The sequence below is a fragment of the Thermobia domestica genome, chromosome 4 (assembly GCF_964235325.1).
Source record: "Thermobia domestica chromosome 4, izTheDome1.hap1.1, whole genome shotgun sequence".
In the NCBI taxonomy this organism is placed as follows: domain Eukaryota; kingdom Metazoa; phylum Arthropoda; class Insecta; order Zygentoma; family Lepismatidae; genus Thermobia; species Thermobia domestica.
In genome coordinates, this window is record NC_137457.1 from 240,503,269 (window position 1) to 240,607,411 (window position 104,143).

Sequence of the window (104,143 nt, forward strand, 5' to 3'; positions counted from 1 at the left end):
CCTTCTTATGCACGAAAAGTCAAATATATTCCTTTCATCCAGTAATATCTAAATGCGTCATTTCCTCTTTATATACCTTTCTTCGTAATTTCGTATGGTTCGACTTTAACTTTTCAATTTATCAACTTTTTTGCATCATACGTTTTCTCCCTTCGGCGTAGGAGACCCGGCTTTCATTTCCGGCGGGAGTTCATTTGGTTCGTATCCCACGTTAAGCTGTGGCTCCACGTCTAATATAGCCTTGCCGCTGAAAGGGACGCAAATCCCAAATCCAAAAATTAGAAATAATTATGAGTTTAGTTGACAACATGCTACCATGTTAAACAAAGACTCCCTTCGCAACAAGTGGAACTTGTTCCACAGCTGACCCTTGAGTTCGACAGCCGACGCTTCAGCGCCGTCTAGCTATGTCGGAGTTCCTAGTAGAGTTAAAAAATTGAGTATGCACAGTGGTTTTGTCATAATACAACACGGAATTAGTTAGCATCTAAAGTTACTATTAGTAGGGGTGCAGATGTAACTTGGTATGCAAGTTGATTATACACACGTGTGTTTACGACATTCAATTATTCTCACATTCCTGATGAACAATTACCATGGTGTCACTCTTTCTAGCTCTGAGGATGCGTGTGGTGACGTTATCAATATGACCGCCAGTTCAAACTACTTAACACGTATTATCTTGAGAACCGCTCAACCTATTTTTATTCTATTTGCGTCAAGTGAAAAGTTTATTTTCAAGCTAAAAATTATGTTGAGTGACATTTTTTCATATAAGCAATAATGTAAAATATACAAAGGACATTATGTATTTTTTCCGAAATCAAAATTTATGGTATTTGGGAAATTGCTAAGAAACTATCAGGTTTACGGAAACATGTTACAGGAAATAAATTTTAGCGTAATTTAAGACCTTTAATTTGCTGAAAAGAAAATCAACATTGACCGATTAGTTCTCGAATTATGGACATAAGAATAAGTCAACCAGTATTGCCGCAGTTTTAATTTTGCATGCAAGTTGATAATAAAGGCATGTCATTTACAACATTCGATTATTATCCTGTTCTTAATGAATAGTTAATATGATATCACTCTTTTTCTCTCTTAGAACGCGTGTGGTGACGTCATCAATATAGCCGTATACTTAACATGTCTTATCTTGAGAACACTTTAACCAATTTTTATTTTGTTTGCGTCAAATCAAAGTTTTAGTTTAAAGCTTAAAATTATGTCCGATAACATTTTTTCATACAAGCAATAGTTAAAAATGTACGAGAGACTTTATATATTTTCCGAAATCAAAATTTGTTTTTTGCCAAACTACAAAGAAACTATCGAATTTACGGAACCTTGTTACAGAATATAAATTTTAGTGTAATTTAAGACCTTTAATTTGCTGTAAAACATCAAAATCGCTCTATTAGTTCTAGAGGTATGGACATAAGAAAAAATAAAAAAAAAAATCTTCGTAAATGCTGTTCACCACCCAGTTACAGAGGTCACGAAGAAGACTCCAAGTTGAAGATGGTCACATCATTAGGATAACCAAACTAAAGCTGTACGTAGGTACCGATATTATAACATTGCAACTGACATAATATCGCCAGACAGATTTCATGATGTGCTGGGACGTTATGAGTTTTCTGTTGTTCCATGTTCTCCTTTTTAATTTAGAAGGAACTGTGCATCTGTGCACTGATAAAAATTCGTTCTTCGGACAGCGGTATATTGTACAAATATACGGAATCCTCTTGCTTATTACAGAGATCAGTATGGAGCATATGTTATCCTAATGCTACATACGTACTGCCCTTAGGTGTTACATCATGTCGTTGCAGGATGTCTGACATCTAACATTTTCCATATATCACATGCATATACTTTTGTTACATTCCTCAGCTATATGTTATATACGTCCATTTGTATGTGAGATTCTGTCCGCCTATATTGTTTCATACAGAAAGTACGTATGGATGGAACACTTATACGGAAAATATTATAAAACGGGTTTTCAGTTATACGTCTGCTGTAAGTTAAGTCCAAAAACTACAGGAATATCGCATGTAACCTACCTTCTTAAGTACGCCACCTACAATTTTTTTCTCCGTGTGCAGTAACGGAAGCATGTTAACTCAAATTTTGAATATTCTACCAAACCCTGATACTTCTCGAGGAGAAATGCAAGTGCCTCCGGACTCGACAGACCAAAGAAAACGACGAAAATCTACCCTATGCGAAAGGGACTTCACAGTTGCTTTAGTTGATGGAATACCGGAGCTACAGGCTCCAAGTAAAGGGCCAAACGTGAATACATGTCATATTTTAACATAAAAGTTCAGAAAATTAATTATTAAAAAATACTAGGGCTTCCACGAAATTCATCTCATATTTGATAGGTATTGAACACAAATACATTAAGAATCACGTGAGACAGAAAAGACTTCAAGGCATGACTATTTTAATATAGGATCGTAGACAGTACGATGATAGCAAACATCCCCATGAAGAAACTTCTTTCGCACATAAGCACTAAAGAAAGTTAATATGCTATTTATTAGAGAAAATAATTGCATATACTAAATGCTTTCGGAAAAACCTCGTAGCTTCATGGCGTACAGATGTAGTTGCAACTCATTGCAATTCCGAATACTTAAGTAGCACTCAGGAGGAAGCAGATACCAAGATAACTCTTCACTCTATAGATGCAGCACAAAGAGGCGCTACAACGCTTTATATATTTGCTCAAGATACCGATATCTCAGTTTTAGCATTAAGCTGTTTCCCAAACTTTCCACAAACTCCTACTTCGTGTAGCTTAGTGGGATATTTACCACATCCTAGATGCTACAAAGGCGTCTGCGCTTCCAGCGTTACACGGCCTCTCTGGATATAACAGTATTAGATGTTTATTCGGCAAAGGAAACACATTATTGGAAGGCATTTGAATGTTCTAAAGAGACCCTCTTTGCATTACAGAATCTTGGAAGGCAAGAACTTTCTGTTACACTAATAGATCAGCTTAAAGCATTCATCTATCAAATTTATCAAGCAGCAACAAAAATTACTTCTTTTGCACAACTTTGTTTTAATATGTTCAGCAAAATACAGACAAATTGGGAGAAACTACCTCGAACTCGAAACTCAGTCATACCTGCTTACCAGAGAGTAAACTACCAAATGATTGTATGGAAACAAGATGATAAAGTTAAGCCTTTTATACCTTCGCCAGTTGCCCATGGTTGGTGTGAAGAAAATTGAGATATTAAGTCTGTGTATTGTGAATTACGTACTTGGTACGCCAGGTTCTATTTTAAAGTTAGTGCGTTCTCATAAACTAGAAATAAGTGCAATCTTTCGTACAAATGTTCAGTAAATAAACTTCTCTATACTGAAATGTGTGAATGCAGTGCAAATGAGTTATTTTGTTATAATAAATTTAAGAGTAAATTCTCTTATCTGGATGACGATGTTAGTGGATGAGTTTGATCAATAAATAAAGGGAGGTACGTTAGGTTGGCCGTGTGCAATGTGTGTAGTGGTTTCACTATTGAGTAGTAGTATTTCTTCGAAAATAGAAAGGTATCTCGTTAGCAGGGGTGAAGAATAAAAGTTATTTTTGTATTACATATTTTCTTCGTGTGCAAGATATATGAAAAATGTGTAACTAAAAGCACCAGTAACCGCTCTTGTGACTCATTTGATTGTTTGTATGGAGGGTTGTAATGAAAAATGGTATAAATATAAGCTTATTTACAGTTTATTTGTTATTGATTCATGCGCTATTATTCAACAGATATTTTAAGTAAATTTTATCAAAATTCAGGAATTTGTATTTTTCACGATATCTTCAATGGACACAGTATGTATATCACATTTGATTATGTATGGGAAAGGTTCGGCCTTACCACCGTCGCGTCGGCTGCGGCATTTAAATTAGCTTTCCAACTCCCCATTTCGATTACGGTAGGATAATAAGTTTGGGATGCTTGCCCTTCTGGGGTCGGTTTGTGAGACAGAATTGTCATGGGACAGTAGCCGAAATTTAAGATCTGGATGGTGATATGGAATAGTGAACTGGAGCAAGCGCGAGGTCTCATTCACGCCTTTATAGAAGCAGTACCTACCGTAGGTAACCAAATTAGTTGCAATGTTATGGTACCAACACTTACGTATATCTATATTTTGTTTATCCTAATGATGTGAGCATCTTCAACTTGGAGTCTTCTTCATGACATCTGCAACTGGGTAGTGACGAGCATTTACGAGGATGTTTTTCTTTATTCTTACCGTATGTCCATACCTCTATAACTAATAGGCCGATTTTCATTTTCTTTACAGCAAATTAAAGCTCTTAAATCACACTCCGTAAACCTGAAAATATCTTTGTAATTTAGCAAACACCAAAAGTTTTGATTTCGGAAAATGTATAAAGTCCATCGTACATTTTAAATTATTGCTTATATGAAAAAATGTCACTCAACATAATTTTTAGCTTGAAAATAAACTTTTCATTTGATGCAAAGAGAATAAAAATCGTTTGATCCGTCCTCAAGATAATACTTGTTAAGTAGTTTGAAGTGGCAGCTATATTGATGACGTCACCAAACGCGTCCTAAGAGCTGGAAAGAGTGACACCATGATAATTGTTCATCAGGAATGTGAGAATAATTGAATGTTCTAAAAGGCATGTTTGTATCATTAAATTGCACACTAAAGCGATATTTCCTACAACTGCGCCCCTACTAAATTGTTTTGACATAATTTTTTCGTTTAATACGAAACTCTGACAATTTTTTTTATGAATTTTACCTTCAAACTATGTGCTCTAGGCCGGTTCCTAAACTTCCCTAGAACTAAACAGTTTGTGTTCATTATGTTACAGAGCACTTTAAACTATGATGGTACTAGTCTATGTATTAAAACCTGTACAGGGTTATACACTGTGATTGGTGTATACAAGGTGATTGACTTTAAAGGTACTTAGTAAATTACACTTACTGATTTAAATCGTACGCGAAATATGTAAGGTAAAAAGAACATGCAAGTATGTTTTAAATTTTCCTTCACCTTCAATGTAGGTCTGTACTTTTATGAACAAAATCAAGAAACAGTTGCATTACTAAATTTGATGTTAACCTTCCCTTTATTCAATGCATGCTTCTAAATTAAATAGGAAAATCGACTGTATGATCACCATGATGATTTCACTGAGTACGTTACGACTGTTAATAAATTGAAGTGATTGACCAATTGTCAAAGTTAATAGTGCTCGAGTCGACCTTGAACAACTTCAAGCAAGCAGACACAATTCGAACTGTATTGGAAACTTTGTTTGCCGAATTGTCTCTTACAGTTTTCAAAGAACTAGTTCATTATATAATTCAGTAAAACTGAAAAATGAAAATGGAATATTTGAAAAAATCTTTGAGTTTTTTACGTCCCACGATTATGCCGGTTAGGCTAAAGGAGACAGTGATTATGAGAAATGAATGAAAATGGTGGAATGAAGAAAGTGGGAGGAAACGAGAGAACCCCGAGAAAACCCACGCACACGGTGTTTGTCCACCACAAAGTTCACTTGGCGGGAGCAGGGTTTAAACCCGGGACCCCATGCACGAGATTTGAACGCTCTACCACTAAGCCACCGCGGCCCCTGGAATATTTGAGTTTAACGTCCCATGATTATGCCCGTTAGACTAAGGTAGATGATGATTAAAGCAAGCGAATGACAATGGAACAGTCGGCGGCATGAGAAAATGAAAGGAAACGGGAACACCTCGAGAAAACCCGGAAGCACGATGTTGTCCACCACAAGATTACTTCTCCTAGAATCGAACTAGGAACCCCACGCACCAGAGATAAGAGCTACTGAGCCACCGTGCCCCCTTCAGTAAAATTAAAATTCATTCGCAACTCACTGATCTCTAATAAATACTTTTTCGTGCTCATAGTACATAATTTCGGAAAATATTTAAGTTACTCATACGACAATAAAAGTATTATTTAAGTTTAACAGAATGATAAACAGTTTTATTTTATGGCATTTACGAAGAGGAAATGATTTCATTGTTAATTTTTGAAATTTGCTTTATTTCCCTTGTTATTCATACATGTTAAATTTCATGATTAGTATAAAAATATTCGTTACACACCAAAAGCTTTATTTTTTTTATTTTTTTGCTTATTTTCTTTGTATTGTACATCGTGCTCTAGAGTTCCAATCAGCAGGTATTCTTTTTTACCTTGGTATCTGCAAAAATAAATATGTTCATAAAAAATTTTAATTTCGAGATTACACTTAAGTATATTAACACAATAACATAAATCTTATATTCTCATATGCCAATTATACGATTACCAGTAATATCAGGCATCTACATCTTATCCAAAGTGTGCAGTAATCCCATTACTTTTATGTTCGTTGTTACATATTTTATTTTATGTTGCCCAGCATCTTAGGCATATTTCCGAAACTTGACTTAAAATCTGTATTCAATTCTTGATTCGACTGTAACAAACCTTCGATGAACGTTAGGGCTCTGAAATGGTAGAACTTATATTTGAACCATAATTTTCTATATTATTATTACTACCATGTTTTAATTCTTCTCTTATAGAAGAATACTTCTGATATTGAAGTATCTTTGATATTCTGAATAAACTCTTAAACATGAATTGAAATTAACAGATACGTCTGTTACGCTTTGGTACTTCAAACTACTGAGACATTCACTTCAGTAAGCACACAACATATGTCTTACTATTACTTATTCATTTAATATTATAATAATCATGAATTGTTGCTATATTTACCCCTCTGACTCCTAAAACATGTATTTTAAATTAAATACATAGACATGTAATAGAAAAAACAAAAATAATAGAAACGACAAAACAAAAAAGTGTCAGCTTAAATGACACGTCAGTTATCATATAAATTTGTACTCTGTAAGAAAGTACCTTTCAATAATCGACAGTCTGGGGCGGGAAAGGTAGAAGAGATTTGTATTTGATGCTACACGGGTAGCAATGTGAAGGGATTCTTGAAGTAGGGCTACAGACCTCACGTTCCCATTGACTACCTTATGTAGGAATTTCATTTCGGGGACATTACTGCGAGCATCCGGAATCTGGATATTCAGTTAATGCAGGAGATCTTTAGTTATAGAATGAACAGTGGGAACGCGAAAACGTACTATCGCCAGATAGATGTTTCCGTGCTCCATGTAAGGGAGCAGTAATCGATCTTGGGTGATCACACTTTTTATTAACTCCCTCTTCCTAAATGTGTGGGGCTCTGGCGCAAGTAGGTATTGGCTAGTGTTCGTAAATCATACGTAAAAAAAGCCTGATATTCCGCCCCTAAATGTTTCCACCCAGATTGTCTACATGGACGACAACCCTGACTCTCACATCAGGTGGAACACGTCAATTCTGATTCCATTGTAGGATATTGAAAATTATCGTAGTGCTCAAGCCAAAAAGAATGCAGATGATTGATATTGTTAGGTGAAGGATGTTATATAATACACCACTGTCTCGTAAATAGTGAAAGATTATATGATTCTGTTGTAATTGTTTGGTGCATTATCTATTGCTTCGATTTCGAATAATAAAACTCTTAAATATTCTTATTCTTATTCCTGCACGGAAACAAAGTATTTTGTTACAAATTCGAATGACATAATATGAGTCCATAAACCGCCTAAAAAAGGAAGATCTCTTCTAATTCTTAGCCGGTTTCAAATTTCCTAAAATAGCTGACATATTCCCCCGTTGAATGGCTATACTAATCCGATGTATTAGGAATGCTCTTGCTCGGGTATCTCCCGATTTTAGCGATATGCGTTGGCCAACTTCATTGATGAAATTCAGCTCTTTTTGTTCCCATGAACCACTTGATTTAATTGCTATTGTCACAAACCAATATTTGTTCAATAGATTGGTATATTTATTTCTTTTGCCTTCCTCTCTTCGTCCTGCTCGAGTCGATGTATCTGCAACATTTGAGGGAGCATAAGTGTCTGCACAGGTGAAATCCCAAACAAGTGCCTTCCTTTTTTTTCCCCGGCACTAACGTCATTCCGTTAGGCCGTTTTCCGTCATTGCGACTCTCTACGACTTGTTTGTCTTAGTTGCTAACAATATTGTTTCTCCACAAACTAGGCATTCATCATGCTCCCATGCAAAAAGCCAATTCCGTTACATAGACAATTTTGCATGCTATAAGCATGTATCTTAAATAAAAACATAGAATATGCTGAATATGCTCTTAAGCACTAATATATCCATTAACCTTTGAAATATGCATTTTTATGCACTACAAAACTTCAAATTCGAGCTGTATTATTGTTGTTAGAAACCCCTACCAAGTCTAACAAAGATGCATATAAGCAAATAAAAAATGCATTTGCATAAAAATTCGACGTCTATTCATTAGCAACCTTATAAGTCGCATGGAAGCACAGTGCAGAGCATGCATCACTGTCTGTGGTGATCACAGAACCTTGTAAGCACCACTTAATACCTTCTGTTGTAACTGTACCAAAATTCTGCTTATAATATTTTTCGTATAAACGCAAATTCTGCGTTAGAGCGTTATGTGACGTTCGTCTGAATTCGTACACTTTGTGCAGTGTATGCTTCTTGTTGATTGTGCTGCCGCCTAGTGGTGTTAAAAGACAGGATAGAAGAAGAGGAAGAGGAAAGTTATGAGAGGACAACTAGTTTTTCGTTGTGTTGTGTTGGTGTGTGTGAATGTGAGTGACTCAGCTATTTTGCTGATCACTACATTATCTCGTCCTCAGATGTTGTTTTAAGTGAAATATTGGTTACCTTGTAATTTAAAAATCCATCACTGTCTTCGAATATGTAAAAATTATTAACGAATACAGTATTACAAATCTGAACATTTTGGCAATTCTTACGTAACTCATTATCAAAACAAATTAGCCCCAAGTAATATTTTATAAGAACAAGGGGGCGTGTTGGAGGCTAAAAGAAAAAACAAAAAACTTGAAAGGTGGTACTAAAACGCAACGGACATGTAATAAACGACCAACACAAAAATATATCAAAACTAGTCAACTCTTTATCAAAAATCACAACATAATGTCATCAATGTGTTCACTTGGAATGACTGTCTGCTAAATTCTCAATATTGGAAGAAAGGACAATCTTAGTGAGTGGATTCAATGGATATATAGTGTTCCAACTTAAAATGTGATCACGTCTTTCATCAAGCCATGGCGGACAATACAAAAAAGTGAGTAATAAAAGTGCACTTACGAATTCAATACGTAAACGGGGCGAATAATGTAAGGGAAAGTTTGTTTATCTCAGGTATGTTTATTCATTTTAAATAAATGGCACAATAAGATATAAATTTGTCAGTTTTTCTTTTACAAATTGCATGACGTAATAAGAACGTAATTGTTGAATAACCTGTGTTTGGTTCATAAAAGTAGGTGATGCTCTCGTCTATTTTCGCAATACGCCTTAAATCTTCGCCCAGGTGATCCCCGTCCAAATCTGGACCGTAACGGTGAGGTGTATCGCACCTTCCTTGAACGATCGTCGTGGGGATAAACTTTCCGAACCCGTGAATAAAATAGTGCAAAGCTGTATTATTTGCGGGCGAGGAGTGGGGAGTTCTTCACGGAGGCCGGTTAAGGATGGTGTGCACCGCGCAGCCCTATGCTGCACCGTAATAGAATGGCGCCCGAACAGGGACTAAAGTCTCAATTGAAAAGGTACACGGATCGAACCCTTCACCGTAATAAAATGGCGTTTCCCTCCAGGGACGGATCAATTAATAATTATTCACGTTTTTATTAATTGATTCGTAACGAATGTGACATCTGGGAGAAGATCTAGGTGTTGTAATATTTGACAGGTTTTATTTCTCATGATATGCTATATGCGCTAAATTGGTGTTTGTTGTGTTTGTATACTTGTAACTTGCAATCATGGCAGAAAGTGAAAATTTGAGTTTGCAAACTTTGCTTGAAGCTATTAACGACATTAAGCAATCACTTAATGATGCTGTTAACGATACTAAAGAACAAATGCAATCTCTTAATGGTAGCGTAAATGACACTAAGCAATCACTTAATGGTGCAGTAAATGAAACCCAAGCTCAGATAGAAAAATTTTCTCACGATCTTACAGGTAAATTAGAAACGTTAGAACATAGAATGGATGGGCAAATTCAGACACTGTCGACTGAGTTAGTACAAATGAGAAGTGAAATAGACAGGGTTAGTCGTACTTGTGCGGATAACTTTGAAAAACTGTCAGCACAGTTTCAGGAGAAATTAAATGTGCAAGAAACAAAGGTTGATGAAGTTAAGCTTGCCGTGAAAAATAATGAAGACAAAATACGTTTTGTCAATGCTAGAGCTAATCAGTTAGGAGATCAAGTTAGGGACACTGAGGAACGTATTATAATGATTGGAAATAAAGTTAAGGATTTAAGTTCCGATGTCGATTTAGTAAATGATAAAGCTGAGCGAGCGCAGGAAAAAGTGGGTGAACACGAAAGTAGAATCATGAAATTAGATCAAAGTGTTCGTGAGATCTATAATGTAAGTATTGCAACACGAGAAATAGCTCATCATACTCAAACGATAATAGATGATGTTAAGGGTGAAGTAGAAAGTAAATTCGAAATAGTAAATCAAGAGGTCAGAAACTTGCGCGTGAGTATGATTAAAAGTCAAATTAGGTCATCAACGCTCGTGGGAAATGTAAAGTCCGAGGTAGAAATTAAAGAAGAAAAAGTTAATACCAGTGTACGTAAAAACACCAACCCTTTTCTTGACTATGATGTTAGTTCGGTGTTAAGTAAAAACGATTCTTCGGACTCTCACAGTGATAATAGCTTTGTTAAGGTAAAAACAATGAAACGGAGAAAAAAGCGAGAAAGAAAAGTAGCTTTGAAATTACGAGATTTAGAATCTTTCGAGAAATTCTCTGGTCACAAAAATGAATTGACCGCTACTGCATTTTTACGTAAGTTTGAAGATCAAGCTTCGCTTATGTCAATTTCTCGTAGTCAATACTTAGACATTATCAAATTTTTGTTGACTGGTTCTGCACAAAATTGGTACATAAACAATTGTGGGTTTTTCACTTCTTACGATCGTTTTGCCGAATTGTTCAAATTAGAGTTTGAGAATGAACAGGTTCGCGCTAACAAGTTAATGGTATTGCAATACAAACCCTATGATGCAAAAGTTGACGGAAGTGTGTACAATTTCGTGTCATATAGATGTAATAAGATTCAAGAAATCAATCCCGACATAAAAGAATCGTTAGCTATCAGTATGATTCTCAATTTGATTCCACCTTACTACCGGCGTCAGTTAACAACTCTGTCTGCTATGAATTTGTCTTCTGTTTTGTCCGTTATACAAAGATTAAAAGCAATTCCCAGGTCTGATAATCGTAACAACAGCAACCATCATAGGTTCCTGAAAGTCAACCAGGTGTCTGTTAATAAGAATGGTAAGCGTGAAAGTAATCAGAATAATGTTAATGATTGTGATGAGTCGGATCAGGTGTACTCGAACGAAAATTCAAACAACAGAGGTAATCGGAAAAGAAAAAATTCCTTTCGTAGAAACAAAAAGAAAAAATGAAATAACAATAGTAGTTCTGATAGGCATGAAAAAAGTGTGTGTTTTTGCAATCATAGTACAAATGTAAGTAATAGCAATGCTAATGTAAATCAAAATGAAGCCACTAGTGATGTGACTAATAGGTCAGTGAATGGTAATTCCCAAACAAGAAATTCACCTCAGACCGGTTACAGTAATGGAAGTTTTGTAAATACTTCGAATTTTGGTAATCCTACTGGCTTTAGGCCACCAAGACCGAATTTTACGAACGTCACTGCAGGTAATTTTGAATTTCAAAATAGATTTCCTCCCCCAAACTAAAAGCACCCTGCCTGAAGAGTGCTCATAGCAGGGAATTAATTCAAACGTGTAGTAATGAGTTAAATAATGCACTCCTTCCAAATAGTCAGACTGTTTTTGTAAAGCTTGATAAAAATTTAATAAACTTAGTACAGTGGGATAATGTTTTCTCATCTGACGAAGAGGAAACTAAAGATTTTTGTAAAACTAATGTAAATTTATGTGCCACTGCTAAAATTCTTGTCAAAATCATGAATAAGAATCTGTACGCTCTGTGCGATTCAGGTGCTTCGGCTAGTTTGTTAAGTTATATTGCGTGGAAAAAAATATCTAACATTGTGTCAAACGCTGTATTACAACCCGCTCCTCAAATTGTTCTAGTAAATTATAGTGGAAAAAAAACAAAATCAGTTAAGGGCGAGGTTACCCTCTGTGTTGAAATTGGACCTGTAACTTGTGATGTTAGATTTATTGTTGTCAGTGACCTTAATTGTAATTGTCTGCTAGGCAGAGATTTCTTATCGCTAGCTAATGCAAAATTAGACTTTGGCGAGAAATCCGTTACTGTAGGTTATGACCCTAACACTTGTAAGGTACCAATGAAAGAGTATGAACACGAATTTGGTAGTAACCCCCTTCTGAGTAATGATAGTAAAGGTAAAGTAAAAATACTGACTAGAGAGAGTGTTAATAAGGTTGGTTTTCATTTAAATAATGCGAATTGTGTTGACGCTAATTCCACTATTGAAAGCAAAAACGAAGATGTAGTCGAACCTGTGCTAGAGTGTCCGACAATTCAGAGTTTAGAAATTCATAAGAAACAGCTGACGCAGGAATGGATGGATAGTTTGTTAGAAAATAGTAAAGCATTTGAACATGTAGATAGGTACACTACCAACAATGATTTAAACATAAAGCAAATAAAACAAGCACGTTTGAACGAAGCTGCTGAAGTAAATTTTTTGTATCATTTTTATGGGAAACAAATACATAAATTGGATGAGGAAATTCAAATGTCTCATAATGATGTAAAAATAAATCAGGATGTTTGTAATACAAGTAAAATTACTCGTAATACCCAAAGTCACTTTCCTTCTGTTACTGAAATTAGAACAAAAGTTCTTGAAATTAAAAATTTGTCTAATGTTCAAAAACAGCAACTATATGATTTATTGTTGAAACATAGATTGGTTTTTAGCGACTTGCCAGGTAAATGTAATAAATTTAAATACACCATCGAAGTTAAAACAAACCAACCGATTGTAAAACGTCAGTACCCACTACCTTTTAAGTACAAAGAAAATATTGAACAGCAAATAGCTGAATGGCTAGAATGTAACGTAGTGGAAGAATGTGTTTCTGTGCATTGTCATCCTTTGTTGTGTGTAGCTAAGAAAAACACTAGTAAGCTTCGTACTGTCGTAGATTTAACTCAATTGAACAAATTTGTGAAATTAAAGCAGTTAAAAGTCAATAAGATCGATGATCTTCTTATCAAATTTCAAGGAATCCAATTCGTGTCTTGTTTAGATTTTGTGGGAAGTTATTTACAAGTATGTTTAAGTAAAGAAAGTAAACAATACACAGCCTTTTGTTGGAATGGAAAAATGTATCAGTATACTCGAGTTCCGTTTGGTTACATAAACGGAGGAGCTGCTTTTATGTTGTGTTTGCAAACTGTCCTTGGGGCAGATTTATATGAAAAAATAGTCTCGTACATCGACGATGTCTCTGTAATTTCTATGACTTTTGAAGAACAGTTACAGTTTTTGGATCAAATATTTCAGAAAGTTTACGAGGCTGGCATGACATTAAATTTACAATGTAAATTCTTTGAATATAACGAAAGTTAGTTTGTCTGTTTTCAACGAGAGCGAAAGTAATAAGTTTAATGTTCAGTTGTTGTTGAAAGAACTATTGAAATGTGATACATATTTGCAATATTTAAACGACAAACTAGATTGTCGGTATCGTACTCTTGTGTTAGCTTTAAATCATTTGCTGAATCCTAAGCTAAACAGATGTGACATGTAAAAAAAAAAAAAACTCGTTTACATGAATAATTGTATTGTCTTGTTGATGCTTTGCGATAAGTTATCAAGACTAATTGTAAGATCTTAAACCATCAAATGTACGAGGTGAATTGTATAGCATTCATGTGTTATTAAGAATGTAAACGATGATATGCTCTGGTGTAGTCAGAGTAAGAGTAAGTCTTTATGTGTCAGTGGAACACTGTGACACGAGAATTGAATTATAAATGGCAACTTCCCCCCCCCCTTTCATTTATTTTTAACCTTTGGGTACATTTTTCTATGTTGTTTTATTTTCCTACCTCACTAGAAGGTCTTGTTGCCATTCCAAAGGGGTGGGATGATAATATAAGTGTATAATGGGGAAGGGAGACTTAAAAACTTAAGTGGATAGGCGCTTATTAGCGTAAAAGTGTGGCAGACTTACTTCTATCCGGCCTCACTCTTATTGTTACAGTGCAATAGAGTGGTAATAAATTTGTTTCATGTGGTTATTTGTTTAAAAGATGTGTAACCTTTGTTTTTGTGAATAACAATTTTGTTTTTGTAACTTTTTGCCAAAATAGCTTGAAAAACGCAAGTATGTTTTGTCATTTATGCAATTTAAATATCATGTGTGTAGAATAAGTTTGTTCATTTATTTTTGTGGAATATTGAAATATATTATTCAAATAATATTTGTTTTATCTATTTGTTGAAAAGTTGAGTTGTCCATGATAATTATTTGTTCGTGTTCTATAGTTTTCGTATAATATCGTAAAGTAAGTAATGTGAATATTTTATTTCTAAATAATGCCATGATTTCATATAATGTTTGTGTTAATTTTAATGGTAAGAGCGCATATAGCAATATAGTAATTTGTATATTAAAGGTATATCATGAGAATTATTTGAATATTAATTGTGAGTCATGCACTTATAAATGTTTAATTTAGTAGCAGTGCCGAATGTAAAAAAAAAAAAAAAGAACTTTAAAGACTTTACATATTAAAGCCCCATAAAACTTTTATGTAAAAGTATAATTGCCCCACGCGTTTGTCGTTTTTCTACGTTAAATGAAACTTAATGAAACTTTTTCATCTGATGAAGTGTAACTCGGCAAAAATTCTTATAAACTTCATTGTGAACTAATGCTCGTCTTCACTTTGGAACAGTGGTGAGTGTTGAAGTGGAATTACAGTCAGGGTTCTTGAACGTTTACCGTTATGCAATGGCGCACGTACATTCCTTTCGACCGCCAATGTAACTGTACCAAAATTCTGCTTATAATATTTTTCGTATAAACGCAAATTCTGCGTTAGAGCGTTATGTGACGTTCGTCTGAATTCGTACACTTTGTGCAGTGTATGCTTCTTGTTGATGTTTAAAAATCCATCACTGTCTTCGAATATGTAAAAATTATTAACGAATACAGTATTACAAATCTAAACATTTTGGCAATTCTTACGTAACTCATTATCAAAACAAATTAGCCCCAAGTAATATTTTATAAGAACAAGGGGGCGTGTTGGAGGCTAAAAGAAAAAACAAAAAACTTGAAAGGTGGTACTAAAACGCAACGGACATGTAATAAACGACCAACACAAAAATATATCAAAACTAGTCAACTCTTTATCAAAAATCACAACATAATGTCATCAATGTGTTCACTTGGAATGACTGTCTGCTAAATTCTCAATATTGGAAGAAAGGACAATCTTAGTGAGTGGATTCAATGGATATATAGTGTTCCAACTTAAAATGTGATCACGTCTTTCATCAAGCCATGGCGGACAATACAAAAAAGTGAGTAATAAAAGTGCACTTACGAATTCAATACGTAAACGGGGCGAATAATGTAAGGGAAAGTTTGTTTATCTCAGGTATGTTTATTCATTTTAAATAAATGGCACAATAAGATATAAATTTGTCAGTTTTTCTTTTACAAATTGCATGACGTAATAAGAACGTAATTGTTGAATAACCTGTGTTTGGTTCATAAAAGTAGGTGATGCTCTCGTCTATTTTCGCAATACGCCTTAAATCTTCGCCCAGGTGATCCCCGTCCAAATCTGGACCGTAACGGTGAGGTGTATCGCACCTTCCTTGAACGATCGTCGTGGGGATAAACTTTCCGAACCCGTGAATAAAATAGTGCAAAGCTGTATTATTTGCGGGCGAGGAGTGGGGAGTTCTTCACGGAGGCCGGTTAAGGATGGTGTGCACCGCGCAGCCCTATGCTGCACCGTAATACTGTAATGTCTGAGGAGACATCATGAATCACATATTTCAGCGTTGACTTTGAATAAAAGTGTCATTTTTGCTAATTATGTGTTTCTTTGCATTGCTTCCTGTATCATACTTTCTATGTATGGTTCAAATTCCACCAATCTATAAAACTTCGGGCATATGAAACTTACTTTCGCAAATGACATAGCACGCGGAATTTACTTTTGTACTAAGAGTTGCACAACAGTGTATATCTAGTCATATACTAGCAGAAGTGTCCCAGTTACGTGAGGAAGAATAAAGTTTAATGAATAAAATTCCAGAAATTTCTGTTATACGAAATAACTTCTTTCCTCGTTTAAAAACGGGAAAGCTAGAATACGTGTTTGCTCATTCTTATTGAGGAGCTTATAATTAATAATTCACGTCTCTGACTTAAGTGAATCCTCACATTCAACATTATGTGCTTATAAGATCTAAAGTTAGAGCAGTATAGGAATTATTGTTTCTTACTTCATGAGCAAAGTGTTTGCGTGCTGGATTTCACACCTCCAACTCAGACCTCCAACCATGACCTAAAACAGGGGAGGACAAGATATTTTTGGGCGGCTAACTCGAAACGAAATCTTTCAGTATTACTTCACGTCGTACGACTTTGTCCTGTAAGCTAAAGAAAGCAGTGACGTTGAGAGTGAATGAAATGATGGCATGAAGTAAGTGGGAGGAAATTAGAGAACCATGAGAGAGTCCAAATACACGGTATTTCTGTGCCACAAAGTCCACTTGGCAACCAGCTGGAATAAAGTCAGAGTTCTCACACACCAAGGATGAAAACTGTGCCACTGAGTCACAGCGGCCCCAGGCCTAGGTCGAGTCCACTTTACGTTCATAGTTTCGTAGTACATAAATGTTACGATTATGAAATCTTCCAAATGCATTAAAGAATTAGCTCGATTTGATTGTGAACTTTTATTAATAGTTTCTGTAAATTTAAAACTGGTTACAAAATGAATCCGTAATTTTATTAGGTGAATATAAAATATGAGTATACTCCCAACAAAAAAGAAAACTATCTGAAATTGCCGTGAAAAGAAAGAAGGAAATAGCGTTGTAAGCAGAAGAGTAAAGTGTGAAGTGTATTTATCTTACAGTGAACTGCTTTGATGTCAAGTGGTCTAAGTCAAAATTGAAATTTTCCAGGAGTAAAACTTGAAGTTCAATATCTCATGAACAATCCACTTTTCTTTTATTTTGAGAACCAAAACTATAACTACTGTATGTAGGTTATTGTTTTATATTTTAGTGTTTACAAAACTCCTTTTAAAAAATACCTATCTATACAACTGAAAGGTACCTGTTCCAGTTCTCGGCATCCAAGCAGTCCATTTAGTGCAATATACTATGTAAAATAGTCTCGTATCATAATATGTGATTTACAACAAATGTTACATTATATATTATCTGTAACACGTGATATGCTGCAACACATTCAATCCTCAAACTAGCTGGGAAAACGAATACTCCAAAAGTTGTGTAGCCCTATTGCGTTAATGGAAATGAACACAGAATAGTAATAACTATGCTAAATTAATATAGACTGCCAATTGCTCATTCAGAGAATTTATGATGTTCACTTCATCGCGATGGTTTTATTCAAAGTAGATATAGGCTACGGATAATAGTTTTATACAAACTAGATAATCAAATATTATTATTATTATTATTATTATATTTGAAGTACAATCAAATATCACGACATTAATTATTAGTTTCAATTAACTGAATTGAGCTGAAAATTAAATCTTGATCTCGAAAGATTATTAAGTTTATGCGTTCTGTACCTTTCTAAAGTAATAAATCCTGGAATTGGTTTCAAGGCTGTTCCTGACCGAATATTTTCTTCAAAATAATATTAAAAATTATAGAAAAATTTTCGAGATATTGTAGTCGAGTCGGGATTTTTACGAGCAGTCTTGACTCGACTCGTGTCTCTACTCGAAAACTTGAGTCGATTAATACGTTTGTCTCCACTCGTCTCGAATTTTACAAAGTGTGTCTCGACTCGAATCTCGACTCGAATTCGGGTCTAGTCGAGTCGAGATTCGAGACATTTCTCGACTCGTGCGCATCCCTAACTGTTTTTACATGACAAGCAATGCAATCCTTTTCTATCTACATGGTCGTTACATGCAGAGCAATGGTGTGGATAGTAGATGTCTACTCCTAAACGGAGAGCAGTGGCTACCTGAAAACTCTCGTTAGATAGATGTAATCCCAGAGAAGGTGAAGGTAAAGCTTGAAGCCATGCTCCATTTTCAGAGGATGCGACAGCAAGAAGCCAGGCTGTATCTCCCAGGTTATCAGATGATCTTAATACCGAATCTGTATGAAGCTTTATGATAGGTTCATCCTACGCTGACTGGATATTTCTTCTTTCGAGTGCTGGGGGATCTAACCTTACTAAATCAGTCCATTTGGCCATGTAGTCCTAAACATGTTGATACGTGTTTATGTCGACTTCCCGCTGAAGCAGAGATCCTATTAATTGTCGGGAGCCACAGATAGAAGTTAGGAAAGATGGAATAACAATGTCTACGGCGCGACGTATGCCAAGACCTCCATTTCCAACTGGTAAAGAAGCTTGTAGCCATGAATGTAGCCATGTAGCTTGTAGCCTTTGTAATCTAAGGAACAGTTGAGAATTGATTCTAATCCCGTTTTCAACTTTTCATCCAACTTCTCTAGTAAGTCATTTTCTCGCCAATAAGTAGAACATCGGAGGAAGTATAATGACCTTGGTATTGAAAGTGATGCTCGTAAATATATAATATGAAGAATAGGCTGAAATTTCGGCTAATCTGGAAAATAATAAATCAATATAATTTGGAGATTTTTTCTGATAATATTTTGCTCCGTGCATCGGCCGAAATTACAGCGACCAACAATTCAGCATTAGATGAGTTAGAAGCTGAATTCCTGGTGCTGATTCATTAAAACCCTGATAGCGTTTCGCAGATTGATCATCTGCGGTGCCCAGAAAGATTACTTCGCATTTGGAGTAATTTAAAAGTAATCCAATGGTTGATGCATTAGTTCGAATATTGTTTAATGTACTTAAAACTAAATCCGTATTTCCTGCTATGGTTCCATAGTACAAATACCAAATGTTCAGCTCTGTAGTAATATCACTTACAATGGGATGGAGAGTCAAAGCAAACAGAGCCGGGCCTAGCGGATCACCCTCTTGCACTCCTATAAAAAAGTTACTTGGTTGAGAGTAACATTGGTAAATGTATGGATAGAAGGTTGGAAAATTATTTTTGAAGGGAAGGAGCATAGAATCGCGGTTGATTTCATTAAAAGTATTGCGAAAATCAATATTCAAAAATTTTTTCACTTGATTGTGAGGAGATGAATAATATATTCGTGCTACATGGACGGCAGTTTCTGTCCCACATGGTACGCAAACCCCTAATTGATGTGGTGATAAAATGTCGAAACAAAATGATTTTATAAAATATCCGTATGTTCAAAGGTCCGAGTCAAAAAATTCAAGATGGTAGATTTGTTTCCAATATTAGTGTGGTAGTTTTTATACATTTCTTTCTACACTGTTTTGCATAATTTGTGACTGAAATGCATTATTTCTCAATTAGTTTCGACGTAGCTTAAAATTTCGTATTCGCTGACTTCTATATTGAAGCAAGTTCTTAGTGGGGTTTTCCGATTATCGTGTATCACAAACTGTTACCACCCATCCAATCAGTACAACAATTTGTCATGAAACATTGACAACCTTGGAGACTGCTTCTGAGACACAGAGGTATTATTCTGCTCCACAACAACGTAAAGCACTATGTTGTCGTGGTTTTAAGTTTTTAGTTCAAGTTTAGCGTTCCATCTCAATATCGATATTATATAAAACGGACCTATAATTAAACATTTAACCCGTACTACTATTATGCGTTGAAAGTTTAAGGCTGTCTCACCGAAAATCGAACCCGAAACTACGTAAGAGAAAAACATACATTCTTACCACTAAACCAGCGAGGAAGACTGATTTTGTTCTAATATCCGTAATGAACGATTACAGGGTGCTGAACACTCACGGAATCCACAATATTACCTCATCATTTCACTGTCGGGTTATTGTTTGTTTCATATTTACACAAGAACTTGTGGGGACGATGGTTCGAAATCTTTAATGACGTTTCCATATCTATGACGGGAACGTTGTTTCTAAATCAGTGATACCACGCTGAATGATTTCATCAGACTGCTTTTAGAACTGCTACACTTTATCTCTTTGAGCATTTGAAATAATGTATTGCTTGTGATCTGGTAACGTGTATAACACTTCTAAAAATTAAAGAACCAATCTTTTTTGTGCATCTAATAAAATGAATAAGTTGTTAGCCAGTAGCTTGTAGTATAGAGGGCCTACCGTTTCATTTATAGTATATGGAGTATAATGCATTTCCTGTTCAAATACAGCTTTAAACCTTATATACCACGAGCTCTAAATACATACTTTAATATAAAAGAAACAAAAACCAGTTAGTTATATGTCATATCCTTCATTTGTGAATAGTTGTTCCTCCAGTCTTTGGCTTGCTGTACATTAGGTAAAATTGTACTTAGTTAATTGCTGTAATTGTTTACACTTAGCCTTCTTCTTTAATTTGACCATGAACCACCCTAAACTCCATAACATATTTACCCAATTGTTGACGGATTACGTTGTACAAACAAGTCACAGTGCTGGTAGTGTGATATTCTATTATTTTGATTTGCATGACAAACAGACCGAGATGATTGCCGTTCATTATTGAAATATACTACAAATTGAATTATTGTCGTGTTTCCTCAACATATATCAGTATTCTCCAGAATGTAAGATGTGGGGAATAACCAATGATAATGAAACGATATGATAGATGTGTGCTTAATATTTGAGGATAGGACATTTTTAAAGAGTTATTTCTAGTTCAAGAATGTTGAAGTTCAACGTCAGTGGAGGCGAGAATCCAAAATAGATCATCCTATACGCTTTACAATCACATAGTTCTGTGACAAGTTTGAGAAGCATAGTAGTATCTGTGATGTACACAGAGGGAGATCCCGAAGATCTCGTACTGCTACAAAGTTTGCTTCTTTGGCTACAAGTCCTGATTGCTAAAGTTTGCTTCCACTTTGGGAACAATATTCACTAACTGTACCGATGCAGGAAATATGTATAATGTTCTATTACAATATGTATTAAACTCATTTTGTAAAATTAAATTTACCACTAATACAGTTTTCTTTTACTAAACATTGTTGATGGACTCTAATGGACTAGGGTGAGGTGCAACTATATTTAATATTAAGAATTAAACTACCAAGCATAAGAAATTTTTACATCAATGGCCACTTTCAATAAAGATCGAAGATTATCCCAAGGAATGCTACAGCCGACAAAAATACCGTGAAAACCCTATGTGTGTAAAATATTGTGTATAGTGTAATGCTGTTGCTAGACTAAGAGAAGAAAGCTACAAAGATGCTAGTGAAATGAATATGGAGATTAGATTTAATCAAACACTCGTTAAATTTACAATGCAAGATAAAGAATAGGCTTTCAAACTAACTTGGGAATGAAAAAAAGTAGAGTACTCTCACAGCGTAATTGCATTTGTAAAGATTCCCTTGCCAATATAAGACAAACTCTCCGAAATTCATATTTGATATCTATGTTTATAATTTGTGTTTAAACCCCTTCCTAAAATATGATATCCCATTTTTATCTACTGTGTCGCTGTTGTATAACATTATACCTGTAAAATTATAAGTGAAAAGAATAACAAAAATTATAATTAAAATAGAGGATCATCTGGTGGAAGAAGTAAGTCAATTGTTACTTAGGGAATAAAATAACAAGTTTAGGCGAAATAGGATGATTAACGAAAGTAAACGATTATGGAAAAATATTATTGATAGTATGGAAGGAAATAAGAAAACCGAGAAAAGTTCCGAACAGGTTATTGTCATCGAAGAGATCGCTGCGATCTCTCCGCACCGAAGACAAGCGCTCCACTACTGAGACACCTTTTATTTTCAACGGGAAAACATCTTTCATTACAGAGCTCTATTCACTTCTTCGAACTGTAATATATATTTCGAAGATCGTAGTTGAAAACGTATCATAACAGCGATCTCTATTACTACTTGCCATGTATAATCTCTTAACTGATATATGGTCACTTTGTTCGTTGTTTGGAAGTTAATTGAGCGTATGAACTTCGTATCCCACACAATAACGTATTGTGTTCAGGTGATGTTCACCTATATTACCAGCTGTACACTAATGGTCGAATGAATGTTGTGATATCAGACAACACACCGAGACTTCTGTGCCGAAGACATTTTGAGTTCAAAAGGTTGAGCATTCCCTACAAGAATGCAGATGTTAAATAAAAGTAGCAAAAAGGAAAAATATTAGTTTGCCGTTCTTTTGTCACCAACAGTAGAACTATCAATATACTATTTGCTATTTATTAAATATAAATAACCTTAGAAAGAGTCAAGGACAATATGAATATTTCTTCTATATCCGAAGAGTTGAGCAATGGTTAGTAGTGTCTAGTGCATCTAATGGCTCCCCACTTGTTGACCATAAAGATGAATACGTGACTCATTCATTGATACTATATAAATAAATAGAAATGCACCTACTTGCGTACTTAGTAGTAGAATCTTCAGATTTTTTAGAAACATCTATCCCTGAACTGTGTGTATGTCCATTGTTAGAAAATCCAGGTTTTCTGGAACTGTGTGTATTTTCATTGGCACTACCTCCTGGTTCTCCTAAATCGATTGCGACTGCATTAGCATGAGCCCCGCTCCCTGTACTTCCACTACCAGAACCTTTTGGTTGTTGCGAACTGGATGTAGTTCCACTACCAGGACCTTTTGGTTTTTTAGTGTTGATCTTACTTCCACTGCCAGAATTGGCGAGCTTTCCAGGCTTTACTGCGGCTGGACGTGAATGAGAATCACTTTTTCCATGACCGCTTCCACTCCCTTTACCAAAACTTTCAGACTTTCCGGGACTACCTCTATTATCTTTGCCATGATGTTTCTCTTTTTTACTTATTTCATCTTCATCATCACCAGAAATTGCAACACTTTTAGCTTGTGCACCGGCACCTCCTTTGCCTTTTCCCAGGTTGGATAAACTACCGCCTTTCTTGAGAACACCTAGCTTCATAAGAGCTTGTTCAAAATTTTTCAGATATCCCGAATCATTCAAATGTTCCAATGTTTCGAGATTTACATCGCTACCTGATACTGCACGGCTTTGAGCTTTGGCGGATCCACTATCATTTCCTAATGCTACAGCTTTTGACTTGGCAATTGCTTTATGGCTGAGTTCAGAATCATCATTCAGATCATCATGGTGTCCATTATAACGTGGAGTGACACCTAGAATGAACATAATGTATTTAGAATTTAGAACGAAAAGAATTCGAGTTCAAAAGATTGATTTTTACATTAATCAACAGAAATTATAAAGCTTACAGTTAAAAGTGCATTGTACATATTCATTAAACCATTTCTTGACTTCACAAGTTGAGTAAGATATTTAGTCGCTTCTGTATCGGGTTATGTACGGATCAATTTCGGAATCTCTAAATTAATTCTAAATTAATATACAGTTAATTTTTCACTTTAAAATTACACGCCGTTAAAGCTTATCAACATTTTTTCCGCTCGATTCTTTACTCGATGTACGCTACAAGTCGCTCATGCTTAACTAAGAACTCTTGATTATTTACACTTAAATTATATTTTAGTTACCCTTCCACCTACCTGATACTCCATACTAAAGTTATGCAATTATTCAATGGCTTTCTTGAAAGGCAAGTGTTAGGACAGATTAAGGCATTTCTTAGCATTAGGTAGGCACACAATAGCGCAGGTTGAGACATTAATCAACGTAGGTATTTGTTAGCACTATTACAGAGACACAAATAATGAGACTTTTGCCCTTATTATGATAATATTGAATTTATTTCAGATTATTAATTTTTGATTTATTGTAATCCTTTCAAGGTTTTTGTATATTCATTGGATTCAGAAACTATTACTATTCTAATAAAAGGATCATATCACTTTCCTTGAAAACATAAAAGTTGTTTTGGTATATATTGCTGATAGATATCGGAAAATACAATATCATCGAGTCTTTAATACCCTCCGGAACAAACGATGCACAAATTTGCAACAAAAAAGGAAATAGCAGAAGGCAATTACTCGGAAATTAGCAAGTAGCTTTTCTCTTCTATATATGTAACAGATCTATTCGTGAAAGAGTAGTATTTGGAAATATGGAAGTAAGCATTTGGAAATAGGGATGGAACTACATTTACTGAAGAAATCACAATGAAGAAACAAAACATGTTGAGAAATGTCTTATGGTTTGATACATTCTTTAAATTGACAATAATCTAAATCCCTTTATACCGACATAGTTTTCATGTCTTTTAAACTACATCTAGACTACTCAAGCCAGGGCTGTCTCACGGAAAAGAAAAATGTGGACTTGTTGTGTTGAAACTTGTGGTATGTGTGTATGACATGTGTGAAATGTGGGAACGTAAAACTGCTAATTACATTTGCATCTCTCTGGATGGAAAGAGTACACTTCAAACTTCTGTAAGCGTATCTCCCATCCATGTCTTTATTTACTAATTATACAATTATAATAAACTACAATGAAAGAAGTTTCCGTCATTGTTGTTCGATATAACTCTTAAGATTGTTGAAAGAAAGTAAGTTTTTTTTAACGTTTTATTAGTATCTTATCGGGCTACGAAATGGCGTTACGAACATGGGTTTTTGTCAATAAGAAATTTAGATTCTAGCCTTTATATGGATAATCACCAAAGGTGAGTCTTTTTTGGGGTTCTTCTATCCCTTATATTTCCTGATTCGATCATTACTATCTATTTAATCATCACCTTTTCCTTAGCCTCGGCGCATAATCGTGGGACGTTAAACCAAAATCTCATGTAGATCAATGACATGTTATTTAGTCTTGTATGCAAAAATATATATGTTATTATTTCACAAGTACAACCTGTTACTTATTGTAATTATTAGACAACAACGTCCCATAGCTTTTAACACAAAACAAAAATATAGACTACGTAATTGAACTTCCTTGGCCCCATTCCTTGAATTAAATTATACCATGCTCCATAGTCTCTGAAAATGTTTGTTTGAGAAAAAAACTTGCACTCATGATAACTAGCTCTTATGGACTTGTGGGACATGACTTATTCCATATTGTAAGATTGCTTATTAAATGTATGAATATGAAATAAGAATGAAGTTGTCTGAGTCATTTTGTGGAAGCTTCCTCGCAAAAAAACAAGTTTCACCATGACCAAATTAACCGTTGTATATGTTTAGTCTCGAACCTAATCACACCACATTGTAGAGTTATTAATAAAATATGTAATTCCGAAATAGGAATAAAATCATCTAAATGACTCTTGAGAAAATCGTCATTACCCGTTTTGTACTTTTTTCAAGAGAAATGATTCGTGTCTTATTCTAGGATTGTTAATGGGGTATCATTTATAAAATATGAACAAAATCGCCATAGTCGTTAGAAAAATCGTCTAAACAGAAGTCAGTCAGAAGAGTGATCTATTCCTTGTAGAAATATCTTACGAAAATGATACATACAATATGGGTATTATCCTGTTAAAGAAATACTGATTTATGAGTTACTATGTAGGCAAACTTCTTGAAGCCTGTTTGTTTTCGAGAAATTTGGAAATTCTTGTTTTCTCTCTTCAATACAATTATTCCTCTACTGGGTAGGAAGAACTCTCTGCAAAATATCTTGGAATGTCTTATAAAACCGCCTAGTTCAGAATTTGGTTTCAATACGTTGAACGGTAATCGGGAAGATAATGTACCAAGGATATAGGAAACAAAGGCAAGAAAGAATTGTTCCGGTTCTGGAATGAGATATATGAAATGGGAGAGTGGCCAAAATACTTCCTGAAGAAGATCATGATTTCAATGGCTAAGAAATCGAACGCAGAGAGATGTGAGGATTATAGAAGTATTAGTCTCATATCTCATGCAGCAAAAGTGTTTTTCGAATGCTGTTCAGAAGGTTGTTTGGAAGAATAAATGACAAAGTTGAGGAGGAACAGTTTGTGCTCAGAAGAGGTAAGGGCACAAGAGATGCAACTGAAGTATTAAGGGTAATTAGTGAAAGGTTCATAGAAAAAGGGAAAGAGGTGTATGTTGTATTTATTGTTCAAGAAAAGGTTTTCGACTGTGTGAATTGGGAATTTTTTTGGAAGTTCTAAAAAAAGGTTCTGTGGGAATGAAAATATCGAAGACTCATAAGAAACTTATATATGGATGAATAAGTAAGTGTTAAAATGGGAGAGAAAATGCCAACTTTGAAATCTGTTGATCCTGTGTGACACCTCCTAGTGGTGAATAAGGGTTTTCCTCACTAATTTGTTTCGTAATAGATTTTATCTCATCCGTAAGATTATTGCCCTTGGACATACGTTATGCTTACTCATGCTTCTCAAATGTCGTATATAGAAGAAGAAATCAACGTTTTCCTTTCTTTCACTACAAATAATAGATTTATTGAATAATATATTTTGGCAACATGGGTGAATGTGAGTGCATGTTTCTTTCGTGTAGAAATGGTAATACTATGCAATTTGTCCTTTACCATTAGAAATTTACTGAAATTTATTTATCAGTCTATTCCTTAGAAACATAATGACAATAGAAGTTAGAGGGAAAGTGAGTACTATTGCTTGGAACTGAACTTAGAACCGTAATTACGGACAGGATATAATATTATAGAAAATTTGTCAACATCCAATTTCTCTTCTGATGAATATCTTATATTATACAGACCGTATAACTATGGTATAAGTGCATGGAAGTCATATTTTTAAAGTAAAATTTTGGCTTATGCTTTTATAACGGTTGATATTTTCTTCTAATATTAAATATGTTAATTATATTCGTAGTAGAGAAATATACTATCTTTCTTTAAATAGCATGTATAAAAGTAAAGAAGATAATTCTAAAAGATATGAAAATTCACAAACTAAACACATTTTCTTGCAAGGCTCTCTGTAATTTTTATTATAAATTTACTAGAAATGTTACAGTTACAGAAGTATATCACTTCCTTCTTCAGACTACTACTTCAACTGAAATCATAAATCTTTCAGTTGGAGTAGTAGTCTGAAGAAGGAAGTGATATACCTTCCAAAACTGTAACATTTCTAGTTAATCTATAATAAAGATTATAGACAGTCTTGTAAGAAAGTGTGTTTAGTTTGTGTTTAAGATGGACACAAGTCCTTTCTATCATAATATGAAAATTCAATATATCTATTGGTTTGAAACGCTTGTATTCTTGACTCGGACAAGTCCTAAACTTTTATTTTCATTATCGTCATTAACTAAAATAATGATTTTAGATTCAATCTCACCACCAGTGAACTACAATAATAGTAATACAATATAACCTTTATTTTTTTCATTTTTGACTTGCCTAATCGTGACCTAAGTTCATAGTCAAAAATTATTGCAATGTATGATAAATAATATATAGTAAAAGTTACTGTTCGAGACACGTCAGCAATCGAAATAAATTGTACAGAACATGTCTCAAAAGTCATGAATAGGTTATATACAGGTGAGCGATTTCTTATAAAAACAATATCCAATGTCATTTATTATATTTTGATAATTGAACATTCAGAGAAAAGAAATCATCATTATTAAAGTTTTGTTTAGTGTACCATTTTTACTCTTATGTTTCCATGGATGTTACTGAAAGTAAATTCAAATAAATACAAAATAGCAAAAGTGAAAACCAAAATAGCAAAATACATTTTAAAAAAATATTTTGATGTTAAAAAAATCATTCTCTTAATAAATTTGAAATAATTACATGGTTTTGGACAAGCTAAAAATATGTATAATCTTCGGATTTTTCATGTAAAATAGAATATGTTGAACCTTTTGAATCTGAGCAAATTAGTCTGATTAAATTGAGAACATTAACAAATTCGTTCTGCCTTAAGTAAAGAAACAGTAGCCCTTGCTATGAGTTATATATGATCTAGTCTTTTTTGCCATTGAAGAACATTATAATTAAAGAACAATTCTCATTTAAATAAGTAGATTGCTGCTTTAGAAATATCTATAAGATTAACACTGATTTCAAAGTTTCAGTTGACAAAATAGTGGAAAGGTAACTCTATAAATCAAACATCAAAAGAAAAGTCATATATAATGAAAAGCAGCAGTGAATTACATAAATTTCCCTAACAGATATTGTGTTATTATAATATTTATGACCTTAATGATGTGTCTATTTTTATCATGCTTACGTCTCAAATGAACTCCTGGTCTTCTATTATTTATCATATCTAGAAAAGACAATTTAAAATAATAAACAACTTTTATATTTGTAAACATAAATTCATATTAAAATGATACTTTTGACTTATTACATAAAGCACAAGTTTAGGATTGTTGTAAAAAACAATAAATATTATACACAATTCATGCAAATTGTTTCCTTGTAACGTAGGTTCGTATGTACAGATTTGCCTCCCACAATATGACAATTGTTCTCTAGAAACATAATGTTAATACGTGGATTTTATCAGATAAAAGAAAAGATAAACATTTAGAGTACCATTTTAGCTAAATATTTAATATTAACTCACTTTGAGACAAAGGACAGATACAGTGTTGAAGAAAATGACCTTGCTTAGTGGTTGCTGCATCCATCTAGTGCACCGATTCATTCCTGGTATGTTCCGAAGCGAAGGTAAATATAAATCTTGTCTTTCATACGTTGTTTTTGATTACAGGTGAAAAACGAAATAGATGTCCTTCATATGACGTTGTTGTAAATGGATAATCAGAAAAAATAAATCGTTCCCTTCGTATGTCGTTCTTGTACATAAGTGAAAAGAAATATATAAATTTTGTCCTTCATATATTGTAGTTGTATGTGTGTGGAAAGAAAAAGTAAGTACTTTCCATCAGATATCGTTGTTTTGTGTGTGGATGAAAAGAAAAAAGAAATATTGTTCTTCATTGTTGTTGTTGTTGTTGTTGTTCTATATGGGTGAGGGAAAAATGAATTTTGTTCCTCACGTGACGTATTGAGTATTGATGAAAAGAAAACTAAGTCTTGACCTTCATGTCGTTGTTCCATACATTTAAAAAGTACAATACACCTTGTCCTGTACATGTCATTATTACACATGAGTGAAAAGTTATATATATATATATATATATATATATATATATATATATATATATATATATATATATATATATATATATATATATATATATATGTGTGTGTGTGTATGTGTGTGTGTGTGTCTGTGTGTCTGTGTGTAACCTATTTCTAATGCTGTTTATTCTCACAACGATCAGTAGCTTTATATCAGGCATTTTAAGTGTACGCTTAAATACCAGTGCATGAGATATCCAACCAGCGTTAGGTGATTTATTTATTTTTCTTTCACCTATATACAAGAACATGTGAAGAATATATATATATATATATATATATATATATATATATATATATATATATATATATATATATATAAATTTGTATATATATATATATATTCTTATATATATTATTCATATGTCCTTGTATATAGGTGAAAGAAAAATAAATCAATCACCAAACGCTGGTTGGATATCTCATGCACTGGTATTTAAGCGTACACTTAAAATGCCTGATATAACGCTACTGATCGTTGTGAGAATAAACAGCATTTGAAATAGGTTCCTCATACATAGGTTTCAACTAGAGTCATTACATAAAAGGCTGCATACAAGATCTAAAGTCACCAGATGTCCAAACATTTTTCACTGTCCCAAGACTCTATTCTGTAATTGTATCAAACTCAAAATAAAGTATTAGGTGTACTAATGCAGATTAATTAAAATAATCTAGAAGTTGTTCTTCTTAGACTCTGGGCTCGCACTCTTGCAAAAAGCCCAATCTAACGTGTATGAGATTAAGTAACTGTGGCAGAATCTGTGGAAAAGATAAATATTAAGATACTGTAGACCGATTTCATGTTATTCAAGAAAGCTAAACTAGTATTGCTAATGTAGACTCAAACTGTCTGATCAGTATTAACGGCTTGTTGTCTATTATTATTATTATTATTATTATTATTATTATTATTATTATTATTATTATTATTATTATTATTATTATTATTATTATTATTATTATTATTAAGATAATTGTATAAGCAGCCGGACAGATTAATTGCGTATGAAAGATCCGTCATTGGTGGGAATAATGAACGAAAACCAAAAAGAGAAGCTAATCAAGTTGGAAAATATTGCGTTTCTTTACGTATCAGTAAAACCTCTTCCTATACTAAGCTTCAGTCACAGTATATGTTGGGGTGTTTTTAAGTGTCAACAAAGACAAGATCTATTCATGATAGCTAACCAATGTAGTTCTCAGAAGTAAAAGAAGTCCTGAGAATTGCTTCCAATTCGTTTCCAAGTTCTTACTTTCATTCTGTCTATCTTTCCTGACTTCTTAAAGTCTGGTGGATTGTCAGAGATCAACTGGACATACCGAATTCTTTCGGTCCTTTAGATAGAAGCAATTGTGTACTTCATTAGTTTTCAGAAGTCAGTTTAGATCATTTTTATTTTGGAATTCTGGCAACATATGTTGGTCATTGACTTCCTCTTGACAGGGACAGATAGCCTTGACGTTCGCCCCTACTAGAAAACAATCTTCTCCAATTTTCAAATTTCTTCTTACAGATTTGTTTACAAAAATACATCATAAATTGATCTTAAAAAATTGATATAAGTACTCATATGCTATCTAACGTAGAACATACAAATAGCAATTTTTATTTGGAAAGCTAACTGAAATACTTAGTTCTATAGAATGAATCAATAGAGTCAGTAATAAAGACATTCGTAAAATAGCGCACCAATTGTCTGTATTTCTTGTTTGGAATCTCTATCATGATGTCTTATTCTTACATATTTACAAATATTTTGTTAGTGTTCTTTTAACTTTATGGGTTGGTATTTCAGACATATGATTCAGAGTATGAGCGTCCGAAGAGTGAAACATGGAAAGGCAATTTTTCACGTCTGGATTTTTGGAAGCTTAGTTTATAGTGCAAGTCATTTCAGGATTCGCCATCTGTGGATTTCAGGATATAAGATAACTTGTATACATAATTTTGTTTATACAGAGCAAGACATTTCAAGATTCGCCAAGGAAGAACCTCATCAATTGCAATTTCCCTTTAACAAGCACTACTACCGACACATAAACTGATTATTTCTAGTTTCTGCGTGCAAAATACCAAATGTTTCGTACTCCATATTGGCGTATTAGCACTACATAGTATAACGCAGAAACATTATGCAGGTTGACACTCAAAAATCTGGCCATCGATAATCCGTTTTCTTCATCTTTGTGACATGGACTTTGGAGCGCATTTTGTAATTTAGCCTGTTGGTGCGCCTCTATTTTCTGAAGAGGCAGTTTAAATTTTGATTGTGATGTAGCTGGTAATTAGTTTCGGGATCTAGTTTGTATCTGTAAGCAGACATTTCTCATCATTGCTCTTCGTTTCATGATTTATTTGATTCTGTATAGCTTCATTAGGAATTAAGTAAATAATAAAGATATGACTATTATAATCAGTTGAACAAATATTCAGCAAAATTGTCTTATTTAGTTGTTGAATTTTAAAATTTTATGACTATACAATTAGTTATTTTCTGTTAAAGATATATAGCACATATAAATATCGAGAGCCAGACATTTGTGAAAATCCGTCACTCCTCAGGTCCAGAATGTACACATTTTGAGTCAAGACGGCCCAGATATCTAACCTGATGATGTGTTTATTAATATTAATTGCAGATAATAAAGTTATGCAAAATAGGGTGAATAATTGTAATCTCTTACATCAATTAGTATGTGCACGGGTCGAACAAGGTGTATCTGCGTGTTAGTGATTATGTTCGTGAGTCGGTCTTTCATTCTCTCCCGTGAGATAAATCCTGCGAGTCTCCCTAGCACAAAGAGCATATATTCGTGCGTACTTTTTTTGAAACCAGGTTCTATTTTGTATGCCACAATGTCAATAGTAAAGGGAATACATGTTAGCAGTTTTCCTCTAAGGCTTAAAATTGTATGAAAAACGTACAAATTGGTAGCTAGGTTGATAGTATACATTGAGAATTAGGAATCAAGCACCATGTATTCATGAAAAAAATACTAATAGTAATGAGTAGGGCTCGGAAGTTGAAGACCTAAATGTTGCCTAAAAAGGACCTATAAAAGGACCTAAAAATTTCTAAAAACAAAGGCCTAAAAACTGGAAAAAAGGACTAAAATGAGACTCAAATTTAATTAGAATTACATTTTAATGGATATAATGTTCAAGAAATACAAGCTTCTTTTACGTAAATGGTCTGTCCTTCTTCCACAAACTGAAGTACAAATTAAAATAAGAAAACTTCTTCCTCTTGTGCTGGAGGACATTGTTACGCCTCCTTATCTGACTTGTGACTGTTACAGATCTGATCTTATCAGTCCAGTCGTTGGAGAATGTCTTATCTTTTGAATTTTCTTTAGTACTAAAGAAGAGATGTTGAAGAGGTAGTGGTGACTCCAGTTAATGATCAGTAAATTTATTGTCTAAAGATGAAGGGTGAAAAAAGACGTTAAGACCTATTAAAAGCTTAAAAGAAGATCAATAAACACAAAACGCTGAAAGAGGCAAAAGGAACAAATAAAATCTACCATTTTCTAGCTTATAAGGACCCAAAATGAGTATATATTATGTTAAGCTTCGTCTTGGGGCACTCGTAAAAAAATCCTTCAACTTCCGTGCTTTACTAATAAGCATATAACTCTAGTATGTAATCGTTTTACAGTCAACAGCAAAAGGTATTTACCTCCTTGACTGCTATAATTCAATTAGGTCCGGTTCAATACTTTTGCTGTTATTGCAAACGACTTAAGAGATGCAATTCAATCTGTACCTAAGATTTCAACCAGGAGAGGACAGCTGGCAAACCTATGTAACCCTGAAACAGGCTTTTGCTGTGGAGTTGATGCACGAAGAAAATTTCGCATTTTAATATTTGTCTCTAACGTTTAGAATGTGCTGTCCATTGAGTGCTATATGTAATTGATATTACAATCTGTTGACTGTATAGTGTGTATATTTCAATAAATCACCGTATGCCAGAAGAAAGAAAATATAACATTGACCATATACGAATTCGAAAACGGTTCAAATTAACTGAAAGTATCAATTCTGGAACAATTAAAGGAGATGAGTTTGTCAATCCTTGTCTCCATTCATAGACCTTTCCAGATTCCCAACATCCCTTTCCTTCTTCACAGAACATCTTTCCTATCACACTGAGTATTTATTGAAGTTGAAGGATGTTAAGTTCGAACCTGTAGGAATTCAAACCCATGTCGCCTTGAAAGAAATTCAATACGTTAATCACTTGTATAAACCGATCACTTATTGGATATTTCAAAAAGAAAAAGCTGGTAACTACTTCAAAACGGTAATAACCGTTTATGTAACTTCAGACGAGCCACTAAGACCTGGTCAAGAGGTGATCATTAGTTGAGTTAATTAATTTTCATCAAAATTTGTTGTTTAGGTAATCATTATTGTTATTCTTTCATTGTTCTTTTTTGTTATTAACGATCAATCCTACTCTATAATTTCATGGATTACGCAAGTTATTGCGATGTAAACGAAAATTTGATTTGTGTTTTAAAAAAATGCATTTGTACATTGCAAGAAACTCAACTTCTAATTATTCGCAGCAAACTCAATTATATCTTATTGTAAACAAATTCTGGTGTAGCACATAAAAGAATTTTACGCAATTTGAAGAAGTGTACGAGCAGTTTGTGTAAATAGTATACAACGTCACTTCTTCACGATTTCAAATCCTATAGTTGGCCAATTTTTTGCTCCTAAGGTACCCAGAGACTGGAAGTCTTTCTTTGAATAACCCCTTATCAATTCTTTTCTTTCAAACTTCGATTAGAAAACAGTATTATATGAATAGTCTTTTGTCTTTTAAAATCAGCATTACATTCACTATTCTATTTGATAATCTTCTGCAATTGTTCCGGCAACAATAGAAAAAAGTCACTGTAGAACTTCTTTTGTTTCAGGTAAAGAAAATTGTGACCCGTTGTTTCCAAATTAACTTAATAATATTCACAGAATTTAGAAAACAGAAAAAGATGATAGTCTGACGATGTCACATCCAAGGTATAGGATGGATGCGTTTGTACCTCCAGATCTAGTTTTTGCAACTTCTGACGGTCGTTAAAAATGTATATGATCTGGCTTTATCATTGTGAAATATAACACGTTTCTGTTGACTAGTTTCGGCCGTTTCTTTTGAATTGGTAGATGCACTCAAGCTAGTACAGGTCCGAGTTTATCGTCCTGCCGGCAGCATCAACTCATGATGCACGATAATCTCGCAATCTCAACAAATACAAAGCGTAATATTCCTGAACGTCAGTATCGGCTTTGCTCCAGACCGTAGAGCTTCTCCTAACATCTTTTTCGCATTGTCGTGGGTTATCAATTTTTCATCACTGATAACCGACAACTTCACAAATGGTTCGAGGCCATTACGTTTCAGTAGAGATTCGTAGATAGAAATTCAGTCGAGTAAATGTTTCTGAGTCAGATTATTTGGCACTCAAACGTATAACTTCTTTTTTCTTGTAGCCAGCTTTCTACAAATCGTTTATTACTGTTTGGTGTTGTGTGATCAGGTCATTGTCATTGTCATGACTTCCTTCATAACCAGTCTTGTTCAACTTTTGTCAGAAACATTCACATTTGATGTGATTTTGGCCTACTGTTAATAGCATTTTAGACATCGGAATTTCAAGAACGAGAGCTATTAAATCATATTTTTGCTCCTTCTTTATGACAACTTGTCTTTTACACAAATGATACAGATTTATTCATGGACCTGCACAGTATTTGTGTGTTTATCTGAAGACATTGTATAGTGCACCTCAGTTTTGACAAAAGTTCACGTCTCTTCATTGGGTCTGGTTATGTGAATTCCAACTTGTCTTGAATATCTACTATCTTTTACAATCATCTGTCAAATTGCTCTAGGTCTTACCGGCTGCTACTCGTACCCTAGGATTTGGTGTATTAAATTCTAAACTTTTCTAACCGTTTAAAAACTCCTTAATGTTAGTTTTGTGCAAATCATTGAGCTCCTTGTCTAAGATTAGTATGGATGGGGAAATAATTGAACTTCCATATGTTTTGTATTTACTTATCAAGTGTTCAAAAGTAATCGTAATATTCTAACATCAGCAGTTTTATCGTTCTTGGAAAATTATTCCTGAACTGCCCCGGGAAACCGGTAAAATGAATTCGTTGCAGTAAATGTTCTATTGAAAGTACAAACTTGTTAATATTGTTTTCTTGTCGAACTTCGGTAAAAATGTAATTGATAAAAGTTTATTGAAAAAAAAAATGTTTGTGTAGGGAAAGGTTCGGAAAAAAGTAAGCGATTTCAGAATTTGAACACACGAAAACATGATCAACAAAGTACACACACAAACCGCTAGACTATTTTCTATGCCACTTCAAATTTCTTTCAAGTGATTTTTTGTTCCATCAAAGGATTTGTTTACATGCGACTAAATAATAGAATTGCAATAACAATAAATTTGATTATGAAAATTAATTAGCTCAATTAATGACCAGTCTTCACGGACTTCCAGTCTTCACGGATAAAAAAATCTTCTCTTGTGGAAAAGGAGAAAGAAAGAGAGATGTTCGAAATATGATACTGAAGAATTAGAGCAGACCCATGAATGGACACAAACATTTACAAATATATTCCCTTCAATTGTTCCTAAATTGATATTTCCAGTTAATTTCAACTATTTTCTAACTCATGTATGATTAGTTTTTTTCTTCCCCCATGTACTGAAATAATACATTATACGCACAACAAATTGTAATATCAATTATATATAGCATTAATGGATCAGACGCTCCAAACAATAGAAATAACTCTTAAAATGGAGACATTTCTTCGTGTAATGTGAACTCCACAGCAAAAGTCTGTATTCCACAGACTTGCCAACTGTCGTCTCCGGTTGGAATGTTAGGTGTACATTTGATTGCATCGATACAGGCGTTTGTAGTACCAGCGAAAGTTTTGGACTTGGTCTAATAAAGCTATAGCTGTCAGGGAGAGAGATACTTTTGATATTGATTGTAAATCACTTTAGGTATGGCATCACCTGTAGAAACACCAACGTTTTAAAAGATGAAGGAATATAAAAAGTGCAAAACTTGTTCAATTAACTTACTATCCATTTGATCTGGGTACCATGTTCCCTGGCCATAAGAGAAAGGGATAATCTGAAAATAAATTTTAAAATCATATGATTACTCTTTTTAAACTTTCCATAAATTATTTAAAAAAACAGAGTTCAACACTAGTCATGAACTTGAGAGTTTCACATTATCTTGAACAGATGAAAACACATTCTCATTTGTTAGCACTATTCATTGTAAGTAGGCCAAAGACACTGTTTAAAATTTAATTCTCAAACTCTGAAAATGACGTAGGTTCTGTTTCTGAATTCTGATTCAATAGAAATATGTCGTACTGTCACCATGGTGCTACGGAAAGAATTGTATGCACTATAATACAAAATAGATACAAAAAATTACAGTTACGTTTATTGTTAAAGCAATAATGTACACTCATGTCCAAAATGATTGTCGCATATCTACAACTGTCTTCTTGCAAGAATATAATTTGATAATGATTTTGCAGGGTACTTTTAATACTGATACTATATGTATAATCGGGAAATGTATATTCGTGGTAAATTTCATAGAAAAAGAATTATACATACGAAAATTAGAGTGAGTACAACAAAATGTTGCTTAATGGACAAGAAAGTTTTATTTTCGTTTTATTGTTCTTATATACTGCTTTTCACATGGAATTTGCCACATACATGTCTTTGCCGACTATACGTATACTAACGTTATAAGAAATACCGAACGAATTCATTATCAAATTATATTCCTACAACATATTTATAGACATGCGACAATAATTTTGGACATGAGTCATTTTTCATTGCACTTTCCTCACATACCTAAAATAGTCATTTTTCAATGTCATCAAATCATAATGTTGCATAGTTCGTAAATGGTAGATGAGAATAATTGTATTGACCACAAATACATCAACAACTACTTAAAATTTCATATAAGCTATGTTCTTCACAATACGTGAAAATGATATGTTGCATTTTTAACTAGGGTCATGTTATGCTAAACACAGTTAAGTCCACTTTTGCCAGACTTTTTCATTAAAATCAAATCCGAGGTACCTCTTTCTATGGACGAAACATCGTTAACGTTAGATCTAGTTGGAAGCACATCAAAGTTAGTATGTTTTGATAAAATCCGTTAAGTTCTTGGTTACATGTTTTTTTCGAAAATGTTATTGCTAATGGACAATAACGGCATATGTTATTGTTGCTTGTTTTCTTCCGTTATTCATTGCTTTAAGTTTCTGGGAGATTAGCATGGGATTAAAAGTGGAACAGTGGAACATGCAGAAGAAAGCACCTAAACAATCAACAAGAGGAGTGGAAAACAAAACTGTATTCGGTCCAAGGATGTGTACTCGTTATTACGTGAAAATTATGGTGAGAGTTGAAGAGAAAACAGACCTGAAATCAGAAGAATGTAGAATAATCAGCTAAAACCAAACGCCGTAAGTTTGGAGTTCGGGAGCTTGGTCCAGAAAAGTGTAAAAAGTTGTAAAGATGCAAAATATATTCCCTCTCATTGATAACTTGTATCTGCTATAGCAAATAGAGTTAAGAGATAATTAAAGGAAATGATACGATACACGAACATTTTTCAACAACATGGAACCATCATTGGTCATCTCGTACATTATACAAGATGGCGGACGTTAAGTAGTTGCGTGCGTGAAGCTCCCAGTTAATATCAGTTTATGAAGCGCTCTTAGGAAAAACTGACTGATTTTTTTAACAAATAATAATCTTAAAGTAGTGAAGTGCTGTGTACTAAGTTTTTTTTTCTTTCTTTTTGTTGTTACTAATACCTATTTACAAAATGCCACCTAAAGGCTCAACAACTCCACGCGATACAAAGGCGTCAAGTCCATCAAAAGAAGACTTTATGAAACAAATTTGTAGTGAAGTGAAGGCAGCAGTACAAACACCGGAAGTAACAAATGTGATTATAGAAGCTATTATTGAGACAGTAACGAAAGTTGTGGTGCAGAAACTAAAAGAAACTATCGATTTTAATACAGAAGTAGTAGAAGAAATGAAGGCTTCAGTGTCAGAGCTGAAATCCAAGTTGACGGGAAAAGAAAATAGAATCGCTTCTCTGGAAGAAAGTGTAGTTGAACTTGCACAATACCAAAGGAGAAACAGTATAAGAATTTTCGGAGTGCCTGAAAAAGAACAAGAAAATACAGATAACGTTTCCTTCTCAGTCTTCGAGACTAAACTAGGAATTAAACTTGAGCCTACGGATATCTGCAGATCTCATAGAATTGGTCCTAAAATTCGTGGCAAAACAAGGCCTATTATTGTTAAGTTCACGAGCTACAGAAGCAGAGCTTTGGTCTTCAGAAACAAAAGGAAACTAAAATCCAGCGGAATTACCATAAGAGAAGATCTGTGCCAGTCAAGATTACAACTCCTTAAGATGGCGACAACGAAATTCGGTACAAGGGACGTATATACACAGGATGGGAAAATCGTCATCATAAAAGACAAGGTAAAGCATTTCATAACCACAGCTAAGGAACTTCAGTCGGTGTAATTACACAGAAGAACAAAACTGGGAAGTGCTTTTATGTTTCTTTCTATTATTATTATATTTTTATTTCACTAATATTTTTTTAACCAATGGTTAGTGCCGTCCTTCTTATAAAGTGCAAGGCAGAAGTACTACCTCTGTGTGTAAAAACTGACTCCCCCTTTGTACATTATCTCGTTTTGACTGCTTTTATTACCAGCAACTTTCTGTGCAAAATAACTTACTCTTTAATATTCATTATGTGCAGACAATCATGCTTAAAACATTATTACGAAAACGTTTGCTCGAAAATGGACAATAAACTGGAGCGTGTTTCATATATAGTGAATATCTTATACGTTGTGTGCTTATATTCTTTATTTAGTGAGTGTGTTGCATTGTATCTAAAATGTTATAGTGTTGTTGCTTGTGGTTTCCATGATCTGTGCCCGTTTTCTCAATCTAAGCCACCGACGGAAGCCCTTGTTCATTTGCAGCCTGACTGCAACTGTACTGTAGATACTCACAAAATGTCTCATTACTGCTTTTTACGTTCTTACTATGTAATATCGTTTAAATTGTTTTATTGTGTCTTAAGCTTACTAAGTATGAATTCTCGGGAAAATGTAAGAAGTTCAAAATATTTTACAAACTTCTGTCTCATATCTGAGGTAAGTGCCAGGAGGATAATCACTGGGTTAGATATTATAATATACATAATACGTACCGTATGTCATAAATGTAACTATGAGTACGACTATGGGTAACTCTACTGGACATTCTCATATTCTTGACCTCTCTGTTATTAACAGAAACCGTGCTGTGGTATGCACAATACCTGCAGATGTCAAAAGAAAATTTACCGTTATGCATGCTAATGTTCGCTCACTTCTTCTGAAAATTGATGAAGTAAGATCTCTTATCGCTACGAATGAATGTGCTATATTTATTGTAACTGAATCATGGTTAGATAAATCTGTTAATACTGAACAAATTGATGTACAAGGGTATTCCGTTTTACGACAAGACACGGGCAGAGGTGGGGGGATAGTAGTATATTATCTTAAAAACCTAGAACTTATGACTTTTGCATCCAGCTCTGGTGACGGATTAGAGAGACCAAACATAGAATTTCTTAACTTTACTGTAAAAATAAACTCTTATTCAATAGGTTTTGCTGCATTATACAGATCACCCAATATATCGTATACTTCACTATCAATTATTGAAGATATTGTCATCGAGCTCTATCCACAGGTCGATTCTCTGTATTTAATTGGCGACCTGAACTGTGACCAAACTTGCATAAACAAACCTGAAACGGTATATTTAAACTCAATATTAAATAGGTTAAATCTTATTCAAATAATTAATGAGCCTACTAGGATAACTGAAACAAGTGAATCTTTGTTAGATGTTATTGTTACTGATAACAGAGACAGACTGGCGTTGCATGGTGTTAGTCCCCCTATTGGAAATTCTGATCACTGTGTTATATACATGGTTCTTGATATTAATAAACCGCCTAGCCCGAAACCTGAAATTCTTAGCTGTCGAGATTATGGTAGTTTTGATGAAAATCTTTTCTTTAGCGATGCTCAATACATACACTGGGAAAACATTGAGTCATTTGAAACAATAGACGGTAAGGTTTCCTTTGTACAGGACGCATTAACACATATATTCGATGTACATGCTCCTATTAAAAAGATCAAGCTTTCTAAAACTAAACTCCCATATCTCTCAAGTAATACCAAGCTATTAATGAAATTGCGTGATCAAGCACATCTCAAGTTCAAGCGTACCAAAACCCAACAAGATTGGGAAGAGTTTAAAAGGCTTAGGAACTTTACAACGTCAGTGGTTCGACAAGAAAAAATTGCTTACTTCTCTTATCGTATTAAAAACTGCACTGCAGTTAAAGACAAATGGAAAGTAATACAAGAGCTGGGTCTTTGTAACAGAAACAATGATGTAGCACTTTCCAGTGAAATCAATGATCCAAATGTTATTAATGATCATTTCGTCAGTCTTCCTGGTTTGCCTCCTATTAATTCTGAGAGAGTTGACAATCAAACTAAGAAATTTCTGTCTAAAAAACATCCACAGCTACAGACAACATTTCTATTTAACCCAATAAATGAATCCGATGTGAGAAAGGCGGTACACAGCATAAAATCTAACTCAGCTGGCCTTGATGCAATAAGCACTAAAATGATCAAATTAGCGTTGCCATTCATACTATCACCTCTAACGAAAATAATTAATTATTCACTAGTTAACGGCTGCTTTCCTACTGCCTGGAAAACAGCAAAAGTGGTACCGCTACCAAAGAAACCCCGCGTAACTTCCTTAAACGAGCTACGTCCAATTAGTATCTTACCAATAATGTCAAAGGTCGTAGAAAAATTAGTAAACCAGCAATTATACGACTATGTAAATCATAATAATATTATCCCTATTATTCAATCCGGTTTTCGTAAGCATCATAGTACTGTCAGTGCGATGCTCGAGGTAACAGATGGGATATTAAACGCAGTTGATAACTCTCAAGTTGCAATCATAGTCCTCTTAGACCTAACCAAGGCCTTCGATCTAGTTAATCATAACCTGTTGTTGGCTAAACTAAGGTATTATAAATTTTCTGATACCGTCATAAACTGGATTGAAAGCTACTTACTAGGCACGAAGCAACAAGTATATCTTAGGACAGCTCAAAATCCCTTATCTTCGGCACTCGTTATAAACAAAGGAGTACCTCAAGGATCAATCTTGGGTCCCCTTTTATTTTCTATTTACATTGCTGATCTCATAGATTCCATTAAATACTCTACTGTGCATTGCTACGCGGATGACACACAACTTTGCATCATGTCATCACCACAAAATATTGAACAAACTGTAGAACTTGTTAATAGAGATTTGACCTCTGTATCTGAATGGTGTACTGATAACGGTCTTGCCATCAACCCAAGTAAGTGTACATTTACGATTATAGGAACCTCACAACAGTTGAGTAAAATCAAGGCATCGGATCTAAAAATAAAAATTATGGACACTTATATTTCTTACTCTACCCATGTGAAAAGCTTAGGACTCATATTGGATAAGGAACTAAACTATAATAATCATATATCTACTCAGTGTAATAAAGCTATTACTTTATTACGTGGACTTTACAAAGCCAAAGACTTTCTATCTCAGTCTATGAAATTATATCTCATACAAGTTCTTGTTTTACCGTTATTAGACTACTGTGACGCTGTATATGGACCATCTCTCTCTGTTTACAATTCTAAAACTATACAGAAAATACAGAACTCGTGTATTAGGTTTGCCTTTAACTTAAAGAAATTGGAACATATCCTACCAGTGCTAAATAGAAACGACATTTTAACAATGTCGAGAAGAAGATACCTACGCTATAGTTGTCTGATATATAAAATCCTTAAAACTCAATCCCCACAATATTTATATTGTAAATTTACAAAGCGGTCACAAATTCACTCTCACGTTACGCGTAACAGTGAGAAATTCAATGTACAAAGACTTAAACTGAAGATAGTGCAAGGATCATTTTCTAGAGCAGGTCCGAGAGTATGGAATGCGATACCAAAAGCTCTCACGGAAATAAAGTCATTTAATTCATTTCGAAATTCATTAAAATCACATTTGATGAAATCCCAGCGACTGGCCTCTGGCACTTACGACATGTACAGTTTTATGTAAGAGCTTAGCTAAATCCAACAATATCGATACTTTTTATTGCATATGTCACTTGTTTATTTTCTGATTTATTCTTTTACTTGTATTTTTTTAAGTTTTTTTTCTGTTCCTTTTGATGTGTAATGTTTAATATTGTATTCTTTTGACAAGGGTTAGGTGGTAGAGCAGCCATGGCTGAACCTCGCCCGCTTCAATAAAGACATTTTCATTTCATTTCATTTCATTTCATTTCATATAGAAACGATATCTGACTAGAAGTCTGACATAAACTTGTTATCAGATCAGCTCCAGGATTGTACCTGAAGTTCAATACTGCAAAGGGATTCTTATTCTAAGGAAGTCTATCCGATGTTCTTGTACAAAATAAGTGGACTACAAAGTTTGAAATTGCCCACTTCGTTGTCTGTCAAGAGAGGGAAGAAATAGGATGACATTATCTTACATAACTAAATTGTTTCTACGTTACGAAAGTTCAACCCGTGGAAGTTTCAGAACGTTGATTCTCCTCTTAAAAACATTTTGTACCTACCTAGACCTCCGATCAATCATTGGAGCATTATAAATCCGTAATTTTTAATGGAACTGCTTCAAGACCGACTACTTCTTTAGATCAATGTTCTCTTCCTTTTCTCAATAATCGTAAAATTCTTCCTTTCTCCCTCTCCATTTCTAACACTCTCTCAATCGTTTTCCGCTCGACCAGCTAATTCTCTCCATTATTCTCCACACCTACATTTCGAAAACTTAAAGTCGTTTCTCATCACGTTTGTGTAATGTACATGTTTCTGCTCCATACAGGGCAACACTCCACACGAAGCATTTTATGAGTCTCTTTCTCAACTCTTTATTCAAGGTCACACAAAATATTTTTTTCTTCCTCATAAAGGATTCTTTCACCTTTCCTATAATTGTTATTATTTCATGTTCACAATTCATACCATCACAAATAATACTATCCACGTATTGAAAACTAATCACCTGTTCTATTTCCTCATCTACTTCTATATTGGATACAGACGTTTCATTCAAATCACAACTGCTTTTGTCTTTCTAACATTTATTTTTATCTCATATTTTACACAGCCCTTTCTCAAGTTCTCCAACACATTATTGATATTCCTTTCTGATTCCGCAACAAGTGTCATATTAGCTACAATATATAAACCTAATCGTTCTACCTCCTACCGAAATATCGTTTCAATTATGTAGGCTCTATTTTACTAACTCCTTTAGCCATATAATAAATAATGTTGGTTAGTAGCACCATCTCTATCGAACTCTCCTTCCAATTGCACTCTCCTTGGTCATTTCCTCCATGTTCTAATACTTACTTGTTTGGTTTATCTAAGTTTGTTATGATTCTTCGTTCTTTCCACGACAAACTAACTTTCTTAGGAACTCCCAATAATAATTCCCAATCCACGCAGTCAAAAACCTTTTCCAGCTCAATAAATACAGCATATACCTCTTTCCATTTTTCTATACACCTTTCACTGATTATCTTTAATAATCCAATTGCATCTTTTGTGCTAGTATTCGAAGCAAAACTTTTTACTGGATGTGATATAAAACTAATAGTTCTATAATCCTAACATCTCTCTGGGTTCGATTTCTTAGCCACCGATATCATGATCGTCTTCAAGGAGTCTCTTGAAAGTCTCCTGTTTCGTATGTTTCATTACAAAGTTGGAATAATTTTCGTTTCCTATGTCTCCTGTATTCTAAATGAATTCAATTCTTACATTATGTATTTCGGTTGCCTTTCCATTCCTAACCTCCGATATAGCCTTCTGAAACCTCTCTTATTCTCACGTACTTCATTTTCTACTTCAACATGTAGACCACAAGGTGTATCCTTACGCTCATGCTTAATATATAATTTATATATCCAAATACGTAATATATTAATGTTTAAGTTATTCCTGCAGTAGTAATAATATACATTTGTATTTCTAATGCTAGTTGGATAATGCTATGTCTATTATGTGTACGCTACTAAAAATTCGGCTGTTTCAGTAGGTTGGAGAACCACCGTACTTCATGGGCTTACGGACACTCAATGGTAGAGCGCTTACCTCTGATGCATAAGGTCCCTGGTAGAGACCTGCACGGGCCGAATTTTTCGGCCCGAACCCAATCCAGCCCGAACGTACCTAGGCCCGGCCCAGCCTGGGCCCGAAAAGTTTTGCAGATTTTCGGCCCAAGCCCGGCCCGGCCCGGCCCGATAAGTTTTTCAAAATTCTTGGCCCAAGCCCGGCCCGGGCCCGATAAATTTTAAAAGTTTTTGGTCCGATCCCGGCCCGATATTTTTTTTTAAAAAAAATAGCTCGAGCCCGAATCTTTCTCAAAATTTAGTACTAAATTTCACCTAACCCTCAGAAACATTTTCTAAACTCTGGTTCACAACCTGACGCTTGCCTCCCGAATAGTATCATTGCTTCTTAGAACTTTGCCTGTTATCGAGAGAACAAAAACTCCATTCCCTGTAACAAAAATCTAACTTAATTGATTTTTAGCATAAATGAAGATGACAATATTGTTTAGCGACAGGCAAAACATTCCCACTCCTCCTTTTTATATTTTGCGTTCAGTGAAGGTCAAGGTCAGAGCTCAATCTACCGCATAATGCCTGCAATCCTCTATAGTGAAAGTGGAGCCGCTAAGCAACACAAACTGTAAATAGCTATTGCATTCTTTGTAACATTTTTCACTGACACACTTCTTCAACGTTTGGCTTTATTCCAATTATTGTTTAACGAAAGTCAATAATTATTAAAGAATTGCAATTGATCGGACCCAGCCCGGCCCGACCTGAAGAGAAATCAGTGTCGGCCAGCCCAAGCCCGGCCCGGCCCAAAGAAATAACAGAGTCGGCCAGCCCAAGCCCGTCCCGGCCCAAAGAAATAACAGAGTCGGCCCGCCCAAGCCCGGCCCGTGCAGGTCTCTAGTCCCTGGTTCTATCCTCGGCTAAGTAAGTTTCTGATGGACAACATTGTGTCCATGGATTTAGGTATGATGCTCTTATTTTCACCCAATTTCTCCTTCCATCGTCATTTATTTACCTTAATCATTGCCTGCCTTAGCCTAAAAGGCAAACTGACGGGATCTTAAACTGAATGATTTCACTTCCACCGTACGCCACTGTTAATGACTTTATCTGTTTATGTAAGGAAGTTGTTTCACTGAAATCGGAAGTAATGGACTTATAGCCTTTTGTCAAAATAAAGGAGTAACTTCGGAGAACAAGCCTGCTCCTTCGAAGCATAACCCATTTCAAAAAAAGTTTCTCGCTATCTCTTGTATTTATCACAGTATTAAAATCAGTGGTAATTCTAGTTTTACTAATTCTTACTTTTATAGCCTATTCTTATAATACTAGATCTTGTTTAAGAAACTGCTCCTTGCTATCTATTACCGTTTTCGAACAATGCCGAAGTTGAAACTGAAAATCGCAGACTTTCGACAGTTTAGGAATAGAGAATAAATAGGGGAACGTGGGGCATAACGGGGTAGGGGGGCATAACGGGGTATCGGTATTTTTTGAACTGTAATTAACTGCAATCTAGCGATAAGTACCTAAACAAGATTCTCAAGGACGAAGGGCTGTTGCGCTTGAGCAGCGTTCTTATCAGTTGAAAAGGAACAGTGCTGTGTGTCAGTTCTTTGTTTTCGCGCTATGGCATATAACGATTGGGATTTTACTTCGGTCAAGGTAAGGCAAGTTATTTATTACACACTTTTAAACTATTGATATGTTGAAAGAATATTTCTTCTGTGTTTGTTGTGTGTTTTTGAGGTTTACGGATTGTAAGTTATAACAGAGATACTCGTTGATTTAACACTACAACTCATCTGGGGCAAAACGGGGTGGGGCAAAACGGTATTGCAATCACCCCATATTGCCCCATTACCCCATTATGCCCCGTAAGAGTATCGATTGTGTAGTTTACTATCCAGCTCGAAACATTTCTTGTTAATGCTAGGATTGCATTTGCGCAGTTTTGTTTAAGTTCTTCATGCTGAATTTTCAAAATTTGGTTATGTTGATTTGATGTCAGGAAATATTAAGATTTAACTGACAATAATTCGATGTAATCTGCATAAACTTTGTAGTACAATTCCCAATGATCACATTTTTTTCTTTTTCTTAATAATGCCTAATTCAGAATGTACCTTTTGAAGTAATTATCAACATTTTTTTTTTAAAAAAAAGAGTACTCATCTTTTGTTATATTTGATTATTGAGTCTAAAAAATATTTCATAAAATTCAAGTTGTGTTGTATAATAGTAATCATATATTGTTGTTTTATGATAAGTCTATATTAGAGCTGGATATTATAGATGTAATAGTGTACGGGGCAGTATGTGGTAGGGTCATAATGGGGTTGACTGAAATCCAATGTTCCATTATGCCCCACGTAGGGGGCATAATGGGGAAAAGAGCCATTTTTGGAATAAGCTAAGCAAAAAGGTGCAAAACAATATTTTTGAAAGGATTTGCTGGTTGAAATATCACAATAAATGTCCAACGTGTCTACCGCAGAAAAATTACTGCAATTGAGATATTGGTTACCAATTTAGAAAGGCAAATATCTTAGCTTCCCCATTATGCCCCACGTTCCCCTATCGAGACGAAACTTACTCTTGATACATTGGATCAATATAAGAAAACAATTCCTCGCTCTCGTTACCTAGTACCACTTTCCTACTTTACATATCCAAATTGAAAGTAAGATTCTATTCTTGATTGTATCTATTCTTGAGATGCGGAATCGATTTCAAATAACCGTTTCTCTGCATAATTTACCTTTTCTGCTCTGGTGCTTGTCGACAGACGGATGGATATATTATGGGACAGAGTTCTCATATTTGTACAGAGCATACTTTGAAATACCTACAACAAGTATGCACAAATCAAGTCTGAAAAACCATTTTCAGGAACTACGTTCTCAGTTTTCGTTATCTCTTCATCAATAAGTACGAGGGTGATTAAGAAAGTAATGTCTCTAAGCCCACTACTTTGTCAATTGTACTGCAAACATTCTGAACTGTTTATCATTTAATACATTGATGTTTGAGCTATAGAATGTCATTTGTTTCACTTTCCTATCTCTTCAAGTTAAAGAGTAATTGAGCAATCCATTTCATCCAGTGGTGACGTCCGGTTGAAACAGTTGGATGTCATTGAAAAAAATGAAAAAATGAAATCTTTGAGTTTTACGTCCCACGGTTATGCCGGTTAGGCTAAAGGAGACGGTGATTATGAGAGATGAGTGAAATGGTGGAATGAAGAAAGTGGGAGGAAACGGGAGAACCCCGAGAAAACCCACGAGCACGGTGTTTGTCCACCACAAAGTTCACTTGGTGTGGGCTGGGTTCGAACCCGGGACCCCAAGCACCAGAGGTGAACGCTCTACCACTGAGCCACCGCGCCCCCTTGGATGTCATTGAATTTCTGACTGCGGAAAGTTGTGCACTCAGGAACATTCATTGCCGGTGACTACCATTACAACAGAACGCCATTACAACTCGGAAACGAAGCCTCAGACGATGGAGTACCGCCACACGTCCTCTTCTATGCCAAAAAGTGTAAAAGTTGTCCCATCTGCTGACAAAGTGTTGCTGACATTCTGCCTTATCCTGCATATAGTCCGGATCTTGCGCCCTGAGAATTTTGGTTCTTCCCCAAACTAAGGACCAAAAAATAGTTGTGACGCAGAGGTAGAAACAGCAGTTCGGCAATGGTGTCTCCAGTACCCGCCACAATTCTTTGTCGACTGCATGAACAACCTTGTTTCACGTTGGCGCAAGTCTGTTGGCCGTAATGAGGACTATGTTCAAAAGTGACTGCAAGCTTCCTACTGATACCTGTATCTGTGTTATCTGGCAAACACAAATAGAGGTATCACCTTGAAGGTATTACTTTCTGAATCACCCTCGCATCTTCAGGTTACTTACTGGTTTGTTCCAATATAGTATGGCGTACACATTATCCTGTCTAATGCGATAATATTAAATTTCTTAACAATTTTAAACCAGAAGATATATTCTAAGTGCTCGGACTCACGACAATTTAAATATGTGTATCTGGTTAATAAAAACGCTAACCACTAAATGACCTAAGTCTGATTAATGTAACAATCGTCGAAATCCAGATTTTTAATAAGAAAACAAATGTTCTCGTTTAAGAAGTACATCAAACATAGAAAGAATATGTTGTTGGTGTAAAGCAGGAATCAAAAGACACTAACAGAGGTCCTTTTAAAAATAATAGTACAGATTGTGATGAGAATCTAATGCCAAAGCAAATGTAATTAACGCCATACAAGCACTTTCCATCAGGAAGACTATTAGGCATGTTGCCATTCTGTCATGCGTGACAGAACGCATAAACGGAAATTATAAAGACCCATTTCTTTCCCTTTTTAATCCAGCAACACAGGAAAAATTGGAAATCATATCTGCTTAAAAATCAAGAATTTTCCGCCACGAAGAACACTCTATAACACTTATGATAGTTGAAGGATATTGTTTTGAGAAGTTGAAGAATGAATTTATGCAACTGAAATGATTCATTTGACTGATTCATAAAATCATATGTTTTGCTTCTTATGATGTTTTCTGGTCTTTAAATCAATTATGTTCGACAGCAACGAGTTGTTGCCGTATAGGCATTTTATAGCTTAATCCAGCAATTTTCACATGGTAATTAGCCAATAAAAATTAGCCAAAAAAAGTTCTTTCCTATAACAAGTTGTTACATCCAACTGTTAGTCCCGCTATACTCTGTAAATTAAAAGTTTGCTTAATTTAAAACTTTAATTCTTTACATTTAACTTCTTTGTTTTTAGTTTGCGCAGCAATCAACATTTGGTTATACAAATATTAATGATCAAATCTAAATATCCGTACACTAAAGGACGGACTGGCAAGAATAGGACCCACCCTGCTATACTAAAATGAGGGCCCTCTGCATTAACATGTTAAAAATGTATTTAGCATTGTTTATATGTTTCTCCAAATATAAGTTTACCTTCTAAGCAATGAATACTATCACATATTAATATAAAAGCAAAATATTGCTTACAAAATTTTCTTAAAAATTGAAAACAAATATTTTCATACTATCACATAGAGTTGTATTTGGCATTATAACTTTTGTAAACACACGCAACACTCGGATTGATGGTTTTGATGTGTTATGTAACGAACTTAAACACTCTTTTCATACAAACGATTATTACATATTAAAAAGCCCAAGGATTAGTTTAATTAGTACACATTTTCAATACATAAAACGTAATCTAATCTCTTGAGTCGCCCAGTTCCGAAAGGGCTCTTGTCTATTTATATCAAATCCCAGAAAACCAAGAAAAGTGTACGATTGATGCGTTTTGTAGAACTAAAAATATTTGAACATGTTCAAGTTTTTCACATGAACACACTGAAGTACTCTGTTCTTTAAAAAAAATGCAGATCCTACATTTTTCTAAGTTTTCTGGGATTTGCTGTAAATGGACAAGAGCCGTTTCGGAACTGGACGGCTCAAATAATAGTTTAAGCTTCTTCACTCATCAAACAATTAGATTAAAATGTACTTATAAATTCCATACATATAGAGAAACGTGGAGCACAATGGGGAAACTAAGACATTTGCTTTTATAAATTGGTAATCAATACCTCAATTGCAGTACTTTTTGCTGTAGACATGTTGAACACTTATTGTAATATTTCGCCAGCAAATCCTTTCGAAAATATTGTTTAGGTCCTTTTTGCTTGGCAGAAATGGCTCTTATCCCCATTATGCCCCCTACGTGGGGCATAAGGGAACATTGGATTTCAATCAACCCCATTATGCCCCTACCCCATACTGCCCCTTACACTATAACATCAATAATATCCAGCTGTAATGTAGACTTATCATTATAAAATAACAATGTATTATTACTATTATACAACACAACTTGAATTTTATGAAATATTTATTAGACTCAATATCCAAATATAACAAAGATGAGTACTCTTTAAAAAAAAAATACTGATAATCCCTTCAAAAAGTATAGGCTACATTCTGAATTAGGCGTTATTAAGATAGAGAAAAAATTGTGACCTTTGGGAATTGTACTACAAGGTTTATTCAGATTACATCGAATTATTGTCAGTTAAATTTTAGTACTTCCTGACATCAAATCTTCTTAAACAGATTTTAAAATTGAGCATGAAAAAATTAAACAAAACTGCGTATTAAAACCTTATATATAAATATACACGAATAAATCAAAAAAGGACAACTATTCACTCTGAAGTAGATGTGAAACGTTGGTAGACTCATAGTTTTTCTAACAGAATTTACAGTAGTATTCAATTTCATCATCATCGCTAACAACCCCGGCACACGAATTGTTGGCCCACTGATGATATTCTGTGCATGAAATCTAGCCTTCATTAAATTTAGACCAAAGGTTGCCATAATGAAGACAAACTGCGTCATCGTCTTCTCCATCGGACGAGCCTCATGACTTTTCAACTAGTGTCTTTTTCGGCCATTCTTTGGTAGGCCTTCGCTTCAGGTTGGTTGCCCTTAAGTAGGTTTTCTTCTGTACACCTTTGACGCTTTGGAATTTGCTTCAGCTAATTGAAGTTTCTTTTTGTACGGACATGCAGTTAATATGGCTCTTTTACCTCTTTTACGGTTTGTACGTTTTGTCCCTTGCTTAATTTCTGGAATAGCTATTATCTTTTGAGGCGAAGGGGAAGGAAAAAAAATGATGTAGATTGAGTTTGTTCTTTGTAAGAGCATCCGGGAATTTCTGCGTAAATCGAAGATTCAGATGTATTCGACTGTACGCTTTGTGCGTGTCGTTTGAAGAGGGATGCAGTTAGTGTAGGGTTTTCATTTCATACTGACTCAGTGACATTTAGGCCTGTCTGTTGCATCTGCAGGTACAAAGCCTTCACCTGTAAACACATTAATGTGCAAAGGCCAATTATCCAGAAGGGCGTTGTGTTCAATGTTGATGCTGTTTGCAAAAATCCGCCAGCAAAGAGGTTAGAGATGACTTGGAGCGTAACAACTTCTGGGTAATTGGTTCTAATCCATTTTCTAACCTCAACTTCATAGAACTTGCTCAGTGGCCTCATAAAGCCGCCGTCAAGAGATTGAAGTCGGTGAGAGCAATGAGGAGGCAGACAACGCAATACTACTCCATTTTGGTAGGTCTCTACTCGTTAGGGGAGTGATGACTATAAAGAGCTTTCAATTAAACCGGAACAACTGTAGGAGATTTCTATGATATCTCTTATGAATACTCCATACACATATATCCTTGGTCGTGTTTGGAAGCACGGAACGACCATAGGAAGACTCCACTACTCTGACACTCACACTACTTTGCCACTTGAAGTAATCCAAGGAAGTCTTTTGCGACTTTACAAAATTCTATTTAATTTAGCATGGCCAAATTTAGTATATGCGCCAGGCAGAGCAAATATTAAACATTCGAATTGTTTTCTTCTCTGTTCATAACTGTCTTTGAATACTATTATATTGGCCACTCACATTTGCTACCCATCAAAAGAACAGCCAAAGATAAGTTAAAAGTTTCTTCTTACAAGGTTCATCCTCAGTCTGTTTGTAAAGATCAAGTCTAGTACCTTTGACGACATTAGTTCTCTCTAGAACTACTTTAAAATAGTTTATTCCCTTTTTATGAGTACAAACTTGTTAAAAATATATATCCAAAAGTATCACTTAATATTTAGCGGGAAAATTGAAATATCACGAGACATAAATTTTGAATGTTGCCTTCACGTTTACTAAAATAGATTGTAACAAGGTTCCATTGTTTTTCATTAAAGATCAATACTAAGAGAAGTATATTTGACTCATCCTTAAAATTATTGAATTGTCATTGATCTGTTTCCGAGGCTAGTGTCCTTTTTTGACCTCAAGCCTTCTCTCCACCTGCACTTATGACCATTACTTGTTGACTCGGACTCTAATGAAGAACAGCCGAACATAGAAAGCGATTATTTAGGTCTCTGAAGTTAGTGTTTGGCTATTCAAAAATGAGCCTTCGATAGGTGCGCAGTACATTGCAAGTTGAGTCCTTTCCTTGTTTCTCAATGCGTGCTTGGATCTGGTAAGTTGAGTAACGGACGTTTTACTCTCAGACTCCTACAAAATAATGAAAATGTGGATTAAGTTCAACAAGGAAAGCACGAGTGTTATTAAGTTCCTCACCAATTTAAAATAATAAACCTACAAGGTGGTGGATTAAAATATTGAGCTTCCAAGAGAATCTTTGATGCTCTTCTCTCCTTATGAAAAGAATACCTGCATAGCTCTTCAATTAGACGAGATGTTCTAAGATTAGACAAGAATTTTGAATTCTCCATCAAAAGAATTTGAAATAAAAGTTTTTAATATTTTAAAAACTGCAACCTAGAAATTAAATTATCGATTTATCTACTGAGAAGCAATAATAAAGGATATTGCTTCGCTAGCTCCTACGTTTCAACGAGATCAGTTCTCTAGAGAAAGTACTTGTTTGTACTTTAAATACTCTAGCCGATTAAAACGGGGGGAAACAATTTCGAGATCTGCTATTTGCTCGTCATTATAATTATAATAGTTATAATCGTAATCAGCCAAAGTGTACAAAGCAAGGTATAAGTGATGAAGTTGGCAGCGACCAATATGACGATTGAAATGAAAAAAAGAAGAGGAAAATATTGAAAGTAAGGAAATGGATGGAAATGCAAGATTGGAAAACAGTGTGAATGTGTACAGCTTTGGCACTGGATGTTCTTCACGAATTAAATCTGTATGATATTCATCGTTGAATAAAGCTTATAAGCATGTTTTAACTCTTTCTTGCACTCAATTATCTTGTGAACTAAAATTTCTCAATTGCGAAAGTAATTTAAAATATTTTGCATTCCTCATTTTAAAAGATTTTTAGAGGATTTTACTTCTTTTGCACGAAGAAAGATCATGTACATTTGAATACGACACAGTGATGAATGATCTTGTGTCTTGCTCCAAAGAACTAACTAGATTTTGAAGATTGAGTAACTTATACATTGAAACGAAACAAACACAAACGCAATATTAATGAAATTCACGATACATTGCTATTCACATAAAATAATATTACGTAGATTATATTTTTGGTTTGCATAGGGGAACGAGGGGAATAATGGGGTAGGGATCATAACGGAGAATCGATGTTTTTCGAACTATAATTTACTGCAAGTACCTAAATAAGATTCTCAAGGACAAAGGACTGTTACGCTTGAGCAGCGTTCTTATCAGTTGTAAAGAAACAGTGCTGTATGTCAGTTCTTTGTTTTCGTGCTGTGGCATATATCTTTAGCCATTGGGAGTTTTCTTCTGTCAAGGTAAGGCAAGTTTCCGAGTTTTCTTTCCAGCTCGAAACAATTCTCATTAATACTGGGGTTGCATAAGCACTTGTTTACTGTCATTTTATAATGGTTCGCACATGTAAAAGGAAATCAACGGGACAAAGTTGGGAAGAAGAAAAGGTGAAGGCGACCATCGAGAGTGTAATACGTGGTGAAATGGGATATTATAAAGCTTCCCTGCAGTTCAACGTTCCCCAGACTACGCTGGAGCGGCGTTGTAATATGGAACCAGAAAACAATGGATCTTTCCAGAAACAAATGGGACATTTCAAGCCTGTGAACAGGAATGCGAGTTAGTAGATTATTTATTGAAAATGGACAGGCGACTTTTTGGTCTAACTGGCAATAAACTGAGAGAATTAGCATTTTAATTGGCAGAAAGAAACAAATTTCAGCAATTCCCTTTCAACAAAGAAGAAAAAGGCTGAAATTGACTGGTTAAGTGAATTTATTAAGCGTCAGCCTCAAATAACACTTTGAAGATCATAATCTACATCGGGAGCTCGTACGAAGGGACTCAAGAGAACGATCAAGAATTTGTATTTATTTTGGACAATTCCAATTTTCTCTTTTAGGATAAATGAAATGTACTTCTTCCGGTATTCATGTTCAATGAAAGGCAATGGGACATTGTTAAAATCTGTTCTGTTAAGTAAACGTTAAGCACAACATTGAAAACTTTCGTCTCGTGATATTTCAATTTTCTCACGGAAATTTAAATTTTCCGCTAAATGTGAAGTGGTTCTTTGGACAATATATTTTTAACAACTTTGTACTCATAAAAAAGAAATAATATATCTGAAAGAAGTTTAAAAAAACATTATCACATGTTCTTAACAATTCTCAAGTTTAAGAGGCTTCCATCAAAATTTAAAACTAGAACATCCATGTACCGATATCAATTGAATAAATTTTACCATATAATCATATGTTGTAAACCCACATCTAATGCAGTAATATGAATATTTTTGTAATATTTTGCACATAGAAAGGAATATGCAGTACCACCCAAATTTGCAGTAGGGTTTAGAGAACCTTTACGAAGTTTTGTTTTGATAATTTGAAAATTTAAGGGAATCCTATGTAACCCTAACAAATTTGAAAGGAAGCATCTTTGTATCTATGTCTTATGAAAGATAATTGAGAAGCGTTTTTTTCAAAACACGATAGAGCAAAAAACACCTTTTTTTTACAACAATTGCATTTTTGTTCTTATTGTACATAACCTCTATCGAGTTCTGACAAAACGTTCATGATTAATATTCTATACACATGGTACATTTCGATATTTGTTAATTCTGCTTTCAGAGCTCGGTTGGTAGCATAAAAAATAAACCAGTAAAAAGCATTCCTTCGTCTTTCAAAATTTGCTCTATCGAGTTTTGAAAAAACGGTCCTTAATTGATCTTTTACTCATATATATATATATATATATATATATATATATATATATATATATATATATATATATATATATATATATATATGTGTGTGTGTATATAATACACTAAAACCTCATCAAAGATGATATAACAGGTCTTAAACCTGCAAAATTTTGAAAGTTTTGCCTATAAAAGTGCACAAGCTGGATTATCAAAATTTAAGGTGGTACATTGTCTAGTCCTACAGAACATTTAACAATACCACTCATTCTAGATTTGGAACTTATTGTATAAATTAAAAAACAAATTCTGACCAAAGCATATATTAACTAATAAGTAATAGCGTTACAGTTTTGGCAAATTAACTTTGCCTTCATCAGGCACATTATCTGATGAAGGCAAAGTTAATTTGCTGAAACTGTAACGCTATTACTTATTAGTTAATATATGCTTTGATCAGAAATTGTCTTTTAATTTAAACATTTAACAAATTTTGTTTCTGACGATTTCCTAACTTAGGGGTTGAGGCAATCTACCCACCCAAAATTAATAAGGATGCACTAATGTACCTTCGTCCTGTAAAAAGAACATAAACTCCTCTACTCAAACATATAATCATATGACGTGTTAAAGACTTATCAAAGAAGATGAATTAGGTCAATATCCGTATTGCTTACGTTTATATTTTAGTATTTTTTTTTACAACACAGGAGGGAATGATCAAAGGCAATGAAACTTACAGCAATGCATATGAAGGTCTTAGAAAAGATTTACCAAATTTCATTTTCTGGCAATTCCCAAATTTAAGGTTTAGTTCTATCTACCAACCCTGAATTTAAGAGGGAAACATCAACATACCCATGTCTTATGAAAGAGAATGGACCCCTATACTCACACATTTGGCCGTAGAGGATAATAAAGCCTTATCAAAACAAGAAAAAATATTTCAGTAATCGACGCGACCGATTAATATTTGGCTGTTATTTACCCATAGAAAAAAATAAGCAGGACCACCAAAACTTCAGTGGGGCTTTCAGAATGTTTACTAAATTTTGCTTTTTTGACAATTCCCAAATTTAAGGGTGGACCAGTGCACGTAGTACTTTACACAGGTTGTCCTAAAAGTCATATTCTGCTTCGTAGTCGTCGAATTTCAGCTTGGAGATATGAAGCCATAGTCTTGAAGTTTTATTCTTTTCATAATTTTGATTTAACTAGGTGTAGTTATATTTTAAAATCTTATTAATCTCATATCTGTTGTTCTGTATTTGTATGTCACAAAAGTGTGTCTTCTATTCTATGTCAATGCAGAAACTCGTTTATAACGTTATTGTAAAATCATTGTACAATATGTTTGGAAACAACTCCACAACCGTCAAACAGCATTAATTTTGATGTAAAGTCAAAATGGATTGTCAGAGGGATTTTGGTTGATCAAGATTTCACCAATAAGTCTAGAGAGTACGAGTAAGATTTTAACCATATTATGGAAACTGTATTACTGCAATTCAGCTCAAACCAGTAGTATGTAATCCTGAGGTTACTTCTAAATTTGTAGTTAAATAGATAGCGAAAAATGAAAAAGATCTAAAATCGAAGATATATATATATATATTAAAAATCTCCGAAAAAAACTTCGTTTTACGAACTTTTGTAATTACTGTCATCTTCAATGTATTAAAAGTCTGAAGTTATTACTCTAGAAAACGTTCAGACTGAATACATTGTTTTCATCATCAGATAATCTACGGCGTAAAGGTATGTAACTTTCAATAAAAAAATCTGCCTACACCAGTTTAAAGCCTAACACACACCACCAAAATAACACCTATCACATCAACAACCTAACACACACTAAATTGAATTTATTGTAAATACACATTTACTAAACCGTTAAACAAACAGTAGTAAACATCCTCAAAACATCAACACCTCTCTCTTGCACGTCGTAAGTGCGTTAAAATATACTGTTAGTTCCAAATACTGACAGGTGCGATATATATTATTCTACAAGTCCCTAATAGCTACTTTCTACACAATTTTAACAAGAAAAACCAGGTTCACAATATTGAAAGAACTACAAAATTGCTAAACAACAGATAAGTTTTTAAAACTCACATAATTTTCTATGTTCTTGATTTTTGTTTATGAGAATACACTCTTACTTATTATGATATTTTCCCGTTTTTTTTTTCTCTATTGCTAATCCGAAGCTATGTGCTTTTGTCGATAGGTATGTTTGTTTGGTATACATTCTATTCTCCTTGACCACATTGACACCACGCTGATTCTTCGTTGAGAATGAGCGTACGGAATTGATATGGGAATAATATGAATTCTTTTCATGAATGCATCTGTGTGGTTCCGCGACTTTTACCCACAGATTACCTTTACAAATGTGTCAATCAAAACACTCTTATATGTAAAAACAAGTAATAAAATAAACTTTAATTTCGGGTCCGAGCTAATCCTTTAGGTAAAAGCCAAATTTGACTTTAGCGAGACCGAATTTCCTTCTACTGAAGAGAACGTAGAATAAACAAGTATAACCATCTTGTAGTCGTGTAATCGACGACATCGTGTAATTAAGGGAACGAATTATGGTTGTGCTTGTGTTGAGTCTAATTATCTAAGTAGTATTAAGGACGTGTCCCCATTTCTTATAACTAAATTATCACGTACACAGTCTGACAAGTTAAGAACATTCGACAACTACAATATGTCACGTTGTAGTGGAAAGAGTAGATTAGAAACCAACTGCTAAGTTATTTTAATTTTTTAGCATTGGACCACTTCTTGTATTAATAGAACATAGCCCTCTACTTAGTTCTAGTCGCGAAGTCTTTTTATGTTGAAATCTCCTGAACGGTGCTGAAGAAGAAATTAAACTTAATTGTAATACTGACATATTGTACTAGGTAGTAGCTTGTATTAAAAGTAAAAAGTCAGGGGAACTTATTCCACCTTAGTCTATGATTCTTATTTTTAGCTTGCCAACGATTCTGGCATTTGTAAATATTGGATGTTATTGTCTGAAAATTCGACTCTATATTCTTTGTACTTTCCGTTGTCTTAAATATCAACATTTCAGGAGTTTGATTTTTGGCCTATTAACAAAATCTTCAGGTTATCAGCAGCTGGCACGCTCTTCCCTCGATCACTCTGTGTTCACTTTATATTCCTCTTGCTGAAGCCTTTTCATTAGCCAATTTGATTTTATCGGTGATTTGACAGCGTACCATCGTCTATGGGGCTCCACCCGAATGATGATCTAGAGCATCAGGTAACGAAGTTCCTGAATGAAATTAGGATGTTTGTTCTTAATGACAGTATTCCTACTCACTTTTCTGCTGGATGAGCTACCTACTTGTGTATTGACCTCTCCATATAGTATTTCTCGTGCGGTTTCCCTCACACAAAAGATAACTCCAGACCTCTCTGTCAGTGATCATTTCTAAGCTTCAGTGAAACTGTTCACGAATCTTCTTCTTCTTGATCTTCCACAAATCAACTTGAAGCGTGCTGATTGGCCAATATTCCAGGAAGGAGTTTGTTTAATACTACTGATGATGTTCTTGTTTGTGCTGCTTTAGATCTATTTGAGCAGACTCTTATCAGTTCACAGCAGCGTGTCCCATGGTGGCCTGCAGATGCCGGTAAAGCTATCCTAAAATATTGTACAAAGTCTCGCACGAATAATAGCTTGTATACTGCTACGATTAATTGCATGTGACCTGAAGAGATGTATTCACGACAATGGCCTGAGGCTCTGGATCTCCTGATCTCGAAACCAGAGAATGCGACAAAAACTTCCACGAGCTATAGGTCCATTTCTCCTACGAGATGACTTTGTAATCTCTTTGATTGCAAGGTTAACAACGTCTCATTTGATATTTAAAATTAAACAATCAGATGCGCGAGTCTCAATGTGGTTTTCATTTATTTACTATCCTCTGCAGACAATCTTGCTTATCCCGAAAGCCAGATTCAAGAAGTTTTCTTCCATTATCAGTACCTTGTTGTTACTTTTTGTTTTGGAAAAAGGCTGTGACACAGTTTCCCTTTACTGAATTTAAAAACAAATACATATAGCTGGGTATTGGTGGCCAGATGGCGAAATTTCTGAAGAACTTCCTGGATGAACGTTATATAAAAGTTCGTTGCAGATCCTGATTTCTATATATGGTCTGCTTTGCATTGTGTATCTTCTTATTTATTGTCGCCCAAGATATCTTCACGAATTCAGGAAAGTCATCATCAACTATCACGTTGCTCACATGAGCAGTTCAGACCCGAGGAGAGTAAATGGATTGTCAAAGGTAATTGTCATATATTACGAAAAGTAAGTGTTTCCCTAAATCCGAATATACACAAAGAATAGTTGAACAAGGGCAACTTTCCATAACTGTTCGTCAGATAGGGCTGTTTCGAGCACAAAGTGATGCTCTGTGTGTGTGTGATGGAACTACGAAAGTGAGTTCATTTCGAGTTCCTTCCTAATGGCCATACCATCAATTCTAACTTTAATTCCGAACAGTTCTAGCGGATTTGGGCTGCACTGTCTGTATTGCTGAACCGAAAGCGTACTCTGCTGCAACTCAATAACACAAAACAACACCGAGCTCGTGAAGCGCAACAGAATATGGAGAAACTTAATAGTATGTAACTGAGTCAGATACAGTAGTTCAGAGCTTGCTCCTTCGGATTACTACTTCTTTCGGTCCATGACATACTTCCCGAAATCACGATGCTTTTCCAATCACCAGAAGGTGGGTACAGTGGTCACTGACTTCTTTGCCTCTAAGGACTAGATGCTATATAGACGTGGAATTGAGGAACTGGCAGGAAAATATCTGCAGACAGTCCAACACGAGAGGCTATGCTTTAAATAGTAATCTGCTTCCATTGTGCTGTAATAAATTCAGTATATTATGTATCAAAATATTGCAAAACTTATGACTTTCCCTTGCATTAATGTTTAAATAAAAGTAACTGAATGTATGTTTTTAGCATTTTCGAAGTTTCCTGTTCTAAGGCCGTAAATGTGGCTTGTTTTTGTAACATCCAAATTGCTCTTTCTTTATTTTGAGAAATTCTCCAACACGAGGATTCGCTTGTTGGCAGTATGAAAATTGATATATATAAACTTTTGAATAAAAGTAATGGAATACTGTTTCAGGGTTTTCGAAAATTCCAGCCTCGTTGAAACAAGCGAAAACCTTTGCAAAATTATCTTTTTAAAGGAAAATTGGACATTATTTATATTTTCCAGAAGAATTACACTAAAATATTGACTTGCCATTTCTGTAACATGCCATAAAGCAGCTATCAATATAACTCATAGATTTATGTATTCACTGAATTTCTCGTATATTAATCCTTGGTCCAAGCTCGTGAACCATACCCTTGAGCTCAATGAGCCTCGAGGTGAATAAACAAAATGAGCGCCAGTCCTTGTTGGCACATGTAACATGAGTAGATAACGGCACCGACTCTGAATGAGCGCTAACCCAAGTGACAACCTCATTAAAGGCAGAAAATCCGAGTTCTTAAAGAGATTCAGCACATTTGGGTTAATAAAAGTGAAATAGAGCTAGTGCAAATATTATTGAGGTCAGCAACCTCGAGGTCGAACAAGAGAAATGTATGTCTAAGCCCGCGAGATCCCTGATGAGCATCTATCCCGTATCCATACTAACAAACAGTTTACAATAATTTTCGAAAGAGGCGGATAAAGATCTATAGACTTAATAATTGAAGTAGGTTTATTAGTTTCAAAATTTAATACAAAGAAAATAATTTGATTTTGTCCGTGGTATATGGAAAGATTCTGATAACATACCCAGCATGTTATAGTAATTCATTGAGTTTAATGTATTGTACAATGGTATATTTGAAGTTTGTGAGGTCAAAACATGATAATCAACAAATTTTCAATTTTTGAGTTATGCTGTACCCATTAGCGAACAAAACATAACTCTTTGTTCAATCTTGTCAGAGCTCAAATTGTGCTCTATAGATCGCAGTAACATTCACTTATGGTAAGCCTCTTTATAACTTTTTGGAATTCATAAGAGTGTAACCCACAGTTAAGATGGCGGGCAATGAGGAGCCGTGTACCACCTTTCCATCTAAAAAGACAAGAATTTGCACATTAGATGTTTCTTACAACCAATTCAATGAAGATGATTGATTGTTGAGTGATTCAGGAAGTAAGTGTTGTCCCGAAGATGACACAACTGGGTCATCGTGGCGAAATAATGAGACTGTGTTTCCTACCATGATCTGTATGTTGCTTACCATGTTCTGGTTTCGTGATTTTGGCGAATTTCTTCTGGGTATTTTCAATTCGCTTTTGCACAATCCATTGTTGTTTCCGGATAAAGGTTACCAACTGGTAAAATTGTGTTCAGTGAATCATACTGTATTTTCAATAATAAGCAGTTAATATGGGATATCAAGTTTTGCTTTGTAGTAATTGCTGTATAAATTGTTGCATTTTAGAAATGTCAGTATACCTCACCCAGAGTTTTGCTGGACCACCGAAAATCCAGTATATATTTCCAAGAATACTGTATGTCTTTTAATCATTTACGAGAATCCGTTGCTAGTCCAATAAAAATCCATGAAAATAATTCCTCGTGCCAGCAAGCTTCCATTAGCACAGCAACGGAAATATTCGCAAATATTCTTCCAGAATTTGCACTGTGTTGCTGGAAATTTATGCTGGATTGTGGCTGGCATAGCAAGATTTTGTAACTTGGTCAAACAAGTGAACATGTGGCCCTTGTACTTCAGAAACCGAAAAAAACTATTATTGTTACCTTGCCTGCAGTGTTTTTCTTTTATTAATAGTGCTTTTCTTTTGTGAAGTACAAGGGCCTACATTCCACTTTTCGAATCCTAAGGAACTATAGTTTTTGTTTGATGTAGAAAAAAAAACCTAATTCTAGGAAATACTCAAGGCTGGCGGAGTGGAACTGGACTTCTGTTAGAGTTGTGTTAGGTTAGGTTAGAAATGGTTCTCTGGGGAGGGAGGAACGGAAATAGCGCCAATATTAATATTCTACCGCCTGTATCAAATTGACATAGGAGAAGTTGGTGATACAGAGGACGAGCAACACGTCATGGTGTTAAACCAATATACTCCAAGATTCACTTTTGTGTAAACTTCTGTTTGGATAGTGCAAAAACAATTTGTTTTTATATTAGAGGTTCTCCTTAATTTAGAATCGATTTCTTTAGTTAATAGGGTTTTTCACAAAGTTTGTAATATTTGCATTACTTCAATTAAAACTTCACTCCTTCGAGTCTTCTTTATGTCGTTAAGTACATTTTTGTAATATGCATGTTTTGTATTAATGAGTCAACAAATATTGTTTCCTGATATGGAAAACCAAAATAAAATGAAAGCCACGACGCAAAGTAAACACACATGCTTCAGAAAATAATGTTTGTATCAGTTATGGCTTAAATGTTGAAACTTGATAACCTACACAGTAGCATACGAAATTAGAAATTCGCTATTTTGATTTGGTACAATTATTTTAATCCTTCATGTATAGTCTTATGTGAAATATCAGCTTTCCATATTTGAAAATGAATTGTGCGGTAGAAAACTTCTAATTTCCTAAAATAGTAACATTGTGGGTTACCATGTTCTTGCGTCACCAAATGGTTATACATGTTTATATTTTATCAGAACGAAAGAAAAAGAAATGAATTGTTAATTGTTTTAGATTGGTTCAAATTAATATTAATTGAAGGTGAAATTTAACTAGAAATTTAGGAATGATCAAAAAATGTATCAAAAGATTGCGATCTTGGCCAATAATTAGATTTTAGGTCAGGGACAACAAAAGTTTGGAACGGCCTCTAAATCGAGTTTTCGTATTTTTTTGCGGAATAAGCACATCATACTGAGTAAATTGTTAGTTTTGGTTTGGCTACACTGTGTGTAATTCTCAAAATATGGGTCGTACAAGAAAATGTTTGATTGTATGAAATATATTGATTTTTTGAATCAGAAGCCACGAATTTTTTTTAATGGTCCCTAAATCGAGTTTTCTTATTTTCTACGGAATAAGAACATCATACTGAGTAAGAAGTTAATTTTTGGTTTGGTTACGTAGTTATCAAAATATGAGGCGTACACGAAAATGTTTGATCGTATGAATATTGAATTTATTGGATCAGGGACACAACATTTTTGAGCGGTATCTAAATCGAGTTTTCTTATTTTCTACGGAATGAGCACATCATACTGAGTAAATTATTTGTTTTGGTTTGGTTACGTAGTTCTCAAAATAGAGGCGTACAAGAAAATGTTTGATTGTATGAAATATATTAACTTTTTGTATCAGGGGGCCACAAAATTTTTGAGCGGTTCCTAAATCGAGTTTTTGTATTTTTTGCGGAATAAGTACATCATACTGAGTAGATTGTTAGTTTTGGTTTGGCTACACTGTATGTAGTTGTCAAAATATGGAGCGTACAATAAAATGTTTGATTGTATGAAATATATTGAATTTTTGGGTCAGAGCCACAACATTTTTGAGCGGTCCTAAATCATTTTTTTTTTAATAAGCACATCATACTGAGTAGATTGTTAGTTTTGGTTTGGCTACACTGTATACAGTTTTCGAGATATAAGGTCTACAAGAAAATTTTTGCCTGAAATATATTGGATCTTTTGATCCAAAAATGTAAGCATTTCTTCATAACAATGAGTACAAAGAACAAAGCGTTTATGTTTTGAATATTGCAAAGTTCTTAACATACCTGAAAAGTAACAAAAATTAGGATAGACATCAAAATTGCCATCTTCCGGTGTTGGTTGGTGCTCTGACACTAACATTAACTGCTTTTTGTTCTCTTACATGTATATGTTTACAGTAATAAGCCGTGACCCAGAACAGAAAAGTAAGGAACAGTTTTTCATCGATAGTATTATCTTCAAGTTTTCACCAATAAAGGAATTTCTCTTTACAATCAATCCGTTTATATTGTCCGAACCATAGACCAGAAACAGGAAGATCTAGCTTTTATTGTCCTATTAAACGCCAATGAAGCATGAAGAATTTTCGTTTATTTACACCGGATCATCTCGTTCACATACATTGTAACACTTCCATAACATGCTTATCAGCATTGTCAAGTGTTTTGCATACATCACGATTGAAATTTTAAGTGTTCTTACTGTGTCCATAATAAATTTTCGTTCCATAATGATTAGAGATTTCAGAGAACTTACAATGTACTTAATTGTTCGCTTAAGCAGAACAATGCCTTTTAAACTTACCGTCCTACAGAACAATATAATGTCCATAATGATCTCTGCGTGAACAGAAAAGCCTTTTTTTTATAATTTATTTAAAGAAACTCCAAGAAATAATATTTTTAAAAACGAAGTCCACAGACAAAAAATGCAGGTATCCTAATAATATTGATCATTCGATCAGTTTGAAACGTAGACATTTATGTAGGGGAATTCAAGGCAAAGAAAAAACATTAACGTAAACCTTTATATGTGGCATTCGAAGCACAAGAGAATAAACTTTAATTACGAAATCAATAGAATCATCTCAGATTTTCTTAAAGTGGGGTATGAGGTTCTCCACTGACATAGTTTCCCCTTTTTTTTATTAGTACCCTATTTTACACTTGACTAAAATATATGTGTTACCACTGGCGCAAATTTCGGGGGGACGAGGTGGACATGTCCCCCCAATGTTGGACCTGGTGGGACAGTCCCCCCCCCAATAATCTGACTTAAAAAGTGCTTTTTGGGATAGCTTGATGATTTGTGTCCGACTGCAACAAAGGAATGTAAGATGAAATTAATTTCTCTTGGCTTTTCCATTTTTAAAAAGAATCGTAATCTGTAGTATTTCAAACTGAACTTCGTGCTGAAGTGCGTTTAGTAGTCTCATCAATATGTATTAGTTCCACTCCCACTACTTGGGCACAAATTGCAATAAATGCCAGACACTAGCGTGCGCAGGACATTGGGAATGTGGGTGCCAGATCTAAAGTGCCACCATATGGAATGTCGTCTTCCCCCCTTTCCCCTAAGAAAAGATAGCATCATTACATCCGACGCTGCGTCGGCGACGCACGGCACACATGCAGACGGGAAATAATTAACACATAATCTCTTCTCAGTTTGTAATAATACTACATAAAAAAGTTTGTCTAATGGGGGTGCCAAGGCACCCATGGCACCCACGTTGCGCACGCCTGTGATGCCAGAGGAGGATATACCCCTCTCCTCCTGCTGAAAAATTGTCTCAGCTGTAGGTACGGGCACAAATTCCGGGGAATGGGAATACATGTCCCTCCCCAACATTGGAACTGGAGGCTCTCCCAATAATCCGATTTGAAAAGTGCTTTTTGCAGAAAAGTGTGATGATTTGTGTCCGATTGCCACAAAGGAAAGTGAGATGAAATTTGTTTCTCTTGGCTTTTTCATTTTTAATAAAAATGAAGGCGTGCGACTGTGCGTGACGTAACCTGATATGAAATCTTCTCTCCTTTTCTCCCCTAGGCCCTAGCACACGAAGAATCTACAGACTATTCAATGTCAGTAGAACCCAACTTTTCAGTAAATGGGAATGTTATCTATATCTAGTACCAGCCTAGGCATCTACTCATGCTTCCTAAGCTAACTAACTCTATGGCCTATGGAACCCGGAGGTTCAATACCCCGTTCACAAAAGCTCTCCATTGACTTTTATCCTTAGCCAACTAGATCCACTTTCTACTTTGTATTCATATTTTTGCGAGATCCATCTTAATATTGTCTTCCCATCTGCGCCTAGGTAGATGGTCGTTTTCCGACTGGTCTTACCGCTAACACTTTGAAAGCGATCCTACTTTCTTCCATCCTGGCTACATGACCTGCCGACCTAAGCCTCCTAGACTTGATGACCCTAACAATGTTTGGTAAACCGTATAAATTATGTAGTTCCTCGTTATAAAGTTCCGCCATTCTCCATTTCCATTCCTCTTGGGTCCGAATATTCGTCTCACGATCTTGTTCTCAAATACTTTCAGTCTATGTTCTTCCTTTAGAGTAAGCGACCATGTTTCGCAACCATACAGAACAACAGGAATGATTATCGTTTTATATATTTTAGACTTCAAATTCCTCGACAGAATTTGCGACGACATGAGATTTGAACCGAATAGTAACACGAATTCCCTGCTTTTAGTCGACATTTAATTTCTTCGCGAATATGATTTTCGTCTGTTAATATTGATCCTAGATATTTGAAACTACCCACTTTATCAAAAGAATTATTTAATATTTTAACGCATCCATAATTTATCGTATTACGGTCCCGACGCACTTCCATGTATTTAGTTTTCTCTGCATTTGCTTCTAAACCCATGCCCCTGCAAGCGTTTATTAAGATCTGTGCATTTCTTTCTATTATTCTCCTCTCATCCCCTATTAAATTTACATCAGCATATGTCATAACCTGGTGAATACCGTTCAATTCTAGGCCCTGGTTGCTATCTTTGATTTTCCTTATAGGGTATTCCAAAACAAAATTAAATAATAATGGCGACAACGCATCTCCTTGTTTCAGGCCATTTTCGACGTGAAAGCTCGTGGTCAAAAATTTTCCTACCCGCACTTTACTTTGGGATTCATTTAAACATGTCTTAATAGATCTAATTAGCTTTTTCGGTATTCCAAATTCTGTAAGAACGTTGTACAATGTTTCTCTCCTAACCGAGTCGCAAGCCTTTCTAAAATCAATAAATAGTTGATGTACCGGGGTATTGTATTCCCACTTCTTTTCGAGTATTTGGCGAATGGTAAATATTTGGTCGATAGTTGATCGATTTCGGCTAAATCCACACTGATAATCTCCAATCATTTCATCTGCGTATGGGGTCAATCTTGCTAACAGAATGTTTGAAAGGATTTTATAGGATGTTGACAAAAGAGAAATGCCTCGATAATTATTACAGTCAGTTTTGTCGCCTTTCTTGTGAATTGGAACAATGATTGATTCTTTCCACTCTTGTGGCAATTCTTTCTTGTTCCAGATAAGGATAATGAGTTTGTGTATCTTATTCCACAATTTTTCGCCTCCAGCTAAAATTAACTCAGACGGAATTTCGTTTACACTCGGATATTTGTGTTTCTTTAATTTCTTTATAGCGATTTCTACTTCTATTCGGCTGGGTTCTGGAATATACGTTTCTGCGGTGTGTATCTCCCTTTCTCCACGCACATTAGTTTTTGCTGCGTGTTAAGTAAATCGTTAAAGAAATCTTTTTATCTTTTTAAAATGCTATCTGTATCAGTGAAAACTGTTCCATCGGCTTTCTTTAATATAAGCACGAGGTTGATAGCCTTTCTTAAATTCGTTGATCCCTTAATACATGTCCAGAATGTTTTTATTTTTACTATTATCTTCAAGTTCCTAAATTTTAGCTTTCAAAAAATTGCGTTTCTTTGTTCTAAAAGTTTTGGAAGTTTCCCCGCCTGGTGTCTACGAAATTTTGTGTGGTTATTTCATTCGGATTTTGTAGCCAACGTAATTTTGCTTGTTTTCTCTTTTCTGCTCGTTCGAACCATGGTTTGTTCCTATGTATTTCCGCGTGTCCCAATTTTTCTTTTGAGAGAGGATGCTTCGTAAGTAAAGAAAAGAATTCAATTACTGGAATATTTTTCTCCAGAATCTTAAAGTTATATCTGTTAACTAAAGAGTATATGACATGCGTTAGATTTCTGTAACGATTCCTTTAATATTATTGAGATCAAGGGGGCCGATCCTGGGAAGTCGGAGGCCCCCAAAAGCTCACGTGGATTCCCTGTATTTTTATGAATATGCATTTTTATATGTATTTTCTCTTGTTATATGTATTGTTTTATGCATTTTTTATGAATCCCCCTCCCCCAAAGTTACAGAGAAATCGACGTCCTTGATTGAGATTATCATAATCTTGCTCAAAGAGTATTGTTGAGTCATACATAATTGATATTCTTTCTTCATAGTTTTGGGGAAGTCATTATTTATATTATTATAAAACAATTTTAACGTGGATCTTTGTGGATGCCTAATTAGAAGCATACCAATTATAAATATGCATGTATTCAGATTTCAGAATGTGTTCACGGCAGTGATTTGTAATACTGATATGTACTACTACTTCATCTACATCACCTAATATATAATACATTCTACAACAGGTTCACCTCAGAAATCAGATTCATCTACCGTAATATGAGTTTCTTCTCCCTTCTCTAGAATAAGCCTCAAATGTGCCCACCTTCCAATGTTGAAGACAACCAATGGCGTATTTAGGATTTTGTTTCGAAGGGCTATGCTCAACACAAAGAAGGAAGAGGGCAATTGCCCACCTGAGTTTGAGAATTAAATATAGTTTAATTTATGAATAAATTGAAGTTATAATGGCAAGAATTGCAGACCGATAAATCCTATGTGATATGATACAAAAATTTAAGAGTGAATCTAACCCTTTATTCTATTCATACAAGAAAAAGGAAGCATCCTCTTGGCCTTCCTAATTTTCCGGGCTAATTATTCCCCCGGTTTGATTTTTTTTTTAATTCAAACATTTCCTTCTTTTAAAAATAACTAAACGATATAATTTTTCCTGTGTTATAATAGCTTAAGTCCTGTCATGTTGATATCCGCGCAAGTTGGTGTGGAACACCAGTTTCGCTTATCAATTCCTCTTAGTTTTGGTGTTACTGATGACGGCCGACTTGAATCAGAACTGACAATGGTCGATAAAGTATGATAGACGAAATGAAAGAAACAGGAGCGTCATTTCAGATTTTGTTTGGAGGGGCAAGACCGCTTGATATAAGTAAAATTTCGCGTTTTTCACTGATTTATTATTATTCTATTGATGCCCCTTCCTGCCCCTCCTAAATAACGCCCCTGGAAAGAAAGTAATGTCAAGAAAAAGAAACAGAAAAGTAGAAAGGACGAAAGAAATAACAAAAGGACGCAGTTCTTACATGGAATGAAATTTGGCAAACACAGTATTATTTCTGAACAAATAGCTTAAGAAAATGGAAAGTCAATGACATTCTTAGGAATGGTTAGAAGGATTATTGTTGTACGTGGAATGCGGAAAACTAACAAATTTATTTCAGGGTGAGCTTGAGCCCGATAGCCTCCTAAATACGCCACTGAAGAAAATTCTGTCCCCTGATTCTTCACAGCATTGTTTTTCAACTTCATACATATTTTAAACATCGCTTACACACACACACACACACACACATATATATATATATATATATATATATATATATATATATATATATATATATATATATACAATATGGGAACGGTCTTACCCGTCCCCCCCCCCCCCCATGTTGAAGACAGATTTGCGCCGAGACTCCAATCGTCCCATTTCCCTCCTCAAAGGATGTAGGAAAGTTCTGAGAGAAAAAAATGAGACATGAAGTTTGTACGGTAACCTTAAGTACATTAAAAAGTTTTTATTATTATTATTAGTAGTAGTAGTAGTAGTATAAAAGGTATTTACAGTGACTGGAGAAGAATGTTTTAGGCTCTGAAAGGAGCTTCACAAAGCAATCTTGTGCACTTAGCACACTATATATACAACGTTCCTTTCGTGGACATTATTGTATTTGTGTCGTAAAGTTTAGGAATTTTGATTTTCGATCAACGATAATAGTATTTTATGGGATCTTGAATACAGAGTTTGAGAAAAAGACTCATAAAATGCTTCGTGCAGAATATTGTACTGTATGGGCCAGAAACATGGGCATTACGCAAAAATTATGAAAACGACTGGAAGCTTTCGAAATGTAGGTGTGGAGAAGAATGCTTGCTCTCCTAGGAAAATTCCAAACTACGGTTCTCTTTCGATACTAAGTTAAAACAAATGAAAATGTTTAATTTTATTATGTTACAAATTAAATTTAAGGGCATATTTTTCTTGAGGTATTTTTAGCAACTTGCGTCAGTTGTATATGCATTTCGTAAGTTAGGTGTAAGTTAAAGACCTTAAGGGAGAGAGAGAGAATCAGCATTAAGGAATAGTTTGTAGCAATCTAATTCTTAATGGTACCCATAGTAGATAGTTAATAGAAATATTAAAGAAGTGTTAATATTAGCACCAGTAACTAATCATACGTCCTAAGAAAAAGTTAATAAGAACTTGAAGAAAGAGATAATAGTAGACTTGGAAAACGGTTAATACAAAAAAAAAAAAAAAGCATAGAAACATTTCAAGTCATTTTTATTTATTTTCCAACTTCAAGAATTCAAAGTTGATTTGACCCTTATCCGGGCAAGCGGAGCCTCCCAGGCCCGGTACCTTCATATCCCCCCCCCCAAATTTCTCAATAACCATAAATATTTCGATGACATAAAATTCTGAATTCCTCTATCTTTAGTCGAAGTAAAAGTCATTAACATATCGAATTGGTAAGGCTAATAGAGTTGGTAAGGCCCCTGTTGCCTTCCACGTTACAAAAATATCTTGCCCATACAAGGGTTAATCACGTGTAGTTGATTTAAATCACATGTAATTCAGCATTGCTTTCTAAAAGTACTGGAAATGTTTGAGAAAAGCCTTCGGGTCTCATCCAAAAACAAATAAAAAATCCCAACCTACACCTCCTTGCAGGAGAAAGCGGGCAACGTCTTTGGCGGCTAACGTACGTGGGAACCGACCGACTCCCGGGATAAGGAGTCAGCTTCTACCAAGTGCAAACGGCCTTCTCGGAAGGCGGATGAGCGGGTGGAGGTCAGGGCACATTCTTATCCTTAAGAGGGGAAACTGTCCTAAAAGGCACATGAATCACTAGAGGGTCAATGGCATATAGATGTGGAAAGGAAACAGGAATACTACCATATTATCTTTTTCCCTGAAGGGTCGAAGGAGAATAAATAAATATGATGGCTCTTCCTGAGATTAAAAAAAAATCCGGAGATAAAATAGTCCCCCGTTTGAATCTCCGGGTGGGGACTATTCCGGGAAGAATCATCAAGAGTAGAAAATAATAACTTTCATTTCAGCATGGGAACCTGGAACGTACGAACTCAACGACGTGTGAGAAAACTTGGAAACTTAAAAGTGGAATTGACAAATGTAAAGTGGACATAGTGAGCCTGAGTGAAGTGAGATGGCCAGGGAAAGATGAGATCGGTAAATTACAGAATATACTATTCGGGTGGCGATAAGGCCGAGAATGGTGTTGCGATTGCAATGAAGAACAAAGTAGCAAGAAGTGTAACCAAAGTGTAATGCTGCAGTGACCACTTCATGTTTGTAACACTACATGCAAAACCAGTGGATATGTGATAATACAAGTGTATATGCCAACAACCGACCATGATGATAATGAAATAGAAGTAATGTATGATCAGATTAGTGACATATTGTACCAGGAAGGAAGAGGTAAGGGCAACGCCATAGTAATGGGAGACTTCAAAAGCGTAGTATGAGAAGGAGCTGAGAATAAGGTAGTGGGACCATTTGGACTAGGTAGAAGAAGCGAACGAGGTCAAATGCTTATCGATTTCTGTAGGCAACATGATCTGGTGGTGTTGAACACGTCATTTAAGAAAAGAAAAACCAAGCTGTACACCTGGAAAAGTTCAGGAGATAAGAAATCCTACCAAATCGATTACATTCTTGTGAAGACACGCTTCAGGAATAGCGTACGAGACGTGAAGACACTACCAAGAACGGACATTGATTCGGATCACAATCTCCTGGTGGCGGAAGCGCAAACCTGGTTAAAGTCGATCAAGAAAAATGGAAGGAGAAATCGAAAATGGAACTTAGAGTGACTAAGAAATATCCAAGATGATATGAAAGAAGAGCTTGAGGAAACATTCTGTGCAATGGGAGATATGGTTGACAATATAGAGAATAGTTTGGGGAAGAGTTAAACAGATTCTACTTGACACACTCCACAATAACATTGGCAGGATGGAAAGAGCACCGACAAATCCATGGATAACTGAAGCAATGCTTACGAAGATGGAGGAATGCAGAAGGGCAAAAAACACAGGCATCAATGAATACATAAGGCTGAATAATTAATTGAGAGAGAAACGGACAAGGCCAAAGAAAAGTACATTGAGCAAATATGTGAAGAAATAATGGAATTGAAACAGCGCGGAAGATATGACCTGTCAGAAAGAACAAGAGTTAGGAGGAAAAGGTAGCAAAATTATACGAACATTTGGAATTGAAAATCAACAAGGTCATGTGGTCACTTCCTCATCACGGAATCCTTAGAATTTGGGAGGAATACATAAAAGAACTGTATAATCAGAAGAACCCCCCAAAGATATTGCGATCGAAGCAGAGAAAAAGGTGGATGATGATGAAAAAGGACCCAGTATATTAAAAAGTGAAGTACTACAAGCAATCAAAGACTTGCGAAGGAGATAGGCCACTGGAGACGACGATATTTGCTCAAGGGATTAGGAGACAACGTAATGAAAGTAGTGAGTTCACTTATTAACAAGATTTACCTAAGTAGAGAATTGCCAAAGGATTTTCTGGATGTTTCAACGATTGCATTGTCCAAGAAAACCCAAGCAAAAAGTGCAGTGATAACAGAACCATTAGTCTGATTTCCCGCACTGGAAAGATCATTGCACGCATACTGAACAGGCGGCTGGAAAGTAAGATAGATGAGAGGTGAGAAGAAGATCAATTTGGATTCCGGAAAGGAAAAGGCAACAGAGATGCCATTGGATTGACGAGAATTATATCAAAAAGAATTCTTGATGTAAAGGAAGAGTTTGTTTGTGCTTCATCGACTGGCGAAAAGCTTTCGACCGAGTCAATTGAACGAAACTTCTGAAAATACTTAAAGAAATCGGAGTCAACTGGAGAGATCGACGACTCATTCAAAACCTGTATATAGGACAACGAGTGAAGTTGCGCTTGAATGAAGGAGAAACCAATAGTGTGGAGATTGCAAGAGGAGTCAGACAAGGATGTAGTTTGTCACCACAATTATTCAACATTTACAGTGACTGTTTAATGAAGGAAGCATTAATGGAAATTGCAGATTTTAAGATTGCCGGGCACATCATTAACAAGATCAGGTATGCAGATGATACGATTATAACAGCTAAAACCGAATGAGGACTACAGAAGATAATTGACAAAATAGTTGACACTGGAAAACTGTATGGAATGGAAATTAACATGGAAAAGTCGAAAGTCATGAGCATACCCCGTGGAAACACGCCCGTACGGATCAGAGTATAACAAAGAGAACTTCAAGAGGTTAATAATTTAAAGTATTTGGGAAGTGTTTTGACGAGAGACTCTTACTGCACCAAAGAGATCAGGTCAAGAATTGTCATAGCTAAAGAAGCATTCAACAAGAAACGATCACGCTTAAGTAGCAGGCTCAATATTGGACTTAAGAAGAAGTTGGTCAAGTGCTGTATATGGAGCATTCGACTCTATGGTTCAGAGACATTGCCGAAATTAGAGAAGAAATATTTGGAGAGCTTCGAAATGTAGTGTTGGAGGAAGATAGAGAAGATAAAATCGACAGAGAGCAACAAACGAAGATGTTTGTTTAAAAAACGGATAGGAGAGAAGAGGACACTTCTAGCACCATCCTTCGTACAAAGGCCAATTGGATTGCACACATCTGGAAGGGAAGCGAGGAATGGGAAAAAGAAGAACACAGCTGATCGATGATTTGAAAGATAGTAGAAAATGTTGGGAAATAAAAGAGGAAGCTGAAGATGAAGAAAGTGGAAGGACATTTCCAGATCCAAATCTAAAAATTGAAAGAAAAAATTCCATTAGTCCCAGGACCTGCTGAAAGGCAGAATACTTAATAATAATAATAATAATTCAGGATTCCACCTTTAAGAGGTAAAATATCCATAATTATCCATTAAACACCATAAAGAAACCAACTATTGGCTATGTGGCATTGAATGCTTTAGTAATTATTTAGACAGCACTAAGAAAACAAAATTACTAAACTTGCAGCTGATTACTTACAGGCGACTACAGGGAAAAGAATCTAATACATATGAGTGGCAGTAAAAGCTTCCTTCTTATATAGTAAAAGCTTTCAAAGCATGGTTTTTAGATCTACCTAACTCTTTAACTAAAGGATCTATAAATGTGTTCTCAAAGACTAAACGAAAATGATATAAGATTTGTGAGATGATGAGGAATATTTTGCGTTTCTTTTAATATAGCTTTCCTCTATTAGATCAAAAGATCCAACATATTTCAGGCAAACATTTTCTTGTAGCCTTTTATCTGGAGAACTACATATAGTGTTGTCAAATCCAAACTATCTCTTAACTCAGTATGATGTGGTAATTCCGTAGAAAAACAAAACGAAAACTCGATTTAGGAGCTCTTCAAAAATTTCCTGGTTCCTCATTTAAAACTAATTATTGGCCAAGATTGCAATCTTTTGATGCATTTTTCGATCATTCCCCAAATTCTTGTTAATTTAGAACTAATATAATTTGTGATATTATGAAACCACAACTTACTATTTCATATATGACACCTGTGACTATATTACATTCATGGTGTTTCGTAATTTGTTTACCACTCATTCTAGCTTTGGAATTTCTTGTATAAATTAAAAGATAAATTCTGACCAAAGCATATATTAACTAATAAATAATAGCGTTACAGTTTCGGCAAATTAACTTTGCCTTCATCAGACACATTATCGGATAATGTGTCTGATGAAGGCAAAGTTAATTTGCCGAAACTGTAACGCTATTATTTATTAGTTAATATATGCTTTGGTCAGAATTTGTCTTTTAATTTATGTAATTTGTTTGTTCTTTCAATTACTGTTAACATTCAATCTTCGTACATGTAAAATATACAGTAGTTTCCGTTTAGAAACTAAAAGTTATAATTAGAATATACAATTAGTACAACAATATTAATTTGTTATAATTTTACATTTTATATGGTATGAAACGAGATAAAACTTAAGAATCAAGCCCTAGACAGCGCTAGGGACCTGTATGTACCCTGGACATTCTAGGTTCTAGCTTATTTAATTTCGATGATAATGTTGTAAGATTTAAACCAGGTCGCTTCACTTCTGATTTCTAGCATATCTAATTCTTGAGTTAGATTTGTTAATGATATAGGCGGAAATCTCCCCATAACAAAAGTTGCATAAATAAAATAAACAAGAAAAGAAAGAAATTAAAATAAAATAAAATGAATTTTCTAATTTTACTTCCTACGGACATACTCTAAAGGCTAAAGGAGAAGCATAATTAATGAAAGTAAATGGTTACGGAGAGATTGAGGGAAGAAAAATGTATCAGAAGAAAACATATAACCCCAAGGAAGCACACGGATACAATGTTTTCTACGACACTCACATGAATGCTTATCGAACAGAAATCCGTTTCATCAAAGATCACGCTTTATTATTAACTGACCATTTCCCCTATTAAGAAAACAAAATATACTAATGCCTCCTAGAAAACAAAAATTAAAATGAAAGTAAGTATTTTCATTTGAACGTCCCACGATTTTGCCTTTTTGGCTAAGGGACACGATTATTAAGGGAAACGAATAATTATGGAAAAATTGGTGGGATGAGAAAGTGAGAGAAAACGAGACTAATCCTAGAAAACGCACTGACACGATATTGCCCACCACAAACTTACTCGGCTAGGAATCGAACAAGAGACCCCACGTGCTAGAGGTAAGAGCTCTACAGATTAGCCACCGTGGCCCCTCCTACGAAACAAGTAGGACCGCCACAGTGTAATTTGAGTTTGTGTTTGCCCGCAGTGTATACAATGTGAAAATTGAAGTTAGGGTCCTTCCATTTCCACTCATCCTCCATTCCCAAGTAACGAGAATAAGTATTAGTAAATACAAAATAGTCCAGTCTTTAGGTTCGTCAAGTAGAAATGCATTTAGTTTCCTTTTAGCGTTTTAATTCACGAACAAATTAGTATATTGCATGTTGTATGTTATGCTAACGCCATGCCATAAGCGTCGGTGGACAACCGATGGGAAACTAAAGATATCTCGCCAAAACTTGGTGGCCCCTCTTCCGTTTTGAAAATTATACAACCAGCGGCCCACCAACGGCAGAGATGCGAGAAAATTACTCCCCCAAAATACGTATGTTAAATCACCTATATGTGTGATTTGTTTACATTAAGGTGAGTCTAAAAAACACGTTCAAAAAGTACTAAAATAGTACCCCGGATGGGGCTTGAGCTAGAAACCTTATGATTACTAGCCGGGTGTTCTTCCGACTTCGTCACGGAGGCGATGGAGGAAACGTCGTTTGTAAAAAGATAAATCGTTGAGATCTTTTTAATTTGGTCAATCAGAGTGCTCCTTTAACCATGTATATTAGACGATAACTGTTTGGGATAACACAAAATGCGTTCGCCATGTAATTTTATAACAAAATTACGCATGTCTATTTACTTTATTTCATAGTTCTCCCATCTCATTTCTAATGATCGACAACAGTTGCCATCTTAGTTCATACAATTATCGCACTTATCTCAAGATGTTTCACTTCATGATGTTCAGGCAGAGGTTATTCTTAACTCCGGAGCTCACTTTAGGAACAATTCGTCAGAAAAAAAAATATATAATAATAACCGCATGCGCATGACTGGCGATAGTTCGTGTTGCTCCTTTAGCAATTCTCCGCGACGAATCGAAGGAGCGCGGACCAAAACGAAGTCCTCGCTGCTACACAGTGGTACTTCAACACCGCGAATCGAGATATCTGTTTCGACTCGACGAAACCTTGCCGCCAGTGGGACATTAGCGGCAATCCTTCGACGCGTCGCTATATCGACAATCGATATTTAGCCGTAAGTGGGCCACTAGGTGTCGGTGACGTTTACGGCATGGGGAACCTTGCACTCTGAACAATATTATGGGTTGTCTAAAAGGCAAAAATGATATCCATAGTTGCTTCCATAACAATATTTCTTTTATTTTCAATATCTAGCAGGTGGGTGGATCACGTCCATCTACGAACTCGATTCCTAACATTTAGCTCTCTACAACCTAGCCAATCTTCATGGTGATCCATGAAATGGTTTTCAGATTTCGTGTTTTTTGGACGGGCACACAGACAGACAGTGTAAATATATAACGGTGTTTTCGGTAAACTAAACTCCTTAAGAATATTCATTTTAATCGCTTAAAATGAAAGATCTGTGTATAGTCTCTATATAGAAAAGAAGTCGTCTTGAATAGCTGACTGACTCACCAAAGCTCACATCAAACCTCTTAGACTTGACACTTCGATTTTGGAGAATGCATATTATATGTGACCTAAGATATTACTAAAGAAGAGTTTTTGAAAATTTGACTAAGGATAGGAACGAGGGAATGTAGGTGACAATTATTATAATAACATATTGGTTGCAGGGATGTATAAGAGTAAATAATATGAGAAGCCGCAATAATTTTAGAATGTTGGCACATTTTTACGAACAATAAAGATACACGTGTACATGTACGGTCATTCTAGATTTTCAGATTGGTAAAAATGACCCATATTTTGTAGAAAGTGACCCATCGGTAGTCTATGAGGTGATAGACTTGTAAAATGGAGTCATCTTCCAGTGGGTCACGCAGATCCCTGGTGGCTCATCTACGGATCGCACGGCAGTTAATGTAAAAATATCATATCCCAGAATTTCTAAGGATTACAAACATGACGTTTGTTATATAAACCTAAGTTATCTGTTATCATTAGTAGTAACTAAGCAGAAAATGAAAAGACTATTATTTGCGAGATCATAGATTGGTGGTTATTACAGACAGTTAACCAAGAAACAAATAGAAACAAGATGTAGAGAAAAACTAGGTAGAACAAAATATTATGTTAGTTTGATAGAGTGGCCAGAGATAAGCATGTATTTGCTTGTGGCATTAAGTAACAATAAGATATTAATGAAATAATTCTATTGAAACAAAACTCCATTCTTCTATTTAAGAAGCCACAACTGATTCCACGTTCACTTTAGGAACGAGTTAAAAAGGAGATAAACCTTTTATGTTAAGAAGGTAATATAGAAAGCGTTACAGTACTCAGAATGATCAATCTTCTTCATAGTAGTAAAGAAATGAAATGGTGAATTCCGCTTATGTTTGAGAGTCACATAAAATAGAGTTAAATATATATATAAAAACACATTATCTGTTTTCTTGAGTAGATTATTTCTTATGTATATTGCTTATACTGAGAAAGCAAGTATTTACAACTAAAAGTACCAAAAACTTTATTAAAATATATTGTAGTGAATACGGCGTGGTGAATATACATAACATTGCAAGACTGCCACTAGAGTTGAACTGTTTGTCTTAAGTGTTTCAGCAGTTCATGGATAAAGTACTATTAAGTATAAAGGTGTTTAGTGTTTTTTTTTTTTGGGGGGGGGGTATGTGATGACTTACAGAGGATTGCTTAAGGTGTGCTTTGAACGAACGACAAAAGTGTGGGAATTATTCTCTCAATATAACATATGAAGGCTGTCAGAAAGTACCAGACGTTTTAGCTTATCGCGTCAGTGGACAGGGTTAGAGTCGCCATCTTGGTGTCAGAATGTTGACACACTCAGTACGCATCCAGTTGTGGTAACGTGAAGACTGTGACACTCTTATTGTGCTTTCTATAACGCTGTAATAGGAAATTCCGCCACTTGTGAGGTGTGTTCTGTGATTAGGTTTCCGTTGGCAAAAAAAAAAAAAAAAAAAAAAAAGCCAATTGAAATCTTTTACCAACTGTGTGAAGTAGAACATGGAATAATGAGTTAAGGCCAAGTCCAAACATGGCCAAGCCTGCCCGACAGCTCTTGGATGGTTTTGAATGGGAGGACGTTCGATCACTCACCATAAAGCCAGGATTTTGCGCCGAGCGACTACCACCTCTCCAGTAATAAATGCATGGCTCGCTACACACCGCTTTGATACTGAGGCCGAACTGCATGCCGGTGTAAGCCAATGCTTGAAATTGCAGGTGTCAGATTTCTACCGTGACAGTACTAAAAATCTTGTGGCACGGTATGATAAGTGCCTTAATTTGCATGGCGAGTATGTGGAAAAAAAGCTTAAGAGTGTACCTTTCAAATGTGTGTAATACAATTAAGTTTGTTCATTTTTTTTTTTGTCTGTCACTTTTTGGATAACCCTCGCACATATAAGGCTGAATAGAGTAGACCTATTATTTGAGGAAGATATAACTTATTTGGAATGTATTAATAATGAAGAGATGATTCCAGGCTCTTGTAAAAGTAAAACCGGTTATTAATTGTCCTATTCCCAGTAATGCTCCTAAGCTTAACTCTTTCTGAGATATAGCTAGCTTCTATCATAACCATAATCGGCATTATCCACGAATTTGCCACCTCTTTATTTGGTTTTGAGGGAAGGAAATAGGAAACATTGGGGGGAAGTTCATGATAAATGTTTCAGTTACTAAAACAAATGTTGTTACAGCCAATGTATTACAGTCATCCGATACTGAGAAGGAAGTAGTGTTAATGACTAATGCGCCAGCTAACAGAATTATATAATAAAGACGATAACAGACGTGATGCTGAGTTATGATTCGGCACCGAAACGATTATGCGTAATTTGCAATTTAGGATAAAACAAATTCCAAAAATTTCTATACGGAATAAATTTAAAAGGTGATCAGGGACTCACAGATTATAAAGTAGATATGTAAGAGTAATATTCCTAGTACAGCATCTTCTCGATTTCACTAGTGATATTTATGTTTATCAAATTATAATTTTATGGTCCTTTATAACTATGAAGTCTATTTGGCTAATTTCTTGCCTGGACTTTCATTGTTAAAGAAAGCAGAGGAGAATGACATTTCTGAAAGGTGTGTTTAATTCTATTTCTTTGGTATTGACAAAACAGAAAATGAACAATATCAAAGAAAGATGCTATGATTAAAACAAACGTTGGTGAGGTGGTCTAATAAACTATCGAAAGATAAGGAATTTTTTTTAAAAATAGACATGGATCAGAAGTACGTCTCATATAGCCTCGCTGCTGAACAGGCCATTAAACTCAAAATCAACTCAACTCAATGGGTCAGAAGTATTAATAGGTTATGTGTTATGAATAAATATATATATATATATGATTATGCTTCTTAGAATTTTGCAACAAAGCTGTTTAGTTACCTAGTGTAGCAAGCACTTATGACTTACTTAAATATACATTATAGCAACAATAGACGTATAATAGCCATGTTTTTAATTTCACATAAGCCTGTTTATATGCAACTGTATCATTTCTTGTTTGATAATTCACTTGTCCATTAAGAGATTGTTATTGTAAATGAATAATCGTCTGGATGGTGAAGTCTACTAAAATATCATAAAATCTAGATATGTTGCAGTCAATAATAGGATAACCTAAAACACTTGTGACAGATATTCAACTACCCTTTTTCAAACAGTGAATTTTTGCAATATTGATTGTTTTTTTTTTTAATGCTCTGGTTTAATAGCTAGGATAACAATTCGGAAACTTTGTACTTTCGAATAAATTGTAGTTTAACCCCCGACCAGCCTTATTATAAGAAAGATTTGCCTCTCATTCAAACCAAAATTGCACTATTTAATAGAATACCAGATAACTGTTCGTGAAGATGTAAATAATCGCATTTATTATATAATTACAAAGGGAGATAAATTATTGTTAAAAATGTTTTTCTAATGAAGTTGAAAATCTGATGTTTGAGAATAGAGTACACTGTAAAAAAAATGGTTATTTTAATTCAACTCAATTTTAACACAGGACGGTGGTTCCAGCGTGACTACCACTATACGGTACGTTCAACATAGGGGGTGAGTTACGTTTTTAATACACAACCCGTATTGAGCGGTGTTAAACTCGGATCTGTGTTAGTGTTTTCGGTGTTGATTCGACACTATGTTAGGGTCGGTAGTATACAGAAAAGTGTTGAGTGTTACTTGTGGCGGTGTTGCACCAACACGAAGAAAGTAACACAGTGTGTAGTGTGTTAATTATTTTGTGTTAATATTACACCATGTCACCAAGTATCAATATAACACAGTCCCTGTGTTACTTCAACATCATTTTCCTATTATTTCAACACACAATTTGTATCATAAATCAAGGTCAAAGCCGTGTAAGTAACACCGTTTTGGTGTTAATTCAACACTGCCTGTGTTAAAATTCAAGGTCAGATTACCAGATTAATACCATTTTTTGTGTTAGTTCGATTCCAGTTGTGTGTTACTACGACACCTATTTCGGTGTTGAAATAACGGTGTGTGTAACAATTTTTCTGTGTTGGAAAACTATGTGATGTGCATGCTTACCGAGAATACTAATTTTAAAATAAAAATAGTAAACTACAGAACACTTCATATAGAAAATCTTCATAAATTTTTTTGTCATCCTCCCCAAAATTTATTGTGAAGTATTTCTTGATGGTTCGAAACACAACCTTCAACATCTTCTTCAAAAATGATAAGAAACTCTTACCTATATCCTTATCATGTGTTTGCCTCTTAATCGTGATTCTACTTGTTTTCTGCCATGTTTGAAGCACAGTCTCTGGTGTTGACTAGTGAGCTCTAGTGCAGTGTAGAAGTGAAAAAATAACAAGATGTTGTTTCTCGCTGTTGACAAGGGCGCCGATTCTGGGAAGCCCCCCACCCCCACCGAGGCTCATGTGGGCCCCCTATTGTATTTATGAATATACAATATTTGGCATCATTTGAATGCAATTTGTCTTTAAAATCCTCATATATATATATACCTTCTGCATCTGAATTCCTCCCCCTCCCCCAAATTTACAGAGAAATCGGCGCCCTTGGCTGTTGACATATTTCTTCAGAAACATTATGTATAACAACTGAAAACACATCGCGCGGTTTGCATGTTGAAATTTTGCGTACACTTGGATTTGTTAAAGTATTTCTTTCTACTGTGTTTGTCTATAGCTTCAATTCATAAGTCTTTATAATCACGCAGAAAACAAAACAGAAGATTCTACACTTGTGTTAATTTAACACACAGGCTGTGTGTCATTTCAATTACCGGCATTTGACACATAACTCCAAATGGAGAGTGAATTGTTCTACCACCTGTTTGTGTTAAATTTTAACACAATCGTGTTAACACGTAGGCATGTCGTTGAAATAACACATCGATTTTTTACAGTGTAGTCAATTAAAGTCTGGAACGGAAATAGTTTACCTTGGACTCAAATGTCATCGGATTGTCGCCAATCAGCTTAGCGACATCGACAATGATGGATTCGACCCTAACGTCGGTCATTTCAGACATTTCACTTTGCTTTTCTTTCTCAATCCGATGACGATAGTGGCTGAACTTGGACTTAAACAACATCGAGAACAGGGCCGGATTTAGGGGTGCAAAGGTGCACGTGCACCGCCTTCTTCGTTGTAAACATATACTACCTAAAGTGAGAAGCTAGCAGTGAGTTTTACAAAATCTATAGTTTAAGTCAATTTTTTGAAGCTTGAAGGAAAAGAATTCATCGAGAGAGACACTTAGCATTTCCAAAGGAATTCCTCATTCACATCACAGATGCCTAAAGGCATTTTAAAAACTCAAATTTAATTAAAATGTACTGGTAGTTATTGGTGCACCCCCCTCAGAGAATCCTGGATCCGGGCGAGATCGAGAATGTCATTATTTATCACATCGACTCGAAAACTATGGTTTCGACATTAATATCGGTCGTTCCCAACTATTTTTGTCATCCTTTCACACCCCTAGAGATGCTTAGGGTCTCTTTTCCCCCATGGTAAGGCATCAGCAGTGTTAATATTCTTATCATCAACCCCCAAAAACTATAAATTCTATACTAATATCAGTTTTTCATGTAACTTTTTCCCATCGATAGGAGTGTCTTAACCCCAACGTATTTGTTTCCAGATTGAAAGTCATATGAGAATCAAACTGGATTATTGCTCCAAGTGGTCCACATTATGCTAGAACATAAACATATTCACTCATTCTTATATATATATATATATATATATATATATATATATATATATATATATATATATGCGATTTATTAATCACCACTCGTTAGCCAATAGTAAATAGCGTATTTTGAAACCTGACACTTTTTAGTCTCCTGTGCAGAAAATTTCAACTTGAGCGGTTGAGTACATTTTACTGCAGTGAAGTGCACTTATTATATAAGTAATTTCCTGGAAAGATTCTTCTTGCAGTCGGGTCAAATATTCTAGTTATCTAAACTTTCATTTGTCAATTGTATAATTCAGCCATGAACATTATATATTTCTGTAACGTCTAGTACACCGTTAAATAAATTATTCACTTATTTCTTCTATGGTGCTGTTAATGCTTGTAGATATTGTTAACTCAAAAGGATCACACAACACTTATCAAATAACATAAGGAACCCTACTTAATGGTGTATGACTTTTGTGGCACCACAGAAATGCAACAGAATGTTGGTAACGCATCATATTCTAAGAGACCTTAATAGCTTAATATTGTCATATTCTAAGAGACAGACCTGTTGAGAACTTAATTTCTATATGGACATGATAGATTTATTCATAATCACAAAACTAGATGCTTTTCTTTTGAAACAAACTGTAGATATTTAGTTCCAATACATACGCTAATTCACAATAAATACTTGAAATTTTAAACTAGGAAATAAAGGAACAAATTAATTCCTTTTGTTTTTGTTACTTTCTGGAGCACAGACTTCTGAGATGCTACATCGACTAACTGTGGTATGAATTATTTTTTTAAAAAAAAGTGGACGAGTCATTTTTCGAACCATACATTAAAAACCTAAATACACTCTGAAATCATCTTCTATACTTAATCTGTTAGAATGAAACTATTTCTTCACAATTATGTAATAGTTATTATAATTATGCGCGTGCTGAAGTAGCCCAACTCATTGTTTCAATAAATTTCCTATTTGATAACTTAATTTTGATTATTTTCCCCTTGTAAGCAATATGCACAAAGTGCATATGTATTATTTTTTTGCATTTAGGTTATAGTATACTGTTCATGACAAAATTATAATTTGCAATCCTAATTATGTCTAATCCTGTGATAATAAATATAACGTGTAATGCTACAGTGTCGCGAAAGATACGAAATATTTATAAGATTCAAAAAATGCAAAAGTATATCACAAAACTTACATATTGTAAATAGTAGAACTTTAGAAACGATTTAGAATTTAAAAAAAACATATATAAGCTTTCATTGTCAGCTTCCGGCAACTTTACGAAATAACATGTGAAAATAATCTTCCTGTACATCCGCATCAACAAATGCGGACGAGAAGCATTTTCAAACTATGGCGTTTATTGACCTTGAAAGAAAGAGATTACTTATGTGACGCATGTAAACGATTTATCCTCGAGTAATTTAATTTGTGAAGAGTTGCCTTAGGTACCTTTCATAGCATTATGAACAGTAACGAATTTAGTCGTCTCACCTAGAACTTCATGACACAATTAAAGCAAAAGAAAAAACTCGTAATCAACAAGAACATATTAAGTAACATGTAAGAACAAATTTTGATTAAACACTGATAATAGCATATTCAAAATATCTATATAATATACTGAGAATGCATGTTGTTTGTTCCATACTATCAGCGCTGGAAGATGTGTCACAACACTGAATGTGCGTTTTACTAAAATTGTAAGGAATGACGACAATTACACCTACTTGAAATTTAAAGATAAGAACATTCGACATTCACGGTTACAGAAAAGAAGAAATTACAAAACAATCAAAGCAAGAAGCTTTATTAATTGAAGGGCTGACCGACAGAGGGGTCCAAACCACACTTCGACGAAAAATGAGATTTTGGTGGAAAAACATTGCTCTGTCATCTGTCTATCAGTTTCCGAACTAAGTGTGTCTGTAATTTGTTCCCTGTGTTTTCAAAATAGTAAAAATATGTGACGGTTTGCGGCACAACAACTCGTGTCCTGAGAGAAGGGGTCAAACCACAGTCTAGCTATAACGGCCAATCAGAAGACATGCCTGCTTGAAAAAAAAAAGATGGCGGAGCCTGGTAGCACGCTACCAAACCCAACTGTAACAAAAGTTCGTAAACAAATGTTAAATGAGGAAACGAAATGTTGTTTAAAACAAGAATGAAACAGTGAACAGCAATGCAATATGAAAAATGTATACATGTGTATGTGGCTAGAAACAGTAGCATCCCGTGGTTCATCTGAAATAGGATCATACTTCCTGGAATTTCTTCTGAATCCGGGTCATGTTCTACACACGATAGAACTATGTTTCTTTTCGGACTAGTGCTTTGGACATAAAAGAACATTACCATTTTCTTGTTGTGTTACATTCTGTTTCATTCACACAAGTTTGAAGAAATATGTTACTACTACCTAATTCCAAGCCTACCTTTATGCTGTGTGATGCTGATTTTGTGGTTATCAAGAAAAAATCAGGTAAACAAGTCATATGTACATGCCTGAACGATCCTGTGTTACAATTTTGTTCGAGGAGTCAGTGTGCATGATCCATTTCATGTAATACGCATGTCATCTGATATGAAAGTGTAATACTCCTTCCACAGTAACACACACTGTTGATATTTAAACCGTTGTCCAATTTTTTTTAACCACTATTTGTTGCTATCACACGCTGGTCAACGTATAGAGATGGTATTCGATACTCTTTTCTTCTGGCAGCACAACAACAATAATGTAATTATTCACACTTTCACTAACATCAATTCTATTATTATTAGCTCGGTTCTGCAACAGGACACATCAGGCATCTCCTGGCACGAACTGAGCCAAATGTTTGGCCCATTGCAACGGTCGCCATCCCACTTGTTTTAGTTTTGCAGGAAAACTTCAGAATATGAAAAGGTTCAAGGTGACATGAGGAGCAACATTCTGGAGATTGTTGGATCACAACGCAAGGTAAGAAAACATGACACTTTGACGTAAAATCTATTGGAATATCTAAATATCAATTTACTATACAGTGAAGAAAATAAAACATGTAACTAAAATTTCACTGAAACATATTTACTACATGCACATATATTATACAACAATTAGGTAAGATCATTTTGGATTATATTTGGCTTGTTATCAGTTTGTTCAAATTTCAATATTCTTATCATGCAGACTGATATCAACTCCAATACAATGATACAGTTAAACTTCTTATATTTACAGTAAATATAAACTTCGTCAAATAACTTTTAGTTAGGTTAGGTTATATTGTAACTTAGTTGGTTTCAGTAATAACGATATCTTACTATTCTTTTATTTATTTTTCCTTATAAATATATATTTTAAGGTTTCTTTCTTTCGGCTCTAGCGAAGAATTACACGTCGAGCCCTTCGGATCCAGTACGGTACTAAGTGGTAATTATTCAATTTTTCCTTTTATAATTAATATATATTTTATATTTTTTTATATCTTTTATTCATATATCTTTTATTCATATCTCTTTTCTCATATTACCTATTTATATATTTATTTTATATCCATTTATCTTCTTTCTGTAATATTAATCAAATATCTATATCTTTATTATATTTGTTTTTCAGATTCATCAGCTCCCACCGCAATCATTCCCGCTGGATTCCGATTAGAACACGTGTGAACACAACACTGTTATTTGTCTTGTTTTCAGAAGTTACACCCTTGTACGTTAAAACATATAAAATAGTTGAACTTCATGTGTACTGATATCTCAAATATATTACTGAAACATAACCTTAACCACTCGTACTATGACAGTAACGTATTCTATCATATAATACATTCAGTTATATTATTTGTATTCGTATATACATTATATTTCTATCAGATTGAAGATTTGAAACTATAAAATATATTTCATAGTAAACTTGGAATTTTGAGGAAGTGATTTCTATTTACATTATTTATTAAGTCATTTATTTATGGTGGTAAATATGATAGGGAGAGAGAAGGAAAGCCTCTCCCGAAAATGTTTTAACTTAGCAATCCATTATTATTTAATGTACTTTCTCACCAATGAAACAATTAATCAATTTTCTAATTTTACCTTTGTCTTTTTTAGTTCTTAAAGTTCATCTGCAGAGTGTTGCTTGACCTTCTTTTTCAAATCCCGTAGCTTTTAAAATTATTTTATCTTTCAATATTGTAACTACCAATCTTATTTTCTTATTTTCGATTCGAAAAATTTAGTTTTCCTTTAAATTTCAATTTTAATCATCATCGGATACAGACAGAATTCAAATTCCTACTTGTCCAAATACCATGTAATGCGCTAAGGTTCAGATCAATTTCAGCGGCGCATTACAGATTCCCACCTGTCTAAAAGAAAAATTTTGTAATGGGATAAATTTTTCAGAAATTCAGTGTCCACACTTTCTCCATCTGAATATTTTTTTGAAGTATGAACAAAATTTTCCACCAGGTATCATTTCTCAAAATCCCTGTAACTATATAGGGACTAATCCATAATGAACAACAAATCAATAAAGTATCACAAAATTATAACAATCAACTTGAACGAAAATTAACCAACTTGTATTAACAAAGCTCATCCGAACGTTTCTGTTCAATTTATCCACCTGGATCAAACACGAATTCTTCTTGTCTCTCCGAATACCATGATTTACTAATGCCTATTATATTTTTCATTTTTCTGTGTCCTTTGGTGATTTCCAAATCTTTCTTCCTTTTATGTCTTACATGTTTCCAAGCTGCTCTTGGCTTCTTCCTTCCCCTTTTCTTGTTTCCTAAACAAATATCTTTCTTCTTTATTTTCATTTGTCTTTCAATTTTTGATTTCATCTTTTTCCTCCTCCATTTCCATCTTTGGAGTTCTAATTTTTTTTTTCGTCTTAATTCTTCGCTTTGACTTCCGAGTCTTCGTTTATTGAACCTTAATTTACACTGTGTCGATTGTTTCAATTTTCTGCTAGTCCCTTTCCAGATTTGCAATCTTGTCGTTCTTGTCCCGAGTGTCCAATAGGCCAAAACTTCATTTTCATTTCTTTCTCTTTTCATCATACTGTTTCTTTCGGCAAGTTTTCGTTTATCTTTTCTTCTTGATTCATTTTTCCTCTTTTGATGGATCCCATCATGTTCATTTATCTTCCTTCGATATATTTCGCATCTTTCCGCAGTTGTTTTCTTATACTTCTGTTTCTTTAATCGATACCTTGCCTGTCTTTCTTCTCCCGAGTGCTCATTATTAATGTCGACATTCTTTCTAATTTCATATTTTCCTTTTTCTCCTTTAAAATGCTCTCCCTTTTTCTGAAATTCACATTTCTCCTGTAATTGTATTTGCTTCTCGTAATTTCTCTCCTCTTCCATGTGTTGATTTACTTTATCTTCTTGACAGAGAAAGTTACTTCTATCCCCATTTACAATCATTGTTTCATTTTCGATTTGTTCTTCAGTTAAAATGTCTGGCTTTTTAGTGTCTTCATTGTCTATAATATTATCTTGGTGTTTCTCTTTTTCACCTATTTTTCCCATGTTAACTTCACTGTTCTTCGATTCTTTCACTTTGTCCATCTTGTTATGATTGTAGGATGATAATTGAGACAAAGTAAGCCTCGTATCCTTTTTCAGTTCTTTCAGAAACTGTATATTCTGTTTGAACATAAACCGCCAAATTTCATACAGGATCATCTCATTAACATCAATCTCGTCAATACCTTTCTCTATCGTCTCATATTCTTCACTTGTTGCTTCCCGTAAAACAACAAACGGAATTTCACCATCATGTGTCCTATTGTGAACTTTCAGTAGTTTGTCTTTTGTAGACTTCCTTTTCATTTCTTTTAAGCTTTTTCCCAACTGATCATCACTCTCTTTATTAATCTCTAAACGTTTCTTCTCTCTTCTTTTATGTTTGTCCTCAAAATGTCTATCTTTTAATTTTTTCCTATATTCTTGCTTTTTCCCATCTTCTGGTTCACATCTCTCCTCTTTTCTTCCAACTTTTCCACCAATGCCTTCTTCCTTTTCTCTCTTCTTGCTTTTCTCATTTTCAATATCAGAATTTGTTTTACTAGCTTCCATTTTCGTATCTTCTTTCTTTTTACTCTTCTTTTCACCCTCAATATAGATCTTTGGCTTCCTTATTTGCCTCTCCCCTTCTTCAATTTTATCTTTAAGTTTGGGTTTTATGCTCTTACTATTGGTTTCCATATTCCAACTTTCTTTCTTCTCTCTATTCTTCTTCTTTTCATCCTCAATATCACGTTTCGATTTCTTTCTTTCTTCTGATTTTCAGTATCGCTTACCATTTTCTTCCTTTCCTTTCTAGCCCTTACATCTTCTGTATCGCTTCTAGTTTTCTTTCTTTCTTTTCTCGTATTATAGTTTTCAGTATCGCTTATTGTTTTCTTTCCTTCCTTTTTAGCTTTTACATCTTCTTTATTGCTTCTAGTTTTCTTTCTTTCTTTTCTCGAATTATCGTTTTCAGTATCGCTTCTTGTTTTCTTTCTTTCCTTTTTGGCCTTCTCTTCTTCATTATCGCTTATTTTCTTCCATTCTTTTCTTACATACTTTTTTTCACTATCGCTTCTTATTTTCTTTCTTTCTTTATTCACGTTCTCTTCATATTTCCTCGAGTCTCTCTTACATTTTGCGGAATCATTTATGATAATTGTCGTCTCTTTTTTGTCTTCTTTGTGTCTATGCTTCCTCGTTTCTTTCTCCTTCGCTTCACTCTTATAATTATCTTTATGTTTTCTTTTAACCCTATTTATTTTTTCTTCTTTGTCGTAACATTTATGTTTTCTTTTCTTCTTATCTTCTATATTACCTTCACTTTTGCTTGATTTCTTCTTTTCGTTTATATCTTTTGTATTATCTTTTAATATTTGCCTCTCTTTTTCCTTTACAACTTTTGTTTTTCTTCTATATTCTTCCATATTTATTTTTTTATTTTGATTACAGTTCGGAAGAGTCTTCTTCCCTTCTCCCATCTACCACATTTTCTTATTCCACAATAAAATATTCACAGAATTTCTCCAGATTGCTTACTCAGTGTCCCTTTTCCCACGACGTTATAGTCACAACAAAAATGCGCCCCTATTCTCTATCTGTTCGGGATGCATTACATATTACGTATTTCTTATATTATTTGTTCAATTTTATCTGTTTAATGTATAATATTTTTAGTTTGAATTGAATGTTGGTAATAAGTCTGCTAATCTGTAACTGAAGATATCGGGATGCATTACATATTATGTATTTCTTGCATCGATGTTTTAATTTATTTTTGAATTTAAATATTAATTTTTTTTTACTTTTTTATTATTTAACATTAAGTTTTTTTCAATATAATGATTACAGATATCAACAATCAGACCAATGTAACAATCAGATCAATGTGAAAACATCAAATAATATAATTGTGGTATTTAGAAACAATGGATAACAATATAATATATATGTAAAATTTCTCTGAACGTTGATATATTATTTTTATTATTCTATTGTTCGCTTGTTTCTGTTGTACTAGAGAAGAAACACCTCCTCCAGTTCCCTTCCAGGCGGCAACGTACCAAGAACTGACGAAACGTTGCCACGTTGAACCGCTATGGATATACTTTGGAATAAGAAGGATGCTGAACGAACATCTCCAGAAACGATAGATATGCGTCTGCCTACCTCTCTGATAAAATCAAGGCTTCTAGAACCCCATGCTCCACTGGTCTCGATAGCTATTGGAGCAAATATAAATTTATCTTCTATATTACCTTCACTTTTTCCTTTATCGAGGAGATTATTGTATTTCCTTTCCTTTTCTGCCTCTCTACGTCTAGCAATTCCTCCAGCATTCACAACGGTCAATGGCAGGCTTGAATGAGCGAATGTGTCTGAACATGTAAAATCCTATACTAGAGATTTGCCTCTCATCCAAGGTATTAATGTCATGCCATCAGGTCGTTTACCATCGGAACGACAACAGCCTGACGGTTCACGAATCGAAGGAATTCCTGCCGTCGTGAGGGCTCGCGAAATGATGTCATTAACAGATGAATGTCTGGTGTTTCTGTGTTTATGCTCTTCATGCATGAGAGGCCATGCAGGCCGCGTTGGGTAACTTGATCCCCGCAAGCTGGACAGCGATGTGGCTCACAAACAGCTGAACCTAGTCTTAGGTCTACTGCGATTCGAAAGGTTTCATTAGACATGTGAAGACCTAATTGGGGAAAAGGTAACGCATTTAATCATGCACCAGCATGGGGAGATGACGCAGCAAGAAGTCTAGCTTTATCCTCTGGAACAGCAACGGATTGTAAAAGAAGTTTATGGAAATGTACTGCTATTGGTGTGTACCAAGATGTCTGAGAACCTCTTTTGCTAATTTCTGGAAGGTCCGTATCTGTTATATTTATCCATTTGGTAGAGCTTTCTTCAACTATCCCATCTGGATCCAGGTGGTAGCCTTGAGGAAGGAGATCCTCGATTAAACGAAGGGATCCGTGGTAGGACGCTAAAAAGGTAGGAATCGCCATATCAACGGTTCGTCGAATACCAAGGCCTCCTAATCCAACAGGTAAGGATGCTTGCATCTATGATTCGTCACTCAAGGAGCAGTTCAAAATTGACTCCAGACCCATTTTGAGGATATGATCATATTTCTTCAGCAGTGGAGTCTCATTCCAAGATGGAAAGCACCGTAAAAAGTAGTTTAGGCGAGGGATTGACAATGAAGCACGTAGAAGAAAAAAAGCTCCGTGTGCTGAAATCGAGTCAAGACGAGACAGAAAATATTCTAATTTGGATATTTTGGTTGATAGCACAGTTGTAAATGCTTCCTTTGTGAGAGCAGAACCCAGAAGATAAGCATCCTGTTTGCTTAGGAGACGTATTCCTGGTGCAACTTCTCCAAATCTTCTGAATAATTGTTCGGATGTGACTTCATCTGATCCAAGAAAACCAACTTCGCATTTTGAGAAATTCAAATGTAAGCCAAGAGCTGACGCTTTCTCATTTATATGTGTCAACGTTGAGAGGACTGCCTCAGGTGTGTCAGCAATAGTCCCATCATCCAAATACCAGATGTTCAGTTCAGTATTAATCGAATGTACTAAAGAATGTATTGTTATGGCAAAAAGTGCTGGGCCCAAGGGATCACCTTGTTGTACTCCTCTCTGGGATGAAATAGTGTCTTGGCCTAACAATAGGTTACTGGGTTGAGCGTAACACTGGTGAACATATGGGTATATTGCGGGAAAATATTTCAATACCTCAGTAAGCATGGAGTCCCGGCGAAGTTCATTAAAAGCGTTGCGAAAATCCAGCTTTACGATAACCTTTGGAGCTTTGTGTCTGGAGGAGGAATATATCCTGGTTGCATGAACGGCTGCTTCGACTCCGTTGGGAATACAAACTCCAAGTTGATGGGGAGACAAAAAGTTCTTAACAGGCTCTCGTATTCTGAAGCATATAATTTTGGCTGATATTCTGCGCCAAATATTCCCTATGGCGATAGGCCTGATTCCACCACACTTCTTTTTAAGAGCAATAAGTCTGGCTCCAAAAAACAAAGGTCGAACTTGTAAGGGTATTTTTCTCGAAATAATTAGATTGAACAGATCACAAAGTGATTTTAATAGCTTTTCCTTCGATTCGAGTATTTGGCAAGATAAAAGATCCTTGAGAATAGAAGGGCGAAGACCATCTAGACCTCCCGAGCTGCCAGATGGAAAAGAACGTATTTCTTATATTATTATTTATTTGTTCAATTTTATCTGTTTAATGTGTAATTCTTTTAGTTTGAATTGAATGTAGGTAATAAGTCTGCTAATCTGTAACTAAAGATATTTTCAGTAGAAAACGAAGAAAATTAAAATTGATACATGTACTTCTATGAGATTCTATTTTGCGATTTTATGAAAAGATCCTTTTGCGTTTTAAATATTGGCGAATATAAGCGGTAAGGTCACGAATCAGTTAAATACTATTCTAAAATAATTAATTAAGTAACATTTGTGCTCTGGAGTTAAATTAGACATATATGTTTATTCCTGCGTTTGCAGAATAAGAAGAAATTTTATATTAACAAGGTAACCATAGAATTATAGAAGATTTTCGAAACCAGGAGGTTAAGATGAAAACGATGCTGCTCTAAAAATTTTAGGTTGGGAGAAATCTATCTCTCTCTCCCATATTATTTTGCCACCAGGAATAACCAACATTATGAATTTCCGAACATAATAAATAATTCGACAAACCTTATCCGAATTTCATGTATCGTCTTAAATAATCAATTTACAATATTCAGGCCGTTTTAGCTGTAGAATACGCATTTTAAAAATTCAAATACCAGACAAAATATGCATCGACTATATTCTAACATAACATACATCATAGATATATGTTTTATATTTTATATTCTGTTAAATCATCCATCTGAGAGATGTAGGATGCTATCTGTTATTTGATCAACCTGGTGTCTATATATTGAAGATGTGTTCTGTGTAACCGGTACTGCTGCCATTACTAATGATTAAAAGGAAGAAAAAATAAATATTAGACAATTATATGATCCACTAAAGCAAATAATGAAAATATAGGTAATATAAGCATTGCTACAAAGAAACATGGAAAGGGAAATGAAGCGAATGTATAACTACGGAATTTTAAATGATATAAAATAATTTAAATAGTAATTATTAAAATAATATAAAATAAGTTTGATAATAACAATAACACTATCTAATGTACAAAAAGAAATAAATGTGGTACTTACCGACAACAGGGCATCATCATAATCATCTATAACGAAGACATCCAGGAATTCTAAAAATAAATATTTAGAAAAGAACAATAGTAACATATCTAATATCAACTATAATATTTGAACACAAGTATATCTATGTATGAAATCTTACTATTTATCTCACGCCTAACATTTTCCAAAAGAATACTATAAATTAAATACAATACTTACCTGTTAACAAATGGTCTTCAATATTACTATGTTACGACGAGTATTATGTTATGAATGACTTGTGGTATTCTCGGGTTTCTATACCAATCAGAATACAAAATGTAAATTGAAGAATTGTATACTCAAACTTTCAGTTGTAGATTTCTAGAAAGTCATGATTAAAGGTTTTCTGTATTTATTAATTATTTTAGATTTGTATTTTTTTTAAATTATGAAAATCTTGTTTAGGATTATTTACTAATATGTACAATTATGTGTATAGTATAAACTATGTTACTTGAGGATTACATATAAGTCTCACCTCGCGTTGTGATCTGTATCTTTCTTCCATGTACTCACGTTATTACCGCGAACCGAGAATTTTCCCCATTTGAGGAAAACGGGGTGGCGTATCCACTGGGCCACAGATGCTCACTTCTTCGCGGATGCAGACTAAGCCCGAAGGACGGCACTGCGTCTTCAATTTTGACAGTTGCACGTACCTGCGATACCGGCAGCTGAAGATTAAATATTTGTGATTGGGTTGCAAGTTGATGGATCCAGAAAACACCGTACGGATTGACGCGCGTCTGCACCTCACAAGTAAAGACATCGGATGCTTGCCCGAGCAGGAGTGTTACAAAAGGTGTACAATCCATTTCCAAAGTGTTATTCGAAGACAGTAGATGAAACTGGCAGCAAGATAAAAATGCGAAAGGTGACTGCTGTTAGAGTATTATCTACTGAACCTGGGTTCATCTTGGTTAAGTGCACCTACTCATCAGTTGAGGTATGGAAGAAACTTCGTGTGTTCCAGAAACATCCAGGCACAGGGAGCAAATGTATTGTGTCCGCTACGGATGATCTATGGCCTCTGTTGGACAGCTTGGATGGATGGAAGATCAACTTGCCTGATGGTAGGAAGATCAACTATCTGAAGTATATTGATCTGATGAAAATGATGCCATTTATTTCACCCGTGTACCACCCATTCTACTGAAATCTGAAATCAGACCATAACACGGACAATTTGGTGAATTTAGGTTAGGTTAGGTAACAAATCTAACCTAACTTATTGTATTTAGTTTGAATTAAATAAACTTCCAGATATCATCACTGCAAAATATTTACATTATATTAGTAATATTCGTTTATTACTCTTTATACAACACACTTTACATCATGTATTACAGGTTAAAAGTTGCATAGATGTCTGTAGAGTGGTATGCAGAAATAAAAGAACATCCTTCACAGGGGAAAATTTGCAGTTATTTTTCCTAAACTTTACCCTTCGATTTCTTGGAATTTCAATGATTCTGGCAGCATTATTACAGGACAATTAGAAAACTTCCAATGAAACACAAAACATGACCTATCTTCAGATAACTATTCGGTTATGAAAATAAACGAATCAACCTATTATTTAAAAACAAAGGGGTGCTGACAATGGATATAAAATGAAAATGCATTTTTGTTTCATTATTAGGCCACATAGCAACGAAACTTTTAGAACTTTTGCCTTAAGACAGAATATTTTACATTGCAAATTGGAGTTTGGCTGTAGCTGTGTCCTTTCAAATGTAAACAGATACGGGTTCAAAATGGCAGCAGTGACAAAAGCATATTTGTGACTGAAATTATTCTTTTGTGATTCGATAATACTGAAACGGAAGACTTTGATTGAAAGTATGAACATCACTCATCAACCCGTTTTCATAGGCCTATTTATTTATAGTGGGTTCCATGGAAGTAGTTATCGAAGTAGACAGAGAATACATATAAACGTAGAGGCGTAGCAATGTGGTTTACATTATTCTTGAACATTATCAAAGTTTGGTGGTAAAATATACCATGTCATCATTAAGTCGGTGAAGTGTTGAAAAGGAGGGACCAACTTATCTAAGATACCTTCAAGAGTAGAATGATATCTATTATGGATGTTCTTTATTTTCCCAATAATGTTACAAATGTTGATAATACAGCTCAATTTTTCTTCGAGAACCTGAAATAGGTTTAAAATTGACGGAGATAGATAAAGAGCTCTCGTTTCGTAATATTACTGACAAAAATTTCATGTGGACACAAAATGAATATAACAGTATTCCAAACATACTACACGGAAATAGTTGAATAATATGCGAAATCGAATCCAAACAGTACACAAAATTCTAATCAACGGAGCAGCTATTTTAAAAGTTGGAGATATTTCAAGAGGCCATAAAATCTGGAAGCAAATATGGGAGAAAATACAGAAAAACTATGGAAAGATTTGGAAAAGGACAACAATTTGAACGTCTTCCACTGGTTAGTGTGAAGTACTGACCAACTATGTTCAAGCTTAGTTGAAGGTCCAAGGGGTAGAAAGTAAAAAACAGCCTTCAAAGTGATTGGTCTACTGTGCTTATCAGAAAACGTGGAGGATCAAAACGATGATGATGACAACGTTTCAAAGGTGAGTTAGACGTGAGCTCTGGACTTCAAACTTACTGTGAATGCTTATTTTACTATTTTAGTGAATTACAAGTTATTATTTAAATTATATGCTGTAATCTATTCAGCCAATTGTGTCAAAAAAATTTATCCGTCTTTTTCGTCACCCTGACCACTGTGCGACGTGACATCATCAACTTTGATCGAACAAAACTAACGAATATCAAGTATTGAGAGGGAAAATGATTTTGAACAATGGCGCAGAGGATGGCGTATTTAATCCATCAGGGCGTTGCGAGGCAGTCTACCAGCGTGAAGTGTTAAGAGACCTTCGTCTAGGTCCATCGTGTCTTAAACAGTCAGCCTAATTTTGAAGTGCAGTAGTACGTGGTCTTCCCAAACCGTCTGGACGACCATAGCAGTTCTTGTCGTCTCTACCTGTTTTCAGTTTGAACCACTGTTGAGAGATGAGTCTTTCCAGGAAGAATAACGTTAACAGCAAGTGAACTCTCCGTCCTTCCATAGCCCAGAAAGTTGCCTATCGAAGGAACAGACCTTATCAAGGGACATCATTCTAAATCTAGGACTCGCCGCTATAGGTACAGACAATGTGATCGTTTACCTATCCTTTAAGCTATTCCATTCTTCTTTACACTTTTCATATTTGACCCCATTCTAGTCAGTTTATATCTATTTTTCTAAAACTTATGTTTCATTTAAGCATTTCTAGTCAAATTATATTAGCACCAACTAAAGTCTTAGCCGTCGCTTGTCAGCTCCTGTTTCAAACTATCCCCTTGCACTCAGTGTAATTGAGTTTTTAAGGCTAACAATACCCGTAGTGCATAATGTGTACCCAATCCGCGTCAAGAATATTATTGTAGTATAAGTCTCTAATCTCTGCTGCTTTTAGTAGATTACTTGTTCAAAGATAACACTTTGCGAATATTTTTATATAACAACAGAATATATCATATTATATACAAAGGAATACCATACACTATAAAATTTAATCCTAACCTTCGCAATGGCCATACCTACTCACAACAATTAAAGCAATATAATCTTTGAAAATAACAATTGTAAAGTTAACTTTTCACTCCAGAAATCTATCCATACTCCAACTTATCCACCAACGATAACTATCAATTATCAGCATTTTACAGCTCTGCATTATATTCATTGAAGAACAAATCTATGTGATGGCGAAACTATCTCTCCAGTATCCAATAAAATTTGATGTCATGCACGGGAGAATTTAAGGTAATATTTACCGTTTTCTCATAAGTTTCTCTGCCACTGTGCAGTTTGCGTATTTTAAATTCAATCATTCTTATCTACACAATTTGTTACAGCCAAATTACTGATTTCATTATATTACCAGCATCTGAGCATCATGTAATAATGATGCTACAGTAGGTTTACAATTACGATCACTATTAAGGATTAATCATCTCATTAATCGTACTATGTATACTGTCATACTGCTAGTATAATACAGAGAAGCTTGATACTCATATACTACATTATCAGCTTTGTTCTAATAGTTGGCTTGGTTATCGTAGAATATCAATTTTTCAGTTTGAAAAGAATTTTTTTTTCTAGAACTTTTAGGACACCATGCATCAGAATTTACATTGATCTGCATTATCTTCTTCAGGGCAATAACATCTATCGATTAGTTTCATTGGATATTGAATTACATATAGTGAACTGAGATTGTTTTCAAAATATGCATTACTGTGTAATTAAGAATCAGCTTTGATTATTGATTGTATAGTACGCGACAAAACATAACATTTTTCTTCCATCGAAGGTCAAGATCTAAGGGTTTACTTGTTCCTACCATAAATTCTTCATTGTAACTAGACTCCCGCGTTGCCACTCGAACTCAGATAGAACTTTATAAAGCTCTCAGTATGGCTAACCCCATTACGGTTATGATAGTAGCATCGTACAGCGTTTGTTTCGTCTGGCATCTGTAGCTTTTACAGCGTGATTGAAGAACGTGTATTTCAGTAGCTAGGCTTTACAATCAGCCCACATCATGTGACAATTTATGAAGGTTATTTTATTCTACTTTGTTCAATTTAAAACACATTACTTTGATGTTAATTATGTCGGGAAGTATGTAAATGTTATCGAATAGAGAAAATCTCTACTCCTGATCCAAGCCTTTGCATTATGTTTTTTCTATAAATGACGTAAAGGCAATGCTCTAAATAGAAGAGGGAAGTATGCGGGGTATACATCCTTAGATCTTCCACTTCGAGCGCTGCGTAAAGGAATACCAATGCAGTTTAAAAACCGAGATCTTCCTATCCTGAATATTTTCAGTACGTAGCTGGTGTTTGTTGTATTGCGACATTGGGCAATCACAGCCCCTCGTGGACCGTAGCTCCAGGGAGTCAGTTAAGCACTTATCTATATTTACTAGCTAATTTCCTCACTACTTCAAAACGCATTTATTATTTTATTACCAATGTCTTAGCCACACTGGAATATCACTCCCCATGAGATCAGCGAAATCAAGCAGTCCTGGGTCTGGTCAGAGGAAAGATAGGTGTGACTATTCGTATTTACCAGATGGTGTTGGCGCTGCGGCGTCCACCCAGCGTCGTAAGGACAATTGGAAACTACTTGAAAGAAAAAGTAGCGAACTGCAATTCAGGAAGCGGCGAGGGTAGCCGATCTGCTGACAACACATCATCCCACAGAAATGAGTGTCGTAAGTCCAGGGCTGTTCCGCCAGGAATTTAGTTATCATTATTATTATTACTGCTAATAATAATAATATTAGTAATAGGCTTAATAAAGATTCTGCCTGTTTATCTGCTGTGCTCGTAAGAACATTATTTTTAATTTTATGATGTAGTTAGACAGATCAATAATTGATTAGTTTCATTCTAATGTGATTCGTCACGTGTATAAAAACTGGACAAACTACAAATTAGGATACTCTACACAGGAAATTAATAATCATAGCTTCATTACTCGCATATTAACCTGCATACATAAATAAATATGAGGATCTAGGTACTTAATAGAATGCTTTGTAATCATTTCTCTTTTAAAGAAAAAGTTTTAAATTGTCATTATAGACAGATGGCCTGTCGAAAGAATGTTTTCCTAGGGCATTGAAGGAAGTTATCGTGTCTTGCAAAATGTTTCTGATGGAGACAAGGATCATGTCATCGAGATAGATCAATCGTCCTTAGAAAGTGAAAAAAACGAAAACGAGGGCATGTTTTAAACTCTAGAAGTGTTAAGTTCCAATTGTTTATTTTATCTATTTATGTGAGAATTTTCAAAATAATATTCAATCAGGTCTGATGTAGTGCTTTATGTAAGATTGATTTTAAGTTACGATTGATTAAATTGCATGAAGGGCATAAACAAGAAACAGTACTAATAATAATAATAATAATAATAATAATAATAATAATAATAATAATAATAATAATAATAATAATAATAATAATAATAATAATAATGGTATTTATAAAAGACTAACATTACTGCATCACGCTAACTCATAATAGTAATTCACGTTCATGTTCATTGCTATAATATAATGCAATAATTTAGATTTGAGTATTTATATTTATGTATCCGCAAGTTCGTTGGTCAGCTAACTATAAAAAAAAAGTGAATGCCAACAAGTAGAGCTCTTAAGTATGATTTTAACCTATAATTAGTGCTTGAAATTTAAGGGTAAACAGTACCCGCCCGATACCCGTTTGGTTTACTCGATCCTTAGACCTGATAAACCCGTTTCACCCGTGTTTGGCCTGTTTGGACCGTTTGACCAGATAGACTCATTATGAGTTCGTACATGATAATTAGAACAATTTGTGTTACGATAATAAAGTGAAACAACACCCAATTTACAATCATGACAGACTAAGCTTGTTTTCATAAAAACAGGGTTATCAGGCCAACCCTATTCATACGGGCCAATGGGGCAAACCCGATTCATACGGATAGAAATACAATATCGGTTCGACGGGCGGTATAGAATGGATTCTATTTTCCGAGTATTACCGAAAATGCACAGTAGCCCGAAACGGCTCATATTATTTTTGTTATTATTATATTAATAGGAGAGAAAATTACTTGTCGAATGACCTGTAAGCATTTTATTCCTATTTTAAATGGTTATTCTTGTTTCATTTAACTGCTTATTGGTTTGCACTACTTAGAAAGGAGAATAGTTTGAGACTTAATTGTTTACCCTGGAGACAGGGAGAGCGGCTAAGCTTTTGTAATACCGGCAACATCCAACTGGTTGACAAACCGTACGTGGCCATTAACAACCATATGGCAGTTTTACTGCTGATAAGGAAAGTTGTTTTAGCTTTGAAAACAACTATAAATACATTTTTAATGGAAAATTGAGCAAGTAAGAAGTTTTGAAGATACAAATGGAAGAAATTGTATGAAACTAATGAAGAGGTAATTTGCGTTTACTAAGAGTTGATTTATATTATTTATCGGTCATCACAGATAGGGTTAACCATTAACAGAGTATATAGATCGTTTGAGGAATAAAAAGCAAGAAATTTAAGGAAACTATAAGAATTCAGTTAACTTGATCCAGGTTATGTTTTATCAGGCAGTTGTGTTACACGCATTGGAACTAATTTATATCACATTACACAAAACTGAATCTCTAAGGAGATAATTCATGTCAGGTATGGCACATCTTTGGACATTTTCCTTGTACGCTAATAGTAAAATATAATTTCCTATTAACATTTTTTCTTATTTTGTTCACATTTCCCTGCTTATTTGAATACTTCTATTTCTTCACGATTATTTTTTTTATAATTTGCTACACTGTTTCTCTCGGTTTTTCTTAGAAATTTGGCATTTGTCTTCTATACTTCCTTTACTTTACTGGAAGTATCATATTTCTCTACCTTCATACATGTGTCATATCATTGTCCGTGATAGACACACTGTGATGGTTTATCACTAGTCTCTGCATCTGATTTACAATACATTTTCTTTCAAAAATATCCCTTTTGGATGGACTCTTGGAGTTATGTGCTTTGTTTAAGGTTAATAAAATATTATGTTTTAAAATGGTTTATCTTCCAACTTCTTACTCTTTCTTGATTAAGTAATTAAAATAGTTAATGGTTCAATACAATAAAAGGATGCAAATTTAAAAATTTGGAAAATTAATTTATTTCTTCCATCGTTAGTTTTCCATTACGGGAAGAACTGTTTCCTACAAGGGCAAGTTTCTGATCACTTTGTTATCAAAAGATAATTTGAATGTTGTATGAAGTTATATACACTCATACAGAAAAGGAAAAATCAAATTATATTTAATTAAAGAAAAACAGATAAGTATACTTCATACGTAAATTTGAATAATACTAACCTAAGATTCACCATCTTACTGATATTAACTTCCTACCTCTGATCTAAAATTCATTCCATTATTTAACTACGTTATAACATGTAACGTCAAATTCTTTCTCCTATCATTTCCTACATTTCCTAATACCTTATAAAGAGAAAGACTTTTAAAGAGTTAGGAGCAGACGCGTCTGCCAAAAAGACAATAAGATTTGGCAAAGGCAGGAGTAGTGGAGGATTTTAAAAAATACCGGAAATTTACGATCAATACCTAATGCTTTGGCCACAAAACAGTTTTCAGGAAAGTTGTATCACTATCAATCCTTCATCATGAAAGTCTGCGCCTCACTATGCAAATATATTTTGCTGCTTAGTTATCTTCTCGCTCAATATAGAATAACTTTAAAATTCTTTAGATTAACTAGGGTCATGGATTTCGGATATTTCAAAATTCTGTCTGTAAGCCATGACTTAAAAATCTTATGAGCTAGGTCGTAGCCAAGCAGTTAGCGTAGGAGACCAGGGTTCGTGGATCTTTTCAGGGTTCTCCCGTTCTCTTCCACTTTCTTCATTCCACCATTTCATTCATTTCTCATCATCGCCGTCTTCTTTAACCTTGGTGCATAATCGCGGGACGTTAAACTAAATATCTCATTTCATTTCATTTCAAATAAGATAATACGTTAAAACTTTTAAGCATATTTTGTTTTGCAACTTGCAATATTTTATATATAACCTTTATTTTTCTTATTTAAATACGCAATATCATTTACCACACTCAAGTCATTCTGTTCTGTTGGCTTCTGAAATATTGTATATTAAATACTGTGACCTAAAATATTAATACTTTGAAAGTTTTAATCTGAGATTCGAATATAATCTCAACTCAAAGATTCGGAACTGAAAATTTGTTCTGATTCCTTCCATCTTTTATCCCGTAAACCAAAAACAAAGTATTTTAAATAAGAGCTTAGCCCAGCTATTTCAACCTCAATTTATTGAAAATATTTTAGAATACTTTTCATAGAAAGAAGAAACAGAAAAAGAAAAAAGAGAAAGTGATTTCCAGTGAGGGTAACATATTTCCTTCTCACTTGAAAGTTCATTATTCCTCATCTTTGCTACCAAATCTATGAAGGGTTACAAAGTAAATTTTTAACTCAGTATCTTTGCTTGCCCCTGCAATGAAAGGAACTACGTTTGCCTTGCGTAATCAGGGTGGTACAACTATCTTGGCTCAAGTAATACAGTTTTCGAGAATTATTAGAACATTGAAAACACCAATGCCACCCATTGGGAGGAACTCAGTGGTAGAAAGAACATGCATAATGAAACACTTATTCAATTGTTCAAATCGTTCGATTTAGAGAAATTGAACATGAATTTCATTGACACTAAACGATCAAAGGACAAAATCAGACGCAGAAAGAAACACAGTTGGATTCCAGAAATTGTAGTCAATAGCGAAAGCATGTATCTATAGAAATTTTATTGTTAACGAGGACATCGTTTTCCAGTTCATAAATAGATTGCAATTCCATTGTGATAGTCGTATGTCATTCATCAAGAAAGAGATACACTGGCAAGTATATGCTGAGTGTCAAACAGGCTTAAGCCAAGTATCATAATGTAGCATAGTATGTTAGAATATGATGAACAATCGTCTCTAATATTGACAGGGAA

The 104,143-nt window shown here is 34.7% G+C and overlaps 1 protein-coding gene across 1 annotated transcript; it reads right to left on the reverse strand.

Moving 5' to 3' along the window:
- Positions 1 to 6,091: 6,091 nt before the first annotated feature.
- On the reverse strand, positions 6,092 to 64,668 carry LOC145683931 (uncharacterized). Its single transcript, XM_081755616.1, has 5 exons — positions 64,462 to 64,668; positions 36,651 to 36,702; positions 28,603 to 28,641; positions 22,877 to 23,626; positions 6,092 to 6,250 (listed from the first exon to the last, which is right to left on the reverse strand). The coding sequence occupies exons 1-5, from the start codon at positions 64,501 to 64,503 to the stop codon at positions 6,222 to 6,224; spliced, it is 912 nt and encodes a 303-aa protein (XP_081611742.1). The 5' UTR covers positions 64,504 to 64,668; the 3' UTR covers positions 6,092 to 6,221.
- Between the last annotated feature and the right edge of the window lie 39,475 nt (positions 64,669 to 104,143).

What these genes read in the sequence shown, in the direction of transcription:
- LOC145683931 (XM_081755616.1), bottom strand. Translation starts at nt 64,503, where the DNA reads ATGGCAATTTTGATGTCTATCCTAATTTTTGTTACTTTTCAG. An exon ending in TAATTTTTGTTACTTTTCAG is followed by an intron (nt 36,703 to 64,461) that starts GTATGTTAAGAA and finishes ATTTATTTTCAG; the next exon opens with ATTATCCCTTTCTCTTATGG. An exon ending in TTCTACTACTAAGTACGCAA is followed by an intron (nt 6,251 to 22,876) that starts GTAGGTGCATTT and finishes TTATTTTTGCAG; the next exon opens with ATACCAAGGTAAAAAAGAAT.